Raw genomic sequence first — 101580 nt, forward strand, 5'->3', positions numbered from 1 at the left:
GTACCAGACTTTAACATGTTTGTCAGGTCGTGGTTTCCTGTTTATCTCTGTCACTGTTATGCCTCTTGAAGTTGACCGGTAGCTCTGGCATTTGCTCACCGTTCCCCAAAAACAACTTTGAAAGAAAAACTCCATCACCACAACTAACAGACAGAGTGAACGGCTATAACAGTGAACAGGAAGAAGAATACATCTGGACTCAGTGGTAGAAATAAAAAAGCCCAATCAAGATGTTAATGCAATATAAAAAACATAGGAATCTTAATGTTAACATCAACACCTCCCTTTGAATTATTTATACAATGCACTTGTGATTGACATGCTGTCTTTCCTTGGTTTCTAATGATGTTTTTCTTTTTCTAATTGAACAGAGCTAGTTGTTGGCTTCCGATTCACAGTGCACTAAAGGAACCTTCCACTGTTTTTTTTCACACTAAGATCCCCTTAGACCGGGTCCTGTTCAAAAACCGCTGGACCTGGACTGCTCAAACCTGGATTCAATTATGATTTAGATAGTAAAGAATGCATTAAACACCGTTTCTGCTTCGTGAAAGCTTTGTTTGCTTTCTTAAAATGAGGAAGGGAGTGATATGAATGACAGATTAAGAGATGGGTGAAACTGAAAAAGAAAGAGATAAACATTGAAACGTGGACTCTGCGCAAAATGCAACAAAAATCATCCTATTTCACATTTTTACAAATCGGAGAAAGATTTCACAAAGTAGAAACTGTGTTTAATGCATTCTTTACTATCTAAATCATAATTGAATCCAGGTTTGAGCAGTCCAGGTCCAGCGGTTTTTGAACAGGACCCGGTCTAAGGGGATCTTGGTGTGAAAAAAACAGTGGAAGGTTCCTTTAGTGCACTGTGAATCGGAGGCCAACGTCAGCGTCGTCAGAGCTAGATTATTATAATCTATTCTGGTCCATGAGTGAGACTGCAGTTAGTTTCTCTTTAGCTGAACTCCCTACTTGCTTAAATTAGAGCTTATTGAGTTTTTTGGAAATCAAGAAAAATACAATAATTTTTGACTCAGTGTTATATTTTAAATTATTCAAACTAAAGGTTTATTAATTGCACATCCATTTGTGATGTGAAGATAGCTTGACTCGCCTTGCTAAAAGATCATTTCATTTTCTGTAAAATCCAATATCAAGCTTTACCAGTTATTATTGTCTGCAAAATCTTGTTTTTGTTTGCTTGTTTTGCTTCTTAAGTTTGATTTCTTTGTATGTTCTATGAAAGAGCCAAAGCCTCATATTTTCTCGAAAAACGTTATTGATTAGGTAATCCTCTTTTACAAGAGTTTCATTTTCACGTGTGTATAAAAAATTATATCTTTAAAATGTGTTAGGACTAATAAAAATTAACATTAGACAGACAACCTTGCTTAGTTGGTACAAATGTCTGTAGACACACACAGAGCGTAAAAAAGTAAAAACGTTCAAAATCAGCAGCAGAACTGATGTCTTCATGATCAGGTCTTCAAACAGCAGAGTTATATATTTAGTCCACACGAACAGATCAAAATGTAAATTTCTGTGATTTGGAAAAGTCATAAATATTTTAAATATTCATCCAATAACATTAAAAAAAGTGGCATACCCAAACTCCAGATGAACTGACACAGGCGCTGCCATGTTTTGCGCTCAACCGGAAGTAAAAAACGATTGCCGGAAGTGGCGTTTTAAAGTGCTATTCAGGCCAGAAATTGCCCATGAAATTGTTTTCAAAGCTCGTATTTGTTAAGTTTTGTTTAAAAAAATGAAATATAACAAAGAAAGAAAAAATGGCATCCAGGATTTCCGAGGCAATAAGGTCCCTAGGGGATAAGAGAATCTCACAAAGGCAGAATAAGCGGATGTGACGACATCTGATGTGGGTGGGGGGAACAAACAGGAAGATTGAATGGAGGCGGGTGATTCTCTGAAAGCAGCCGAGAGAAAAGAAAATATTAAACATTACAATTTAAAAAAACCTTTTCACACATTCATTGTAAAATTGTTTACGATCTTTATAGTGAACTGGTAATTCTTTAGTGTATTTATAAAAAGTGTTTATTTTATAAAGAAAAACAAATAAAAAATATAAAAAGATTATAAGGTTAACTTTAACTTGTAATCTTTTGAACATGTTTTAATCATGGGTAGACAATGAAGGCACAACCTTTATTACTTTTCCGCAGTATTTTTCACTTTGTCACTCAAAAACCCAAATATGTTTTCTTTAATTGACAAACTTATTTCAGTTAAAGAAAACATATACTTTTGTGTTTTTTTTACTGAATATCTTAAATTTTAACACCTTTCAAATGTAGTATTAATGTCTGATAGCGTTTCTAAATACATTTTTGCTTTTTTTTAGACTAAAATATTGCAGTATCATATTATCTGCTTCTCTTTCTTTTTTTGTTGTATTTCTCCTGGCTGAATGTGCAGAAGCATTACATCATTCTGCGCCTGCACATCTGTCCACTCTAACCCTTCTTCCATACATCCTCAATCATAGTGGTGACAGCTCCAGTTCCAACATAACACGGGCAGAGGGAGAAAGAGTAAATGTTCAGAGGTTTGAATTGCAAATCTGCTGCCTTCTGCCCAAGCCTTTGCACACCCTTCCTTGTCTGTATTCATGTGTTAATGAGGAACGAGTCCAGAGGCACACAGACGCATCGACCAGGGGCCTGGAGGGTGTGAGGAAAGTGTGAGGCAGGCGGGAAATTGAGGAAGTCCTCTGACGGATGGCACAGCAGTGGAAGTTCAGAAAGATAATAAAGACATGATTCTTTTGTTGAAGTTCAAATGAACAGTAAGGGAAACCAGCGAGGCCTGATAACCCACGCTCTAGAGTGAAAGCATGGGCGGAATGGTGGAGAGTGGGTTATCCAGAAATGATCACTGCATGTCAGGCTGCATTTGTTAAGTTACACGAAAAGCTGGTAAGCAGCTATTTTGGATGTTGAATTTTTTTTGCACTCTGGCAGAATAGTTTTGCATTCTTTTATATTTCATGAGGATTTATTGATTTAATTCTGACTTTGTAAAACATCTCCTTCTAAATTCAGCTTAAAACAAACAAAAAAAACATTTTATTAATTGGAGAAAACCCTAGAAAGTGAATGTTTTTATTGTAAACAAATCTTTAAACCAAGACAGATTTTTGAGTCCTCAGCTCCTCTTCTAGTTCCATCGATACCTGCGTCATGGATGTCAGAGATAGACCGCCGAGCTCCAGCTATAGAGCCGCCAAGGTCACACATGATCAGATGACAATGACCAACACAACGGATTAGCTATAGGAGTTGTGGGGGAGAGATTAGGCGGTGAATTGATGAAGACTGGCTAGCCTGCTGGCAGATCTGGGAGATCCTCGGTCTGTTTCAATAAGAAACATAAATAGCAGTAATTAACATGTACCATGATACCAAGCAGAGAGAATCCCCTTAGAGATTACATCCATAATATGTCACGCTCATGGAACTGTAGAAAAGGGTGATGCGTTACAGATTATGGGGAATCCCATCCGGCTTGATTTCAATGAACTATTTATTTTTGCCAATCCTCGTGTGGATTCGGTACATCCTCACACAGTAAGATTTAACAGGGATGTTCCCCTAGCATCTGTGTTCTGTTTTCTTGATAGAAGAGCACACTTTTATCTAAAAGCTTGCATGTAGGGTTACTGACACACATGCGTAGACGCACATTCATCCGCTCACGTGCACAAGCTCCATCTGTCTATTCTACCTCACATGAGTCTATTTGCAAAAAAAAAAGCCAGTACACATATTTGCTGCAAACCAAAGGACATGCTCTTACAGACATACATTTTCTTGATTGGTTTAAAGTCTCAAAAAAAGACAAAATTTAAAAAAAACCTAATAATCTAAAATTTCTATAATGATGTAATTATGGTTATTTAAACTCAATCTGAGCCATTATAACTGTAGATAGGTAAAGAAGACCCCTTTTTATTAATGAAATGTCTCCTCCTACTGGAATATAATGCTAACTACAAGACAACATTTCCTAACTCTCTGTTTCGAACAGAAATGACAAACTAAAATATAGACTACTTCTAAATACTTATATCTTCTTTATTATGTCTTTGCCAAAAGTATCTACTAAAGTTTTGGAATTCATTTTGACTTAAAGCAGCTTTGATCACAACTCAACTGAAGCATTGCACTGCTTTGGGTTGTCCTGGCCTGAAATGTTGCTTTTACCTGAAAAAACTGTTAGTTGTTTGACTAAAAAGGATTTTAAATGGTATTTTTTAGAAAATAAATGGTAAAATTATTGTTGAGAAAACAGTAACACATCTTTTTGTTCTGATTTGAGTTAAAGCTGCTTAAACCCAAAGATTTTATTGGTTTTCATTTTCCCTAGGTTTGTGCGAAAAAACAGAAAAAAGTACAACAATTAAAGATTACGACACTGAAGTTATTCAAACAACAAACATGACCATTTGCTTCCAAAAGAAGAATGTAGATGGAAAAGCTCTGTTCTTGCCTTCTGAGACCTTCCAGCTTTTGTCTTTTTTTTCAGATGTGACAAATCCTGTAAAATAAAAGTTTCTTTTTCAAATTCTAGAGACAAAGACACAAACTCACCAACACAAGCAATCATTTTTATTTGAAAAAAAAGTGAGCTGATATTTACAATAAAAAAAACATGGGATCAGACCTGAATCATTTCTTTTTTTGCTTTTCATTTCATATAAATCAAAACATTACACATCACTAATGCCATTCAGACCTAAACCAGTAGGTAATCTCTTAGTCTCAAAAATACACAATTTTTATGTTATTTTTCCTTGTGTGTGTGTGTTTTCAAGTCTTTCTCATTAGTTGTGGCGATCCCTGAAGGGGATATGCTAAGGTGAACAATAACAAGAACCTTTGTGTTTGTTAACTTGCCACAGTGTGCCCCCTGTTGGACTGCAGGGGGGACTACTTCATGGCCTCAACTTAAACTCTGGTTTGTTCAGCTGTCTCCTGAAAAGAAATGTCGGACCAAAAACAATCCAACATCTACTTAATTTGCTAAAACCTGGAGGTGTCGGAACATACTCACAAATCTATATTTTAATTTTGGACTAAAGAGGTTGAAACATAAAAAAAAAGAAAAACAGACTTCAGTCATTTTAGCTCGATTGAGGACATTCTCCTAGCCACAGCTGCCAAACCTGGTTTCAATTTAGCTTATTTGATTGAAAGAGAGTAAAAATTCTGATTCAAGAAAATCACAAGTTTTAAGATTTTCCACATCCATGATGTTCTATAAATTAATTCTCCTGTTCTGCCCTTTTTGGAACCATTTAAAGCCATATTTGACCTGGTGTAACATTGATGGCTGCATGCAACAACAATTTTGTGAATTTTAGCAAGTTAGCATCCTGAAAAAGGAGTTCATCGTGATCAAGTACAAAGTGCTTGAAAACATTTGAAAATCCACACATTCCACGTGTTGTTGTTTTTTTGTTAGTTGTGGTGCTGCTACAATTTGTGTACAAGACACACAATATCAAATATTTCCAACACCCAAAACAAAGGGAGGTCTGCAGTGACTTTTTAACAACTCTCACATTCCAGCCTTGCATTAAATCAAGAAAAAAGCGAAATTTCTGATCAATTTATGAATGCATGCCCGACATATTTTTAATGGGATTTGATGGGGCTGCTCGGTACATTCTTAATGAGATTTTATGAAGATGGGTCCCTTGCTCCAGCTTCTCATGAGTTTCATGAAAAAACATACACCGTGTTTGGATACCTTTGATCATAATAAATAGGATAAAAAGCAGACTAGAAGATAAAAAAAAAGACAAAAATGGAGAATGTTTACAGACACACCGGCAGAAACACCTATAGATGAGCTGTGGAAGCGTTTGTGGTCATCCTGGCTACCGTGTGACAGGAGGTGTCTGGAGTAAAGCCACATTTTATTGATTCATTTTGGCCCTAAAGGCTTATTAACATATGAATGTAGATATTTGCATCCTGAAGTGTTGCTTGCCTCGGTCCTTACTTCCTTTTTTCGGGTTTTGTCGCCTCAACGTTTAAAAATTTCAGTGCGGAGCAAGTCCCCAAGACAGACCGGAAAATCCGACGGAGCCTGAGCGAAACTTCTTTTATTCTCCGCATTCTCTTAGCTGCCTCCTCTTTTCTCCGAAAGTCATGATCCATGACACAAAAGCAAGAATTTCCCACTCTGGGTGGTGAGTGCAGACAGGACTGTTCTGGTGATTGTTGCTGCTATAGCTCGCTGTGGCGTGCGGGAGGCTCTAGTTTCTGGGACAGAGCGGTGAGGACTTTGTCGAATTTCTCGTAACGCTCCGACTGGCTGCCCTCAGAGCCGCGGCAGCCCCACAGGAGGCGCATCTGAAACTCCGTTTGGAAGATCTCGCCCAGCTCTGGCCGCTCCTGAAAACCTGGAGAGGAGAGGAAGGAGGAGGTGATCACTCTGTGGAGAAGGAGTAGAAACAAACTGGAGATTCCAAATTACCTGCTGACCAAATATGAAAAAAAAGGTTGTTTTAATTAAAAAAGGAAAAGCTTCTGCATTTCTGCAGACAATAAATAGTTAATTAAATATTCAATGTAGCCACAGAAATGAATTTAAATAAAAATATGTTTTATTTTTATTTAAATCCAAAAACAATGCAGTTATTTATGCCTGAAAAAGAGTTGATCCTGCATAAAAGAACAAAGTTTGATCCAATCACTTGTAAACAAGACAACAGGCAGCCCACAACCAGAAAAGGCAAACAAACAAAAAGCATCAAAACTCTGGGCTCTTAAGGATAAAAGCAAAACCAAGAGGATTAGTTTGGACTTGAAGGTTTCCAACAAAATGTGTGTATTGTCTTTAAACAGGAAATCCCTCCAAAACTCAAAAAACAAACCTGAAGAACCTTTGACCATAAAAAGCAAAAAAAGTGAAACCTCGACAAAACTGGCATTCCTGCTACTCCCAGGCATCGTCTGAGTGAGCGCGCTTCATAGCTGCACCCCCAGATTAATGCAAGCCCCCACTCACCCATTGCACCTAATGTACGGTGTTTTCATTTGTATTGGGGCTTCTGTGTAAAAATGGTGTATGGTGTAGTGTGGAGAAGAGACTTTTTTAGCCACCAATTACCATCTACACCCTTGCTAAGCAAAGAGCCCCTTTTTCACTGCTGCTCTGCAGTCAACCCGGAACTGTGTGTGTGTTTCTGCTGTTTGTCGGATCTTGTTTGGGTTGTACTGAAACCAATTTCAATTTCTCCTCTGTAAGACTAATAAAGTTCGATTATTTTATTCTATTCTATTCTAGAAACACTTTGAATATATCAGAAGCTCTAAAGGTGCAGCTTGAGTACCTGATGCCTTAAAATGTCATTTCTGTCTCTGCAAAAAGCTGATCTAAAAGCCATAAGCTTGTTCACACTCATGTTTAAGTGACTTTGGAGCCTAATGAGCTCCAGTTGGATTACACCTTCTACAGTGTTGTGTTTGACTGAACACACCTGCCTGAAAACAAGCCTCTCTAGAACAGAACTGTTAAAGGAGACCATCAAGGTCAGGATGATCAATAGCAGAAAAGTGGGCTGTGAGCCGGCCCATGGAGCAGTAATCACCACAAAATGATAACCAATAGTGAAGTATCAGGGATCAATACAGTCAACATAGAAACCACAAGGATATGATCAATATGTCATATCAGTGCTGGCATGGACAATGAACACGAGTTATTTACTGCTGGAAGTGTCACACAACACTGACATCACATTAACTGTTGCATGAGCTTCCACGCCAGGACAAAAGCTGCTTTCTAGTACATTTAATAAATTGTTACTTGTCTTATTTATTGTTTCAAATTCACACATAAAAATCTGGGTTCATATTATGTCAGTGAACATTGTAGGTTTTAATTATGATTGACAAAAATGTAGCAACAAATGCGTCTTTGTTTTTGAAGGAACTAGTCTGGTAGGTTGTTCCAATCAATCTTGAAGAACGTATCCAAGGCCTTATATGGATTCAGGCTTTCTCACACGCTTCAGTCTCTTCATCTACTCCAAGAAACACGCCATGATGTTGAGATCTGTTGAGGCCATATCATCACTTCCAGTGCTTCTAGATCTTCGCTATGCTGATGATAGTTTTTAAAGACTTCGGTTGTATGCTTAGAGTCGTCCGGCTGCAGAATAAATTTGGGCTAATCACATGTTTCCCAGATGTTATTGCATGATGGGTATTATTTGCCTGGATTTCTCACCCTGCAGTAAATCCGGGGCTTCTTTCTTCAACTACATTTGCAGAAATACAGGCTCAAATGTTCAATGAACCTTCCCCATACTTCACTGTGGCCTGCAGACTCTTTATCGAACCAGTCTCTAGCCTTCTAATGAGTAAACTGCCTTCTGCTTCAGTCAAACATTTCACATTTTGACTCATTGGTCCGGCTCATTGGCTGCCATATTTCTGTACCTCAGTTCTCCATACTTGAGTTTCTTGGTCTTGTTTCCGTGTTGAAGACTTTTTACCTGCTCCGGCTTTGACATCTGGTGAACATCCTCCAATTTCCAAGGGTAATAAGCTTGATGTGTCTTTCACCTGCAGCACCAACTTTCCTCACTACTGCGATTTTCACTGTTGCCTGTTTCTTTGGCATTCTTAAGAAGAGCTCAACATCTCATCTTGAAATCCCAGTCTGTTTTTAAATCTTTGTCTTAATAAATAATTAAGAGAGGGGAAAAAGGGAAGTGTAAGGCGGTAGTGGGCGCGGTGTCAATCAAAGTCCCAGCTGTGCGCACCGGAGCTTTTTTGGATGAGGTGCATGCGTAGCGCCAGATTAGACAGAGCTCGAGACAAGCAGGAAAACTTGTGATCCATCTCAACAATCTAGTCCAAAATCTAGCTAAAAAGCATTAAAAACATGGAGGCAGCTGGTAAGATTTGATCATAGTGCGGGGCATAATTGTGGCGATCAACTGTGCGCTTAAGCGCCGGCTGCGCGCTTCCGCGTCAGCTGCCACGTCAGCGCACATGTTTGTTCAGTCTTCCATTGAACTTACTTTACAAGAGCACTACTATTTATGAAATATGTTTATTTATTGCTGCATTTTCAGTTAATTCTGGTAATTATGAAGTTAACTTTTAATAAATTAATTGTGTAAGTTGACTGTTAACTGCTGATTAATGTTATATATTTATTGTTGTATTTATTGTGGTAAATTGATAAAATATTATGTCCTGTTCAGGTTTTTCACCATACATAACCAGCACCTCGCCATTACTGTCTAAACTTCTCAAGAAATTGAATAAACAAAACAAAATGGAGAAGTGTGTCTGGATGGTGTGTGAATTCCTGCTTGGAAAACTCCGTGGATCCTTTCAAGTGGGACATAATAACTTGACACCCACACTTCATAGTCTCTAAAGTTAAGATGAATATGAAAGTCTCACCCTGCAGTTTGTTCTCTGCGTTGGTTCTGTAGATCTCTCCGTGGTGAGCTATCGTCCGAGCCGCCTCTAGGTGGAACATGACCACGTCCACCCCCACCTCTGTGCTCTCCCACGGCTCCAGCACTTCACCGACAGCCATGCCCCGCTCCAACAAAGACAGCACAGGCAGGATGTGTGGGAAGGTTGTGTTGGAAAGAGCGCTAGATTCTGGAAGAAACACAAATTTTGCTGTAAAACCCTTTTTTCATACATATTTCTTTATTTGTACCTGCTGAGATTCTACCTTTTCCATCGTTCATGTTCTTCATGAAGGGCTTGAGTTTCTTTTCGTACAGAATGGCGCCCTCTGTGTGTCTCTGCCGTAAAGTCACCCACGTCTGCTCCAAGCGGGAGATCTACAATGACGACATGAAAACATTTGCCGTTGGTGCACAGAAAACGGATGCAGCAGCTGCAGATTCTGCAGAGGTTTACCTGTGGCAGCTCCAGCGCTCTCATCACAGCAGCGAAACCAAACATGTTGCCCAGGTTGTTCTTCAGCTCGGCCGCTAGCTGGATAGTTTTGTGGAGCAGAGCTGCACGCTCCTCTGTACTTCCTGTACAGCCGAGAAGGTCCACAGCCATCATGATGGACATGGTGAAGAACCTGAGAAAATCAAAGTGCTGCCATTGAATCTCACTATCAGTGACGGGGAAGCAGCGGATCTTATGTCAAAGCCATACTGGAGTTTTATTTTGTGTCAGAATTTGACAGAGAGGATCAATTATTTAAGTGTCCCATCATTGTAAAAAATACTTGCAGACTCAAACAAACTGAAGAGGAAAAAAGTCATGAAATACTGCGAAGTCCATTTTAATGTCTCACATTCATTTTATTGCCTTTTCTGCTATGTCAAGAGATCGTTATTAGACAAGACAAAACATGCAAAGCCAGCGACGAAAAACAGAAAAAATTACACATGAAGAAAAAGGAAAAATATTAAATAAATACCAAAAATATTAACTCTAGAAAATCATTAATGTCATATTTTAAACACACTTTTATAAAAACCCCTATCTCAGTATGATTGGAATTTCTTTTAAAACCCACTGTGTATAACTTGTGTAACATGTTTTCTGCTCTATAGTCCACGATCATTCCACTAGGGGCAGTAAAGGGGCTTTTCCTGCTCGTTTCAAAATGGCTGCTTCCGTGAAATCACAAAAACTTTTTTGGCAGGAAAGGATTTGCCAATTTTCAAAACACTGTGGTGAGAATAAATTACCTATTGGTGTTGTTTTTTTTAAATGACAACCATTATACTGAAAGAATAAAACATTTTTGATGATTAAATATTTATAATCCAGTAACATCATGATAAAAATGTGTGGATCGAATTTGAGAAAGTTTTTTTCCTGAACAATTAAGTCAATTAAAAATTTGCATCTCGAACTAACATTTCTGTGAACAAAAAAACGTATCAAATCACTCAATGTAGCTTAGATGATACTATCTATTTTAAAATCTTTTGTGTGGATTTCATCAAAGGGTTTAAAACATCTTAATTCCAAAGAATTTTCTGTCAATTCTATGATGAATTGGACTTTACAGGGTTAATTGCTATAACAAATGGAGACAGAGGAGGAAATGCATTTGTACCTTTCCAGTAGGTCAAGCCTCAGCTGGTGTCCATGTGGCAGCGTCAGCAACTCTAACCCAGAGGAGACTCCCATCATCCTTTGCATTTCTGAGGTAACACCTACAATTCTAGCAACCTGCCCAGAGAAATTAAAAAAAAAAAAGAATGTACCGTCATTTCCGGATTATAAGCCGCTACTTAACCCTGCGGCTTATTTAATGATGCGGCTAATTTATTTTTCATTTTTAAAAAAATAATTTTTTTAATGCATTTTTTCTAACGGCCGCTAGGGGCGCTCGAGTAGAAAGGGTAAGAGTGAGACAAGGGGAATACGGTATATGTGTGGAGGAAGACACTAGTGGGACCCTTGTGCTATACTAGGCACTTTAACATTGGGAGTTGGGTCATCTACACCCACTAGACAGTGTTCTGAACCTTTTTTCTTCAATGATTTGTGATCTTCACTGCTGTCCATGGATTACATGAAATCTTTCCACCTGTATCCACCTTTGTCATGGTAGGGAGAACACGTCAATGTAAGGGTGAGGTCACCTAAGATAGCACAAGGGTTAATGTAAATTCCTGCTTTGTGAATGAATAGCACAAACAGACCCTCATCATGGAAAATGCAAGAAGAAATGCATATGACGCAGCTTTCAAGTTAAAAGCAATCGTTAAAAGCAGTGGGAAAAAATCCACCATCACCAACAGGTTTGGAAAAGCCGGTCTGCTGCGTGACGGAGAGGACAGCGCAAGCTCAGGAGTGAATTTGTCTCAGAGGGACACTGACAGCGACAATGAAGGAGAGACTGAGTGTGTGGCGAAGAATGTCTGACGCTATTCCAATCCCACACTGAGGAAGAAGACTTCCATGGTTTCAGTGCACTGGAGGAAGATGAAGAAAGCTCTCAGTGACTTTAACGTTATGTTTTTTAAAACAGCTCTGTTAGTGCTATGTTACGGTGTGTCACTGTTGTGTAAGAAAACTTCAGGCGCACGGGCTGAACAGCGCCTGCCTCTGCGCGACACGCGCCTCTGCGCATAGGTGCGTGCTGTGCAGGGTCGCCTATAAGTTACTGCTGCTCTCTGTGACTTTTTTTTCTCTCTCTCAGTGACTTTTACCGGTAAGTTTTTTTAACCAGCCCTGTCAGTGCTGTTTCTACCATATTGGTGCCGCGTTACAGGCACTGTTTGGAAGGAAAAGCTCAGGTATGTTATTAAAACTTTGAAAACTCTTTCTGTGTACCATCTTTCTTTGTAAATATATGATGTGTTGAACCTTTCCTGAGATTACTTTTTTTCTTTCTGACGGTGGTCAAACAATGCAGAGGAGATCCTCTGTCAGACCTTCCTTCAGGGTTCACCTCCCCCGTTCTGACTCTCAGAGCCTCCAGAGCGGATTAATAAGGAATCATTCACCGTTCTTCCTTTCTTCTTTTATTACAGTTCTCCTTCACTCTGTCTATCAAACATGAATGCGCACCCCCAACACACTTCACGCTCTCTCGCCCTCCCTCTCCCTCCCTCTCCCTCTTGCGTTGCAGGAGCTCTCCCCTCCCTCCGCTGCAGCTCCCTCGTCTTTCTTACAGACGTGTGCGGTTTCAGCACATACACATCCTCATTCTACAACACATGTTTCAATGTGGGCACATGCGGCTTATAGACAGGTGCAGCTTATGTGTGTACAAAATGGTTTTTCCTTTAAACATGTAATGGGTGCTGCTTATAACCATCTCTGTAGAAATTTGTATTTGAACATTGGTTTTCTTACTTCTGTTAGCTGTTGTGGATGCTTCTCTATTTACAGCAGTGATTATGGATTGGAGAATGGGTGAACATTCTCCAATCCATGTGTGCGTTTAAAAAAAAAATTGGTATGTGTGTTTACCTTGCAGTCATACACAGTGATGTGTTTGGCTGCGGTCCTCGCGTCCACCTCAGCCAGCAGCTCCTTCACTTTCTTCAGCACGGACATCTCCAGAGGCTTGTTCTCAGCTGGAAGAAGGCGGGACTCGTACCTGGAAAGTAACAGTTTGACATTATTTGGAAAACTGGAAACCAGCATGTGAATGTTGCAAGAGGAGGAACCGGAACGTGTGACTCCTCTTAGTGTTATGACTTAAGTAGACCGACGTTAATGTTGATGCTTTAAAGTTTTAAATGTACTAAAAGCAGTTACACAGTTCAAGGGCTTTAAATACTTTCAAGGAGAAAAGAAACTCAAAACATTTGAAAGGCAACAAACTCTGCAGCCTAAACTGACGGATAAACTGTTTTATCTTGTCTACGTCCCTACAAGTTTCACAGTAGTGTAGTATTATGACTGCAGAAAACACCACGCGCCTGAGGCAGCCACCTGCTCCGTTTGTGCTGCCAACAAAATGAACGTCTGCATTTTCCTTTACAAGTTGAGTCTTCTCCAACCTCTCAAGCTCATGATCACAACAAAATGCAATATCTGTTATTTCAGATTAGACAAGTCAGCTTGTGGTCTAATTGACCTGACTGGTTTAAATGAAATGCAACCGAAATAAGCCATCATTTTGTTTTTGATTCCACTATAAAAACAGAGACGGTCTACACTTGTGTATCTGGAGTTCGGGAGACACATGGTGACACAAGGTGATGGTGGAGATTTGCCCTTGATAAACACAAAACAACAGTCGTCGCTGAAAAGGCCTTTATTTTTATCAAGGAAGGTTCTACAGAACTCGATTAGCAAACTAAAGAAGAGTGGTTTATTTAAATTTCCAAAAAGATTTCTCACAGCTTCAGATTTGTGAACAAATCCCACCCCTTCTGGAACAGTGAGGATGTGGGATTCATGTTAGTCTGTTTGATTTAGTTTTCAAAATCTCCCTCCTCTTCAGTTATAAAGATTCTGGTTTTTCCTGCCAGTCCCTCGTGTTCATGTTTACACGACGTTTAAAGGACTAATCACTACAGCTGCCCCCAGTTTGTTTTGATTTATTGTCCTGATCGTGACTTTTTGCTGCCTTCTTTTATGTTAATAGATCTATTTCACTTGGTTTAATTTATTTTAGGTTTCTGCAACATTTTCCTGGTCCTCTGGCACATGGATTCTCCAGTCACCACAAACTACTACTACTGACAGGAACACTGTTGTTCAAAGGATAAGACCCAAAAATAGGATGTTTGAGGAAAATATGACACAAAGCAGTAGCACAAACACTTCATATCAACTGCTAAGCACGGTGGTGGTGTTAGATGGTTTTACAGTGTTATAGTGAAAAAAGTGAGACACTAAATATGAAATTCAATGTAAAAGCAGAATAAAAACAAATACAGTGTATATTTTTTCATAGAATACAATAATTTAGTTTAAGAACATATGTGTTAAACTTTAATTTTTATTAAGGTGAGAGCCTAATTACTATTTAAACCTGTAATGCAAATGTTCAGCTGTTATGTTAACCTTTGACCTCTGTCTAGAAGTCTGTTAGTCTCCTACCTTGATGGTCTAAATGAAGAGGCTGTTTCCACCTGTGGGGAGCTGAAGGTTCCTTCTTCTTCTTCTTTCCCCTCCTGTTTCCTCCTTTCCTCCACTCGCAGTCGCTCCACATAGCTCTTAGTGGGTGGTTTGGGGGGGCCAGAGGCACAGGGTCTGAGGTCACAGTAGCTCCCTGCTGTCTCTGAGGAATGTGATTGGTGGCTGGAATAATGGGCAGGTGAAGAGTTTGCAGACTGAGAGGTATGAGTGGGAAGTTCTGGAGGGCTGCTACTGGCCGTAGGGCTAAGTTGAGGGTCGCTGGAGCGACGCATCACCGGGGAGGGTGGGACGACCGCCAGGGCCCGCCCACTCAAGTGGGTTCTCTGCCTGGCGACTGAAGATAGAGAGAGCCTTTCAGTCTCTGCATTTGTAGATGCAATAATGTTTTATTAATGTGTCTGTGTCTCTGTCACTTACTGGCACTATGCGCAGGAGACAGTGGGGTTTCCCCGACAGGCGACAAGGGGCAGCGAAACTCCTGAATCTGGTCCATGCTCATCGCACAGTTCCGCATTGCGTCTTTATGATGGTGGACTGTGGATGGGCTGCAAAAACAGGGGGATGGAGAATGTTAAAATTGTTTGGATTTGAGGAAACTGTAGGAAACATCAGCAGCAGTTATTACAAGTGAGAAAAAAAGAAGGAAATTTAGTTGGTGCTTCACAAAGAGGAGTAGACACATCTGACAGTGTTATTACAGGGAAACAAGCTGGCAAAATAAGGGATAGAAAAGGAATATGCAAAAGTATGTGATTCACAAAGGTTAAAGTTATTACTGCATCTACCTGCTTTCATCTGTACCATCCTAACATGTTGCTCCATGCATGTTTTACATTCATTTTCTTAAAAAAATGTTTAAAAATCAACTATTTTCATTTATTTTTTTGCTAAATTTTGATGCGTTCTTTCAAGTTTCAAGTATTTAAAACTTGAGCAGTCAGGGTGTGGAGGGGAGTGCGTCTGTGGACCTGATCCTCTCTAGAAGGGAAGGAGCTTGGAGGCAGTGTCATGTGAGGGTAAGTTGGGAGGGTAAAAAAACTCAGGTCACCAGTTCAGTGCACAAAACTACACAAGCGCCTCGCACACACAAACACAAGCACAACCTGCTTCTGGGCACACTTTCCGGGTTTGGTTCTGGTGGTGCCATCGGTGTCTCGACTGGACTTGGACTGTCTGAGTCACTGATTGCATATATAACAAAGCGTCATCAACATATTAGTTGTGTTCTGCAGTAAAAGTCAGCAGTCTGGGTTTGCAGACAACACAGCAGAACCTCCTGGCTCACCTGTGAGGTATCATCTTTTCAGTTGTCAGCCCGTCAGTCATGGTGACGCTCCTTCTCTTGATGTGGGCTCCTCTCTGACTGGACGGCGAGTAGGCGGAGCCGTGCTTGCTGCTTGCGAGGGCAAAAGTGGCCTCCAGGTAGCGCAGAGGGAGGGTCCTGCAGACTGGACAGTAGATGTGGGCGGCGCAGGACTGAGACAGCGGCTTACGCTGGCCCACATAGAAGCGCACGAGCTCCTGGACTGAGTCAAAACAATCAGACTCCAACATGTACTGAACCTGAAGAAGAAACGTGGAATGGCGACAACAGGAAGTGAGACACTTTGAAACTCCTAAACTGAATGTTTGCTTTTCAACCAAATCTCTCCTCAATATTTTCGTGAAAGTTTATCTGACCTTTTTTTTTATCTTGTTGACCAAATGTGAGAACAAAAGTGTGTGAAAACATTTTTCACTTATGTTTTTTATCTTTTTATTTGTTTAATAATGTTGTTGTTTCTCTTTCGGCTTTTTCCCATCAGGGGTCGCCACAGTGAACGAGTCGCATGCTAAACTTGGCAATGTTTTACGCTGGATGCCCTTCCTGACGCAACCCTCTCAAAGCAACTGGGCTTGGGACCGGCACAGAAGTAGAGAAGGGAACAGGGAGCAGCCCAGAGTTGAACCCTGGTTTCACGGACGGAAGGCGCCGCAAACCAGCACGAGCTAAACCGGCCCCCACTATTTGTTTAATTTAATAATAAAAGCAGTAAATTTCACAATAAAGTCATACATAAATCTACTTTGTCACACTTAACAAAACTTTCAAAAACAATCTGATGAGAACATAGGAGGTATTTACTGTGTCTGGAGAAAGTAAATCCTATTCCCTGTAAAGATATTCTGCCTCTTTAAGAAGTATGACCAAATAATTTCTTTAAACTAGTTAGAAGGTTCTCAGGTTCTCATTTTATCTTCATTTAATTTCATACTTTTAACCTGAATTTCAACTGTAATCAATATTTTCAAAATAAATTATTCACAACAGTGACATATATTAAAAACTAGATATTCAGGGTCTAAATTCCTTGATTTTAGCAATTAAAGACACAACATTTTGGATTTTTCACACTTGGGAAGAGTAAAATGTTAAGTAGCGGTACAAATAAAACATTGAGTATTTTTTCAAAGAAAATTTTTCAAATTCAGTGAACAATTTAAAGATGCATACACACCTTTGTCTCATTGGATTTGACCAGAACTTTACTGATCTTGAAGTGGAGCACTTCATTATCCCATCGACAGGTCAGAATGAAGTCGCCCACATTGGTCAGAGAGTCGTGCACGAGGAAATCTCCATTACGGACGACCAGGGTCTCAGACACCTTAATACAAAAATATCCAGTTAACAGTGAGAAAGAAGTGGAAAAGAAAAGCAAAACATTAAAGCAAACTTGAAAGCTGGAATAAAAGCAACATATTTTTATGAAAACCGACCTCGTGTTGCTTAACAAACACAAATATCTTTCTCACTGCTAAGCTGGTTTCTGTGAGCTCATTTTGACCAGATAAAAATAGAAATATAAAACCGCTGCTGGAAGATTTTGAAATATATTGAGGTTCACACTACTGTAAGCGTGCATCTAACTTTGAATTTAGTGTCAGAAGTGGCTATGGAAAACCAAAATCCCATTAATGGTGAGTCAAACTGCTTTAGGGTGTATTTTTGTTCAAAACACTGCATTTAAGCTTGTTTGTGTGTTTTCTATGAAATTTTAAATATTGATCAAGGGTTAAAGAAAAGAGAATTTCTGTTCAAGATTAATTCCCCCGAAAAGTAAAGCACACAGAATAAGACAGCAGTTGGAAGCAGATGGCACAAGGCTTTAAATTATTTAAACCTTGCAATAAAATATGTGGTTCAAAAAGAGGCGTTGCCAACCAGCAGGGGGCAGCATTTTACACAGATTAATATTATGCAGGATCATATCCCCAGCACCGAGTTTATTTGAGGTGAAGTTTTTAGTTTTTTTTCTTTGTCTTAGAATTTTTATATAGACCAATTCAAAGAAAAAAGCTTTTTATACAAAGAAATTAAGCAGCTGATGGCAACACTGGACAGTTTTAGCTCAAATAGATGAAAGGAAGAAAACTATGAAATAAAAAACGAGATAAAAGAGCCCTCATTTACAGGACTGACCCACAGGGTGTTTGACAGATAAATTCACTAAGTAATGTTTAGGTAACCACAGAGCCTGGGGTTTCCCAACGTTTACACAGGAGGGAAATCCACGAATAAATGAATATTTTATGCAAATGAAAGAAAAACCACGTGCAGATGGCTGGTTTCAGCTTTAGTTTATGTGAACGAGAGGCAGAGTTTGATCGGGAAACAAAGTGGTGGAGTAAATGAACAAGCATCCTCCACATGTGTGAAAGTGCGTTCAGCCCCGGGTGTGTTTGTCCAGGTCCGCCTGTGTGTTAGGTCTGGTCACCAGCTGTGAAATTCAGTAGCAGACATCAGCAGCACGCGCAGCTGTCTGTTTGGCAGAGGTTCCCTCCTTCTGAATGCAAAAGCAATTCCGACTGAGCGGTGACAGATGATGAGACTCATTAATCAGCATCATCCTGTGTGTCAAAGCCTCTAAACTGCTTTCAGAGACTTTGGCAAAGTAATCACTCAGCTACAAGACTGTTAACTACTTTAGAACAAAAACAGGCTTTAGTATCATTACCTTCATTTTTATTACAAGTTCATCTTTGTTCGTCAACCTTTACCTAGTGCTTATGTATTCTAATTTCAAAAGCTTTACATATTCTTCAGTGCTTTAAAACAAATTTTTCTATTTATTTGTATTTCTAACACCACTATAAGTGTGTTTTTTATGATTTCAAAGCAATAATGTTTCTGTTTTAAGCTGAGTTTACATTTCAAAGTTTTCTGAGTTCTAGATTGTCTACAATATAAAAAAGGATTAAGCTGCTTAGAGCCCCCCACCCCAACAATGAATTTTATACCTTGGGCCCTCAGAGAATTTAGCAGTGCTCCTGCATAATGAATAGGGAGACTAATGTAATTCACATCACAAAGTTTATGTCAGAGGTCCACTCATGGATTTATAGCTGTGTTCAAAAAAATGATGTGTTGTCATAAAGCAGATTATTTTCATGACATTACGTGTACATTTTCCAGCGCATTATGTTCTGTGTCCTGATTGGCTGGTGACGATCAATCTTCTCTCTACTAAATCGACATAATCGCGAGCCGGTCTTTGTTTTCATTCTATAATACTTGTAAAAAATGTAAAAAAGTAAGCAGACTACTTTTCGAAGTTCTATTGCAGGTTTTTTTTATCCCAGTAGCTCCTGTGATTAACAAGGGACTGGTGAAAAAACTGAACAGGTTAAAAATTTATTTTATTTGTAAAAAAAAAAAAAATGAGATTTTTACTTGAAAATTCCGAATGAATGGCCTGTCCAAAAAGGGTAGAGATATGAAATGTTGAAAACTAAAATAGCTGGTTAAAAAGCAGCCTGCTCAACCAAACGGTTGAGCACATTTAGAAAACAAATTGTTAAAACATAGATTGTATGTAATAATCCCCAAAGGCAATTAGAAAACTTATTTTTTAATTGAATTTGTCCTGTTTAGTAGTTAAAGGTTTAAAACAACCTTTTTGTTAACACATTTGAGTTTTTTTGCTTTTATTTGGTAAATAGTATTGTTGTTTGGTGTGTATGAGCAACTCTGCTTACCCATAGGTTCGAAACAATGACACAAGGGTTTATTTATAGGCAGATTATTACAACACTTGCAAGCTATTTTTACAGGGTTTTGGATTGTTTTACTGACAGTTTACTGCAGTAAAAAGATCGGATTGTTTCTTTCCGCAGTAGGGGATCGGTTTTACTCTCGTGTGCTTTGGTGGTCATACCTCTTGAGGTATGTGTCCATGGTACCAGCCATGGCTCCTGATGTCAGCAGGGCTCAGTTTCAGTTCCTCCTCCAGTTCTTTCCGCAGTTTCTCGGGCGGGGACTCCAGCAGATACTTTTCCTTGGAGAACTGCGGCGGACAGAGAGCGGAAAACATCATGACATCACTGCCGATGCATAGACTCACACATATGCATGGGGGTTTGTATGGAAATACGTGACGGACAACTTTATTTATTCAGATAAATCCCAGAGAGATTGAAACATGTTTTCAAAGAAACACTGAATGCATGAATATATTTAAACCTGGAAAATATGAACAAATCTCCATGCAAATTGTAATAAATTCTTTTGTATGATAATTTCAGGCAAAAAAAAGGCAAATAACGTAGCTACAGAGGGCAGCACTGCAGGGAAGCATCACCGTGTGGTGATTTGCATACAAACACACCAAACAGAAACTTTAAAAATGGACTCCAACCTTCTGGATACAGAATCAATCAGAATGAGAATGTCTTGATGTACTTTCACGTTTCCGATTTCTCTTTACACCACACATGACCACTCGACAGAAAAGCTGCACACAAATGGCTTTCATTAGCGAAAAGCCAAAAGGATGATGACATCACAGGTTTGGCTCATTAGGATGATTTCTTTCCTCTTTCGTTTTCCTCCCTGGCTGGGGCGCCTGCGGCTCAGCAGGCAGAGCAGGTCATTCGCTAATTGGAGAGTTGGTGGTTCAATCTGCGACCTCTCCGGTGCACATCTCAAAGTGTCTGCAGAACAACCCCCAATTAAGCAGAACCCTTTGTAACTTTGGTGCTTGGATAATAAAAAAGCCCCCTTTATCTGCAGATTAAGGCAGTTTGATTTGGCTTGTACATTCAAAGTTCAGAAGGGAATAGGAGCAGAAATCCGTCAGAAAGTCGAGATGTGCTGTTTATCTGCAGAACATGAACAAATAATGAGGCTTCGACTCAACTTTTTACTAAGTAATAACAAAAAAATCCCAGAAATCCCTCATTGGGATGAGTGTTCTGTGAGGACTAACATAACAACTGATGGCTGTGGACAGATTGAGTTCAGATAAACAAGCAAAGATTATTAAAACACATGACACATATACACCAGGGCAAGTTCACACAAGCCTCGCACAAATTTGCACTGACAGAAAAAAATCCACACAGGAATAAACGGTGAAGGGAAGCCATCATGTGTGTGCCGATATGAAATGAGACTGAGAGCAGAGTAAACAGTAAACAGTCTTGTCACGGAGACGCGTCGCTGCCTAATGTTTCCACTGTTCGGATCCTGCCTCCTTCTTCGGGGAACTGGTGTTTTCCTTTCGACTGACCCACAAAGTTGGAGAAACTGTTGTCAAAGTTTTCAGACAAAAACAAGAGGGATGGTGAGCTGCATGTGCTTCCTCCTTCCTGTGAGGACGTCTTAATACGAAAGCCAAACATTTAATCTTAGCTTCTGCAGGCCAGTGCCAGATGAAATTATTAACTTCCTCCTCTCTTCTTCCACATTCTCCCCTCCAGGCCCCTGAAGGAGATGGAGGAATATCACCTTGGAGGCTCGAGGCTCCCAGATTAGATTAGAGGTGCGAGCGTGTTTGTATGTGAAGGTGAGGGTAGGCCAATAAAGGAGCAGAGGGGTCAAGTGCAGAGTTATTGCTTTTCTTTGTTACCACGGAAACCCAAGAGAGGTCTGCCACTAAAATGATGCCTGACAATGAACCCGGTGTTTGTGTGAGCGCGCGCGTGGATGAAGGGTTACGAGGCAAATTGAAATGTCGTCAAGGCTCTATTTATGATACGGTTCACAGAACAGGCTGACATTAGAGAGGAAATGCTGACAGCAGCCAACAAGTAGACAGAAAAAAAATAGAAGGCGGGGGTCTGACAAGGTCGGATAAAAGCTCAAAACACATCTGGAGCACACCTGGAACAAAGGTGTTTTAAAATGGGACAGCATTGCTGTATAACTCTTACATAACTCAATTTATACATCTCCACGGTGAGCTTTTGGATGAAAATGACCAGAACAAATGCGTCCAGAGTCTTAACTTTGCTTTTGAAAAGCAAAGAGGAGGAAGAGATGAGAAAGACGAGAAGAAACTTTCTCCCACGATGGAAACAAAGAGTAAAAAACAACATATATATAGGAAGAAAAAGTAACAAAAGAGGAAAGCAGGACATTAAAATCTCTGGATTTTAATTATGATAATCCGTTTTTAGGCCAAATTAAAAAAACTGAGTCGTTTTATAGGACATAGTTTCTGCAGAGCTGCAGATGTTCATTAGAAATTCACCTCTAACTTGTGTTGGTCCCCCCACATCACATCATCCCACCACCTCCTACATCACAGCTACAAACTTTTTTAAATGTCATTTTTATGTCTGCTCCTGATTTAAATGATTTGAATACAAAAATACTCAGAAATGCAGTTTTGAGCTTAGTTTTCTTCATATATAAACTCCATCATGTGAAAAATACCACAAGAACATGTTAAAAACACCCAAAACACAGTTTTCATGGGAGTCAGTCTTTTAACTATTTTAAATCTCTTTACTTTGGTTATGAAAACAGTTTTACACAACACGTTTTTAAACTAAACAAAACCTAAACTTGCATGATAAAACTCAATACATAAAACAAAGACATTGTTTTCTGTGACACAAAGTCTTTATTTAAAGGAAATTCAGTCGGTAAACCATTTTAACCTCTATAAAATCAAGATGAATCGGGGGGAAAGTTTTTGGCCTAAAGAGAGCAAATGTTCTAACTAAAAACAAAGACTTCCATAGACCGAGGGCCACGTCACTAAACCACAAACAGCCATGGGAGATTGGGAACTAAAACTTGATGTGATTGTAGAAGTGGCCAAAGCAGGAACAGAAAATCAAACCTGAAGTACATCATTCCTCACAGCCTATCCATAACGTTGATTCTATAATAAGCTTGCATACGCTCTGAAGGACAGTGGTCTTCAGAAGGATCCGTGACCGGTCCTTGATTGATGTCACCCGCTCCACCCCCTGTGACGCTAAACAAGATAAATGGGAACAGAAAATAAACTGATGGATGGGCTTTAGAAATGTTCCTGAAATTATGAGGTGATTGCAACAACATCATAACAGCTGGCACACAGCCTGAGAACAGGTGAGTAGAGTTAGTTAAGATTATTGATAAGTATTATAAGCTGGGTTAAAAAATAACTCCAATTTGAACAAAGCTTCTTAAATACAGCCCCATTTATAAACTCATAAATACATGTTTTTTTTTAAAGATCCTGGCAAAAAGTACAAACAGTTGGTTTTTAATTTAAACAATTCTTTCTTTTTTATTCAATAAAAGTTCCACATTTGTAAAAGTGATATGTGAAAAATGTTTTAAACGGCCAAATAAAATGGCTTTGGAATGGAAATCTAAATATCTCAAAATATTCTTCAAACAAATGAAATCAAACTCAGATGTTGTAAATTGAATTTGAATTAATTTGGTGATCTTGCAGTGATAGCCGATGCTTTTATTGTTTGCTACTCATTAATTTTAAAATCAAATTCATACCAAGTGGAATTTTTTCTGCAAATGAATATAAAACATATTTTACATAATAAATAATTCCCAAAAAAGTCATATTTTACCAAAGTAAAACATGTAAGGGCTGCTTTAACAAAACAGCTCTTCCCTGTTTACCTGCATGTCTCTCTCTCTCTCTATATATGCACAATGTATCGCCAATTTATCGTTATCGCGTTATCAAGCTGTGCAATACACATTGCAAAAGGCTGCGAAAATTGCAATAAATGGTAACCTTTAAATGTGCTACAACAATCTTTGTAGCACATTTTTGTAGCTTGAAGTATTTAACAAATCAAATAAATCCCTTTATGTTTTTGACCAATCTGATGGATGCCTTCACATTGTTGACCAATTGGATGGAGCCCTTTTATGTTAGATGTTTGCCTCCTGTATAAACTAGGGTTGACTGCTGAATATCTATACGTGTATATATGTGTATATATGTATATGTATATGTATATATATATATATATATATATATATACACACATATAAAAAGCACACAGTGAGACGGGACATCAAACATTCAGGAGGACATACAGACTCAGTGCAGACAGAGACGCAGGCAGGCAGGAAGACAGGTAGGCCATTAGCAGATCAGAGAGTTTAGGTAATTTAGCAGCTGATGCAGGACTCTGCTCTCCCGGGGGGTGGGGGTGGGGTAAGGGGGTGATCGGTGTGTGCACAATGACAACGCACGTGGGTCTGTGTTTACCGTGCATATATATATAGTGCAGGAAAAGGGGAGAGCGCAGACGGGGACTCGGTAAATATGCAGCAGGGTTGCAGGCTAACACACGTGTGCAAAAATGAGTTATACATAACCTCACAGTGTGATCCAACACCTCATTTACACCAACATACAGTTGAGCCTCTCTTCTCCCAACAGGACAGGCACTGCGGATCAGGACTTCATTGCACCCTCCCCCATGTGAACATTGACAGCACTATAACTCAAATCATAAGAAGAGGGAGGGAAAAAAAGGGAACCACCAAAGGAAAATAAATGAAAGGGATGATAATGGGGCAACATTCAAAATATATGCACATATTTATGCATATATTATGTACTCATGCCCTTGTTTGGCTTGGTACATGTAACCGTGGTTCCTTTGGTTTTGTTTAGACTTTTCCATCCAGTACCAATAATGTTTCCAGCATGTAAGCTATTTCTTTATGTGAAAGGGATAAATGTTTGCAATTTTAAAACAAATATATTCTGACTGAGCTAAAGATATGAGAGGGGGGGGGGTACAGTCCAAGGCAGCACTTCTAACTGTACCTTTCTACTTAGATGTGTAATTTCACTGACAATGAGATGAAATACGAAACCACAGGAACTTACAATGCAAAACCCAGCACGCTACAAACCAACAGGCAGCTATTTGTGCATGAAAAAAGATTTTTTTCTCTTTTTTATTTAAGCGATTCTCCTTAAAAACAGTGCCATGAAATCGAAGCAGATATGTGCAACTCCATGAAGTAAGGCATGTGAGAAATGAAACGGAAAATGATTGCTGACACGTATGGAAACCTGCAGGGAGGAAATAAAGTCTTTTGCACTTATCAGCAGAGAAGTTTATAAAAAAGTGGAAAGACGCCAACAAAAGGAGAAATTGCCTCTGTCTGTCCTTTGATCAAAACTTGTGTTAGAACGCAGCTTTTGTTTTTCAGATACTGGGCTAGCCTCTAGCCCTGTTTCCACGGTAACATGCCATGTTGGGGTGGGAATGGGCTCTTGGGGAGGGTGAATTACAGGCTTTGGGGTCAGAGGCTCAATTCCTGAAGAATCATGCTTTACCTTTATCTCTCTTCTGTCTCCTTTTTTTTGTCCCCATCCCCCACATTTGCCCCCTCTTTTGGGGGCTACAGGGACCTAGATTATTGCAAAAAGGCCCTTGAATCCCCCGTATCTTATGTTACAGGCACACACATATCATTGGGCCTTATTTGTACGTACATGACCAGTATCACCCCTCTCCAGGCTGCTGTAATCCTCCCGCCGTGCCCTGCAGCAGGGTTTTCCCCATTAAGGTCTCAATGGTTCCTATGACTGCATTGCTCTCAAGTCGCATGTAAAATGATAGGAGCATTACAAAACACTGTCATTTGCATTAGACCTCTTTTTTTTTTATCTTTGCAAGGTGAGAAACTCAAAAAAATACAACAAAGATGTGACATATTCTTCTGGAATAGGAAACTGCATTGGACAGTTTAATATGTAGTACTAGGAGTACATTTCAAATTTTATTTCAAAACTGTTTCGTCACAATGAAACAAAAAAATCCACATAAAGCATAGATATTGTTTTAAAAAACCGAAAAAGGGGTTCAAAGGTTATTTTTATTTATGCTTATATCAGAATATACTTAACCAGAATGGTACAGTGTACCCACTTTTGCGCTTTTACATAGAAGACAGCCCAATCTGCTAACAAACATAAACTCAGACACAGACCTAAAATTATTAGCTGCAAGAACGTGTTTTAAAAATGTTTTTAATTGCAGACTCGTAGGAAAAAACCTAGGAGTAATGGCTGCACCGGTAATCAGAAATCCAGAAATACTGGAGTCAAAGCAAGCATTAACGAACATTTAGAGTCATAAAAATTTAAAAGATCAGTGTTGATTTTATTCCTTTTTTTTACGTTAGTGAAATGTGTTTTTATTAAAGTGTATGGCTACATTTTAGGTATGTATCTTCTCTCTCACACGATTCAGGACGCATCTTGATACACGGTCCACAAATCAATGTATAAAAGATTCAACTAACTTTGTGGCGATGCGATCCAATCCAGTTATTTTACCCTAATGGATACAATCTAGATGTTATTCATTTGGCATTTAAAACTTTCAACAAAGAAACTTTATTTTAGACAACAAAAACAAAATAACAGCTTCAAACATAGAAACTTGGCATTTAAGGTCTTTTAGTGTTTCTGTGTTAGGTATTACTTGCAGTGGTGTGGGAAAAAATGGTTATCATATGTTTAGTGCTCACAATAGACATCTCTCACTGTGGTTCACCTACAACCAATTGTAATTGACCTGACTTAGTAAGAAGCAAGTTTGTGGATGGACGTATTTTTGCTTGCATCACATGTACATACAAAGGCAGACAGTAAAAAACACAACAGTCAAAGAAACTAACAACGTTTTTCAGAATTTATTCTTTACTTTCTGATTGATTTTATATCTGTTTACTAAACCTGCACAATAAATGGAACATTTATATCACTGCAATACTAGCTTGTGCAATATGCAGATCGGGCAAAAATGGCATAAAGCAAAATAAATTCCCTTTAATGTTTACACACATGCATAGACAGATAAACCATTATGTTTTTTAAAAAGCCCAGGCACACACTACCCACCTTGTTCTTAATTGATATTAGATTTAGCCAGTACTACCAGAAAGGTAGATAGTTGTTCTTTGGTGAATTTCCCCAAAATACACGTTCTTACCCGTCTCCTATTGAGAAAATTTGTAGTTTAAGTTATGTTGACTTGTTTTTAAATACAACTGGTGCAATGGAATGTAAATGATGTATTAGTCATCTTTTATGACTATTTATTCATATTTCTCAACTTAATCTTGTTTGAATCTGTGGTTTCCAGCTGATACTGCTGTCACTTCCAGGACTATATTTTTTTTATATGCATCTGTACCTTTTATATCCCTAATGTATTTATTACTACACCTTTCTCTGCTATTTTTCCATCACTTTAATTCAAAGTTTTCTTTACTTTTGTTTATTTGATTTGATTAATAGATAAGGTTTAAAATTGTTCAAAAGATGGCCAAAATCCATCCATCCATCAACTAGCCACTGCCTTTTGGAGGCTCAGGTTAAGCTGTCTGAGCATAAAAAAGCCAGATCTCCTTTTCCCAGACCACCTATATTCTGTTCTTCTGGGGGGTTACTGAGGCATTCCCAGGCTAGTTTGGAGTAATAACCTCCACATTATTGCTGTGGGGTCATGTTCCGTTTGGACAATCTGTCAGTTTAAGGTAAAACCCCAATTCTCAAACATGTGCACCATTAGCAAATGCTCAGCGCAATCAGAGACAAAAACAAACGGAAACCGGTGCTGATGTGGACTATAAAAAAAGAAAAAAAATATCAAAGAAAAAAACTAACATTTTTAACTAAAAGGACTAGGACGAGGCACAAGCAAAAAAACGAAAGCATTGAAGTGATAACAGTGACCTTCTGCTGTCGTTACGAATGAACATCTCTGTCCTGCACAAACTCAGACACACACAGGGCATTTACCCCTTGTGGCGGCTGGAGGTAGATATAAAGTCTCTTTCTTATCACAGACATATATGCACACACACACACACACACACACAGGCAGGGCACTGCTGCGAGCTGTCAGGGGGGACAGTGTCAGAGCTGACACCTCCTGGATTGAGTGACAGCTGGTGGACAGGATATGACATACACCCACACTCCCAGTGAGACTGCGGGAGGCCCAGTGGAGCTCTGGCTGGCACTAAAAACTACACTGATTGTCCTGTCAGGTTATCTCTTCAAAGTTCAGTCAATCACTTCCTGAAGAGATTGAGTCTCCTCCAAACCCAGGAAGTAATAAAAATCGTATATTCCCTAAGTGCTAGAGTTAAATATGAAAAATAAAAGAGAGCATGCAGTCCTGTAACAGTTAATGCACCCACTCCACCAATCAGTGGAAAGGGCAGAGCTGAAAAGAAACCCCTGCAGGAGGAAACTCCTTCCTTCACTCTCTCTTGTTGATGCAGCTTAATTGCCTGGCCATTGCAAGTGACTCTGACCTATCTATTATTGAATCGACTCCTCATAAATCCTCTAATCTCAACCTGAGGTTTGGTGAACAATTACTGCTCAGAGATTTGAGAAAATGTGTCAAATAAATCTCCTCCAAATGAAGTGAGTGAACAGTAAATGATTTAGATCTACCAGTGTTACTGTTTGAAACAGCTGACGCCAGAATAAATGTGTGACCAGTCACCTTTTGATACAACTTCCTTTCACATCATCTCACTGTATACTGCCTCCTGTTACAATAATCACAGTGTCTAAATCCAGCCTTTACTTATTAGTCATTATTTTTTAGGACTCAAACATTTTTCTATCAGTCTGTGATTTACAGACTTGTCATCTTTTGGCACACATGGTTCTGTTTATGGCCATAAACTGTGTAGGCATGATTACTGGAAGTCTTTTGAAGTTTATAATGTGCACAACAATGCAAATAAATAAAGAAATATGTATATTACAGTATAATTTTAACACCATTCTGCCTCATGACTTGCTACAGAAATTGATTTGTTACTAACTCATCCAACAGTAACGGCAAAAAGACAAGCTGATGCTTTTATAAATATTTCAAAGTTAAGTCAAATCTAGCCTACGAGATTGTAGAAATTTGTAGAAAAAATGCAAGCAGAGGCAGGAAATTTGGAATATTAAATTTTTTTTATTTTTTTGAGCGTGGTACATTTCATGGGGTTCAGTATAAGAGTTGATTTTAACAGCAAATTCAGATTTAGACTTAGTCTTTTAATCTAATTTTAATTTTAAAAAGTTTAAAAAATTGAAATGGTCAGCTTTTGAAAACCACTACCAACACTCAGAATTCACACCGATTAGAACTCAGAAAAGCATAGTTCTTATCGCATCCCTTTTCCATTTCTCCATTAACACTTGTTCCGGTTTCATATGTTGACAAAAGTGTCAGTTACATTTTGTCACAGTCAAATGCGACATTTTATTACCTTTTTTATCTTAGTCCATGAAAATGATTTTATCACCTATTTTCAACACTAACTTAGTCAATGAAATTAACACTGTGCTAATATTATATCAATATTATTATATTATATTATATTATATTATATTATATTATATTATATTATATTATATTATATTATATTATATTATATTATATTATATTATATTATATTATGAAAAAAACAGTCAAAACTGATTTCAGGAGCAAAAATAAAAAAAAATTTGTTTACTTGTTTATATTTCTGACTTCGTATTTGAAAGCTGCTTTTCTAGCTTTTGTTAATGGATTTAAAGCCCGCTAAAGCGTTCCTCTCTCTATATTTCTCTCCTTGTCTATAATCAACCTAGTCAACAGAATCTAAGAGCACTTTGATCTGAAGGCCACTACTGAGAGTAAATTAGAAGTGAGTCCTTGTGTGTCTTAGTGTGCACACGCATGTGTGTGTTTGTGGCACACTCAAAAAAGACACATTATGTTATAAAGACGTAAAAGTCCTTTGTGAGCTTGAATATGCGTTTTTGTTTTTTATGATGAAGTGATAGCTCTGATACTTCGATGCATTAAATTGGATTCTGCTCAGTTCATTTAACTTTTAAATCTCTAAAAACGATAAGAGGACACAACCTGGTTTAATGAGAAGTTCCCAAACATCACAGACAAAGGCTTCACTATCCCCATCTGCAAGAGGGAAACACCCACACAGACACACAGGGGGCATGAAGCCACACCAATGTGGGATCAGGAAATATCTTAATGATGTTTGTTTTTTAAATGGAGCTGCACTTTTCTTTCTCGCCTCCTAACCCATGGTTCTTGTGCAAGGCACGCCTATGGGGTCTCTGTGACAGAAACAGCGAGGAAAGTAAACATCTATTTCCCAAAAGCATGAAACAAAGCCAAGCACAACAAGCAGAAAAAGTGCAAATGTACATAAACTGTAGAAAATGGCACTATAATACAACCTGCAAACCTATTTTCACAGAAAGGGGAATGACAGCGTTTTATTTTGAAAAATGTGTAGCTATTAAAGAAATGATGATGTTACCCAGAGTGAAGGGGATTAAAGATTTCACAGATGTAATTAGATAATACTCTGATTTACAAGTCAGCCTGGTTGAATCTAATACAAATCAAATTAAATGAACGATTTTGCTTAATGAGTTCAGGAAAGTAGCAGCACACCTTCCATTGCAATAATTTAATTAGAGAAATCCTATTAATTAATGCAGCTTAAGTAGTTATCATTCAAACATTCTTTGTGCACAAGACTATCCATGCTAACATAAAACAACATTTGATGGAATCAGGCCATTCAAACAGTTTGAAAAGCACTTTGACCCCATTGGAAACTTACCATTTTATCGAGGAACCCTTTTAATTTAGCATAAATATTTTTTATAATATTTTTTATAATATGTTATACAAAAAAAGTACAGTATCATAGAATGAAAAAAAAGATCTGATAGCGATAAAACATTTATAAAGATTTGGCCAGCTGAACACATTCTGTACAGCAGTTGGAGATTGATTGACAAGGGTAACAGCCAATCATGACGCAAAACAAAACAAAGTATCCTGGGGAAAAAATTGTGAAACAGCGATACTGCAATTGGTGAACCGGAATGTAGCTAGGAGCTGACATATCACAAAACTTGAGGTCTGTTGAGTCATACATAGTGGTTATATGGTCAAAACAGGCTTAAAATGACATGAATTCACAAGAAATGTTCGAGTTGAGACACATGGAAAAAAAAATGAATCCTGTATTTTAATGGAAGTTTTTTGTTTTTCCCAGTGGTATTTATAAGTAATATCTGATAAAGTAGGGCTTCAGGAAATGTGATGTGCATTATTAGCGATCAATATTGCAATGACGATGTGACTTGCAAGACATGAAATAAACAAAACACAACCAATAAATCATTTCCATTTCATTGCAACAGTTTAATTTAAATTAAAGTCAAGATAAATAAACTGCAAGTTACCTCAATAGGTCAATAGGAGACGGGTAAGAACTTGTATGTCAGGAAAATACACCAAAGAACAATTATCTACCTTTCTGGTAGTACTGGCCAAAACATTCTATGGACAACACTAAGAACAGTGGTAACTGGACGAAAAAGGTCTACCGAAAAAAATTAGCACAAAATGCCCAAAATTCAAATATAAAACAGCCTTCAAAGCTTTAAAGCAAACTTAGCAATACCATGCCTTTAGATGCTGTTGCTATAAAACACTCTATAGACGATATGACCCAGCTAGTGTTTTTTTTCCGAAAAAGGAATACCAGGGTGTGTGTCTCAGTGTGCCAGATAGAGAGGTTAAAGTGCCCCATGTGTGCTCTGTGCCATCATGTGCAGTGAGGTGCAGCAGAGAGGACAGCATAGATGGTCGGAGGCAGTCATCAAAGAATTCAATTGCACGTGCGACTGTGTACCTGTGAGATCAGTTTCTAGAGCATTACTCCTTGACTTGTCAGATTTCCTTTCGGCTGCACAGTTTGGTCAAACAGGTCACCCATGGCTAAAAGGCAAAAACGTGTATACAGAACTCAGTTTAAGGACATTTACAAAACAGAGTCAGCCAATATCCAGGACTACAAAACTCCTGAGATCTGCTTCAGTGCAAAAAATCTAATAGTAATACAGGAGCGTAAACAAACGCCTAAGCGGCCCACTCAGTCATGCTGGGTTTTGGTTTTCCCTTACCATGACTCATGCATAGAGAAGGACTTCTTACAGTATGAAACCTGAAGAAATCTTTCATAATTTATGCAACAAAGGCCCTCACATAGCTTATGCTTTCAATTGATTTAGTTAGGTGTTGTATTATCCTTTAGCGAAAGGACTATCCACCAGGTCAGTTTTACAACGGCTACTTTTTTGGAAAAGTTTTGGGCAAGTCCCACTCCAATCATCTTTTGATCGGTTACATTCTCTCCCACAAGCTTACAGCCCCTCACAACCCCAAGCAAACATTAGCGCTGCAACAAAAAGGGAGCAATATTGTAGCTATCCAACCGTACAGTTGTGTGCCAGATTCCAGCTCGAATGAGGAAAATAAACGCGAACATGGATCTATTTGTGTGCAAGTGGATGCATCAGAATGGAGCAGAGCATGAAGTTTGTGATTTTTTTTGTCTGCTCCTGATTTTCAAAAAAGAAATATTCAGAATTTTAGTTTTAATTTTTATTTTCTACTGTATATTTATGTCATCCATCGTGAGTAAAAGGCCACAAGAACATGTTAAAAATGAAAAATAAAAAAAACGTTTTCATTGACGTGAGTTTTTAACCCCTTGCATTCTTTCGACTGTTGTAGGCAAGAATTAGATGATTATGCAATTAAACATAATTCCAGCGAACTCTGAAGTTAAAAAAAAAGCACTGTTGCACTAATATGCTACACTTTACAGCAGTGAAGTGTTAACGTAAATCTACTAATTCTGTCATGGAGAAAAGGAACACAGTAAAGTCTTGAATCACAGCACAAAGCCAATGTGCAGATCAGAGATAAAGAAGAATTCAGTCTCTACAGTACATCATTTTCCTTCACTGCTCATTTGTCACTTCCCCTCAATACAAACTCAGATCTGACTCATCCTATAGATTTACATCAGCGCTTTATTTTCCAAAGTTTTCCATCAGGGTCATCTCTCTCCATCTACTGCGCTTCAGGCAAACACACTTCTGCCTTTCCTTTGTCTCCTGAGATGCTGTGCTCTGATCCTTCTCTGAACTTTTCGGTTTTATTTTTCTTCTACTACATTTTGATGACACATATGAAAAAAAGAAAAAACTGAGGGCGGTCAGATCTCTCATTTCTTCTCCTTTCCTTTGTCAACTCATTTATTGCCTTTTGTCTCTCTGCAATACTCTTCACAAGCTCACTCCAAACGTACTCTGCTTGATTTTTCTTTAAGCTCCACTATGCAGCGCTCTGCTGGATGGCCTCCATCCTTCCAACCATCTGTCAGCAGCTCATCATAACCTTGTCTTTGCACACTCTCCATCACAGACCCATTCAGCCGGGATGCTGGTGTGTGGATGTGTGGAGATACCTTACAACTGACGAAGCCTCTCACCGGTCAATCAGCAAAACAAAGACATTGGGGAGTGAAGAGCAGAATGAAGATGAAGACAGAGAGGATGGCTATGAAAATATTCATCGTATCCAAAATAAAGTCAGTTTTAATTATTTATCCGAGAGAGAGAACATTGTTTCAGTAGTTAAAATGTCTAAGTAACAATTAAGACTCATTTTTCCTAAAGTCAGATTTTGCAAAGTTCTTAATACCTGCACTTAGAAAGGGACAATGAAGGCTCCACAACATATGTAATCTGCTGGTTGTGGGTATAATCCTCAGTGCAGTCAGTGTGTCAGAAGGGTATAAAACTAAATGAGTAAATAAAAATTGTGCTCCAAATCTCTCAGAGCAAATGAAACCTCTTCAGTTAAAACAGCTTCTTTCAAACCTAAAATAAGCAACAAAAATAATCCTTTTATACAATACAAATTTATATAAACCCTTTCAATCATGATCTGTCAGCCATATTTAAAATGAATATACATTTTCCAAAACATATTTACTACCAATAAATAGCAGAATAACTGACCTCAGTCTAAAGTATACCTAAATAAATCATATAAATAAAGAATTCCTGGCAGAGCAGTTGCATTGGACTGCATCAGACTGAATAGAGGTGTCCACTTTAAAGCGACAAGTGTGATGAAATGTTCAATACTGCATGATGACATGGCAAATATTATATCCCTTTTTATGTGTTATTCAAGTAAAATTGTTTGGACACTCCTCCTAAATCAATGAGTCTAAACATATGTGTTTTCTGTAAATTCCTATTTTCCTTTAACCCTTAAACACAGAAGTTTAGTTCCAGTGTTTATACAATCAGCGTAATTCCAGCGGATCCTAAAGTGGATTCAAACAGCTTTGCGCTTATCTTCAACACTTTAGTGGATGTCGTTATGTAAAACTTTGTAAGGTGTTGCATAACAACACAAAGTCGATATGAAAAACTGCTTTTCTTTCTTTCTTTCTGTCAGAATTAGATGATTCACATCAATGGTACGTCAAAGAGCGTGTGTAGAGTGAGTATCGCCGGCAACAGCTCCGGCGTCCAGTGGCTGCATCCCCACTAATTCTATAGATATCAACAAATTCGTCTGAATTTCTAATTATCTCTTCACTCACAGCACATCAACTGGGTCGTGTCAACGCCTATTTGGCCCCAAAGTACAAGTAGCCATGATTGCTCTGGTGCTGTCTCCGGGCATTGAGTGCCCTCTCGCCTTACAGAGGTGTGCTACAGCAACAGCCGCTGGAATTGGGAGCAAGAAAGCTGTGCCGTAAGTGCGAGATGTGAAAGATTTCGAGACCAAAAGAAAGAATAAACGTACTGTATAAACACACTCTGTATGAGTATACATGTTAGTTGTGCCTCAGCATTGACAAAAAATGAGTTTATGAGTGGAGCCCGTGACGGCGAGCAATCCAACCTTGTGGCGCTTTCGGCACGACAAAGTCCAACTAGTGTGCTATGAGTAAGCCCTTAGAATTAACCTCTAGCACATTGTCACCTTATCTATAATTGAAGCAAGAGCTGATCGTGTCTATGACAACTGGGACCAGCCGGCGTAGCTCAAAGATGCTGGGAGCAGCTCATTCAGTCAGCTGGAAGCACTCGTCTAACCTTTAATGTTGGCAGCTCTGAGAAGAACTTTTGATTGGTGGAGCAGAGGCTTGAATGTCATAGAACTGGGGCTCATTACAACAGAAATTCTAATAATAGCATGGCGTATTGGAGTCCAGTGACAAGGAAACACCAGAAAACACCAGTGTCCCACCCTCTGTATCGTCTTTTTCTCAAAAAAAAAAAGGAAAGACAGAAAAATGACAGGAAACATTTTCCTTAAATGTGGCGCTTTTCACTGTCAGCCCCGCTTCACCGCTAATAGCTAATTTTCCTGCTTTGGGAGGCAAAAGGTCACCCCACTGATGGATGGAAGGTCTCAGGACTCATCAATGGCAACCTTTTAAAATGAACCCGCACAAAAAAATGAACACACATATATTGTAAAGCGTGGACATGCACACATAAATTTAAAAACACATCCTGCAAATGCACACACCTATTCCTTATTTGCCATTTAACTGCAAGCCAGCACCATTACTGTCCACACCGGGGCCATCTATCTTGACTGTGGCAGGTGTAAAGGGAAAACCACACTCCCAAAATGCATTTCTGTGACACAGTTAAAGAGGACGGGGACAGGGCGGAGAAAGAAGCAGCTGAGACACACCGAAAAGGAAAAAAAAAAAGAGGAATGGGGGTGTGTTAGGAGGGACAGCTTGGATATTACTTATTCAATAAATCACCACATATCTGGAAAAATATTGGCTTCTATTATAAAAGAAAAAAGAATTTAGCTAGCTGCTGGACAGAATAAAATTGCACACGCACTTATATAAACACAAATAAAAGTAAACAACTATGATGTTTCCTTTTTACAGCATGTTTATTCTGAACAACCTAAAAAGAAATCATGAAGATAAAACAGATCATAGATTCACCCTCCAGGAAAAATGGAATGAGTTGTTTATTGTGCACATTGTCAAACATGTCCCAGACGCCGACATCTGCTTTTGTCACTCTATAATTAAAGACATCTTATCTTTTGATGGCTGACATAAGAGTTGGTTTACTTTCAATATAGCTATGGCCAGAGATTGCAGCTTTGTAACCAAGGATACAAACACATGGTGACGCAGCATCTAATTAATTAATTAGTGAATGACAGCAGAGGATTATTCATCCTTGCAAGTTGAACCACAGCCAAGAAGGGTTTGACACACAACAGTCTTTGATGGTTTTCTGTGTTTTTTCTTCGAGCTCATTAAAGGAGATTTAGGAATTACACTAAACTTTAGGATTCCTACAGACATAAATGGGATTAAATGAGGCTTCTGTTCTTAATTAAAGCTAACTCGAGCTTTGATGACACAGAGGAAAGTGTTAAGTCTCTGAATTACAGCCTCAATAAAAAAGTTCAACTAATTTGGTCAGCACTTGTTCTTTTAGAGATCAGAAAACCTCCATTTTTTTATTCCTACTTCTGATTTAAAAAAAAACAACATTTTTTCATTTACAATCTAAGCTGTTACTCACCATCCAAATAAATAAAGCTACCTCTTGAATAAACAGAATCAATACATTTATTTCCCTTAAAATTTACCAGAAGTGATGACAATATGTATCTATAGTCACTGTGACATCCTTGTCAAGCTACGTTCACACTACCTCTGGCAACGTACCTTTAAGCAGCTACTTCCAATGAAAAGTCTATGTAAACCTGTGTAGTAAATGTGCAAGTCAAAACTCTCGTATTCAGGAATAGCTACGCAAGTTTCTACGACCGCTTTCCGGCTCTTCAGTGCTTGAATGCGCATCACATACCCCATGTATACGTAGCTCCAGTATGCACACAAATACATTTTGCTCGTTCATGGTGAATATGATGACCTATTGATCCGTCTTGTAAGTCGACACTCAAATGCACACACACACTTAAAGAGCCAATGGAGACAAAGTATTTAAAGATCCAGCTTAGTAGGAACAGACATCTACAGATGTTAGTGATGTTAGTGGGAGGGAGAATAAATAAAGGAAAAGGACGTTTTGAAGAGAAAAAACAGGAACATTTTTACAGGGATGATCAGGATTATTGACTGAGGGGATGTATGATTGTGAACACAAGAAAGACAGGGATGATCTAACATGATAAAAAATATATACGGTTAGATGCCATAGGTATACAGAGAGTCCATGTCAATCTCCCTACTACAAGCCTATGCTTCCTTGTAATCCTGCACATGCAGCTACCAGAAAGTCTCACACCCTATTGCTGAGATGCCATTGGCTAAAAATGATGTCATCCCTTCCTAGAGGCTGTGCAGCGAGGTGTGCAATTGGCTGACAGGCAGTCTCTGCTGAGGTATCAATTCCATTCATACAGTGGCAGTAATGAGGCGTGCACGTGAGTCCGTGCATGCGGATGTGGCCACTCCCCGCTGACGGACGGATGCAGGCAGAGCTGTTAAGGGCTGCGTCCATCACTGTGAGGCGCCAGCGTTACCTGCCGTCCCTGATGGACGCCTGTCCTGTCCCGCACGCACAAACAGGCCGGCTTTCACAACAAAGCACGTACTCAGGCGTGCACGCAACTGATGGGGGTTGGGATATGGGTGTTGTCTTTCTGTTGTTACCACATCGTTGCCATGGTGACGCAGATGGAGCTTTCACTGCTAGCCAGCCCCCCCTCACTTTGCCAAACACCCACCCACCCTGCTTTTCATTGATGCCTTGTCTTTAAAAAAAAAAAAAACACTTTCAAGGAATTCAAATGATGGAAAAACTGTGTCTGTGTGAGGAGGTGGTGTAAACGCTCCTGGGAAAGACACCGTACATATCCTCTAAAAAACAGCCCAGCTGTCTACTGCTACACCCCTTTTCCTCTTTTTTCTTTCCCTCATTAGAGATCCTCCACTTTTCCTTATCTCTGGGTAATCACATTTTCCATGATGATTTTGCCCATAGGCTTGCATTTTCACCGAACTTCCCAAAAAGCCTTGTAACTTCAATAATTTATATCAAACATCACATGAAGCCTTGAATTCCAGACAAGACATCCTGGAAGCCACTTAGCAAAGCATCATACCATACTTTCCACATACCCTTCTATAGAAAACGATTGGCTAGCTGTAGGACGTTCAATACCCATGAATTGTCCATTACTCTTTTCCATCTGGAAGATTCTATTACTAACTTATTGCAATCAGAAATATAATAACAACAATCTAATGCTCAATCGACTGTCTCGTCATCAATTTATCTGAGGTGAAAGGAAGTACTGTCCCTGAAAGTACATCCGACCAACTGTACACATGACTTATGGACTGTCCACCAATTGGGTGGTGGAGGGAGACCTCTGATTGGAAGACTGCAGGTTCCATTCCCACTTTGCCCGACCAATTTTGGAAGTGTCCATGGGCAGGACATGGAACCCCACATTGCCCCTAGTGGTTATAGGTTGGTGTCCGTGTTCGTCAGCGGAGCCTCCATCTGTGTGTGAATGTGTGTGTGAATGGGAATGTGAATGGGAATGTGACACCTTGGGCTTTCAAAGAAGGTAGAAAAGCGCTATATAAGTATACGCCATTTACCATTTAACGCTTGAACTGTATGTCCAGGAACTTTGAACTCCAATGCATTGGATAAACCTGAATTTCTTTCTTTTTTTAAGTTACGTAGTTCATAATAATATGGTGAAAGTAAAAGTTAACCTTTCAGTCACATTTTTTTCTGGTTGATTTTCTACCGTTTACTGGCGCATCTACAGTTGGAAGAGGCTTTCAATTGTTCTTCCAGGCTTTTTCTTTCACAGCTCTATTCCAATTTATGAAAGACTAGGTGTCATATAATTCTGTCTGGGCATAAACCGTTATTATTAATTTCTACTCCATGATCAATGTTCAGATTCCTTGAAATAAATAGAACGCCATCCATATGTCACTACTAAATCCAAGTCCATAATTAGTCAAAGTTCAGCCTGGTTTAACTTTCAACACGCACTAAATTCACACTTTTTGTGCGTTGAAATCTGTCTCAAAAATGTGCGCAGCACCACATGAATGCGAGAGTTTTATATTATATATATGCATGTTTACATAGACTTTTCATTGAGGTGGTTGCTTGAACATGCATGACTGAGGGTGGTGTGAACATAGCTAGACAATCACCTATATTTGCTTCCACGTCTCTAATCCCTAATTAGCTCTAAAACTGCTTATTACAGACAAAACCTGTAGAATTTAAGGGTGCAAAACAAAATGCATAGGTCAATACGTGTGCAAATACTCATGAATTGGGCTGGATGAGACTCAGTGTCCATGTTTGAGGAAGCGTGTGTGGTGGGAAAGAAACAGATTAGGTGGGCGCGTGCAAGTGTGCTTGCTGCCATTCTCAGCTGCTCTCAGCAAATCACCCAGAGACGCTTTAACAGCCCTCGGGTCTTTTCATAAAGGAATATGATGCATTAAAAACTCCGCAGAGGTCCAGGGCCTTCTGTAACTCAAACACACTTTACCCAGAGGGATTCATTAGAGAAGAGAGCAACATTCACAAAAAACCAGAAGAGCCAGGCATGCACTTTACACAAACCATTCATTAAAAAAACCTCTTTTGATCGTCAAAATATTCTATGGCATGTATTTAGCATATATACCACATATTTACCATATATTAACATTACTTTACATTCCTTTTTTCCTGGCTGCTCTCTGTGGATATCACTGACAACCACACAAGCTCAACTTTTTCAATTGAACAATGAGCATTAAGGAGCCCAGCTTCCCATGGAATGCCTATTTGTTTCATTTGGGGGAACTGAGCCTCTAAAGCCGACGCAGCCAGGTGTCCAATGGCCTCGCCGTTCTCCTTGGTCAGGAGAGGTCAGACACGAAGAGCGCCAACAATTGCTCCTGTTTCAAATCCCTTCACTATTCTACGCTCCCCTCTCAGCTGCGTCTGTCCTGGCATCTGTGTGCACATGTGTGTGTGTGTGTAGGCGTGGTGGATTCACAGCTATGTGACATTCTTCAGAGGGAGTCTGATGGAAGGGTTTCAGAGGAACTGCCTCTCAGACACAAAGCTTTTGGAACTCTGTGATAGTTCTCGAAGTTTGCTGAAACCTTACATTCTCATTTTACAGGTTAGTGACATAGCTAGCCAACACTCAAAGATAAAAAGTCAAATACAATTTTAAATCAAGCTGTTCCAAAAAGTCTATATTCCATGCATTAGTCACAGTTGCCCTAACGGGTGAAAAATGAGCAAACGCAGGAGGTTCACATAAAATCTCAAGATCGTAGACTGCTCGATGAGCCCGTAGAGAGAAAACGGGCAAAAGGTCGTAGCGAGCACTTATATAACACATAAGCGTAAGTAAGGGGGAAGTAGGTGAGGCGCAGGCGTGTCGTCCTGATTAATCATTTTTTCAATTCCCACAAATCCTGTGAACTGCTCATTGGGTCCGTTAGTGCTGTTCATGGGATAAGTGGCACAAGCTGACTGTTAGGAAGGAGAAGATTTGACAATCGTCATCCTATCGTCATGCTACAAGCATCTTATGAGCACTTACGTATCAAGTGCACACGGCGTGCGTATGGCATGTTCCTTAAGGCGACCGTACGGACCTCATGTAAACACACCTGTGCTCCTTTTGAGTTCATCTCTACGACCCTCCACACCCCAAACAACTCCAAATCCCGTAGCATCCTCATGGCTCAACCCCTGTTTGGATTCATGTGACTAAGACTTAATTTGAATCTGCCAAAGGAAACCGAATCCAGTATCAAAGGAAGATCTAAACTCCCCTCCATGAACTTTTTCTTTAGATTGATTTCTTCTCCACCATCACCTGTTAAAAGTCTTTGTTCGAAGCTTATTGCTTATGTTGTCGTGTTTTCTAAATTAAAGCCTTCCCATCATGTTAGAAGAAAGCAGATGATTACATAAAGCACTGAGCTGGAAAGCTCCTTGATCCTGGCCTGCAGCTAAAGGCCATGAAACAGAGGCTGTTTCATTTTTGCATTCCGACTTGTTTGAATGGAGCACATCTTATGTATTTCAGTTTGATGAACCATAAGAGCGCCTTAAGGTGCTTTTTTCTTTTCTTTTTGCTAGCTGGCCTGTGCTTAAACGAAGCACGGGCTTGAATGACTTAAATGCTTTATAATGACTTCTCCTGCCTGCAGGTCAAAAGACAGAGCTCATTTAAAGCGGCGCTTTAAACGCGGACAGTTAACCTTGCAAACAAGCTAACACTGATAAGATGCTCTATTTCCTGAATGTCAAGGAATCAGTTAATTCCGGTTTTATCTATAAAAAAAAGGACGCTTTAGTCTTTCAACTATTTAACGTCCAAAATAGTGACCTGGGCCCAAAGAACCACTTAAAGCTTGATGCTTTATCTGACCTCTTAAAACAAGATGAAGATTTAAAGAGAGCCCCAGTACAATGCATCACAGGGACAAAGCGCTGCTAAACTTCTGCATGCCGCTGAAGGAAATTCAATACTTCCTGCAGCTGCTGATCAGTAAAAATCCTCCAACCAAAGAAGCATTTTAGTTTCAGTGCGATTATCTTTTTTTTAGCATTCTTATGCTTTAGATCTATACTGCAGGAACACATTTACTGTACATGTGCAGACTGCTACTGCCTAATTTATCTTCTCATAGTTAATTTAACGGCTAATTTAGAAAGAATTTGATGTTATCTCCCTTTTAAAAAGCAGGGTTTTCTTATTCTTTGTATGATTTATTTTGTTTTTGTGTATATAAGGGCAACATCAGACTCATTTCTGAGGGTTGCATTTTTAAAGAGCCAATTAAACCAACAGAAGCTGTATGTTGAGCTTCTAGTATTATACATTAGAAAATTGCCTCTTTGTGTAATACAACTATTGATCTATATAGAGTAGTCTACAACTAATAACATAGAAACATTCCTGCTCTGCACATTGATCGCAATAAACCTTACAAAAAGTTGATGAACCAAACAGTACCGTAGAAGAAAAATAGTGAAATAGTGGCAATAATAAAAATAATGTTACCTCTGACATTATAAGAGGTTTCATCAAAGTTTTGATCCAGTGTGTGGCAACAAAAAACCTCTTGTAGTTTGAGCATACAGTGATTTTAATACCTATAGTGATGTATGATATAAACCATGCATGCAAGACGCTTAATTATAACAGTATACCAAAGGCCAAAACAGTAGGTTTTATAAAACAACTTCTACAATGATTGCTTTGGGGGGGGCTTTTCCACAGCCAGAAGGCCCTGGTTCGAATCCCAGCTGGGTTCTTTTTGTGTGGAGTTTGAATGTTGTCCTCCATGCACGAGTTCTCCAGCTTCCTCCCACAGTTCAAAGACATGATTGGTATGTTAACTGATCATTCTAAATTGTCCCTTTGGTGTTTTGTAAGTGTGTTTGTGGTTATGTGGCCCAGCGACGGACTGCTGACCTGTCCAGGGTGTACCCCGCCTTAGCCCAACAGTAGTTGAGATAGGCTCCAGCAACCCCAAAAGCGATTCAGCAAGTTTGGAAAATGAATGGATAGATGGTTTGTTTTCGCAGTAAGCAAATATATAAATACATATAAGAAAATCAAATTGTTTTCCTTTACTTTTAAGGTTACACTGAAAAGATTTTAATAAACCAAACTGTTTCAGGGAAGGGCAAAGGTGGATAATTCAATTGTGCACTTTTAATACAAATTAATAAAATGAACTATGACGGAAAAACCATTTCTCCACATTCATTTTTTTCTGAATGCAAACTAATTTTGGGTCAGAGAGGAATGTTGGTTTCTGTTTTTGTGTGTTTGGGATCAAATATCATAATCATTATCCCCAAGGCATTCAGGAATTAAGCAAGATCACAAAGGCTCAGAAAGCAAACGGTTCAGCTGTACAGAAATAAAAAAAAAGGTTAAAAAATGTTTTACTGACATGTGTAAAACACACGGAACTGAAAATGTGTTGATTAATTACAGCGGCTTAAGCTAAGTCTCCTCTCCAAGCCAATGCCAAAACAATCAGAGTTTGAAATGTTTATTATTATAAAGCAGTCAGTAGTCAGACAAGCAAATGATACACACACATGCATGCACTGTTGGCACACGTGAACACACAGACGCCGTTTTGCTCCTCATTAGTGCCAAAAAACATCACAGTGCTCTAATGAGGATACGGACTCCAGAATAAAGCAATTGCGGCCCGCATACACAAACAGGCGCGAGCACGTGCACAGCTGCCCTTCACACTATGAGCCTGCAGGGTGTGAGGGGGAGGCACACCCAAAGAGGATTTGTAAAGAGGGGGGGCTGCTTTTGGGAGGAGAAGGAGGCAGAGAGATAGAAGGAGTGGAGAAGAGGGGATTACACGGTAAATATTTCAATCCTGAAACATACCAATTGGTTTGGACTCGCTTTCTGGCACAGACTGACTAGCTAGCGCGCAGTCACACCAGCAGGGACGCATCGTCTGCAGCCAACTTACAACCGACTAGAAAGAGAGTGGGCTGATGGATAAAGCGAACAGAGAACCTCTTGGACCCCCTGGAGCTTGGGCTGTCAAGTTTGTGACAGAATGATGAGAGCGAAACCAGTCAAACTCAGTTCAACTGAACATCCACTGAGGTTAGGACTTATGGCGCAGCTTTTTATTGCTTTCTAACTCATAAATAACACCAAGGAGACTACGGGGTACAGTAGGCAGTGTTAAGAAACATCATAAAGAGTTTGCAACTACTGCAGAAAGTTCAATTTCTTGTTATTAAACGCTGTGACCTGCTCTTAGAAATAAAGCCAGGGATTTAGAGACCACATTGTACAGAAAAGATACCAGTGAAATGATTCTGTACAGTTTCATCTGTTTCTAAGGGGGATAGCAGAGAAATTCACAAGTAAAACCTTAGATGTATGCACATACACATACTATTGACGTAAGGCTAATGCAGTCGTACGGTGTCCTTACACCACACGTACTTTCATTACCGACCAAACCCAAATGCTGCATGCATGGTGGGTGCAGGTGATACATCCATAGGATTCCTGTAGGATGCTCACACAAACTTCACTCTGTTTGTCTAGTTTCCCAATTTCTAACAGTCAGGCTGCGTGTAATGAGCGCTCACTTACCACTAGGGCTGCACGATATGAGGAAAACTTGCGATATGCGATATTAGTGATCAATATTGCGATAACGATAAATTTGCGGTAAATAAACAAATAGAAAAATAAACAAAAACATCATTCCCATTTCATTGCAACAGTTTAAAAATTATACTCCAAATGACCCTCATCGACATGGGGGACAAACGTCAGGGTGGCTAACCCTGGTCCTCAAGAGCCTCAACCCTGTCTGTTTTCCAATTCTCCCTAGACTGCTCGATAATCATAACCAAAATCAGGTGTGTTCAGTCAATCAGGATGTGAAATCACTTGAGTCAGCCAATCAACAGCAAGCTGGTTAAGGAGAGCTGGAAAACAGGCAGGGTTGAGGCTCTTCAGGACCAGGGTTAACATGATAGGCCTCCATCTGATTGGTCAACAATGGGAAGGCGTCCATCTGATTGGTCAAAGCATAAAGGGATTTATTTGATTCGTTAAATGCTTCAAGCTGCTAGAAGATTGTTTTAACACATTTTGGGTTTGCGATTTATTGCGATATTCGCCGTCTTTTGCGATATGCATATTGCAGAGCTGGATATTGCGATAACGATAAATTTGCGGTATATTGTGCAGGCCTACTTACCACAGTACAAACGAGCCCCGTGTGCAACGCTCAATAAAAATCTATGCAACATGCCTGCGTCTCACCTACTTCACCCTTTCTCACCATCACATGTTGTATAAGTGTTCGCTAAGACATATCGCCCACACCGTGCCCGTAGTAAAAAATGTGCATGAACATTTTCACTGAGTAGTTAAGACTTCGATATTTCCTTCGGGCCACTTGCGTACTCTGCACATGTTTGCCTATTTTTCGCCCAAAGACGCAGACAGCCGCTATCCACTAAGAGCAGTTGTTACTAAGGCCTGAGCTGTAAATTAGCACTTCCATACATTTATATTCAGATAAACCAAATATTAGGTATTTTGCAGAAGACTTCACATTTCCCCCCACAAAATATGGTATTAATCAAATAACCAACAGTAAATAACAATTTTGCTTCAAAAGTTTCTAATATAATTCTTTCTAAACTACAATTTGACAACCAAAATGCTTGGTCGCTGAAGTTTTTTTTAAACTATTGCTGTCCCTGGAAGCAAACAGTTGAAGAACTCAGCATACATTTTTTTTATCCCTCCATCTATACTCTATTGTGCAAATGTAAACCCTGCAGAAATCTGCAGCAAAAAGAAAATAAATATGTCTGTGTGGTGACATTCAAAGTGATACCAAGAGGTACTAACTAAGCCCGAAAGCATGTAAAAAAAAAAATCAGATTCTCTAATATTTAATGTGCTGTCTGCAACAGCAAAAACTTAGTTCACAGTGTCCGGCCAGGGCTGTAAAGCAGAATTCTGCCGGGTTGTAAGGTTGGAGGTGGCTGCTAAGCCACAAATAAAGCAGGGCTGCAGGAATGCTAAAGGACAGAGGGACCGGCTGCTGGCTGCCATGACGGCAGCCACATGCTGCTCGGGTCAACAGGGACTGGGGCTACAGAGCTGAGCAGAGGAGACACAGACAGGAGGGGGTGGGCCGGCGAAAGTAGCTGCAGTAGGACAAACAAAGCAGAAGTGTATGTGTGGGTTGTTGGTTTTTTTTTGCCTCTGTTTGTGCATCGTGTGTGCGTTTTTCTGTATCTAGTGGAATTCCTTCATTGAAGGGGTTCAGCGGGCAGTTACGCTGCCCCACTTACACCGTCCTGCTGGAAGCACCGCAGACAAACGCTAAGCTACACATCCATGTGTGTCAACGAGTGTATGTGCGTCATAGTTAACACACAACAGTCTAGACCAGAGGATCAAGTGTAATCTCTCCACTGATATGACAGATGAGTTTACAGTCGTGTGAAAAAACAGCCTTTTTCCAATAGAAAGTTTCAAAATTAAGCAGAGCAAAAAATGTATAAGTAGTTGTCATGTGTTACAATGCAATAACCTCCGACGAATGACTGACATATTACAATAGATAATTAGGTGCTCTACAAAATATAGTCAAGGGTTGACCATTTAATCAGTGAGAGGATTCATTATGTTTAATTATTATCTTTAATGGATAATAGAAAATGCTAAAGCCATTAATTAGCAGGCAAAGCTGCGAATAAAAATGTGATTTAGAATGTTGGATTTATTACTAGTTTTAATGAGTTTGTTTGGTTACTTTTTCATAGAAAAATGCAAATAATGAAAGATTACACTTTAAATGTTAGCACGCCTTTAGATGCTGATTTGACAGTCTTAATTATTCCGCTTAAAGCCTGAGGTACTAAGGTGACAAAAAGAAACAAGATGATTTTTCTTCACTACTTCACCCCAAAAAAAGTAGATTTGTTTGCTTACTTTTTATAAATATATCTGCAGGTACGATAGCACATCACTGCTTTCTTTATTCTTCAACACTGCAGCTAGGAGAAGCCTGATTTAAAAAAAAAAGGACATAAAGCTCTTTTTTTGCATTCATTGCTGAAGTGTTTTAATAAAGGTGTCGACGCGTCATTTATAGACACTTAAGAAATAAAGTCAGAGGGGACAATCACTGCTGATTTACAAAAAGCTACACCACAAATACATCAAATTGATGCTAACCATTCAGTTTACATTTCTGTCAAAAGGAAGTAAGAAAATCCTTAGAAATTATCCTTTTAATATGTTTTGAAAAAAAGACTTCGTAACACAATCAAGTTGCTATTTTTACAAGTTTATAATTTGAGAATAGAAGTTTGTTAAATGAGATTATAAAATATGTCATCTAAAGTAAAAACTTCAGGGTTTCATCTTTTTTTTAATTTTTTTTGTAATATTATTTTTTAATAACAAACAATCATTTGTGACAAGCCAAGTAAGCACCACGAAAACTAATCACAAAGCTTAAAATTCTTTAAAAAAATGTAATAAGTTAGGTGAATTTCTGTGACAAAAGTAAAACACTTCGAAAAGGTGGAGCATCTTTTTCCTTTTAATGAGCACTCTATATTTAAAAAAGAATAAAGTTAAAATCATAGGATTTAATTAATGTATCATAAGCTAAAATTGCTGTTTTATGATACAATCAACAATGTCGGTCATATGTTTTTTTGAGACACTTAAATATTAACTGCCCCTTCTAACACGCACAAAATTAAGCATTTTATTGCCCCCAGCATTTTAAAGACCCTGCTAAACAAAGTAATAGTCAGATTCTGTGACCTTTTGTTTTCTTTTGAACCTAACAGATGTGGCATGTAACCCAATACTTATAAAGATAGATTTATTTTTCTGTTATATTTGAGCAATTTTAGTCTATAAATGTTTGATTTTCACTCAAAAGTGCAGTGTGAAAGCAAATCAAATCTAACAAAGGGGTTACATTTACAGCAATGTACCCAAACACGAAAAGATCTGATGATTCTGGTCTGAAAGAGCCTTATACTGTTGGATCCATGTGATTAAATAAACTAGTTACAGTTACCCAGTGATCCTGGCTCCCATTTTCTATTGGCTAGTATTTACGTTGTAATTACACTACTTTAACTTAATGTTGCAAGTCAGTGTGTGTAAGAGCCTTTGATGAAACACTTTGTTGCATAAACTGTAGGGTTGGTTAAGCAGATCCACTTCTAGAAACTATCCGATGCAAAAGCAAGGGTCCACAAAGGTTATGGAGCTTCATTAGGTGGAGAAAATCCATATTTCTAGAGACCCTAAATTTCAGCCTAACTCATAAATTTATTATTCCTGCTTAATTCTACAAAGCTGCAAGCAAGATGGTCACTTTTCCAGCACATAAACATTTTCCACAGCTTTTCAGAGAAAAGAAAAAGTGAAGATTAATGTCACTGAGGTAAAGGATGATGACCTAAAGCAGGCAACCAAATCATAACCAAGAGAATAGACTGCAATCAACACTTGTCAACACAGAATGCTGTTTGGAAACAAAGGCTAGTTTGTGTAAATGAGCTAATTATTGTATTTGTTTAAAAAGAAAAAGGGCTTCCAGTCACTCCTGCTGTTCAGCAACTAGTAATTAATTCACATCCCACTCATTCACACACAAAGCTCCACCAGAGGCGCAACAACCCAGAAACTCCAAGATCTATACAATTAAAGCAGATATATTATTCTGAAAAGCTCTCTAAACATTAGTAGAAAGCGAGTTTCTAGTAAAAGAAGTCCAAATTGAAGACACTTGTCTAGATCTTGTAGTCATGTAAGGAAAGGGCCAGAAAACAACCATTGCACTTTTGTTCAGGAATAAGGTCAGATCTAGTGTTTCAAGCCGAAATTAGACTAAAGTGAAGCTGATACTGTGGTGTACAGTGTGCTGCACTCTGCTGTGTCCTTCAGACACTTTCTCCAACTCCTTCACTGCTGCCCTCTAAGTCTCCCCTTTCAGTGTTTTTACCCAGTCCTGCCTGACTTCACATGCATTGGGTATGATATCATCCAAAGTAGAGTGACATGAGAGGCAGAAGAGGAGCCAGCAGTGAGCAAACCTCCCATAAATACACACAAGCAAATGTGCCGAAAGGAAACTTGGGTGGTATATGTGTGGATTCCCACGCGCGCCTCCCTGCAGCTGTTTGCTCACCTGCACCTGCATGAAGGATCCCCGGTAGAAACAGCATGCTGCAGCCGACAGGGCACTCCACAGACTGCACCTCTCCGTCATGATCCTGCTCCTCTCCAAACCTTCACTTTTGCTTACTACTACTTCTTCTTCTTTATCTTCTCCGTCCTCCTCCTCCTCCTCCAACAGCAGCTAATGCCTGTCCCACCCCTGCCCCGGCTCAGGAGCCCCTCAACATTGGTGCAAAACCCGGACCGTTGCTACAAACTCAAGCAGGCTAACGCGGCGAGAGCTCGCGAGCCACTAACTGCCGGCAGTGACATGGGCTAGCTAAAACAGCTGGAGCGCGCGGAGGAGCGGCACGCGGCTGCGCTCGCGCTGCTCTCTCTGCCTCTCCGAGCACTTGCTGCTGCACTTCACGCGGCTGCGAGGGATTACCTCATTGCCTGCTGATGAAAGGGGTGTGGGTGGGGGGAGGGTGGGAGATGGAGAGAGAGGAGGGGTGGTGGTTGGGTTGATATGGGGGGGCTTGAAAAACCCCACCCACCCAATGACCCCCCCCCTCCCCTTATTGCCTTAAAACAATGCTGACAGTGAGGTGAAGGAAAAAAGTGAGGAAAGGATGGAGATAAAAAACCTTCAAAATAAATAACCTTCTCTTTTGCCATGAAAGGAAGCACTTGAATGCAACTTCACACCTTCCACCTCTCTTTAAATTTCTGCGGCACACATGCATTTCCATGGAGCATGTGGCTCCTGCGCCTGTGAGTGGCTGTATGCAACGGTGTGTCCAAAACGCTGTGCAGGCTGCAGCTAGACAGCTCATTAGAAGCTGAAACACAGAGGCAGGTGTTTCCAGGATAACAGGGGGGGGGCGATTTTCACCGGCCCATTTCACAGGGACAGATACACACAAGTGCACATAGCAGCAGGGATATGTCAGGTGGGGTGGGGCTCCGTCTCCAGAGGCCTTATTTAGTGAGTGACATCACTGAGGACGCTTCACCGTGGCAACACAGCCAGGGAGCATTGATGGCGTCCAAAATTCTGACACTGCACTTAGTTCAGCCTGCAGGAAAGCTGAATGTATCAGAAATGGAGGTGGGGAGTGTAATGCAACCATTCTGACAAAAATCCGAAGCCCTCTTTTTGTTGTACGAGCAGCCGACAAACGCACAGATGCTGCATCAGGCGAGGCCTGTAATCAGATTTCTAATTTATATGGTAGTGGGTCATCGGGGGAAAAAAGAAGGGGAGGAGGCAAAAAAAAAATCCAATCACAGGGTGGATTCATTAAGTACAGCGTCTCCTCTTAATGTAACCTCAAACCATGCAGTGCTGGATTAGACAGATTACACAGCGGGTACACATATAATCTCTACAGACACTTTGCTCTCCTTCGCTCAATCCCTAATAACGGCGAAACCCAACAAGGATCACAGAGCCTAGAGGAGGTCACATCTGGCAGCTGTGCCACAATCCACCCTAATTTCAACCCTAAATACCAGGGTGATGAGAAAGAGAAGCATCACAACGAATCTGATGACCAATCCAGTAACCTAGAAATAAACTCGTAGCAATGGGATTAATTATTATGGCTGTGGAACAGAGGTACAGAGGGGTTGACCTCTGATTGACAAGTTGCAGGTTCAGTTCCTTCTCTGCCTGCCCATTTTTCAAGTGTCCTTTGGAGGAACACATAACCCGTCATTTCTTTATTGCTGCTAGTGGTCTGGCTAGCAACTTGCAGTTCTGCCACCATCAGATTTTGTTTGCAAGGATGAACGGGACTTGGTAAATGGTAAATGGCGTATACTTATATAGCGCTTTCTACTTTCTTACAAAGGCCCAAAGCGCTTTACAGTCACAGTCCCATTCTCCCATGCACACACACATTCACACACACATTCACACACACATTCACACACTGGCGGCGGCTCCGCTGAGAAGCAAGCCCCTTGGGCCTTAATGAAGGTAGAAGAGTCCTATATTAGTATGTGTATAGGTCTGATCTGTCACGCAAGAATAAAAACGTGTTGAAGTGCAAAGTGTGTGGTTTCTTGACCCATTGGCAAAAATGGAGAATTGGACTTGAGTAGTATTTCAGTCTAAGGCTGAGACCCAAACCTTGACATCACACCATCAAACTTAAGGCCGATACAAGACCAGGGTTCAATTGTTTGTGTTTGTTATAAGATATGAGTGTCAAACTTCTTTGAGTTTACATGCAAGATAATTTGATCTCAAGTGGGCCAGAACAGAAAAGTAATTTCATAATATCAAATTATGTATTTACTGTATCAGAGAACAACTCCATTAAATAAGGGTTCAGCTTTTGTTCAAAAGCATAACATTCACACACCTAAAAGTTCTGTTTATGTCTATGACAGAAAAGCCTCCTCACAAAGATACAAAGTCCTAAGGATGCACAAAATCTTTGCAGTGAGAGGAGACAATTTAAGTTGCCCTGGCAACAGATACTGTGTCCATACGGGAACACATAGATAGACTGGACCAATGATCCCATGTTTTTTTCAGGAATTTAGAAAAGTGAAAATGAAACCTGAAATGGGTCAGCCATAATGACTGGATGCTACATTGGTCAACTCAGCAACATTCTGAAAATGACCAAATGCTGCTTATTCCACCCGTGGGTCCATCCCTCCAGCTAATCAAAAAACTAAACTAAACAGAAAAAAAACGTTTTTATGCAATAATTTTATCTTTCATAAAACTAAAACCATCAATTTTCCAACCTGCTTAATCCATTCTGGGGTCATAGGGAAGCTAGAGCTTATCCCATCTGATTCACAATGTACCTTTGTATCATGTCATGAAAAAAAGAAAAAGAAAGCATTATCACTCAAAGGTTTTTGCTATCAGGTTCCAAATATCTTTTTAAAGTTGCAAAGCTGGAATTTTCAGTATTGTGGTTAGACTACTTTCTTTCAAAACTTGCTTTCATTGGTCATTTGAGGTACTGCAAAATTTGGTAGCCTGCTTGTGGGTTCACTTCGGGAATAGAGTGGGTGGGGGGGTTGGTCCAATTTACCAGGACATGTTCGCCCTTTAACTATTGATCACACGGCATGTCTGTTATTTCGAATCAAATACCATCTGGAGCATTAATTAGCAGTTTCTGTCTGCAGTTCATCAAGGCAATAAAACTGTTGCTCCAACGCCTGATATTCCACCTGTTTTTTTCAGGACACACCGTTTCTGTGGCTTTTAACATGCATTTATTCCCCCCTCATACCACCATTTAAATGCTAATGCTATTTTGCTTGCCATCCACCTGGTGCAATATTCCTCTATCACAGAAACCGAATTGCTGCAATCTCACCACAAGAGTTTCTATTCACTTCTATAAACAAATAGGATAAACTTTTTCTCAGAATATTTCACACTCTGTGACCACTTTTTCTGCTTTGACCACCACATTATTATGGCTTATGAGGTTGCCACACAGGGTAATGAGTATATTTTATCAAGCTAAGAACAAGTTAATTGGGTTGATTACAGTAGCTTGCATCTCCTACTTCAGTTTATTTAGGTGGAAACGCATGTACATTGCATTTTTTGACTCAAACATTTATTTTATTGACCCGCGTGGCAAATACTTGGACAAAAATAAAGGACCGCTTGAGTTGTTTAAGAGAACCGTTTTTATTCTATGATGGCAACCACTCCAATATACACTCACCAGCTACTTCATGAGGTACACCTCTCCAACTGCTCATTAACGCAAATTTCCAATTAGCCAATCACATGACGGCAACTTAATGCATTTAAGCATGTAGGTCAAGATGATCTTCTTTTTGTATTTTTACTTCTTTCTTTCTCCAACTCTCCTCTTCAGCATTCCCTCTTTATGATCTTAAAATCATAATTTCTCCAGGCTGCATCCCCCTGCATTCCTTCCCTTGTCTCTTGCCCTCTTATGCGTCTGATCAATAGTCTAACCTCCTTCCTGCAACCTTGTCTTTTCTGTGATCCTTCTGTCTGCTTTCTCCCCTGCCCTTTCCCTCCCCTCCATGGACATCCATCCACTTTCCCCTCCTTCCAGCCTTCTATCTCCACATCGCCTCCCCTGCTCAGAGGCGGTCTTCAGTTAAATATTAATTAGTGAGCCTCGGCCCCCCCGGCTGATAAGGAGGACAATGGAGAATCCCTGAGTGTGTCTGGGAGCATCCTACTAATGAAAGTGTGTCTTTATCTGGGCGTGAAAAGGAGAGATATGTGATAGAGTGAGAGGAAAACGCGTGGAAGTGAAAGTGTGAGCAGGAGATGAAGAGATGTACACTGATGGTGGATGAAGATCAAACGTGCAAACACATCTGCAAATCTGTCAACGTGCACCCATGTCTAAAAGCAAAGAACGGGCTTCACTGGGGGGGGGGGGGGGGGGGGAGCAGTTAATGATTTGTATATTCTGTGTGTGCATCTGATTGTGTGCTTTCATGGGGTTAACACCCATTGGTTTATCCACTTTGAACCCCAGATATATGTGATTAAAGCTGCCATCATGGAAACCAATGGACTAACCATGTTGGGGGAAGTGTTTGAGATGTGTTGAGCAATTCAGGTTTGAGTGTGAAATGAAGCCATTTTCAAATCTGCTGTCTTCCTGCAATCGCATCAAAATGACTTTGTGTTACTGTGGCAACGAGACACATATTTAACATAAATTAACCAGTGTGTAAAGGAGAGTATGACTCCATAAGTTCCTTCTTCTGTGATGACCTTGATGAGGGTGGCAAGCTCCTAGAAACAATCAAATATTGGTTTATTATTTATCTGCAGGTAGAAGAGTACTATCTTTATTATATACAAATCTCCACATTCATTTATGGATTTTAAATAGTGGTGTATTGATTTCTTTTAACTATGGTTTGATCTTTATCATAATTTGTGGTTGCTGATACGATTAACCCTTGTCCTATCCTATGGGGTCTAGGTCTTTCAGAGATAAATACCTGGATACTGAACAGTGCAGGTGAAGTTTTCCAGATTCCTTGATTTCTTGGAAGATAATCAAGTGTAAAATTAAATATGTGTACAAACAAACAAGTAAACAAGAATGAATGTAAAATCTATTCACATTTTAGTTTCATAAAGTCTGCCCACTGTTGTTTTTCCACATCAAAAGAATCCAAAGGGAACATTTATAGAACATTCTACCACACTGTATGGTCACACACCTTTGCGAAATTCAAAGTGTTTCCACACTTTAAGCTGTAATGATGGCTGATTCTTTTTTGCTGCATGTGTCTTCTGTGATGAAAATAAACTATACAATATCTCAAATTAAATGGCATATACCAATTGTGATTACAATAAATCTACTTCAATGTGAAATGGTTTTGTAATGATAGAGGTCAACTCGATTAACAACTTTCCTCAGACAGATCAATCTGGCTGATTGGGATATAAATCGATTAATTAATTAATTAACCAAATAATTGTTAAACCCCTAATATTAAAGTAGACAAACTTTTTAAATATGACCTTCTAGCAGCATTTTACAAAAGCTTGCATAGGTTTCTGTGTTTAGTTGTGTCTGTAAATTGGGTTTTGTCAGAAGCTGAGGTGTGCCGTCCACTGTTACAAATTGCAGCCTCTGTAATTTACAGAGGGGCCACATTAATTCAGTGGACTGTAATAGTCTCACACACACATACATGCCCCCACTGGGCGCTGCTTTAATTTAATCAAGCACCCACACTGACGCATACAGATTTTGGGAGTTTAAGCTGTTGGCATAATCAAAAACACGCATGCAACGGATCCCTCAAACCCACGCACACACACATGTTTTTTTTTCTTTTTCTGGAGCAGTGTGGTGTGTCCCCGACATATGTTAATAAACCTCAAATGAACCTCCCAGTTCCACCTCCCCCTCTTGCCCCCTCCTGTCAAAACACAACCAAACCACTAAACGGGAGACAAAGCAAGGCTGAGCTAAATGCAAAGAATAGATTAAACCCTAAAATGTGTAGCAAAACATGTAAATGTGGCACACTGAAACAAATAAAAAACACCAAAAGACTTCTAAAGTTCATTTAGTACAGTGTGGTTTGGATTTAACTTGACATAAAATCTTTTTTGATATTTCTTTTTGTAGAAGTCACCAAACCAGTGAGCTGTTAGAAATTAAAATTTACTCAAAAAGTTGCTCTTGAATGACTTAAATACAATTTCTCAGTATTGATGTCTCCGTATGTGAGTGTATCTCTAAAGATGCCTGTGAAGCTGAAGGCCTGGTCCACCACCAGGCACCATCAGGCCAACTCTTGATTTAAACATCAGCTGTCATAAATGTTTTAGAGAAATGAAGGGAGGAGGTGGCGGCAGAGGAGAGGGGGTGTTGGCAGCCTTTAGGGGATAGGGGGAAGTAGGAGTGGCTGGTTCAATTACAATTTGGGGGGCCAAAACAGTAGATTGAAGATTTTTCAGCAACTAAGAAAAGAAGAAAATTGCTAGCAGAGAAAAAAAATAGTTGATTGCTTTTTAGATTGTGTTTGCCATAAGTAAGAAATGTAAGGAAAATTTTAAAAATAACCATGTATTTTCAGGGCTCATTTCTCTGTGATATTAAAGTCTTGGAAATAGCCTTATTTCAAATATATCCTCCTCAAAAACAGCGTAAATGCCGGAGTTGTTAAGGCGTGGAAAATGTGTTGTGTCGCCGAGGCGTAAGCAGAAGTATTTCAAAAAACAGCTGCGTTGGAGCCGAATGTAGTTAAGTGATTGCTGAGGTGTGGTTCTTTGGCACAGCATTGACACTGAAAGGCTGTAATGCAGAGCAGCATATTATTTCTTTCCAATCCTGCTCCCCAGAGTCCAATGTCTCCTATATTTTACTTGTTTCCCTGCTTCAGTGATTCAAATACGGCTCTGCGAAGACTCAATGAGCTAAATCGGGTGTGTCAAAGCAGGGAAAAGGGTAAAAATGATCACTCTAGTGCTCCTTGAAGACTGATTTGAACTGTTCTATTGGCCAGGAGTGAGGCTTTCTGTAAGCACCAGATGAAAAAATACCCAAAATTAACCACTGTGAGACACTGCCAAAGAAGTATACATTCCTTTTACCTAATCAAACAATTTTTTCGCCTAAACCCAGGATAAAAAGGGATTAAATCTACCCATCACGAACATAAAAATAAACAAATAATGTCAAATCTTATCTTAATAGTAGCAAATTATAATTTTATTATTTAGGCCTGCTCTCTTTAGTCACAGCCAGTGAATCAGGTCATATCTATGCAGTCTTCTTCAAACTATTTCCTTTTAATTTGTGTTTGGCTGCAGTCAATGTGTTGTGGTCAAGGACAGTTCGAAATGTTTGTTTTACAAAAAGAAGACAAGTGTCAGGGTTACAGCAGAGGGCTTTCAAACAAAAGCTGCTGTCTATAATCAATACAAAATCCAATCTCCCTGACTGCTTCCATCTGCTCACTGCCCCCTTCTTTTTGCGTCATCGTCGTCTAATTTGTGTGTATTTTTTTTCTTTTTCATTTTAATTTATTTAGATATGTAGCATTTATTAAACCTTAATGTTAATGATTAAGATCACTGAACAAATTAAGAGCTTAACGATCTCATAAGGGACAGATGGGCGGTTTGCCCCACCTGCTGGCTGCAGCACACACTGCTTACTGGCTAAAAAGTGCTGACACGGGTCTACCTCGCAGAAAATTCAATCAGCTAAATAGCAGGATGAATTAAGCTAAATGGAGAGGGAACCTGCTGATATGAGAAAAAGCTATGAAGAATAACTGCTTAGAAGTAAACAAACTCACAATAAAAACTCCGTCCAATAATATTTGGGAGGAGGTGATGGTATACTGTATCCTCTCAAGCCGAAAAACCATGACTAACAGTAAAAGTTACAACATAACATGGTAAATTAAAAAAAAAACATTCTGTAGCTGAATGAAGCGGAAAAAGTTTGGGCTTCATTCAGGAGAAAAAAAATGAAAAAACTACTTTAAAAGTTTTAGTGCCACTTTCTAAACCAGATATTTATTTTAGAATCTGTTTTTTTCTACTCTTAAAATTCTACAAGAACCACAAACTGATTCAAGTTGAATCACTATTGCTAATTTATAATGCTCACAAATGTGTGTGATTAGCCTACAAACACTGTATTTACACACAGAATATTTATGCTTACTGAAAATAAAAGATTTATTCTACGTGAAACGCTGTGCTCTTAAAGGTTTTAGTGTGGCATAGTTTTAGTAACTAAACCAGATGCAAAAGCAAACAAGAACTTGTTTTTTTTATTTTAAATGTACATTTTTTTAAATCAATTTTTCTTTTGTAACATCAATAAAGATTTATTCAAATCGGTGCTAAAACTCTCAAACCTTGAAAAAAATTTAGTTTTTTGAGAGGTTTAACATACTTTCCATTATAAGCAGACTATTTCAAGTAAAACACTAAGATTAAAAAATGTTTTTTAGCCCTACACGGTTTTTGAAAATGGTTTTGCGAGAGCAATGATTTCCTTAGTACAATCTACAGTAAATAACTTAATCACCGTTGTTCAGCTTTTTGAGTTGCCTCCATTTTCCAGCTAAATTTACTTCAACGTTTATAAGTTAGCTTTAGCAGCTTTTGTTTTTTTTTTTGTTTTTTTTTAGCTAATGAAGCGTTTCATTGTGCTTAGTGTTATCTTTTTTATTGTAATTTTCACTTGTCTTGTCTGGCAGCTGAGCAAACAGATGACAGCCTGTGATGAATAGTTTACTCTTACAACAGGGGATTATCAAGTTTTAGACACATGCGGGGTATATTTGTGTAAACCCCTGTTGTATTATAGGCTAAGCCTTTTATAATATGTGTGCCTTTAAAAACAAAGAACCAAGCTGACTTACTTGCACATTTTCTGCCTGGTTCTCATCTTGCTCAGTGTGGCTGAAACAGTAGAGAAAAGAAGAGTGATTGTCAACATGAGTGAACTGAATGGGGATAAAATAGTGGGTAATGTGGGCACTGTAACAAAAGGAATAAAGGCAGTAAACCTCTGTTCAATTTACATATGCTTTGATGCACACTTGTCTTTTTTTGTTTGATCTGTTCTTCTAACAGGTGTGTGATAACACAAAAAAAAGATCCTTGTATTCTCGGGACTGTCAGCTGCAGGCTTTCAACTAAAAGATACAGTTCCTTCTCATGGAAAAGATACTGCAAACCCCAGTGATCTTCTCCTGTTGCTCAATATGGCTTCTAAAAATGTTTCTGGCACCATAACTCACTCTTTAGCATTTTTGAAGGATCCCTATCATGTGTCAAAGCCCCACTGTGCAGCGGTTCCCAAAGCCCTGCTGGGGTACTCCTGTGTAGCCTTTGTAGTCCAGAGCTAGAGAAAGCTAAATGCTTAATTGGGATCTTGGGCAACTCTTAGCTGCATGTTCTGCCTCATGGGGCCAAAAGCAAAGTTGTATTACACACGCATACAAAGAGGTCAAATCAAAGTACCTCATTACGGCAGTGTGCAGCTATCCGGGAAGTGCAGCTTGAAAAGGGCTTGAAAAAATTCCACGCAAAAAAATCCCATCTTTGTTATTTGCAAATTAAATTATGTCAATATATGCTTAAACTGAAAAGGTTCCAATGCTCCCCAGACCAGAAAATGATATATTTACCTGAAAAGCACTCTTAGAAAATCAATAGAAACTAACAAAACCAGCAGAGGTTTTTGCTTAAAAAAAAAAAGTCTTAAAAAATGTAAATCTATAACTGAAACATCAAAATGATCTTTTATTATTAGCATTAGACAGTTTTGCTGAAATTAAACAAACCATGCAAGGTACTTTTTTGTGGTGAAACAATTTTTGATTTGATTAAACCAAACCAAAAAAGATTCAAGAATGCCTAACAAGGAGCTGCAAGGATCTGTTTCAGACAGTCTCTGGTAAAGAGGAGCACAACTGCACTGTGGACATGGATGGACAGGCTGAGAGTCTGATTTATGGTGGAACTGACAGAAGGGGGAAGTTCTTTGTTGTGTCTACATGTAACCCGCAGCAAGCACCACACAGCTTTATCTCTTGTGCTCCCCGAGCTGCAGTCACAGACATATGCATGGTTCTATGTACACAAACATGCAACACAAAACTCAATTTTCCTTTAGCATGTCAAAAGAAATGAGTAAACACAACATGCTTTCCTAAGAACGTGTGGGAAAAATGAGGTTGCTTTTCCATCTTGTGTCTGATAACTTTGTTAATAAATCATTTGTGCTTTGTGTCCAAAAATAGAAAAAAGATACCACGTGAAATCATCCATCCCACAAGTAAGCAGCAGTTTTCTTGCAGAAAATAATCGATAAAAGAAATCAATGTTAAGCTCCTTTAAAAAAAAAGTAGAGGAATGAATTCTGTTAACTGCTGACTGTATCCCCATCATCTGAGAGGAATCTTTCCTGTGGGCCCAAAATAATTCTTCAAAGTTTTTAGCAGGTTAAAATATCTGGATTTGTCCAGAAAATGTATCTTCTAAATCAGCTACAGTGATTTGGGTCCATAATTATCTCAAAAAAATTACAAAAAGCTGTTTCATGGAGATTAATATGGCAAATAAGGCAAAGATTTGTTATACCTCCTTTGAGATTTTTGTATTTTAAATGCAGGATATAAAAATTAGTACAATGATAGTTTCTGGACAAAGAGCATTTTCGCTTTAGCTCCTTCTCTCCTCTTTGTCTGACAGCCTCATAAATATTTCACAGATTGAACTAAAGTGGCAGTTTGATGCAACATGTTGTTTTTTTTATTTCATATTGTAAAATAAAAAAAATTGAATTTTAGGATCATAATGATTATGTGAAAACATTGGAATCAGAGTATACATTATGACATAATGCATTAAACCAGATTGAGATGAACTGTAATTTACTACAGGCTTATAAATGCTCCAGTTGGCACTGTTGATGTACAGCGATTTCATGTACATTTTTTATTTGTGCCCCACATTCTGATCAGAATAACCTTTCGATTATATTTTTATCAATTCTGTTAAAATTAATGACTAATTTTGTAAAAGAATTATAAGAAATTTTCAAGCACCTCTGTTAATAGGTACATTTATAAAATGTAGTACATTTACTTAAATACGTTTGTGTAAATTAACCTTTATACATGATAAGGGAAGCACAGGGGAAAACAGTTAGATGCCACACTAAATTTCTTTGTTTAAAAAGTGAATAAAATAGTTCAATTCACCTGGTTAGGTTTAATGAGTCATGCTGTTTCTTCTCTTCTTTACTGTCCTCTTCCTTTGGAGGAGAAGGGGGCGTGGTTTCTGAGCATCCACCTCCTTGAGTTTCATCTCTTTCTTGGTCCAGATCTGCTGAAGCAGCTTCTTCCTCTGATTGGACTTTATCCGTCAGACCACCAGGGGGCAGCAGATCTTCACAGAGACTCGGTGCAGGTGCATTGCTGTGGTCTGTACTTTCACCTGCAGGCTCAGACTGTATTTTAGAGGTAGGTGGGGATTCCAATTTGAGCTCCATCCTGTTTGTAGTAGGTATTTCCTCCTCATCCACTCTGCACGGCACTCCTGTGGGTGTTGAAGGAGGACAACCCTGGTCTCCTGAGGACTTCTGGCTTTTCTTCTGGTTGTTGCTTTTTTCTCTGCTCTTCTTGAGATCTCCTGGCAAAGAGAAGAAAATATATATTATTTTTCAGAAATAAATGTTTAAATTTAGGTCTTTAAAGAACGATTGTGTTCATTCGTGATTTCTGCTGCTAACCTTTATCACCCTTTTCCTTCTTCTTACTCAGCAGCCGGGGCAACGTGCACATGTGGGAATAGTCTTCAGTGGAGCGGATGTAGCTGGCGGTGCGAGGACGCATGGCCTCCATGTCATCCTGGACCGTTTTAGGAACTGGACTGAGTCTCTCCGAAGCCCCATGCTCACTCCCATGGCCAGGAAAACCCCCTGCTCCGGCTCTGGACTTGGAGGCTTTTTTGTCATTGGAGCGCCAAAAAGAGTTCAAATTGCCAAACCACTTGAAAGCTTGGAAAGAGGGGAGAGGAGTCAGTTTGTTTTGACAGCTATGCAGTTAGATGTTGATCATAAAAACACATTTTTTTTCATCCCTTATTTATGCAGCATTTTGGCAGTATACTATTTATTTGATGTTTTCCTGACTAATAGCTTTAAATATAGGCATTTTCCCCATAAAGCATCTTGTTTGGACCTCTTTACATTTTTCTTGCTCAAGCACTTTTATGCAATATTTAGCTTCGGTGAAGAAATATAACATTTTAAATAATTTCTTTGAGTCACTTTACGATGCAGAACAGATGGAAGACATTTCCCACCAGAATACACCAAAGATTTCTCTAGACTCAAAGGTTCAGACCCTCCAAAGCTCCAGTGTGAATGGTTACCTTTCCTTTACCCCCTCTGGTGGATTCAAAACTTTTAAATAATGAAATGAGAACATTCAGCACTCAATTAGGATTCCACTCAGTTAATACATCAATGCTTAATAATTCAACTGGATATTTCTCATTTGCATATTTAATACACATCTCTCTTTGTTGATTAATTTTCTATTTATTCAGTTTTGTATTAATACTCTTCCCAAATTTTGCCTGTCTTTACTCTCTTTTCAAGGATTTCTCCATGGTGAATTTCTTTGTGCTTTAGCATGTTAACGGCCTCCCTGTCAGTGCTACAGGGGCAAAGTAAAGAAAATTCAGGTCTTCCTTCTTGTGGCTGCCAAATTCATTTCATAGGGTTTACAAACACTCAAAAAAAATTACTGAATAAAATAATAGTTTTTTTTGTAATCATTACCATGTTTTTTTCTTTAATCTTAATGTTTTTGCAAAAATGTGGATTTAGGAGCAAACAGTCGGTCGTCTATGCTTGGGACTGGTGAAATTAAGAAGTGTATCTGCAGTTCTGCTTGTGTAACTCTGCTTATTGGATTTAATCAAATTGGAAGGTTTTTGTTTCTTGTTCTGTTTTGATTTTTTGTGGAGGGTGATAAAAACAGCTCCAAAAATATTGCTGGGCATTTAAAAATGATGTCACATTTCCATGTTAAGAACAATTTTAGAAATATGATTATTTATAATAACATAAGATACAATATTTACAAATATAAATCTGAATTATACGGGGATGCACTTTGGTGTGTTGCGGAATTACATTTAATTGAAACAAAATGCGTGTTTACATATGACAAATGTGTGTCGGATGTTTTCATGTGTTTCTATGTGTATCTATGTGTGTAGTTCTGTGTGTCTATGGGTATCTGACACTAAAGGTGTACTCTTTAGAGAGGGAATAGATCTTGAAGGGGGGTTCTAAAGCTTTAGTAAGTTGTAGTAATACATTTGATTTAGGGCATGAGGATGAGAATTTATAATTTACTCACTCCCTTTTGGATGGTTCTTGTAATTTTTATTTTATATCTTGTCCAAAATTAAATATAAATAAAATCTTCATCATGTAGGGAGCTGGTTGTCACATTGCTAATTGCGTCAACTGTAGAGTTCACGCTGACTTGTCTTTGCTATACAGCAATCAAGAAAACATCTTTCTCATTTTGCAGCAAAAATTGGTTATAGTATTTCCTTCAAACAAGAGGTTGTAAGGAGCAGTATTTCATCATTTTCCTGGGTCTCGTGTGAGGATTGTGAATTTTGGTTTGGTTTTTGTCAGTTTTGTGGTCCTGTTCGGTTTTGAATTGTCCCTTTCGTCAGTCACACCAGTTTCAGGTTTTGTCATGATTCACAGCTATTTTCATTTCAGGTTATTGCCCGCAGTGTCTAGTTTTCAGTTCTTCCTTGTCACGTCATCTGTTGAATCTCTTATTTTGCTTCCAGTGTTTTGTCGTGCTTCAGTTTATTTATTAATAATTTTCATTTCTGCCACCAAGCCCAGCTTCCTGCATATTCGGTCGTACACCACCAATTTCTGACAGTAATTTTTTGTTTGCCTCAAAGTTGAGTCTTGTCATCTGGACTTAAAAACCTTTCTGGAAATGTTTTACCTTCTCGCCCTTGTAGCTTCATCAGTCTGACGGTGTTTGAGGTTTTCTTTTTTTTATTAATTTACAGACCTCCAGGTTAATCGTATGTTTAACCCCTTAATGCCTGACCTTATTTCCAATGAAATAAAAAAGAAAATCTTTCTATATTTTCCTTTCAAGGTGATGCTGAATTAAATGGAGTCCTGCATTAAATGGTACATTGTAAATAAGTGGCACATGGCACAGGGGTTAAAATCAAATATCTATCAAAAACGCTTTAAGATTGTCCAAGTTTAACCCATGAATTAGCTAACTTTGGTCTGGTTGTTTTAGTGTGTCACAGCAAGAGACATCTTTTTAAAGAATCTATTCACAGGTTCAAATAAAAATATAGAACTTTGGTGCAAAAACATGGAAACACTGTCAAAATAGTGGGATTCAGGCCATCATTGGAGTTCTGTCTTGTATGAATTTGTAGCTACGCTTAATCAATTGAAAAATAAGTGATTCAATAAAATTAAAAATGTGGGTGTGGTAAAAAGGCGTTTTTAGTATATTAGATTCTTTAACTTTTTCAATCCTGTGGTAGACGTCTATTGTACATAACCGTGCACACGTTTAAAAAGTAAAATAATAGTAAACTAAACTTTGTGAAGTATTTTCATTACATCAAAGGAAGAAATGTGTTATGACCCTTTGAATGCTTAGGTTTCAAACTCTAAGCAAAGGTTTGGTTGAATATTTGACTTTTTGTCAGTTTTGATTATAATTGGACATCATTTGAAGCTTGTACTGATAAACAATGTTTAGTTACTATCCAGAAAGTAGTTGCTAGAGGGCTTTATAAGTTTTTCTAATAGATCATAAACCAATGTTCAAATTCTAATGAGTAGGGAAAAGTAAGTAGACTGAAATGCCGTTCATGTCTTGTGTTGTTGGACAGGAATGTTAAAAGAAATCTTTTAAAAAGGCTGTCATCATTCATGACAAGAGTAAATATTTCATTTGTGTGGCGTAAAAGTAAAAGTCACAGTGTTGGCAACAAAGTGTGTAATTTTTAAAGGGTGAAGCAAGACATTGCGAATCCTGTTGGGTTTTGGTCAGACACAAATAGGCTCATTTAGCTCTTTTGGTGTTTATGGTTGCAGACACCTGGTCTAAATAGAGAATTCATATATGATAAAACTGTCATGTGTGTATTTATGCAAAAAAATACATCTTTGATTGATATTAATGCTTTACTGAAATGGCCTAAGAACAAAAAGGGAAAGCCAATTGTGCACCAAGATGTTGGATTTTTACCTAATTTACAATAAAATGTATTTTAATGGTGAGCGATTTACACTAGAGTCAAAAATGTGAGAACCAACTACAATTTAATCTACATTTAGAGAAACTTGTTTTGTATGTGTCGCGTACCATGCAAACATAAAACCATCTGTGAATGTGTTTACCACAACCCATACCTGATACCTCCACTCACACCTAAACCACTTTAATCTTCTTTTCAGAAGCAAAAAGGATTATTATTTAGTATTAAAAAACAATTTACCCTCATTCTCTTAATGTTTTGTTGCAAACTGCAAACTGTATTTTATCTTTAAAGGGACAGAAGTAGTCAACCAGTCAATATTTGTTTTTCACTGAACTATTATTTGTTAGTATGTGGCTGGATGTGGTTTTTTTCTGTTCTAGGAACAGTGAAGTACTTATTTGAATACATACTTCGCTACCACTTAATACAATGAACTATTTCCGGCACTCTGTACATCTAATTAAAAAAACCAGTGTTAACTGACAAATTACAAAGGATTAGATAAATGCTGGTACTCACTGAGTTTTAGTGGACTCATGTTGGAGTTGAAAATGAGAAAAGATGCGTGAAACGAATGCAGAAGTTTCACAGATGGGCGACAGCTTGTTGTTGGGAAAGATCAGCTATGGTAAGAACCTCACTTCCTCTACTGTGGGCGAGGTGCTTCTTACACTTTGCATGAGAAGTTGTAAAACCAAGAGATGAGCAACAGGGGCTGAGCTGATCTGGTACTTCCTGTGTAAACTGAGAGCGGTAATTCTAAGAAAAAATTAATATGTAAAAAGACATGAGTCAAGAGTTTTAACATCAAAGATGGTAAAAGAAAAAGGGATGAGTTTACTCACAGTCCCCTGTAGCAACGGTACCATCACTCAAACACAACTATTTAGATTTAAGTTTATGAGTTTTTTAGACACCAAAGATTTGGGCTGAGTTGAATGCAAAAGACTGTGCTCATGACTGAAAAGATGTGTCAGAGATAAACTGCCGAGTTTGATCATTCTGTGCTGAACTTTCTGCTGTCTGAGTAAGGAAGTCTCAATTAACTAAAGTATCATGAAATATTTTTCAATGCACCTGGTATGCATCTGCAATTGTCTGTTTTTGTGGTAAAAATGTGCTCATAGCCGCTGTTTTTGACCTCTTATTCTCTTGGTAATAGTGACTCATTTTAACTCAAGTTTCGGTAATCAACATTCTTTGGTTAATTTAGATGATCAAAAGGTAGTTTTTGTCTAAGAGGGTTTACTGTATGTGCTGCTCATGATTGTAATCGGAACAGGTTCTTGGAACCCTTGTCCCACTTTCATTCTAATAGCTATACAGTTTTCTTCCGACCGCTCTAGCTGGCGTGCCAACATCATAACCGGCTGGCTGAGTAACTGGCTGAGAAGAAGAGAGAGATCCAGTGTGAGGAAAGGAAGAGCCGCAAACATCAGAGAACCCAGCCCACCACCGCCATCGTACCCACCATGGACCACACTTGCAGCAAGTGCGACTCCCGCATTGGCTTATTCAGCCACAGTCGGCGCTGCCCGCCAACAAAATTAAAACCTCAGGTGCAGACTTTATTGTCCCTGGAGACAGAAGGATGCCAGTAAAAAATAGTTTTATTTTATTTTCTGATTAAACTTAGTTGAATGGCATTTTATCTTACTGTTTTCTTTTTGCTAAATGTTTCAAATTCAGGTTTTGGTTTTATGTAGTTGATACAAAGCAATTTAAGCACAAAGAAAAAGTCTGAGCAAAAACAATGCCAGGGGACTGATCAAAAGCTACAATAAAATGGAATAAAAAAGTATTGATCCCACAAAGGGGAAATTATCTTGTTACCATAGCACTCTTCAGAACTGCAGATAGGCGAGAAACAACACTAAAAACATGTGTAGAAAAAAAACTAGCATTTCTACCGGTAAGTACATAAACTATAAACTCATTGGCCACTTTATTATGTACACCTTGCTAGTATCAGGTTGGCCCCCATTTTGCCTTGCGTGTATCATGATTACGGTGGTTATTTGAGTTACTGTTGCCTTTCTATCAGCTGGAACCAGTCTGACCTCTGACCTCTGGCATCAAATGGGCATTTTCACCCACAGAACTGCCACTCACTGGTTCTTACCATTCTCTCTAAACCCTAGAGATGGTTGTGGGTTAAATTCCCAGTGGATGAGCAGTTTCTGAAATACTCAGACCAGCCTGTCTGGCTCCAACAACCATGAACCTCAAAGTCACTTCAATCTCCATTCCTTCCCATTCTGATGCTCTCTTTGAACTGCAGCAGATCATCTTGAACATGTCAACATGCCTACATGTATTTAGTTTCTGCCATGTGATTGGCTGATTAGAAATTCGTGTTAACGAACAGTTGGGCAGGTGTCCCTGTTAAAGTGGTCAGTAGGGGTATATGTCCATAAACCAGCATAGCTAAATAATCATTAGAAATGCTATTTAACTTTAGCACCACACAGTTTTTAATGAACTGTAACAAAAAAGAGAAAACATCACTGTTTCCATTGAAATTGTGCAGTCTGGTGATTCATTTTACTTTGTCAATATTTTCTCAAAGAAATATCCAAACCTGCCTGACATTGAAAAAAAGAAATTTGGCTACATTTCATAACATGCTCATTAAACTTGTAACATTTGACAAGCAACTAAAAGGTCAAGCCTTGTCCCACATTAATAATTCAAAAAAACAATCACACCTGTTGTAAAAAGAAAAACTTGACTTTGACACATGCTTAAACCGGTTTTCTTTCTTTCTTCATTGCCAGCATAAATTCTGCTTTTGTCAAATTTTTGATTGAGCTAAAATGCATTCTGTTTATTTACAATATCTTTAAAAACAGTTAAGCCTTAGCAAATGCTTAAGCTCCAACTGATTAAGAGCGAGCAGTGAGTTTTGAATGTGTTAGGACATTTTTGAAGTAAATGATGGACACGCCCGCTCTGACTGCAGTGCACCCTCGTCTTCTCTCACTTCCTGTTGACTCTAGTTTGAGGCTTGTGGTGTCAATTTTTCTATTTGACTTGTAAAGCACAAAAAGCCGTGTGTGGTTAAAGATGTCTGACTGAAGCTCTAGGACATTGACACGGTATAGGCGACAACAACAAAACAACCAGGTCTATTTTCTGCTAGTCGCAGCTGTTCAAGGCAGAGTTTTATTAGAACATCTTATGTAGTTCAAAAGAAGTTTAATAAGAAGATATTTGGTATTTTTTTTCTTACCTGAGTGAATTCTCTCTTTACTACAAAAACTCCAAGCCCCTCCAAATATTTACTTTGTATTTAAATATTCATCACTTAGGGGTGTCCATGTCTCTGTTTTGTGGGCGCCGGTCTTCTCCGAAATTCCAACTGTGGGCGAGCCTGGTCGGGCCATGTTTAGAACACTTCTTGTGGACCCCCACTTCTCTTAGGCGTCTTCCTCCTGGGCAGGGGTGGCTGGCCCCTGCCTTGCTCTCTCCTGGACCAACCGTAGGCTGGGTGGACGGCTGCCTGAAGTGTGGGGCGGGTCTCCCTTGGGGGTCTTTGGCTTGTGCCCGGGGTTGGGGTGGGGGGATGATCAGAACTCCTGGGTGGTGGTGAGGTGCTCGTCAGGGGCTATGGGGGTGCACTCCTGGGGCGGGGCCCCACGTTTGGCCCTCAAGGGCACGGCGGGGGGGGGGCTGCTCCTTTGTTCGGGCTGGAGTTTGCACTCTCTGTCCCTTTACGCCTCCCTGCTCTCTGGCATTGGGGGCCCCTGTGGCGGTCCTGCTGGCCCTGGCCTGGGTGGCGGATGTGATTGCCCGGCGGGCGGTTGTTCTCTATCTACTGCTGGTGTTGGGGGTTTCTGGCTGCCACTGCTGCTGTGGTGGGGGCCTTGGTGTTGGAATGGCTGGGCACTCTCTTCTTTTTACATCCAATCATCCACCCCAGAGGAACATAAACACTCACTTAAGCACAGCTGCTATCTCTCCTTTGCACAAATAGTTTACGTGACTGAATGAAATGTTTCACATGTGTTAGTCTGAATGCATAAATATGCGTGTGTGAATGGTAGTTGTTTTATGTCCATGTTTACCTGTTTATGTATGAACATTAAACATAGACATGTTTGTAACATTTGAGTGTGGACAGGCCCCACCCCTTTTAGATTTGTAATGGACCAAAACCTGACCATAATGATTATAAACTTCCAGCAACTTGTTGCTTCATGATCCCCCCCTCCCCTTCTATAATCACACTCCAAACCCCCGCTCTCTATTCTTGTAGTCTTGTATGTAGTCTAAATTACAAAAGGGGTTTATTCAAATATGCATCTGGCGTGTCAGAAGATTCACAACCCCATGTTGTAAAAGTAAAATATGTCCAACACAAGACGCCTTCAGCTCTCATCTGTTTCTCAGCTGTTGGACAGGAGAAGTTAAAAAATTTTAATTGTCATGCCCTGGACATGACAATAAAAAAAGCTAACATTAATAACTTGTGGCCAAGAATTAGTATTTTGTGCAGACAAAATAAGATGTAGTGGCAAGAGGTTAATATTTTGTGCTCACAATTTTGTATTTGGTGGCCACATTTTAGCGATTCGTTAGCTTTTTTGTCAGCACAAATTAGTATAATTGTCAATTCCTACTACAAATTTGTACAAAAATGGTATTAAAATGCACATTTGTGCCCAGAAAATACTAACTTGTGCCCATAAAAAAGGCTAATTTGTGCCCAGAAAATACTAATTTGTTCACACAAAATCTAAATTTCTGCCCACAAAACACTAATTTGTGCACACTAAATGCTAATAAAATTCTAATTTGTGTACACAAAATGTTAATTTCTGCCCACAATATACTAATTTGCGCACACTAAATGCTAAGTACATGCTAATTTGTGTCTACAAAATATTACATTGTTGCCACAAAACATTCATTTGTATGCACGAAACACTAATCGTGGCCACAAATTATTGATTTTAGGGAACAATTTTTTTACGTCATGACCAGGGCTCCGTATAATTTTCACTTGATTTGTTTGGTTTGAATAATTGCTTTTTTCCACACAGTACATTCAGGAACAAGCATGCATCGTAGACCTTGACCACCATTAGCAATTTGTAGTGCTGTAATGGTTTGTGAAGTGCCTCTTAAATGAGAAATATCTCATTCTTTTCATTTGAGTCTTTACTTGAAAGTCATTTTTATGCTCTCCCAAAGAAATGTTACCTCTACCCACACTTTTTTTTTAAAAGACATTTTCCAGAATTTTAAAGCTCCTTCCTACCAGTCGGTGGACCACCTTTGATGTTTCCAAATAGAGACAGCTGCTTTCTTTCTTGAGGACTATAATTTTTGGCCATTTCTTCACGCCTCTTCTTTGAGACACTGGGTTGCTTTGAAGAAATTTGTAATCAGCTTTTAGAAACTTTTAGGGCCTTAAGCACATCTTCAGAGGGTTTTTACTGCAGAAAGCATCTCCATCTTTTTGTGCTGGCAATTATTTTTCCTTTTGAAGAATCAGGTTCTGCTGCAGTGTGTCCTACTGGATCGTTGTCATTTGCTGCAGTGAAAAAGGTTGTTTGTGTTTGTTCCTCCTGTCTGTTAGTGATTTTATCTCCTTAGCACTGCCAGTCCTTGTTTACCTTGGCTTTGTCCCTTGAACCACAATCACTTTTTTTTCACCAAAAAAACCATCAACACAACTGTAATGTGTGCCATTGTAGTATTAAGTAAACAAAAGTAAAATTGTTAAGATTATAAAAAGATTATAAAATAACACTATAACAATAAGACGTAAAACTATCTTGTGTGAGTTTTGAAAAAATTCTGAAGAGTTTATCATTTTGTTTACTTTGTTTTAGTTGTGTTGCTTTTTTTGTTAGTTTCTTGTCATGTTCTGCTTTTAGGCTTAGAGAGTTCCCTCCTTCTGTCAAGCCACGTTAAAACTGACAGTTATTAATTTCTTACAGAAATTAAGTGTCAGCTCATCTTCATTGTCACCCTTTTTCATTTCTCACACACAGGAAGTGACATCACCAGCAATGGTTTCATAATAACTATAGTTTACATCTTCTTTTATTATTAATATTATTACCTGAAATATCAAAGGTATTCGACAGCAGATTTTCGTTTGTTAGTCCATAGGTGTGTAAATAAATGTTTTTGTAATTTGTTCTGTTAGCTTGTTTTAATCTCGGAGAACCCATGGGGGGTCAAATTTGGCTGCTTTGCTCCTCAATGTTAATTTTAATTCTAAATTTTCAGCCGCTATTAATTGCTCCAACCAAAGAAATTTCAATTGAATTCCTTCCTGTTTTATTTTGTTTAGTTTTCAGTTTTTAGTTTGATCATTTTTTCAGAGTATAAATAATTCAAATGTCCATCCACTCTTCCATTGTGACAAATGGGATTTTTTTCCCTTTTCTACTGAGTAAATATGTACACACAGATGGCACACACACACCCTGCAGGAATAAGGGGTTTCATTTGGTTCTCTGTCACAAACACAGGAGTCATTTGTTTCACTGAATGACTGTTTCTGTGTGGCTGTTTGGGGCTGTGTTGCATTTAAGTTCACCTTGATGAAAACAAGCCTTTAATAATTTAGCTGTTTGCCTGCTCACACAAGACAAACATTGCTCACTTTGACTCAAGGACCCAAAGGAACAGACTGCAATGAGGAACACAAAATCAGCGGCCTTACTTGGTTTCATCATTTTCACTAGATTGAGTAATATTCTGAGAAAAACATTTTTTTATGTATTTAAAAATAACCTTGAAGAAAAAATATTATAAAAAGAGAAATTAGCAACACAAAAAAGACAAAGACGTAAAGCAACATACTTATTAGCCTAACAGTCCTACAAATGTGATAAATATTTTTATGTATCTCAAACATAAAGGCACATAAAAATGTCTATACATTTCCATGTCACGGAAACTTCAGAGATTTTTAGAACTTTTGCAACAGATTTTCACATAAATTACCTGTTTTTTCATCTGTAAGCTATTTTTATGAAGATTACTAAAATTACTTAATTTTTTTTTTCTTCCTATTTTCAATTTTGATGTGGTGAATACACACGCAAAAGCAATTTTCTTCCGAGCTGATCTTAAAATAGGGTGGGTCACCGTCACTGGTGTCACAGATTTACACAAGTGTTTGATGAACTATAAAACTATGACATAGGACAGCTTTTCAAACTTTTGTTTTTTCTTCAACACTTTCTGATGACACATCCCACTGAGCTGTTCAGTTTTCTGAGTTTTTATGCCATTTCCGATCCAAATAAAAGCAAACCTTTGCGGTTTCTCCATGTTTATTGTTTGCCGTACCCACCGGGGAACCACTGAGCAAGTTTCAATTCATTTCAATTAAATTTTATTTGTATAGCCCAAAATCACAACAGTCGTCTGGATGGGGTTTGTGCGGATAAATGTATGGTAAAACATAAAAAGGATCATGAATACGTACAATTCAATAGAAAAATTCTAAACGGAACTAACTAAACTAAAGTGGACATCCCTGCCCAAAGACCCTCCTACGCGGGTTTCAGTAGGAACATCTCAGCTCTACATGAAAAGAAGGTGGAGAAGTAGAAAAACTGCCTTCTTTTAATTCCTTTGACCAAAGCAGGTGACCAATGTAGGTCAAGATGATGGAATGTCCGAGTCAAATGACTGAACCTACGTTTGTCAGGTAACAGAAGCAGTACATGCTTTAAAAAGCTTTGCTGTTTTCTGTTTGCACTGGCATTGTGAGCATCTGCAAAGAACACTATGCTGCTGTTGTCACCTATGACAGCTAAACAGTGACATGTTTACTTCATGCAAAAACAGGCTCAGAAAAGCAAAATGTTGATTATTTTTGAATACTTTGAGTGATTCGGTTGCATTTTTCATGTCTTTTTATCACATTTACAAGCTAATCAGGTACTTTATTAGTAATAGTAAATTATTGTTATGTAAATGTTTTGAGTGTTAGTATGGCGTATGAGTCTAATTTAGAAAAGCATGTTTCATTAAAACAAATGTGCTTGACAAACTTCAGGAGGAAACTGATGCGCTTACATGAACAGCCACGACTGGAACCTGCCTGCTGTGAGGTGACAATCCCAAAATACTCGCTGAGGTTAGTTGGTCCCCTTTTGGGTTCTAGCATACAGCTGCAGAGTGTTGTGCATTCCTAAAATGACCTATGCTCTTCTTTTTCTATTTCCTGTTTGTGAGTTATTTTCCTGTGAACAAACAGTCTATTTTTCAGGCTCTAAATGAGGTTTAGTTTACTGGATTAGTTGAAATAGAAATAGTTGCATGTGTAAGCACACCATATTTACTGCAGCATGTGACTTTAACTGCCCTGCTATAACTTCAATTTGAAGACAGGCAAATTAATATTTACTTTTTTCAAACAATAGTAAACACAATAGCAAAAATAAAGATTGGTGCTTTTTGACGACAGGGTTTGTTTTAGGCTAAGTTTTAATGCAGGCTTCAGATATTGATACATGTTGTATGGGGTTTTGGACTGCAGGGGGGAGTCAAAGACAGATAAATGCCACAATGCTTTTGCAAATTACTGAAGGACCAAAAAAAACAGCTTCACAAAACCTGACGCAGATACTTGAAATGCTTCTCATTTTTTGAATCAAAACACTTCAAAGAAGATCACTCATTTATGTTTACAAAAAAGGTTTATGTCTGAATTGTGCCTATTCTAATAATAGTAAGCACAATTATACAAGGAAGTAGATTCAATGAAGTACCATAAAGCCACTTCTTTACGTCTTCTAGTATGAAAAATATTTTAAAAAACATGCATAAAAATGGTACTATGGACTTTCAATAAAATCAGTATGATATTGTTTAATTAACAGTTTTTTTTTCAGTGTTCCCTTCCTTTCCACCAGATTAAATATCTATTTGTCTTGAAACTTTAAATGGAAATAGCCATCCAATTTAAATTGGATGGTTAAAAGTAAAAAGTTTTTAAATGGTTTTCATTACAATATTAGTAAAGACACAAACAAAGTGGACATGAAAGAGAGAATAGTGAGTGTAAAAAACCGCTTTAAATCAGAATCCTAAGGTTATGGGACTAAAAGCCAATAACAGAACAAAAAAAATGCATTTAAACTCATGCTGTGCATAAAAAAGAAAATCTTACATTTGTTAAAGATCATACATTAGTCACAGAAATGATTTGAGCCTCAAGAAGAGCACGGAAGGTTCAATGTGCATTTGTTGAATTTCCTCCACAAAGAGCTGCTGTTACCTGACTGCTGCTGGTTTCTAAATAGGCCAGTAGTGTGTGCTTGTGTGTTTGTGTGTGCATATATATATATATATATATATATATATATATATATATATATATATATATATATATATATATATATATATATATATATATATATATATATATATATATGCATATATATATGCATATCTCTGTGTGTGTGTTTCTTTGTAAACGTGTCAGAGTTTCTATTCAGACCAGACAAATGAAGGTGACCCAGCTGCACCAGGTGCACACATTTGAATGAAACTCCAGTCTGACCTGCATTCAAACTCTTTCACTGCACACACCAAATATTTTCTGTGTTTCATCAGTGTGTGTGTGTGTGTGTGTGTGTGATGCTTTTTTTTAATTGTAAATGTAGAAAAACAGTTTTACCAACAGAGATTTGATCAATTTGTTGCCAGATGGGTTTCAACAGTATAACAAAAATTATAACTATGAAAAAAAAACCAATTACCGGTAAAATACAATAAAATACAGTTTCAACTTTTGTTTTGCTCTACATGTGTGTGGAATTAACAGGCATTTGTGTTTAACAGCACCTCCTTAAATCTACAAATCATTCTAAAATGTAGATGATCAACTATGCTCAACACATAAACTCTAGATCTTACTGAATGTATTTATATGATAATATGTTATTTGAAACACAGGGATGCAATCTTAGTAAAGCAATCCAAAATTAAAATCCCTCATTGTTTACAGCTTAAACTAAATTACCTCTACCTTAATGAGCTTTTGATTAAAAAAAGAGTTTCCCAGGAGGATTTCTGTTACAAAAAAGAGAGAAAATATATATAAACAGAAGCAAGATTTTTTCAACATTGTTTCGCAATCTTCTACATTTGAAGTTTCAACCTCCATGCACAAATTTAGCAAGTCCAAAAAAAGTATTTGAACAGGAACTTATGAACTATGACTGTTGTTAAAATAACCAAACTTTATGAACAATTCTAAAGGTTCATGCTTGAAAGTAATAATGCAACTGTTATTATATTGATGGGAAATAGGGCGGGCTTACTCCACATCAACAACTCAGAGGCCAACTTCCGATGAAGTCCTGCTGCTCTGCAGAAAATATGTCCTAAAAAATGACTCAGGTTTTCTGATTTTGTCCAAAAGCTGCACAATCAAAATTAAAAGACCACTGGGAACGCTTTTAGAATTGATCATAAGATGATCGGAGTGGAACAGAAGAAATCAAGGACAGTTTATGCAAAACAGGTTTATTTACAGCTATATTAACAAGAACTGCAAAGCTCAATAACACAGGCCACTGAAAGGCTTAGAAGCAAAAAGGGAAATGCCAGAAAGTCTATGCTGCTCTCTGCCACTGGTCAAAGGCTTTTAAAGCTCTCCAACTGATACCATCAGCTGGCCTCAATCAGCTGATCCTCACCAGTGGACAGCAGGTCGAGGGAGCGATAGCTCCTGCAAAGAAAGAGAAACTCACAAAGAACAGAATAGCATGGCCCAAATGGTGTGACAAAGGCAGGACTTTATCAAAAGGCTTTTTGTTGTCTTTCAGGTTATATTGGTTAGTGTATCCCCAGAATATCCAGTTTGGCAGGTGAAAATCAAGGCTTTTAATTTTAAATAGTTTCTATGGGGAAGGCTCAGAAAAAAAATCCTCTGTTGACAAACAGACGGGGTAGTGTAAGAATTAGAAGAATTTGAAATAAAATTATCTGAAAATTAAAAGGATTGGAGCTCTCCAACACCAGCAAGTCCCTCTGTAATGGGAAACTTCATGCAGGATTTACTCTTTTTTAAGTGAGATTTAGTTAAAAAATCATGACACAAGCATCATTTGCTCTCCCTTATGTGGATTAATTTAGAATTTAAGCTGTAAGACTTTCTTTGACACTATAGTGTCTAAACAAAAACTCTTTCCGTTGTTGTTTGTTTTCCTTATTGAGGTTTTTCTTTTTATGATGAACTTTTTAACAACTGCATTTGTACTTATGGACTCTCCTTTAACAGTCATTGCTAGTATCAGTTTTCATTCATGTAAACAGATGAAGGAAGGACCATTTCTTAAGGTTAAGATGAGTAACCCCGACCCCCTCGCATTCCAAACAGGAGGTACCCGCTGGTCCCTATAACCCAAAACCCAAAGACATCTTCAGATAAATAAACAGCTGTTACTCAGTCATTCTATTTGTCAATAACTATTCTTGCTCTGCTACCTTTTTTAACATTTTTTTGATTATTATACATTCATGATATTTCATGAATGTATGATTTCATTATATATATATTTTGTAGTACAACTTATTCAAGTTATAAACTTACCAATCAAATGTCTCCATAAAAATGAATGCGGTGCCCGCTGACCCCCAAGTCAACCTTTGGAAATGTTTGATTGACAAGTTTTCTGAGCCTGATTTTAAGTGGCAAGGGTGTGACATTCCAGCAAGCTCACTCCTGTTTGGCGAGAGAGGTTGCCATAGAAATGTTGACTCAGACGACTTTGAGCAACCACTGCTTACTTACGTCGTCTGGGTCCAACAAGGGGCCATCCACATTGCAAGAAAACGGTAACTGAGTTTACTTCATTTGATTGGAGTGAGCACAAACCAAATTAATCCTTATATAAGGTGCTCAAGATTGTTAGGCACTCTGACATGTTTTGAAAATAATTAAGGATTTAGGTGCAGCTTAAAAATACGAGAAGGGTTAAACTTTAGTTTTCATTCCTCACTGGTCGTACCCTAGTCCTGTTTTCTGATGAGAGAAAAAAATCACTTTAATAGTGTTCTAGTTTTTGTCAATAGCTCAAAAGTGAAATCCTGTTGTTAATCAACTAAATTTGCATTATCTGAAAAGTAAACCTGCAGTCGTTTTTAATAATATTAAACCGCTTTTGTTGAGATTTTATGTATTTTTTTTATGTTTTTGGTAAAAAAAACAAAAAACAAAAAATAACAGATGTAGGGCATCATGACCTGTCTGCAAGGCAAGTATGGTTCAAATCCTACTTGGAATTGTTTTTCCTCCCATGATAGTTGTCCATATGTAGTCCCATTTTCCACCAGTGAGCTGGTGTAAAATGGGACTACATATTCAAATAAAACCTGTCATATTTGGACAGGTTTTATTTGAACCTGTCCAAATGGTTGGACAGGTTCAAATAAAACAAATCAAGTGTGGAAAATAAGTCTATAGGGGTCCAACTTTTGCCCATTAGATTCTGCAGGTGGGGCTCTGCAGATTCAAGAGACCACAGAAGATTGGAAACTTTTGATTCCCTGTGCCAGTGCTATTAAACACTATCAGGTTGGAATGCAGGCACAAAATATTCTGCAGTGTCAAAGAAACAATTTCCCTTAGCTCTTGCCAAAGTTGACACCGCCTGATGAAATATGATGATGATTTATTTAAATAAAAAGTGACGCGGAAGCCATAGAAAGAAAAAGAAAACAAAATCAAATCATTAGTATTGTTCATATTGTTTTTAATATGCACTATATTCACATAAAACATTCATCTTTTTTTTTCAACAATCTCTGCTGTCTTCTATTTTACTGTTTGTTTCAATAGAACCTGTTCCATTTCCTGCTGTCATTTTTTATCCAGACAAACACTTTGTGTCATTAGAATGTAATTTTATTGATACTGGCTTGATCCATGTGTGCAATGAAACTTCTACCTCCATTTATGGCCATTGGGCTCAGTGATATTTTCATTCGCTCAGACAAGGATAAAAAAAACTGCAGCAGGCACCAAAGCGATGGAAAGTTTTATGGCAGCTGCCTCATATGGAGACCCTAACCCCAAATTGTGTTTTTGTGGCAGGAGTTACCTTGACATAGGGCCCTGGAAAAGGATACTAGTGGGGTTTTCTGCCGCTGTTTTGAAATTCATAAAATGTGTCAGAAACTAGCTTCTAATTTGCATAATTCCATGTTAATGTTATTCTTATCTGCATATTTAATGATGTGAGCCAAAAAACGTCACATTTGCATAAATGTTGTGGGAATTTTGATGCTAAGTCTGTGAAGATAGAATAATTAGATGCTTAACAATCTTTTCCTGCTTTTATTTGTCCTTTGGTCACATATTTGTCAGTCAATTTTGGCAGTGGGACCCATTTTTGCATGCCAGTCTTAAAAAAATAATTTTATGCTTGACTGTTTGCTTGTTTTTTAAATTCTTCACCTGCCACCTCTCTCCATCCCTTCACTTGCATTTGGAGAACAACAAACATGTTGTTTAAATCAAAGTCAGGGTTTCTGCACACACACACACATACACATAGAAACTGCACATCAGATCACATTGTTTAACCTTGAGTGTCCTTCTCTGGAGCTGACTGAGAGGATGTGACAACAAGAGGCAGATGGGGGAGGCGCAAAGTCATCAATTATTTATGGATGAAATCCAATAAAAGGCAGGAGTTTAGATGGGAACCGATATACTGGCAGATATACAGAGAGCCTAAGGGCTCGTCATTAAATATGTCCTTATCCTTTGAAAAACGGAAAGAAAAACATCAGGTAATCTTTTTTTTCTTTGACTTTGGATTCCAGTGTCTGAAAAAGTTGTGATTAAAACAGAAAAACTGAATTATTCCAACATTCTATGCAATATTCTTTCATGTATTTTTTTCATATACTTTTTAAAAGTTAATTAGTTTTTAGCATATTAATCTTTTTTTTTCTACAAATAAACACGTTAATTGCATATAAAGGCAGCGAACACGGAACAACAATTCACCTCTGTTATTTGTTAACTACTCTGTTGCTGATGTTTGCATACTAATTTGCATTATGGGGTGAGCAGTGCAGCTTTGCAGTCTCATTAAGAACAATTTTGTGCCTGCTAAATGTGCAAATCTAACAAATCAAGAGGTGTTTATTTTAAGCAAAGTAAATACCTTTCCTCTTTTAGGAGCAGTTAACATTGACTTTTAATATTTGTTATTTTTCTGTCAAGAAGAAAACGTTGCCACTAATGTCGAATTTCACTCCTAAGTTAAAAACAGATGTTGTTTAAGCTGTTGACTGCTAAATTAGCAGTTGACACAAAAATGTTTCCACTAAATTCTCAGGAATTCTCTTAAAAATGTATTCTTCAAATACCAAACACTTTAAAAGGATTTAGTGTGATTCTAATCTAAATTTGATTCAAAACGTCATTATGTTTTTACAAAAATCTCTTGTTTGATGATATTTAAAAGTAAAAGTTTCTTATAATTTTGATCATTCTTTGGTTAAAAACTTTTTTTCATTTCTTTTCATTTCATTTCATTTTCAGCAGTTATTTGAATTTCCAATGTTTCACTTTCTTTACCACATTTTTTCTTTTTCCTTATTATAACTCTTTAAATGATACAGTGTGTTCAAAAGCAAATCCAGTTAAACATCCTCCAATGATAAAAACAGCACAAGATGGATCAATTTTCCTACTTTTTCCATCCACTGTTCAGACAAATGAAAACATCTGACAGAGAGTCAGTGTTTGAATAACAAAACCTATAGCTTTAAACTGCAGCAGGTCCCTATTCTTTTTACATTTTAAGGTTGTTTTGCACAAATAGAATTGAACAGAATGCAACTGAAAATGAAATGACCCCTGCATGGTGCAAAAACAAAAATTTCATGGTGAATAGAGTACAATATACCATATAAAAGAAAAATTAACACATTAAAATCTAAAATACCCATCCTAAATACTATGTCACAATAAAATCCACACTGCACAATCTTAAACACGTCTACACATTTGTGTTACCGTGATTATTAGAGGTTATTAGCAGAAAAGTAACTTCAAGCACGAAAATGAAGATTTGGCGCAATGTCAATAAGGAAGATGTGCCTCATCTTCAGGCATGCTGGGTTGCTGACTCATCACTCCGCACTTAACTCATCAATTAGTCTTCACTCTGAGCCAATATAGCTAAAGTGCTCATTTTCCTCACAATCAAATTCCTGCCTTTAAATTCATGGAATTTGTTTATCCGCATTCCAGACATTTCACCGGCCCACCTCCGCCCCCTTCTCCTCCTGGCTCTTCGATTGGGTGCAGTCTGGCCTTAACCACCATCAGCGTCTGGACTCTGAGGTCCCTTCACTTAGTCCAAGGTGATCACGAACAATCAAGATGGCTCAGATGCCCAGAGCTTGCATCAGATGGTGTAGGATAACTGAGAACTTGTTGGAGACAAAAAATTGCCAGAACAGCAAGCATCCATCCCTCCTTTTTCCAAACCTGCTTAATTCCTTTTAGGGTCATAAGGCTGCTGGAGCCTATCCAGGCTAATATTGGGTGAAGGCAGGGATGCCCTGGATGTTAGGGTAGTTCATATCATAGCAACACACATAAACATACAAACACAAACTCACATTCACACCTAGAGACAAAGTCTTGTGGTGTCATCAATTAACCTATGAAGTATGTTTTTGGACTGTGGCGGGAATCCGCTCTGCTGAGAGAAAAGCCATTTATGCATAAGGATAACAATGCAGACTCCACACAGAAAGGACCCAGTTGTGTTTTGAACCTCACTGTGAGGCAAGAGTGCTAACCTTGCAGCCCGAATCTTCGCACTGAAATAAATGTTGCACAGACTACCTCAAATGATGCACCAGCAGTGAGTGACACTTACACAAACGAATGCTGGATTTAGAAGGTACTGCTTGACTCTTACCTTCCAAAATCCTCCTACCTTTCCCATGATTTCTGACTCAGAGAAGACAGGTTCAAGACACATCTGCAAGAACCCTGTGACAATTTTGAATATTTTTTTTTCCTTTTTCATATATATATCTAAATTCCAGCAGCAGTAGAGTGAGACTCTGTGACTCTCCCAAGGAAATGTAGATATTCCACCAACTGTTTATTGCATGCTCTTACATCACAATAAAAGTTATAGAAGTTTATGCTTGCAAGCAAAGTATAGTTTTACATCACTGAGTATTGATGGTTTGTGGTCAGAATGAAGGTCTGGGTTATGCAGTGGATTGTGATTGTAAGGGCTATAAAATGCATTGGGTTAATGGTAAAGCAGTGCAAATGCTGAAAGACCAATATGTAATTCTGTGTGTGCTTACCGATGAATCACAGCCAAGGCTCCAGCCAGCCTGCAGACTTGTTTGTGTCAGTCAGTAACAATCCAATAAACCCTGCTTAAGAGTTTGAATAAATGAATGGCATCGAACTGGGTTTGTTTCTCGTAAATCTTGGAAATCAGAAAAGATTTCTTGCAGTTTCAGATACCATCTGTTCCAAAAAATCCCCAAGAGGAAAAAAAGCTTTTGATTCTTTATACAGTTCAGTTTTCAGGAAATGAGACTATCACACACGTTCATCTTTTTCCTCAGCACTTTAAAGGTTTGGGTTCCTATATCAATTTGCAATAAACTCACAATAGTATAGAAAGCTGCAGGAACTCTTCTAGAAGAAACCACTATCAGATGGGCTATTACGGTATTTGCAACCACCCTAAACTGGCTGCTGGTCTGGTTATGATTTATGATGATGCTTTCCTGATAAATCACTTCAAGTCTGTTCTTCAGATCATATCTCTGAATTTCTGTCTTTCCAGCTTCCACTATATTTCTTTTTTGAAGACCTTAAACAAGAGTGGGCTTTTTTCATCAGTGCTTCTTGGAGGTGGATGGGGCACAAGAATCCCTTCTGACAGGGTTGTTGTTTTGTTTCGTTTCTTTCTCTATTTATCACGTTAGCAGGAGTGACTAACCAGAATTTTACAAGTCGGAAATACCAAGAAAAAATATTTAAACCTTTGAAATTATTCAGATGGAAAAACAGAGTAAAGGAAAAACAATCAATGGATTTATTTTTCACTGACACCCACAGAAAGAACGTTTCCTGGCTTTGCAAATTGCACTCTAATAAGAACTGCAGTTGTCAAGCAGGCCTCTTGTTTAAAAGTGAGTTCAACAAGTATGACAAATAAAAAATAATTTAATCCTGCAGGATTGAATGTGTAGGTAAATACAAGGGAATTGCTTTTCACTTAGGTTTTGTTTCCTCATAGGAATTATTTGGTATTTCCATCTTTTTTTCCATCATTTTTATCCATTACTTAAATGTAAATGCCCTCGACAACACACAAGCAGCCACTTCCAAATGTAAATGAGCGTAAATGCACGTTTCAGGCTTCCACATTCAAAACTCTCACCTACACGTGTAGTTAGGAAAGTTTCTATAACCATTTTTGTGTTGCGATTGAACGCACATTGCAATTTAACTTGACTGAACTTTCACCAATCAGGGATTTGGAATTGGTAGTGACGAATGGGTGGCGTCCCTTTTAATTCACCGAAATCCCAAACGTTAGAAAATTGATCATAAAGGAGAAATGAATCATTTGTGCCCGGCTGGAGCCGAATCCGCATTGCTTCCCTACCCATCCGGCTTCTCCCTTCCCCTACATCTATCCCTCCAAGCGGAGAGAAATGGAAAAGATAGTGTCTTCAAATTCAAGCTTTACAACCACTCGATAATGTCAAGAATAGTCACCGGTTATCTACGTGAGCGTATAACTGCCAGGACTCAGAAAATACATAACATCGATTTCTTAATACTGACATTTAAGTGTAAACGTAAGCGAAAATGGGTTTCTCCTCCGCTCACAAGCGAAACGCAGTTCACCCTTACGGTGGAGGGATAGCCACCCCTAAGGCACTACGACCCCCTCCCCTCCTTAAAAAGAAACACTTTCGGACTCCACGACAGCTTCAAATGCCATTCAATAGGAGCAATAGGGAGGAGTCAGAGCGGTAGGGAAGCAATTCGGATTCTGCCCAAGTCTTTCCTATATCGGAATAGAGCTGTGAAAGAAAAGGTCTGGAGCAAAATTTGTGAGATTTGCATTTCTGCGACATTTCGCACCGACCCTCTTCCAACTGTAGGTGGTGGAAATGTGCCAGTAAACAAGAGAAAAAGAAGAAGAAGCCAATCCCTGGTGGATCAGTGTGAACACCATTTGTCATATGTTCATTCAAGAACCCACGTTTACCTCGTTTAGCGCATCCTTGAATGCGCGTCATTTGGTTTGTGTGTACGTAGATTAATGAATTATGCGACTTTGTCACAATGATGGATTTGAGTTGGATTATGCCTTATATATAAACAAGATTTCCTAATTCCATGGCTCCTAATACTTTTTTTTTTCTAATCAACACTTAATTCCCTCCCCCGTGAGGCATAATTTTATACAAAAACTAAATAGAATGTGTAAATTGAGTAGCATTTCACAAAGTATTCCCAGATGACTGAAAGTTCGTTATATTTTACTCCCAAAGGAATAAGATTTATTCACAGCTGTGAAGCTGATGAGTTGGGGCAGGAGCAGCGGAAGTGGAGCAAATTAATCGTAGCTGAACAGATTTGCTGCAGCTATAACCTTGTTAACTGTTCCCTCACAGTTTTGCTGTTATGGCCTAGAAATCCAGAAAGTTGTATTTTTTTTTTTTTTAAACAAATCGGAATCCTCACTGCCAGGAAAAAGTTTCCTGCCAGCCAGTCCAAGCAGAATTTATCTGCATCTTCAGTTTAATTGTTAACTGCAATGGGGCATACGCACGTCTAAAATTGATTTTTGACTAACTGATGGAGCATGAAGAGAGAAAATAACAAGGGAATGACAAGTGGTGCTTGAGTTTTAGATTCTTGTTGCAGCAAAAGGACAAAAAAATAAACACTATCTAGCTGTTACCTCTTAGCCAGGGACACAGCCTCTAGCTGTCTGCAGCTCAAAAGCCTTTGTTTTGTCGTTTTTTCCTCTTTAACGCAGAGGTTGTCTCATTAATTCATTGTATGAAGCCAGCCTATCAATCATCTAGTACTCTATGGGGTTTGTCTAGTAAGGCTGTCGTGTCGCAGAGCAATAAACAATAATTGAAACAAAGGAACAGGTAAGGCGGACGAGCGTGCTCTATTACCCCGTGAAACAGACTACAGAGTGTTTAAACTGTAAGAAAATACACACTAATACCCTTCAGAGAGCCAAAATGGGTTGGTGGGGCTGCACAAATATGGGACACAAGACACAGGGAGATGACAAGAATGTGCTGCCCCGGTATATATAAACTAAAAAAAATACTGACCAATCTGGACACCTTATAAAAATAGAAATCATGACAGGCTAACCCACTTAAGTATAGACACTGGAGGGATTTATGCTAGAAAGCATTCTGTGATTTCCAGGAGAAACAAATCCATCAAAATCAGATAAAATTGAATTTTAACTGGAGATTTACTGATATAAAAACAAGCTAAACAGATAAAGCTGGTTGCAGGAGGAAGAAGAAAAAAATGACATGTGGGAAATGAAACAGGTTGACACGTGGTTTCAAAAGAACAAAGGGATCTGAGATTGAAGGGCAGGTGGTTGAATGTGGGAGCTGGTGATGGGAGGGGCTTTACCTCCTCTGTGTCTCTGCTGTGGTCTGCCAGCATTATGGGTTGGGTGATGGCAAACAAACTGATATATGTGCTGTTTTTGTCTGGCTACAGTGAAAACCAGACTAGATATTCTTTAAATAATGAAAGGCGCGTCAGTTAAAGTCGTTTTTAAAAAGACCTGCATTCATGATCTAGGGCCTATGTCGTGGAAAATCTACTTTTTGAGTTTTGCTAACTAAAAAATAACCGGTGCGGTATTTTTGATCTATTCACGCTGCCAGCCCCGCCCCCAGGCTAACAGACACACCCACTTTCTCCACAGAGCTGGCTTTGATCGGCATAAACACTTTCGTTTTATATGCACATCCATCTTAGCAAAAATTTGGATGTTGTTTTTTTTCGTGGCAGTGACTGTGTTTCTGGGAAATGCAGACACGCTGCAAAGGCCGATTCTAGGTTGACATCATGAATGGGCGGCACGCTCACTTAAAGCTGGTGCCTCATCGAGTGGTCTTACTTCTGGGTAGGAAAATGAGCTGCGAAAATAACTCCTATTTAATATAAAATTTGTTCTTTAGTGTGCCAAGGTAATATATTATCAGATATGTGAATATAGTTTACTCTGAAAGGCTCATGCATTGGGCCCTTTGATTATTATTGTGCCATTTTTGGCCAAAATCAAAAACCTGAGTCGTTTAGTCTCGCAGAACGGCAGCAGTTCATTAGAAATTTACCTCTGAGTGTAGGTGGAACTGTTGGCGCAAAACAACCCCCCCCCCCCCCCCCCCACCCGTTGCTGAAAGCTTTCTGTTTACATGCTCTCCCACTATCTTAGGGCCCTTCACATCCCCAACCTAACATACCAGTGCAACAAAAATGACGAGCAATATTGGAGCTATCCAGGCGTTTAGCTTTGAGCCAGATGTCAGTTCGGAGGATGAAAACAAAGACGTACATGTCTTCAAGTGGCAACATCAAAATGAAGTGGAGCAGGGAGCTTGTGACCCACCCAGCATATTTTCTACATCACAAATAAACTCTTTTCATCTTCTGTTACTGACACACAATGATTTGATAAAACAAATACTCAGATATACTCAAATACACATTTGCTTAATATATGTCCTCCCTCATCTGAAAAATGCTAAAAAAACAAACATTTTTTACAACACCAAAAACATGATTTTCATTGGACTGGCTCTTCCAAGAATTTCAAGTTAATCTATATTTAATCACACATGCCTTTACACCAGAATACATTTTGGGGTTACATTTAATAACCTCAATAACCTGGAATAACCTCCCCTGAACAGTAAATTGCTCCTTTTTTATCTTCTCACATCTCCACAACACACAAACAATGTTGGGAGATGTCTAGCCCAGGAATCATCCAGGCCCTTAAAATGACAACTGTCCTTGAAAAACAGGTCTTGTACATCATGATAAACCAAAGAATTGACAAAGCCATGTTTCACTGAATGTTTGCTTCAGATAAATACAGGTGAAACTTGAAAATCAGCCACAATCTTGCAGGTTCTGAATGAGCTAAGGGGTTCCAATGAACACGCTCACAGTAGATGAACTTGACATTACGTCTCTCTATTTTCTCATTTTTATTAATGTCATCTTTCTACCTTGCATGTTTCCTCTTGTCTTTTGCACATTCTGCTCCTCTCTTTCACAGCACATCTCTTCTGGCATCAGCTGGCATTGAGAGCCCTCTCCACCGCTTGTGCTCCATCTATGATCCCTTTTGCAAGGGAATGGTGGGTCATCATCAGAGCAGATACTGCATAACCAGCTGAATTGCCCTGTCTAAGTTCTTTTGCCATAGATTGTGCATTATCAATATCAGATGTTCTTGTACCTCTACAGACACTTAAATTTGTTCCAAAGGTAACCTGAACTTTGCGCTCCTTCTCTACTCTTCATTGCTTTTATTGCGTTGTATTGATTGAATGCACACAAACAACAGCACTTGTAAAATCCTCATGTAAATACGGGTGTTTGCTCTCAATGTGCAATCCCTCTTGATGAACAATCTCCAAATCCTAAAGAAGAGAATGTGCCATCTAATTGGTTGCAAACACAACTTTCGCTCTCGTTATTGGAGATCTAAGGCTACGTTCACACTGCAGGGCTTAATGCTCAATTCGGATTTTTTGAAAAAATCCGAATTGTTTGCTAGACCGTTCACATTTCTAAGTAAATCCGAACTTTTGTGATCTCCAGTGTGACCGTGACACGACCCAAACGAGACCCGCATGCGCAGAAGCCAGAAGAATACTCAACGGTGAACGACGTCACTTGTTTGCGGAGCAGATGTCAACAACAGTGTTGTCAAAAGCGGAGCTCTTTTTGTAATATTAAATTTATTTTCACGAAGGAGCAGCACAATTACAATCTTCTCATTTTAAGAAGGCAATGGAGTCGGGATCGTCTGTACCCACTGTTGTGGAATGGAAATGTGTATGTGTTGGAGCCGCTCGCCCGCGTGTGTGCAAGCGCGTGCCGCGATAGAGAATGGGGGGGGGGGGGGGGGGGGCAGTGTGTGCGCGCATTCATGTTGTGTGTTACGGAGGACGGTAATAAAGGAAGGTTTCCCCCAAAATAAATGCTATGGACTTTTTATTAACCCGTTCTGGAGAATCTAAGGATCAGAACAGGGAGGAGGAGGAGGATCGCCTCGGGTCCCCCGCGCTTGAGCACGGTCAAAGGGGAGAAAGAAAAAAAAGTTATCGCGGGAAAGGTTCAACACCACGCTCTGCCATTTATCTGGAATTTTTTTCAAAAACCGCCCAGTTGCAATAAGAGCCCTGGAGTTTGGCCTGAAAAGAGCGATCAGCCCAAATATTAATCCAATCGGGGATCTCGCTTCCCTTCCACTGACTGATCTCAGCAGCATCGTCCACCATGGTTGATGTTTAAGTTCTCGTTCCTGCCTACTTTAACGCAAAATGATGACGTTTGTTGCGTGTCGATGACGTACAGTTCGGAATCAAGTCGCCTGGCCGGTCAGACGGCGGTCGCAATTGAAAAGAACGGCTACAATTCGGAATCAGGCCGGCAAACCCACGGGGCCTGGGTCGCAATTGAAAAGATCGGATCTGTGTCATTCAGACTGTCATGAAAAGATCGGAATTGGGCCGCTTAGGGGCAAAAAATTCGGAATTGGGTCGTTTCAGCCCCACAGTGTGAACGTAGCCTAAGTTTGCTCCCTTAAACCACTGCAGCAGAAATTAGGAGTTTCACCAGGTAAATACTTTCAAGGGTTCTGAAAGTGTGAAAAAAATGTGTCGAATCAAAACAAGGCCAATGTCATGTAGGTGTTTGGACATTTCATTTTCTACCGTCACACCTGTTAGGGGACAAAGAGACAAGAAGACAATCAAACTGGTGTTCGATACTAAAAAAGATTTGCATAAACTAGGTTTGAAATGAAAGCATTCAGGAGTAAAGTGGTGGAGAATTCTGCCGCACTGGATCTGTAGGCCCTGAGATATTGTGACCTCATGGTTCTCCAAAGAACATGAAACTATGGTTGCAGACCCTTTTCTGTGCGGAGACCTAAACATTTACTCAGCCAAGAACCATCCAAAATATTTCTGTTAATCATTCCTGGTTTCATGTGAGTGGGAAACCAGGTGTTCATAACAAAAATCCCTGACACTCCCCACATCACACTAAGCAGAACCATTTACATTTTTACTGCAGACATTCAGTGAAGCCATGCCTCAAATTCTTTAATGTATCCTGATTAAAAGCTATTCAAAAATGTATTTACTGAAGTAAGGGTTCTTTGAAAAAAGTACAAACGATTTCCTTTAAATATGAATTAATATGAGACATTCAAACATGACTTTGTAAATAGATTCGTGTAAAGTTGTTTCTTTAATCATCCGAGTCCATGAGACGTTTAACTGCAGTTAAAAGGGAATAAAGAACGACCTGTCTGTCAAACACAGATGAGGAGAGAGGACAGTGCAATGCATTGAGGAAAAGTATGAGGCTTTATATCTCTGTGTGCTTCCACTCCTCCTCTTTTTTTAGATGTGAGTGCTGAGGAGCTATTTCAAATGTGTGGTTTTACCAGAATATATATGTGTCTGAATGGGGTAACTCTGTGGTTTATCTTAGTCCTAAAATGTCACCAAAGTGAGACCTGAGTACATGTTCCGACCAAATACCACCCAACGTATTTAAATAAAAGGAAAAGGTGCAACAACATCCATTCCACCTATTTATTCCTTTGGAATTACAAACATCTAAAAAAAAAACTTCAAACTTCTATCACAACATAAAATCATTTATAATTACAATTTTAAGGTTAAAAATCAATTTTTTTCATAATTTTACTCTATGAAGTTGCTCCTTCATCGAGACAGTGACATTTTAGAGAATTTATAGCTTATAGAATCACGATGCTCTTGCTTTGAATTGGTTCATTGCAGTGTTACATTCAGGTTTTAATGATAACATTAAACATGGTAGCAGCAAGACCACACATTAATGCAGAGAATATGCAAAAAGAAATCCTCACAAAATGGACTTTGAAGGGCAATTCAAATTCTTGTCTTCAATTATGACAGCTCCAGTTTAAGAAAATAAATGTTCATTTGCAGCTACTTTTACCTTGATTTTTACCTTTTACCTTCCTGACACAACGCTGTGTTTTATCTGGGCTGGGGACCGGCACAGGGACACCCAGACATGGGGCCCCTTGTGGCCACATAGCTAGACAGTAGCGTAAAGGGTCTTACCTAAGAAGCCACACTAGATTAGGCACATTCCCCTCCTGGGAAGCAGATCGTGGTTATTGTGCACCATGGTGGCCCTGGTTCCTATGTGGACTTTGCATGTTCTCCTCGCGTATGCATGGATTTTCAGCTTCCTCCCACAGTCCAAAAACATGTTTCATAGGTTTTTAGGCCTTAGACATTTTTAATAGATATTTTAATGATAATCTACATCAGTATCATTTATCAAACAAATTTTTACCAATCCAATGTTTGCCAAAAGTCTATCGTTGTGCATCTTTCCTCAGGACATTTATATAGGCTTTCTGTTTTTCATATATTGTCAGAGGAATCTTACACAGAATTTCAGACACTACTTGCAGAGTCAATTTTTTGTTGTTATTTGTTTGCAAATCTTGTTTAATGCCAGCTTTTGTTGTTCTGAAAAGCAAAACGGCAGAGAACCTTATCACAGCTGCAGTCACATGTAACCAGTATATTGTCTACAAAGCATTTATTCTGCTTTTGCATTCATTGTTTCTGCGAGCTCCAGTGTGAACAAGCTGCAGCTCGGATCTAATCGTTGTTTGGGAACATCACAGATATGAGGAACTCTCTATTCACAGTGTTTATCACACAAAGACATTTTCTGTCTGCATTGAGAGGAGAGAAAGAGAAAGAGAAAGGGCACGCCGTTGAGTGGAGGCTCAGGCTGTTGCAGGCTGGATTTTCACAGCAGCAGGGACCGGGCTTCACTGCAGAGATCCATCAGCTTGACTGCACATCCCTGTGGACCTTCAACCGGAGGGTTTGAGCCGACAGTGACTGCACACAGACAAAAACTGCAGATCAGCTCAGATAGAAGAAAGAAAGTATTTACTTAATCAAATCACTTTCTGCTGCTTTCTCTGAACTTTTCCAAAATACTGCTAGAATTTATTGAACTGACTGTAGTGAACCACAGAGTATCCTTAAAGAGAATTAGATGGTGGGTTGAAAATAAAATAATATATTTAGATTGCAATACTGAAATAGTATGGACCAATTATTCTGTATTTTAGCTTTTTTTCTCTCTCCAAAAATCGAAACCAAGCCAGTAAGGTATTTTTGGAGCCATAGTAGTACCCATCAAATATATGGACAGTTTGAGCTTTGATGTGTCATACAGTATAAAAATACACTAATAAATATAACGGGTTATCCTAGCTGCAAACGAGAAAACCTTTTATGAAGCCAAGTTATGAGGACATTTTCCTTAATTGCAAAAGGTGAAACAATTTTACAAGAGGCTGAACAAGGCATTCTTTGTTTTTTTTAACAACACCCTGGTGGCCACGTGGTGAACTGATCTGGCTCCATTGACTTTTGTTTTTTAGATGTGCTTCACCCTGGAAGTTATTGGGCCAACAGGTAAAGTCAGCAAATCCTGGAGGGCTCAAGCCAGTAAAGGTCCCCACCTCTACACAATAATATTGTGAAAAAAAAAAGTATTTGACTTTTAGGATTTCACAAAGTAAAATCTTCAACATAAAAAATACGAATACAAGAAGCCCACACAATTCATAAAACTAAAATGTGACACAAATTGAAATAAAAATGGTCTCATAAGAGATTTAAAACTAGATACAGTATTTTTGCATTTTAAATTCATTTATTAAATTCATTGTTGCACTGGAAGACAGAATTCAGACTTCAATTATTTATTTACCATAATTTGTTATTTCATTTGTTAATTCAAATCTGTCTTTTATTTTGAAAATCTTTTTTTATTATCATTCAAAATTGGAAAGACAGAAATGAAAGATTAGAATTGTTGTGTTTTTGTGTGCATGTTCACTAAAAGAGCCCAAATTCCCATGTTGACATTGTTAGATTCACTCCCTGACAAGAAACTTTCTGAACTACTTTGAGAAACAAAATAGAAAAACAACCTCCTTGTCATCTACCAATAAATCTTAAAGCCGCTGAAGACATCTGTTCTGTGAGTTTCAGATCAGCTGCAGGGTCAGTCCTTAAAATGACTCAAATACAATCATCCCATAAGACAGAAAGTTTAGTTCAGAAGGAGAAGCAGTCTCTGTAAGGACATAAAACATTTTTTTAAAATATTTTTTTAAAAGTAAAGGATAGTCATTAAAATGATATAGACATGCTAACACAGTTCTTTTTGCTTTGATTTTCTTCCATCATTTTCAGGGGGGCGGGGGGTTCAGAGCTATCATAAAAGTGGAATAAATGAGTCCTCAAACCATCTGAGTTATAATTATTTTCAGATATAAACTTCCACTTCCCTCTTCTCACGACAGAGAAGAGGCATTTCTTTATTTTTAATTTTCGAACTAAATCAAGAATTTACCCACTTCAGAGTTATATTTACTCAGCTTCTGAGAAATGCACAAACATAAATTTGTCATAGATAAATATAATTTCAGTCTCGGCGAAAAAAATATGTATTAAGTGAACAGGATTTTGCAAAGTACTTTAATTATTTATACACTGATATATATGTATTAATGAACAGTGACTGAACACCAAAATCCAAAACTTACTGAACAACCTTACTGGATTTAACACTTGTGCTATCTTAGATGACCCCACCCTTACATTGACGTATTCTCCCTACCATGACAAAGGTGAATAAAGGTGGAAAGATTTCATGTAATCCATGGACACCAGTGAAAATCACAAATCATTGAAGAAAAAAGGTTCAGCGCACTGTCTAGTGGGTCTAGATGACCCAACTTCTAACGTTAAAGTGCCTAGGATAGCACAAGGGTTACGGGAACTTTTAAAACATTATATAAAAGGAAAGTGGTCTCATGCTACATCGCAGTTCACCTTTTGCATTTTTGCTGTTTTTTGGATTTTTTCAGAACAATTTTGCATGTTTTTGTTTTTAACAGCACAAGATGTTCTACATCCTGTTGAATCTATCTTCTATGTATTGTGCCTCCTGTTCAGAATGAATTCAGCTTTCCAAACTTACTTAAAACTTTGTTCACGACCAGGTTTTTGTTTTCATTCTATAATACTGGACTAAATTTTTCTATGAAAGTGTGAACTTTGAGAGTTTAAGCAAGAGAGAAAAGACTAAAAAAGTTCATGTTTTTCTGAGGAAAGCAGTTTTAGGGGCCTAAGGCAAACAAAAACATGGGGCCTCTGCAGCAGTGGTATTAATTATGTTTTATTTAAATCCTTAACTAGGGTTAAATTGTCGATGTCAAGAATGAAAAAAAAAATTAATAAAGCATTTCACTATCATCATACGTTGAGTAAGCAAAAGGGACTATCAATCCTCTTCACATGGAATTGCACAATCTGCAAGGCAGACCTCGCTGCTTGTTCTGAAATTGAACAAGAAATATGCAAAATACAGCGATTTTTAGGATAAAAATTATTAAAATGATTAGGTTCAAACATATGCGTTTATGGAACAGGTTAGTGTACACATATTTACTTTTATTATTAGTTATCTATGCATCTCATGGCGGCAGGTGAGGATGACGACAGCTGAGGCACTGCTTCCCGGCCTCCCCAGACCGCATGTCCCTTGTCGAAACGTATTTCAATAAGGAACTGAAAACCACCGAACTGATCCCAAACCTGTGCAAATTATGTCTACCCGCCTAAAGCAATTCTTTCCAGCGAAGTTGGAAACAAAACCGCTCAATTGGACGGAAAACTGTCCAAATCTGGAAACACTGCATTTTCTGCTCACTAACTTGCTGTTGATTGGAATATTCTGTTAATGCAGGGGGTCGGGGGAAACGAAACAAATTTACATGATCAGTTAAATAGTAATAGTTAAATAATAACGTGTAAAATTTATTTTAGACACTTTTATTATGTATACAGCTTTGGAATCTAGCCACAGGGGTTGCAAGCCAGTAACTTCTGTGCCGGTCCCAAGCCCGGATAAATAGAGAGGGTTGCGTCAGGAAGGGCATCCGGCGTAAAAATTGCCAAAATAACCATGCGAATCGTCCACAACACTTTAGACATACCGGATCGGTCGAGGCCCGGGTTAACAACGACCGCCACCGATGCTGTTAACCTACAGGGTGTCGGTGGAAATTTGACTACTGTTGGTGGAAGAAAGAGGGGAGGCAGAAGGGTCCGTGACCAGAGAGAGAAGGGAAAAGGCAGGAACATAGGTTTGAGAATAGGGACTCTTAACGTTGGCACAATGACAGGGAAAGGCAGAGAGCTGGCAGACATGATGGAGAGAAGGAAGGTAGATGTACTGTGTGTGCAGGAGACAAGGTGGAAGGGCAGCAAGGCACGTAGTATTGGAGGAGGATACAAACTGTTCTATCATGGTGTTGATAGGAAGAGAAACGGGGTAGGAGTGATTCTGAAGGGGGAGTTTGTGAACAGTGTTCTAGAGGTGAAAAGAGTCTCAGACAGGATGATGAGCCTAAAGTTAGAAATTGAAGGGGTGATGGTGAATGTAGTCAGTGGGTATGCGCCACAGGTTGGCTGTGAGTTAGAAGTGAAGGAGAGATTCTGGAGTGAGTTGGATGAGGTCATAGAGAGTTTTCCCAGAGGAGAGAGAGTTGTTATTGGAGCAGACTTTAATGGGCATGTTGGTGAGGGCAACAGAGGTGATGAGGAGGTGATGGGCAGGTTTGGTGTGAAGGAAAGGAATCTGGAGGGACAGATGGTGGTGGACTTTGCGAAGAGGATGGAAATGGCTGTAGTCAACACTTACTTCCAGAAGAGAGAGGAACATAGAGTGACATACAGAAGTGGAGGTAGGAGTACTCAGGTGGACTACATCCTATGTAGACGAGGTCATTTGAGAGAGGTTAATGACTGCAAAGTGGTGGTAGGAGAGAGTGTAGCCAGACAGCACCGCATGGTGGTGTGTAAGATGACTCTGGAGGTCAGGAAGAAGAAGAGAGGGAAAACAGAAAAGAAGACCAAGTGGTGGAAGCTACAGAATGAAGAAACTTGTGAGGAATTTAGGCAGAAGTTGAGGCAGGTCCTGGGTGGTCAGGATGAGCTTCCAGAGGACTGGGAAACTACAGCAGAGATTATCAGGGAAACAGGTAGGAAGGTGCTAGGTGTGTCATCTGGAAAGAGGAAAGACGGTAAAGAGACTTGGTGGTGGAATGAGGAAGTACAGGAATGCGTCCAGAGGAAGAGGTTGGCTAAAAGGAAGTGGGATGTAGAAAGGACTGAGGAAGGTAGACAGGAGTACAAGGAAGCGCAGCGTAGAGTGAAGAGAGAGGTGGCAAAGGCCAAACAGAAAGCTTACGATGAGCTATATGACAGGTTAGACACAAAGGAAGGAGAGAAGGACTTGTACAGGCTAGCCAGACAGAGAGACAGAGATGGGAAGGACGTGCAACAGATAAGGGTGATTAAGGACAGAGATGGAAAGGTGCTAACAACCCAAGAGAGTGTACAGAAAAGATGGAAGGAGTATTTTGAGGAGCTGATGAACGAGGAAAATGACAGGGAAAGAAGGGAGGAAGATGTGGTTGTTGTGGAGCAGGAAGTAGCAGAGATTGGAAAGGATGAGGTTAGGAAGGCTCTGAAAAGGATGAAGAGCGGAAAGGCCGTTGGTCCTGATGACCTACCTGTGGAGGTATGGAAGTGCCTAGGAGAGACAGCAGTGGAATTTCTAACAAGGTTGTTCAATAGGATTTTAGAGAGTGAGAAGATGCCTGAGGAATGGAGGAGAAGCGTTCTGGTCCCGATCTTTAAGAACAAGGGTGACACGCAGAACTGCAGCAACTATAGAGGAATAAAGTTGATGAGCCACACAATGAAGCTGTGGGAAAGAGTAGTGGAAGCCAGGCTTAGGAAGAAGGTGGAGATTTGTGAGCAGCAGTATGGTTTCATGCCCCGTAAGAGCACCACTGATGCCATTTTTGCTTTGAGAATGTTGATGGAAAAGTACAGAGAAGGTCAGAAGGAGCTGCATTGTGTGTTCGTAGATTTAGAGAAGGCGTATGACAGGGTGCCGAGGGAGGAGCTGTGGTACTGTATGAGGTCGTCTGGAGTGGCAGAGAAGTATGTCAGAGTAGTTCAGGACATGTATGAGAGAAGTATGACGGTGGTGAGATGTGCTGTAGGTCAGACAGAGGAGTTCAAGGTGGAGGTGGGACTACACCAAGGATCAGCTTCGAGTCCTTTTTTGTTTGCTATGCTGATGGACAGGCTGACAGACGAGGTAAGACAGGAATCTCCCTGGACAATGATGTTTGCGGATGACATTGTAATTTGCAGTGAGAGTAGAGAGCAGGTGGAGGAACAGCTAGAGAGGTGGAGGTTTGCTCTGGAAAGAAGAGGTATGAAGGTCAGTCGTAGTAAGACAGAATACATGTGTCTGAACGAGAGGGATCAAGGTAGAAGCGTTAGGTTACAGGGGACTGAGGTGAAGAAGGTGCAGGAGTTTAAGTACTTGGGGTCAACAGTTCAGTGTGATGGGGATTGTGGAAAAGAGGTGAAGAGGCGAGTGCAGGCAGGTTGGAGCGGTTGGAGGAAAGTGTCAGGAGTGTTGTGTGACAGAAGAGTGCCAGCAAGACTCAAAGGAAAGGTGTACAAGACAGTGGTGAGACCAGCTCTGCTCTATGGGTTAGAGACGGTAGCAGTGAGACAGAGACAAGAGGCTGAGATGGAGGTAGCGGAGATGAAGATGTTGAGGTTCTCCTTAGGAGTGACCAGGTTAGACAGGATAAGGAACGAGTACATCAGAGGGACGGCTCACGTTGCCTGTGTTAGCGACAAAGCCAGAGAAGCCAGACTGAGATGGTTTGGACATGTTCAGAGGAGGGATAGTGGATATATTGGTAGAAGGATGTTGGAGATGGAGCTGCCTGGCAGGAGGGCAAGAGGACGGCCAAAGAGGAGATACATGGATGTCTTAACAGAGGACATGAAGTTGGCTAACGTTAGGGTAGAAGATGTTCATGATAGAGTGAGGTGGAAAAGGATGATTCGCTGTGGCGACCCCTGATGGGAAAAGCCGAAAGAGAAAGAAGAAGCTTTGGGCCCCAGAGTGTTGGGGGTCCCAAGCAACCGCCTACCTTTGCTTAATGTAAGTCTGGCCCTGGAGAACAGTGTAACAACTGTGTAAAGTGGGTAGGGAAAGGTTTTACAGCCCTAAACATCTGTAATCCTACTTCATTAATTAACCCGCGATGACACTGTAAAAGGGAAACCAAACAATTAACTGGTTGGTAGCAACTGCAACCAGTCACAGTAAACCTGAAAGAAATATAAACAATTAAATAGAACCATGTCTGGGCAGCCTCTGCTTAGGTTTAACACTAACCAACCCGTTTATATTGAATTCAAAACCTTAATAGTTACACAAGCAAAAACATGTTGTCAAAATGTTTGTTGGTGGTTGTGTTAACTATTGGCCCAGTACTCCTCTAATTCCTTGTTTCATCCCTCCTGTCTGGAGTTGTTTCTGGTTCCACAATCAAACACTGTGGTGACCAAACCTTTAGCATCATGAAGTCAACCCAAGATCAATTTTGGCAATACCACTCTTTAGAAATAAAAGATGCAATAAGAGTGTCCAATGGTGTAATGCCAACGAATGCTTTACTCTTGATGCATGCTGGTTTGGTCTGCACTGTGTAGTTTCTGGATTCAGCACACTGACAACAGTAAAGAGGCTGTTTCATAACAGCTCTTTAAATCATATTTATGCCCCTCATAACTCTATGAATAACTCATCTTGAATCCTTCAAAGATCAACACAAATTACAGGAAAGCTTTTTAGTTTTTGTGTTTATCATAAATCTGTTCTTTAATGTCTCTGCACCCATGAAGACACTTATATCTTGTATAGCTCCTAACCAGATCAGTTTGAGTGCAGTGATCCTTGGCTACTACCCAGGATGTTTCTAGTGTTCTCTACAGTGGCTGAGAAAGGTCACAGCAAGAAATACCCAAATATATCATTACAAAAAGCAAAACGGGAATCCAAATTCAACTGCTGCAAAAAGTCAACACACAAAGACTATAAAGATTCTCTATCATGCAGATCAAATTATCACAAGATTCAAATCTTCAGGGCTTAAAAGTTCACCTAAAAGAGGTTTCCCTTTTAATTCAATTCAATTCAATTCAATTTTATTTGTATAGCCCAAAATCACAACAACAGTCGTCTCGATGGGCTTCGAAGTAAAACATGAAATCAAAAGGATCACGAATACAAAGAGTTCAATAGAAAAATACTAAAATGAACTAACAAACTGACTAAGCTATACTGGCATCCCTGCCCTTAGACCCCCCTTCGCGGTAAGGAAAAACTCCCAAAAAAACCGGATTCCGGAAAAAACGAAGAAACCTCAGGGGTGCCCACATGAAGGAGGGATCCTCCCCCAGGACGGACAGGCGATTTACCAGAAATCTTAGAGAAGAATTAACTTATCTAAATCTACAACTACATATATAAAAGTCCAGCAGACGAGCTTCATCCAGCCGTGGTTATCGGGACAGTCAAAGGCGCGAGTCGAGCCGGAGACAGGAACCACAGCCAGGTGTAGGAGCAGGAGCAGAGACGAGGTACTCGGTCAGGTACAGAGCAGAGACGAGCCAGAGATGAGCCAGAGGCAGGATCCACAGCCAGGTGTAGGAGCAGGAGCAAAGGCGAGGTAAACGGTCAGGAACTGGAGCACGGATGAGCCAACTGGAGTCTGGTTAGGAGTAGCTTCTTTCGCTCTCCAGAGCTTCAGACTTTCATCAGTAAAACGTCATGCAGATAATCATTTATAGTCCCAACCGGACCAGAAGTTAGCTCCACATGGAGATGTGCAAGACTGTAAACAGGGTAGTTTTAAATACAGCAACAAGATTGTGTCTTAAAACGTAGGTAAAGTCCAAAAAGTTAGCAATGATGCTCCAACAATCCATCAAGTGGTGTGGCTTTGTAGTTTACCAGTGTTATACTAAAACATTTTTAGTAATACTCTGTGCCACAAAGAAACAGTTCCAGGCCAGTAAGAACAACCAGCGTTTATATACCGGTAAGCAGATTTTAAGGTACACAATCAATTTTGGTGAAAATTAAAGGATTTTTAGTCTCTTTTGGTTAAATAAAACATGGTAGGTTGGTAAAAGGATGCTGAGGTTGGGGCTCTAGAGGAAAACCAAAGAGGAGGTTTGTGGATGTACTCAAGGAGAAAATGGGGTTGGTGAGAGTGAGGAGGATGCAGAAGATGGGATTAGATGAAGGTGATGATTCCCTGCAGTGACCTCTAAAGGGAGCAGCTAAAAGACAGAGAAGATTACATCAATACATGTATTAGATTTGTTTTATGTACATACAACGGTAAACAAACATTATCAAAGGTTAAGGAAATAGAAGATTTATTTTGACAAAATTAAAGACCCTCTTCAATGTTTTTTAATATGTCCTTGTGACATTTTTCTGATGATGGAGGACGTATGTAAAGAAATTTTACCCCTAAAATTGAATTTGTGTTTTTTTTTTATTTCAAATTGTTTTAAAGTAGGAGTAGATGAGAAAGATTGTATTTGTGTCGAAAAAAATACGCACACAAGCTCCCGTTTCACTCCATGGTGCATCCACTTGCAGAGGACCAGATCCATCTCTGTCTGTGTTTTCCACGTTCGAGCTGGCATCTGGCTCAAAACTGTACAGCTGGATTGCTCCAATATTGCTTGTTGCACCGCTGATGTTAGGTTGGGGGTGTGAGGGGCTGTGAAGGGGTTGGTTGGAGAGAGTGTAAACAGAAAGCTCCCAGCAACAGGGAGGGGAAAAGGGGGTGGGGTTGCTCCATGCCAACAGTCCTGGCCACAACTCAGCAAACTTCTACAGATCTACTATGTCCTAGGACACTACACAGGTATTTTGGTTTTGGCTAAATCATATTACAGTAAAAAACCACTAGGATTCTTTTTCAAATATGTCAAAAGATAATCAGATTTGGACTGTAAACATGTGACAATTCGTGAACTATGACGCCTGGTGACACTTGTTTCTTTTGTTTCCAAATTTAGTTTGTGAGTGTTGTGAAATGAGTCTGCGTTATTGCCAATATGCTATATGATATATATATATATAATAATGCACTTTTGCCCAACAGTAGCCCGGTTAGAACGGGCAGTTCTGTGACCCCAAAACGGACATAGCAGGCTGAGAAAATGGATGGATGGATATTTAAGGTAAAAAAAAAATGATCAGGCAACTATTTTTTTGTAATTTCCTGTATGTTGCATTCACACCTACACATTCTCTCAGATTTTGGAAATAAGAGTCCTGCATGAAAGCTACCAACTCCAACTAATTTATGAATACTTGACATGGTTAAAAAGCAAAAGATAACCTGATTTCTGTTGTAGACGTTTTTTGTTTTGTTTTTTTTCTGCTTCATTCTGTTACTTAGTAATGAGGTAATAATATAGAAACAGACCCACAAGACAAATATCTGTAAGAGTCTGGGAAGGGAAGAAATAATGAGAAGAAAAACTGCAGCAAGAGAGAGACTGAGGAAGCCTTTTGGGTTCTGAAAATAGAAAGGAGCCCATCTCTGTAAGAATAAAAACTCAAAGCAGGCGCAAGAAATGAATTAATATAAGAGAACAGATGAAAGGAAGAAGGGTTAGAAAGTCAGAGAGGGAAAGGCAGGGACCAGAAAGTGGTGGCGACACATTTCTGGGTGTCTCGGAGAAAATCTTTAGCAGGTGGGAATCCAGCCCCAGTCTGCATATCAGAGGCAGATGTCGGATAAAAAAAAAACACCCACACAGACTGGATTATTAACAAAAATGTGGAAAGCTGTCTTCACTTTTCCTTTCTGCATCTTCCAACCTTTGATTTCCAAAGCAAACAAACACAAATGTGTTAATATTTTCATTCTGCTTAAATGTCAAGCTCAATTAAACCTTAACTTTTCATTTCACCAGGATTCATCTGTTGCTTGACCTTCACAAGTCAAATCTGCAAGTTTAATCGTTATTTTATCTTTTTTTTCTCACAGTTGATTTTCACAAAATGTGTTTTTAATTGCTCAATTAACACACGATTTTCTTCAAAACCGGTAATTTCAGTTTTCACAAAAGGTTTATGGAGGAGTTCCTGCATGCCCATTCTGCTGAGCACTTTATTAATAGAGAAAACAGACAGCTGCCTCTTTAAAACACATCTAAACCAGGAATGCCATTGTTTTTATAAATAAAAGACATTAATTAGGGGCTTGGACACATTATTTATGGATACGCATGAAGACATAAATATACTAGATTTTCCTGCATGCAGGGAATATAGAAGCTGAATCCTCATTGGAATGTTGGCAGGGCAACTGTGATACTATTTTTTGAGCTACATGGTGAAAAAAAGGAAATAGATTAAATGGTTAAAACTAATGCCCGAATTAGAAGGATTTATCCAGACATTTACATCTAAGAGGTTAAAATTCCGAGAAATTATAACTTAAAAGCAAATTCAATTACATAGCAAATGCTAGTACATGCAGTAATGCATACAATCAATGATAACAACATTATTAAAGATAATTAAAGGGAAACTGTAACATTTGAAGTCAGTTATAAGACTTTATTGAATAATTTGTAGTATCTGAATGTGTTGTAATAACAAAAGATGTTGGGCTGTTTTCTGCATATTTTTGCTTCACATTTCTTAATTATAATTCCATAATTAAAAGTTTTTTTTCTACAATGTTCCCCATCCATCATTAACACCTCATTCAAGATGCACAGTTAAGGGTTTGTATTCTTCTTATATGTCAGACAGGACAGCCGGCTTGGTTTCCAGGGTGACAAGTGTTGCTCCAGATGGTGGCTTGGACACTTCGGCTCATGTGAAACGGTCAGTAACTCATTCATTATGAGGAGAGCTCAAATTTAGATGTTCTTTTAAACACTGACAAAGCAAGTGAGAAAAAGAGGAGAATAATTATTTTGTTCTTGAGATTAGAACAAAAATAGACTAAAAGTGTATTTCTGGTTCCACATCTGAAAAAGATACTTATTTCATAGCCACACCATATATATTTTTATATGGCTTAAATCAATTCTATTTTTAACATGCCAATTTGAAACCCATTGAAGTACTGGATATGTTACATGTTGCATTCAGTCTCAAAAGCACAGTTGAAATCTTCAAATTGTAAAGAGAGGTCCCCAACAAATTACAAAAGGATCCAATAAATAAAGTTATCCTAATGATGTAACTGATAATAAAGAAAATGTAAAAAAAAAACTAAAAAAAAATATACAAGACTACCGTAAATGAACAAAACAAAACTGGGCAATTTTTCCATTTCAATAACTTGTCCAAGAAAATTCCAGTGACCCCCTCCGAAAATAAGGGGTGCTTTTAAATTTTCTGTCAAGTCTTTAAAATTCTTTGAAACACTTGTGACACCAAAAAAAATGACATTGATTTTTTAAAAACAAAATTTTACAAACAAATTATTTAATCTTGTAATATTTGCTCTAAATTAGGTGTCACAAAATGTGTGAAAACTGAAATGTTAATTAAAAATTATCAAGGAAATTTAAAATGGGACTTTTTAAAATCTTCTTTAATATGAATTTTTAACAGAAAAATATGATAAACGAACACGAATGATGACTTGTCCAATAAAAAGAAATATAGTTTTCTATGTTGGAGTAACCATTTTTTAAAAGTGAGATCAAGTGTATTCCTGTTCTGCTTTGACTCTCCATCTTTCCACTGCTTTTGAGGCTCTGTGTGAACACACGGAAGGCCATGCCAAAAAGGTATTTAATGGAAAAGAGGGATCCAAATGGAGGAATGCAAACACGAGAGAAGATGAAAGAACAGAAAACGTTCAAAGGATGGAGGACGGAGGGAATGCGCAGGTGTTTTGAACAACATAGTGGAACAGATGGAGTACACATGGGAACACCTGGCTTCATCCACCGCAGTGATGTTAAGAAGATCTGATATGATCCAGATTAATGCAAAAATCTAAACTATCTGCTTCAGTGTTCTCCATCTGCACATCACTACCTCTAAAACCTTCATTTGCTGTCTTTTTCAAGGGCCACAGCTAAGATTGACTTTTGTTGATACAAACAGCATGGCCCAATCGACTTTATAGCAGTTATTTTAGTTAAGTGATAGGGGTAACTGTTCCCAGTCTCATTTGAATGAATGCTAATAACAAAGCTTAAAGCCTATGTAGACATTTAAACACAGTTAGGAGACTGGGATCAAGAAGTAAGGCCAGTTCTTTACAAAACGGTTAAACAAAAACACAAAAGGAAGAGCAAATATTTCACCTTTCCACTTTGTTTCCACACGTATGGTGAGGTTGTTTCCACATTCGGAAGCATCCGCTTTTAGACAAAAAAAATTCATGAAGACTTACTTTTTCTCGCTTGAGC

At 38.8% G+C, this 101580-nt stretch overlaps 2 protein-coding genes across 5 annotated transcripts in view; both read right to left on the reverse strand.

Moving 5' to 3' along the window:
* Positions 1-1866, reverse strand: part of urm1 (ubiquitin related modifier 1) — a 12769-nt gene extending 10903 nt beyond the window's left edge. Inside the window, exon 1 of the mRNA XM_023961033.2 lies at positions 1607-1866. Within this exon, the coding sequence (XP_023816801.1) occupies positions 1607-1641 (35 nt within the window). The 5' untranslated portion in view covers positions 1642-1866. The remainder of the gene's footprint in view (positions 1-1606) is intronic.
* A 2750-nt stretch (positions 1867-4616) lies between these two features.
* On the reverse strand, positions 4617-64483 carry sh2d3ca (SH2 domain containing 3Ca). Of its 4 annotated transcripts, XM_011481881.4 has the most exons (16): positions 64342-64483; positions 60269-60535; positions 59739-60168; positions 57390-57429; positions 19784-19912; positions 17084-17233; positions 15871-16148; positions 15689-15766; positions 15003-15130; positions 14547-14919; positions 12963-13092; positions 11095-11210; positions 9930-10101; positions 9739-9850; positions 9456-9662; positions 4617-6433 (listed from the first exon to the last, which is right to left on the reverse strand). In XM_011481881.4, the coding sequence occupies exons 1-16, from the start codon at positions 64358-64360 to the stop codon at positions 6258-6260; spliced, it is 2805 nt and encodes a 934-aa protein (XP_011480183.1). In that variant the 5' UTR covers positions 64361-64483; the 3' UTR covers positions 4617-6257. The 4 variants fall into 4 exon arrangements, with proteins under 4 accessions (XP_011480183.1, XP_011480184.1, XP_011480185.1 ...); XM_011481882.4 differs by lacking the exon at positions 15689-15766; XM_011481883.4 differs by lacking the exons at positions 57390-57429; positions 59739-60168; positions 60269-60535; positions 64342-64483 and adding an exon at positions 48529-48935.
* Positions 64484-101580: the final 37097 nt, after the last annotated feature.

This window comes from Oryzias latipes, chromosome 12 (assembly GCF_053564925.1).
Source record: "Oryzias latipes strain Hd-rR chromosome 12, Olatipes_Hd-rR_3.1".
NCBI lineage: Eukaryota > Metazoa > Chordata > Actinopteri > Beloniformes > Adrianichthyidae > Oryzias > Oryzias latipes.

Excerpts from the sequence above, each read along its gene's own strand:
- sh2d3ca (XM_011481881.4), bottom strand. Across the intron at positions 15,767-15,870 it reads GAAAAGATGATACCTCACAG|TGACTCAGACAGTCCAAGTC; the intron begins GTGAGCCAGGAG and ends ATATGCAATCAG. Across the intron at positions 11,211-12,962 it reads TCACTGTGTATGACTGCAAG|GTTGCTAGAATTGTAGGTGT; the intron begins GTAAACACACAT and ends TTCTCTGGGCAG.